The sequence below is a fragment of the Candoia aspera genome, chromosome 1, assembly GCF_035149785.1.
Source record: "Candoia aspera isolate rCanAsp1 chromosome 1, rCanAsp1.hap2, whole genome shotgun sequence".
NCBI classification, from domain to species: domain Eukaryota; kingdom Metazoa; phylum Chordata; class Lepidosauria; order Squamata; family Boidae; genus Candoia; species Candoia aspera.
Genome location: NC_086153.1, coordinates 281,694,439 through 281,838,617, shown reverse-complemented (window position 1 = coordinate 281,838,617; position 144,179 = coordinate 281,694,439). Strand labels below are relative to the sequence as shown.

At 39.9% G+C, this 144,179-nt stretch overlaps 1 protein-coding gene across 1 annotated transcript; it reads left to right on the top strand.

Moving 5' to 3' along the window:
* Positions 1–58,231: 58,231 nt before the first annotated feature.
* On the top strand, positions 58,232–128,613 carry BAHD1 (bromo adjacent homology domain containing 1). Its single transcript, XM_063289961.1, has 7 exons — positions 58,232–58,653; positions 97,691–99,337; positions 108,293–108,654; positions 112,889–113,048; positions 120,856–120,932; positions 123,517–123,608; positions 125,345–128,613. The coding sequence occupies exons 2-7, from the start codon at positions 97,708–97,710 to the stop codon at positions 125,532–125,534; spliced, it is 2,511 nt and encodes an 836-aa protein (XP_063146031.1). The 5' UTR covers positions 58,232–58,653; positions 97,691–97,707; the 3' UTR covers positions 125,535–128,613.
* The last annotated feature ends 15,566 nt before the right edge of the window (positions 128,614–144,179 follow it).

Sequence of the window (144,179 nt, the reverse complement as noted above, 5' to 3'; positions counted from 1 at the left end):
GGACTCCAGGAGATGATTATATTTCTTACTAAGCATATTTGTTTTACTTTATCTAGTCCACTTGTCTATTATTTTATTTTCTATAAATTGGTATGAAGAGTTTCTAGTTAAAAGTTGAAACAAAAACTATAAAGTTCTGCTGGAACTTTTCCCAAATAGTCACTAATTAAATATTCTGTAAATATTTGGTATCTGTATTTGTCATTGTTCCCCCACCGCCAAGTCCTGCTGAGCTACCTCATCGTGGCAGGGGGCAGAGCAAGGTATTCCTGGGAGGGATGAGCAAAGAAACCCAAGAGTATCCTGTTGGACCCGAGGAAGCATAAATGCCACCACTTGTCATCTAGACCCATGTCCCTCCTGGCTGGTGAAAGCAGCTTGGGAGGTGACATATGGATGGGTCCAGGCGATGGTTAATACATCCTTGAGAGAGGGGGTGTTTCCAACTGCCTTTAAGGAGGCGCTGGTGCACCCCCCCTCAAGAAACCATCGCTGGACCCTACTGTACTGGACAATTTTCGTCCAGTCTCCCACCTCCCCTTTTTGGGGAAAGTGGTTGAGAAAGTGGTGGCATTGCAGCTCCAGAGGGTTCTGGATGAAACAGATTACCTAGACCCCTTTCAGCCAGGTTTCAGGCCAGGATATGGGACGGAAACAGCATTGGTTGCACTTATGATGTCTGGTGGGAGCGGGATGGTGGCAGTGCATCCATCCTTGCTCTTCTTGACCTCTCAGCAGCTTTCAATACCATCAACCATGGTATCCTTTTGGGACGGCTCAGGGAGTTGGGAGTGGGCAGCGTGGTTTTGCACTGGTTCAGCTCCTTCCTCCAGGGCCGGTCCCATTGGTTTGGTTCTCTCTCCACTCCTCTTCAACATCTACGTGAAACCGCTGGGTGAGATCATCCGTCACCACGGGATGAGGTATCATCAATACGCTGATGATACTCAAATGTACATCGCCATCCCGGGTGAGGTAAGTGATGCTGTGACCGCCCTCTTTTGGTGCCTGAGGGCTGTAGGGGTCTGGATGGGGAATGACAGGCTTCAGCTGAACCCTAGTAAGATGGCATGGCTGTGGGTTAATGGCTCTTCTGTATCTGGGACTTCCTCATCTTTGGCTCTGGATGGGGTTGCACTGCCCCAGACAGACCCAGTGCGTAATCTGGGGATCCTCCTGGACTCACAGCTCCTGTTTGAGGAGCAGGTGGCAGTCACGCCAGGAGGGCCTTGGCACAGCTTCGTGTTGTGCACCAGTTATGCCCTTTCCTAGATTGGGAGGCCCTTAGAACAGTCACTCATGCCCTTGTTATCTCCCATATTGACTATTGCAATGCGCTTTACATGGGGCTACCCTTGAAGAGCATCCTTAAGCTACAGCTGGTCCAGAATGCAGCCATGTGGGCTGTTTTTGGTGCTCCTAGAAGGGCGCACATAACACCTCTACTACACGAGCTGCATTGAGTGCCAGTTTGCTTCCGGGTCCAATTCAAGGTGTTGGTTAACACCTTTAAAGCCCTACATGGCATGGGGCCGGGCTTTTCCCCATTACATCAATCCATCCCACCCGATCATGCAGAGAGGGCATGCTACGGACCCCATTGGTAAGAGAATTCCGTCTAGCGGGGTCCAGGAGGCAGGCCTTCTTTGCAGTAGCTCTGGAACATCCTATCCCCGGAGGTGAGGTTAGCCCCTTTGCTCCTGGCCTTCTGGAGGAATCTGAAATCTCTGCCACCTGGCTTGGGGCGGGGAGGGGAATGGTCATGCCTGGGGATGGCTAGTGCCCTAAAGTGCTCATCCCACACAAGGACTGAATTAGATCATTGCCATCTGGACTTCATTTTCATCTATATTTATTAGTTACTTGTAACTGTATTTTATATAGTGTATTTTTATATATTGTAATTATATTATATATCTACTGTTTTACTGATTATTTTGTTGTAAACCACCCAGAGTTCCCCTGGTGCGAGGAGATGGACGGTGACAAATTTGATAGATAAATAAAAAAATAAACAAACAAACATACCCAGCAGGGTTACCCAAGACATGAAGGTTATCTCAGCTGCTAAATCAAGTAGGCACCTATATTGAGCAACAGTGATATAGGAAGATGTTGGAGGAAGATTATCACTTTAGTGACAACAACAAAGGTATCATTTCATACTGCACTGGAGAAGGCAATGGTAAACCACTCCTGTATTTTACCAAGAAAACCACATGGATAGACAATATAAATAATTGACAATATAGTGCTGCATGATTGGCCCTTTAGGTCAGATGGCATTCAACATGCTACTGAGGAGGAGCTGAGGATCTTTCAGAGTATTAATGGTGTTTATGATGTGGCTACATTAAAGCCTTTAGAATGTCTAGTTGATGATGCTATCATTCAGGAAGAGAAAATCCAAAGCTGGAAAGGCAGCATTATAGCGGGAACATGGAATGTAAGGAGCATGAACATGAGAAAACTCAACGCAGTGAAAGATGAAATGAATTGACTATCCACTGACATCTTTTCTTCTTATTATTATTATTAACCATTCAATCATGTCTGATTCTTGGATACTGCCTGGACAAATCCCTGCTGTTTTCTTGGCAAGGTTTTTCAGAAGTGGTTTGCCACTGCCTCCTTCCTAGGGCTGAGAGAAAGTGACCTGCCCAAGGTCACCCAGCTGGCTTCATGCCCAAGGTGGGACTGGAACTCATAGTCTCCTGGTTTCTAGCCTGATGCCTTAACTGCTACACCAAACTAGCTCTCACTGACATCTTAGGTATCAGTAAATTGAGATGGACTGGAATTGGACACTTTCAATCAGGCTGAAAATGCAAATGTTTTAGTAATGAAAATCAAGGAGCACAGTGAAAAAATGGAACTAAGATTGAACATAAAGAAGACCAAATTAATAACAACAGGTATAGCGACCATTGACAATGAAGATACTGAAATGGTGGATAGTTTCTATTTTTTGGTATCAGCTATCAACAGTAAAGGAGAGAGCAGTCAAGAAATGTGCCCTAGGCTAGAACTTGGTATAGCAGTGAAAGCCTTGGAAAAGATATTCAGATGCTGGGATGTGTCTATATCTACAAAGATCAGAATCATGCAGACAATGGTTTTCCCTATGACATTCAATGGAAGCAAAAGTTAGACTCTGCAGAAGCAAGACTGAAAGAGCACTGAAACGTTGAACGTTGATGTTGGGAGAAGAATACCATGGACAGCTAAGTAAACAAACAGAGCAAACAAATCAACCCAGAATTCTCACCTGAGGCACAAATGACCACGCTCAAATCATCATACTTTGGACACATTATGCAAAGGCCTACCTCTCTTGAGAAGTCTATAATGCTGGGAAAAGTGGAAGGAAAGAGAAGATGAAGACCAGCAGCAAAGTGGTCAACTACAGTGGCAATGGGTACAGCATTGGAAGACCTGAAGGACCAAGTTGGGGACAGAGTGTTCTGGGAGAAAATCTATCTCAGTGGTCAGTAAGAGACAACACTGCCTTCATAGCATGTACAGTAATCAATTTGTCATTGTTTACTGCAATATTTGATATCAGACAACAGATATTTGGCAATATGTGATAGATTATGTACCCTGGTACTTTCAAATTTTCCACCTCCAGCAAATCCATCCCATAGCAACAACTTTCAAGGAACGGCTACATGCCTGCTACAGGCTTCTTACAACTATGAAACATGTTTACCTCAACACTGTCTGCCCCCACTGTTTCCTTCTACAAAGTGAGAAAGTAACTGGCTGTTAACAAGCATATGGTAGGACTTGACAGACAACATGCAAGTATTTGATCCAATAAAAAAGAGGGTCCTATTGTGCACTGATTTGAATACAGGCTTGCATATGGACTGAAAGGACTGTAGAAGATTCCATCCCTAGACCTTGGGGAACAGATTATGTTGGGCTAGAGATAACAGCTTCTTATAGGTAAACAGCTTTCTATCTATGACATGCAGTTAGGCAGTTTTTGAGAGTAGACAGCTGATGAGGTTTTGTACCTGAAGCCATCTAGTATCAGAACAGTTGATACCAGAAATTCAAAGGCCTTTCAATTTCACATAAAAATAGACTATTGCAACTAGAAATTATGGTAAATTCCAAATATTTATGAATATTCATATTGGCTCAGTAATAAAGTCAGGAACTCCTACAAATTGCAGAAGTGAAACTGGTAATGTAGTATTTCCTTTGTAGTCTGAAATATTCCTCATTTTAGGTACGCAGTGTTGTAACACCCCAGACAATAAAGACCAGGTCAGTTGCTACCTACAGATACTACGACTGAACTCAGATCATCCTGGGCCAGAGGAATCTGATGTCTGGATGGCAAATGGGAGATGATTCGTGCTGACTTGGGGAAAAGCAGGACTTTTTGGTATAGGGGTGCTGAAAGGATTGACCATATATGTGGATTTCAGGAATTAGTTATATTAGAAAATAATTTTAGTTGTTTGGCTTAATTGGACTCTGTCTTCAAACAACATTTGTAAAAGAAGGGGAGGTTCATTGATTGGCTCAATCTTGAATTCTTCACCTTTGACATTTTTCATTACACCTTTTTCTCTACTATATCCTGTATTTCAGATGCAGATTCACAGATTTTGGACCCTGTTTTGCCTTGCCTCCTAATTCAGTGTGATTCTGCTTTTGATAGATTCTTAGTCAGCCTCTTCTTTATAAGTTGAGATTGCTTTTGGTAGCTGAGTTCATATAACATGCTAAGCCAAAAGGTAGTTTGCTGTGGATGGCTAAGCATGTTGTATGAACCTGTGTGTGTGGTCTGTAATGTTTTTAATATGTTGAGTGAGTTCAGCAAATTGCTTTATTCAGTATATAATGGTTAAATGAGCCATGATTTAATGTGTCATGCAAATATAGTCTACATGAATGCCTTTGATCTTGGTCCCAGTCTTGAACAGTCTTAAAAGTCTATTCATGCTATAATTTTATATGAAATCCGTATCACAGTGACCTGGTTTGTACATCACACAAAGCCATAATTTGCTTAGGTATGGTTCACCAAATAAATTCCAATAGCTAGATTCATATAATGCACTAAACCAAAAGCAAATGAACTGCATTAAGGCTTAGTGCAATGTGTGAATCCAGCCTGTGACTTAAAGCTGTCTTTGAAATTGTGATTTATAACCAATTTAAATAAATAAATAATCCTCTGATCTTCTAGTTTTAATCTCCACAGTTTGCTCCTGCTTATTTGAATATAAAATTGTCCTGCTAGGGAACTTCTGCTGAATCTAAACAATGTCTGGGCCAGCATTGTCAGATTGTGCTTTGAACAGGATGGAGCACCTTACCAACATTTAACAAATCAATGAATTACAGTTTGCTCCATACTCAAGGGACTCAAAAGCTCTCTGCAATTTGTATTATTTTCCACTAGGCATAAATCTAGCAGATGGATATTGAGATTCCTGCATATTAAAAGATGCAGACTATAGTGACGTGGGCATGTTGCTCTGCAAAATGTAAATTGCTGACTTTGAAAATCTTTTTCTAGCAGAAGGCTTGACACAACATGGGGATAATTATTTTCTGCTAAAATAACTGAAGAGCATAGTTCTTCCAGTTCTTCACTACACCCACCCATTTTCACACAGTAGCAACAATGTTTAAATTGTGCTATTAAAAAAACCATTTCCATCTGTTTGTAATTGACAAATGGCATACTTAAATTAAGTAAAGGACTTTTCCAACCAAATATTTTTATCTAATATAACTGCCTCCCAACTAGTGTTATTTCAGGAAAGTATTTTTTAAAAAATCAGTATTTTCCTATTGGAAAGTACGTGCAGAATCCTTTATGTTAGGAAAGTTCTCACAAGGTATTCCATCTGAGTTGGAGCTTCAAACTAACTACATAATCTCATACCATTTCACCTGCTACTTTTTGGCTAGATTACTGGTTATGAAGAAAAAGGAACACACAGAATGCGAGCAAGCTACTTTTTCATATTGTTCATAACCCAGTTCATATGTAGGTCTTATCCTTGATAATACCCATGCAAACAAACATTGTACATTGTACAAACAAGAATTATATTTCCCCTGCTACTGAATGGTGAGTCACTCCCACCTTGTCCCTATTACTACAGTATTCTCAGCTTCATATCTGGAGATTGTTTGGATACAGTAGCTTACTGTACTGGGTGAATCAGCTCTCTATCATACTTATTTATTTGCACAGACTTTTTTGCCCCTTCAGTCACTGTGACTCTAAGTGGCTTACAAGAAGGAAAAATACAACAATACAATCCAGAATACAGTAATTGTAAAGCTAGTACAAATAATAACTAACTTAAACATCATCTTCATATTCAACCTGATGCTCAATTCAAATACTACCCATGCAGAAACAATACTCAAGTAACAAGGCGCTGTGTTGGAGAAAGGAAGAAAAGGAAAAAGGAAACATGTTACCAATCTTTCTCTTTTGTCACTGCCATGTACTAAGTGAGCAAGGGAAAATGCAAGCCTTTAAACAACTTATATCAGATACTTTGCATATATTGTCTGATTTCTTTAAAAAAAACAAGCTCCATAACTCATCATACGTGACTAACAATTTTCCCTGTTTAAAAAGTGTCACTTACCACACACAGAGGAAGCTGACCCAAAGCTGCAGGCCTCTGCTGACAAACAAGCTGTGCCTACAGCAGCTTATGAGAAGACCACAAAAAGTATTTTGTTAGATAAGGATCCAGATAGTTCAGCTCTCTATCTCCAGCAGCAGCTTACCAAATGCTCTGGGGAAAGCAGAACGTAAAAGGTAATAAACTTTTTGCCACATGAGGAATAAGCAGCAATAATTATAGTTCTATTATTTACCTCCTACTTTTGTTATGTCAGGCCAAGGCACTGTCAGAAGAAAAACATGGAATATTATGCCACAGAATTCAACATCTCTTGACTATTTGGGGCAAGACTATAATAATTTGTCCAAGGCAATATTTTAACAACTTGACATTCAAGTTCTTCCACAAATAAGGGGCAAATAAGCAAACACATATACCTAGTTTTGTCTGAACACAGCACATGAGCGCAACCCTTCAGCAACACTTGTTAGGCTTTCTTGCCTTCCCTGGACATCCAACACTCTTTCTGAAGAGTTTAGACAAGAGCATTTGTTTGTGGCAATACCTGTAGTTACACCATCATTCTCTTTTCACAACATCATGATATGCTGCCATGCAAATGCACGTAATGCAATGCAATGCAATGCAATGCAATGGTATAAATCCTGAAATCAAGCTTCACTCTATCAATAAGAAACTCTGAGGCAGAAAGCCCCTTCCTTAACTGTATCTAGCTTTGATAAATAACCTGGAAAGTCACAGAGGCAAAGACCTGAGTTTTTCTCTAGTGAGATTTTACATTACAATTGTTCTGAATGGGGGCATGGGGGGGTGCCTTTTACAATAGATGTCATGAGTACTGATGGTGAGCAGGAGGGGGCCCCTATCCAGGGGGGGAAACGCATGCGTAGTACTGAGGAGTTAAGCAGCCATTCAGAGAGACACAGATCAGACCCGCCTTGACTTTTGGGGTTCATCTGTCTGGGTTTTCCCACGCTTCTTCAGTTTGTTAGGATTTTCTGTCTAATGTAGCAGTAATAAAACACTAGAGACCTATTCCTCATCTCAGCGTGGTTCCTGACTGTTAGGACACACACAGTCATGAGTACTGATGGCGAGCAGGAGGGGGCCTCTATCCAGGGGGGGAAACGCATGTGTAGTACTGAGGAATTAAGCAGCCATTCAAAGAGACACAGATCAGACCCGCCTTAACTTTCGGGGTTTATCTGTCTGGGTTTTTCCCACGCTTCTTCAGTTTGTTAGGATTCTGTCTTATGTAGCAGTAATAAACACTAGAGACCTACTCCTCGTCTCAGCATGGTTCCTGACTGTTAGGACAATAAGTGCCAATTATGATGGAGGGCAGGAATACCTGTTGGGGAGGATATATATTTATTTTACAGAGTTGAGTCTCTTTTTTTAATAGCAGGCTTTCTACCTACATTTTATTCCAATCCTCTAATTGCACATTAATATTAATTGCCGATCTCCGAGCATGCAAGGGGAAATATGAAAATTCACTAATAAAGGTCAGCTTACCTCAAATCATGTCCCTTTACTGCTATCAATCAGGTATATGCACACAAACCCCCTAGAGCAATTCCAAAACCTTTTCTCACTGAATCTCACTAAAGATGCTCTATTATGTGTTTTTCCTGAGAGATTAAAAAAAAAAGCCGCAGAGACTGAAAAGTAAACTATTACTTAGGTATCCTCTTTAAGTCCAGTAAAGGCACAACAGGAAGAGTGTATCAGTTTCAGAAACAATGGCCAAAGACAGAAAAAGGCTGCATGAATGCACCTGCGATGAAATTTTCCTGAGCCTCATTCAGCCCTTTAAAATGTTTGAATGAAGATTCCTAGAGGTACATTATCAATAAGCTAAGTTTTAGTCAATAAAGGCTCATTTTAGTTCTTGTTTTATACTCCAATATGGAAAAAAAGAATATTAACAATGTCTTTATTTCTAACTTTGCTGCCTATTATACGTCATCTTGCCGTTCCTTCAATAACTGAAAAAGTTACCTACGGTGTAGTAGGTGATTTTCAAAGTTAATTTAAGCTTATAAACTTTTTAAAAGGAAAATCAACAAAAAGTTTATTTGGGGAAAATACTGTTTATTTTCAAAGCCACTCATAGAATGCTAAGTTATGCATTTTCTTTTGAGCATGGGGCCACTGCAAATCACAGACACATCACTGGGAACTATGTAAGTCTGAAAATGTTTATTTTTCTTACCTATCCACTTCTGTCAGGTAACAAATCAGTTATTTGTATATACTTCTAACATGCTGTATGGAAAGCTATTTCAAACGTTTCCACCTTCCAAAAAGCCCTGGTCACTAGCCAAACACAAGAAAACAGAGTTAACAAAAGATGGGAAAATTACAGATATCTACAAAAACTTTTAGTTAGCAAACCATTTTCAATGAGACTTATCTAGACATTGTATTGGTATAACATACTTTATTTATCTTGGGACTTGTAGCCAGTGACATCCCATGAAAGCATCACTGAGTCTCTGTTCTGTATTAACTTCCATAAAAGTACAAAGCCAACTTCCATAAAAAAAAATGAGATTAACTCAGAAATAAATAAATAAATAAATAAATAAGTGTGTGTGTGTGTGTGCATGCATGCATGCATGCATGCATGCACCTGAAGCATTCCGCATCATGAGATATCCTCAACAAAGTAATAGTATACTGAAAAGTTGATAGGATTAAAGAGTGCCCAAAGAAATTTGTAAAAAATGTTGAAAATAAACTTAATCTCTGGAGTCTATACTAAGATACGAGCTAAACCACCAAAGATAAAAGTTCTGTGGTAGCTTTACTAGATCCTTGAAAAAGAATACTGGTGTAAGCCTCAATTTATACATCAGTCTCTCATTTATACATCTGCTTCATAAGTATCCATTCTACTGGAATGAAAAGCAAACTCGTAAGTTTCAGCTTGTTTATTTTTATTAACACACATCTCTCCACTAAAATATTCAGGCTTTCAAAAGTCATTAGTAGCAAAATCATCCAATGCTAAAGAAAGACAATATTTTGTGAGCTAACTCGATAACATCAACATTACAGCATAATTAGACGTTACACGCAGAGATCTGCAGATCACCCAGATACCCTTTTGAAAATCAGGAAAACTACTTCCAGAAGGTGGCAATGAGGAATGGGTGGTATGTTTGCATTGAAATGTGGAAAGGGTTATTCTTTTTCCTATCAACTATTGCTCATGTGCTCAACAATTCCATTGAAGTATTTTTCCTCCTATTATGATTATTTATTTTATTTAAAATAAACCCTTAAATATGAAATCAGTGTATACATTATGCAAAGCACGGGGTACAATCCCTGCATTTTAAAACATAAAATATATCTTTCTATGAAAAAAATAAAAGACATGGATGACAGTGCCAGTCATCTTAGAAATCAAAGTTTACTGTATGTTTTAATCTTCATCTTTTTCTCATTTCTTCCCCTTTTTTTTCAAAATATGTTGCCAGATTAAGCGTTTGGGAAAATTTAAAAGCTTGCACACTCTTGCGCTTCTGGTGAGGAATGGCGGTCTGAACAGCTGTGCCCACGAGCTCAGCAGCGGAGCTGACAACGCAGCAATATTTTTCAGGCTCAGGCAGGTTCTCCTTAGGCCCAAAAATGTTCTCCGGATAAAGGAGAATACCTGGAATCATCCCATCTGTCCCCTGGATGGCTGCTTGCAGCCAGAAGATCGCAGTGTTTGCATTCGACTGGTAAGAGCTAGCTGGGAGGTGGGGACGTCATCACTTTCCAAGCTACATTGTAGCCTTAAAGGGACACTAAGATTGGCCACCCCATTTCTAAATCACCAATTTGTATGTATTTTTTAATGTATATGTACCCCAAGAGAGGCTTTCTACAGTGAGGAGAAGCTGGTTCTCTTGGTGCTTATCGTTATTTTTTGGATTACTTTTTAAAAATTCTTTTTTAGGTTTTGGAATTTGTTTTCCTTCCAGATATAAAGAAAGATTTGTCCTAACAGTCAGGAACCACGCTGAGATGAGGAATAAGTCTCTAGTGTTTTATTACTGCTACATTAGACAGAAAATCCTAACAAACTGAAGAAGCGTGAGAAAACCCATACAGATAAACCCCAAAAGTCAAGGCGGGTCTGTTCTGTGTCTCTTTGAATGACTGCTCAACTCCTCACTACTCCGCATGCGTTTTCCCCCCTGGATAGGGGCCCCCTCCTGCTCACCATCAGTGCTCATGACAGTTGAGAGTAAACAATTGTCTTCCTGTTATTTTTGCATTAAATTTGAAGATATTAGCATTTTCCTACATATTGAATCAGCTGATTTGAACCTTCAGCTTTCTGTTTTCACTTTCCCTTGGGAACTGTCTATCTCACTTTCACTTTGTGTAAACACACTCAGGAACTTTTCATATCTTTGACTTTTGCTGGTTAAGCTCCTTGGGGGCGCCATAATCTACTGCGTGAGACATGGAGGATTTCAAACAGATTCTTTCTGACTTCCACCAAGATTTTAAACAGATTTCTTCTTACTTCTATCAAGCTTTATGCAAGATATTCAGGACATTGTGGAAAATATGAGATCTAAAATGTGCCATCAGGTTGGGGATGCGGTGGATGAAATTGAGGAATTTAACAGTGATAGAAATGTTTCTTTTAAGAGTGACACTGGGATTTTTATTGAGATGCTGGATGAAGATTGGATAGTGGAGCTGGAGAAATTTAAGGAAGAGAGAGATCTGCAAGCCATAAGTAAAATCGATCTCCTGGTGGAATGCCATGAAAAGAACCTGGAATCTTTGAGGGGGGCAGTTGGGCTGTTTGATTCTTTCAAAAGAAAAGCTCTGTGCACATTGTGGGGATATGTAAATGCTCTGGTTTATTTTGAAGTGGGATAAGGGTTAAAGAATGTTTATCTGGCTTGCTTTTGGATTCATTGCTTCGAACTGTCTTTGTTTTTTTGGGTTTATTAAGATTATTAAAACTGTTGTATAAGGATTAAAGAATGTTTCTCTGGTTTGCTTTAAGGATTTGATTGATGTTATTTGCTTTTAAAGATTTGGATTTACTATTTTGAATTGTTTTTGTTTTTTGGGTTTATTAAGATTAAGATTATTAAAACTGTTGTATTACCAAGTATAATAGCAGACAACCTATGTGCTTTTTAATCTGATTCTTATTATAGTAGACAGAAATGTACAGAATAGTGGTAGGAAGGGAATAATTAAATAGGTGTCATCTTTTGGAGGGGAGAAAGATGTTTAGGAGGTTTATATGAATTTTTTTTATTTTAATATAAGGGGGAGGAGTAACTATACTGAGTGACTTTTATTATGTGCTAAAGTGGAATGATTTACAGAAATAATTGTTGGAATTATCAGGGGTCAACTCAGCATTGTCTCATAAGGGGGTCTCTCTAGCAAACACATCTCTATTGTGCTTGTGGGATGTCACATGGGTCACCCGATTTCCACTTCCTCCTTCTTCTTGGGCTTGGGGATTAACAGTCCCCATTACACTTCTGGCAGGCCTGCAAGCAGGAGCTGCTGCAGGATGCAGCTCTTGCCGTTTAGAAAGTGTCTACAAAGAACCAGTGATTATTAAGTGATTATTAAGTGATTATTAAGTACTATGAACCTACCTGTATCCAGATCTACTGAATAAAAGTAAGCTATCTTTATTTTTCTTCATCTAACTACAGTGTGAAGACTGAATTTACTTCTGAACACAATTAAGCTTAATGTGCAAGTTCCTTTTTTTGTTCACGCTTCTACTCTGCAAGATTGCTGTTAGCTGCTTGGAGTTCTTTTATGAACCTTTAAAAAATCCATCAATAATTTGGTGTTTTGATTTAATATAGAGTAAGAGATTCATTATGGAAATTTTTGCATATCCTTGCTGTTAAAAGTCGGAAGCCACATCTTTTTGTAAATCTGAAAAAAAAATTCTCTTGTGTTTTCACACTTTTTAGTTCCTTTTTCTTTCTTTGTAGGTTTTTTTTTGTAGTTTTTATTCTTCTCTTGAAACTTAAAATTTATTAACAGAAACATTGCACAATCTTCTATGCCATATTTATTGGTCCTAATGAAGATAATATCCACAGAAGTTTTTGGAATTCTTTCAGACATTCTGTAAATGACAAAAGGGTTTTTTTAAAAAAAAAATCCTAAATCATTTCAGCAGCAGCTTTGAGCAAGACATGTTCTTTCAGCTCAGAAAACTGAAGATTTTGTGAAAGTGCTGCAATGTACTACCAGGGACATATGTCAAGAGGCTATATAACAAGGTATGTCTCCAATTTGTACCTTACTCATCCACTATATATGATAATTACATTCAAATGTATAATATCAACCCCTTTGTGGAAAATACTTCCTCTACAGAAGGAAAGCTTGCAGACATGCTGGTTAAAGAAGAACATGGGATATAGCAAGAATTGGCTGAGAGTGGTGATGTGCCCCATAACAACAAGAAAGCTTGGGACATGATTTGATAGCCAAACAATGACCCGAAGAAGCACCATAATGTAAAAAACAATCACTAAGGAGCATACAAACTGCTTCTATATGGGAAACCTCCAACAAATTATAGACAAAAAAAAAAAGGACAGGAACATTAAGAGAATGAAGATTTTAAAGACCTATTTATAATGGTGGAACTAGAAAATCTCTTTAAATATATGAAATCCAGCAGAGCTGCCGGCCTTGATAACATATGAACTGAGTAAAAACAATACACTTTGGACTGGACAATAGGAAATGACTACAGCAACTGTTCAACCAATGTATAGACAAAATACCTAAGATAGGGAGACAGTCACATATTGTAGCATTGCTTAATCTGGGCAAAAAGCTTTTAGCCAATCTCCCTTCTTTGCCAGTCATACAAGCTGTGTGAGTACATAATTCTGAACCAATTTTCACCCATAAGGGATGAATGACTCACACTGGAGCAAGATGGATTTCAATTTGGAAACTTGTGTGGACCAAATGTCCCACCCATAACACTGAACATGATTTTGAACAACACCAAATCAAAGGCACAGTTTTTGCCAACTTCTTGACAGCAAAAGGCACTGTTAATCATTGAATGATGCTATTAAAGATACATACTTTGACATAGGATTACAAATGAACACAAATGATCCAGATACTCATCAAGCTGATTCTATGTAGAACTTGGAGGCAAATGCAGACAATGGTATGTTAAGTGGAATGACTTACCGCTAAGAAATGATACATCTTCTTGCATCTACATCCAAGAAGGTGTATCATTTAGCCATAGCAATGTAGGCAAGGGAATTTATCCAGCTTAAAAAAGGCTCTAGAAGCAGCCTTAGAAAAAACTGACCATCTGCCAACCCATTTAAAACAGATATAAGCAAAGCTCACACAAGGTTCTTCCATTTGTTCAATCAAGATACAAACCAGGAAACTGACATTAGCTGCAATAGGACATGGCTGAATTACAATAAAAATCTGGTATACCTCATAGTGACCCTGGATTGTATATTTTCATTTAAAACACATACAATGGACCTGAGAAACGTCACTGCCCAGAAATCAAAATTGTTTGAAGGCTACTTAAATAGATAGTACAAAGCTTGCAAATTCTGACTGAGTGGCTCAGCCAGCAATCATTAGAAGCTCTGTCTTGGCTCTCTATTACATGGCCAGTGTGGGAATGTTCCACTCACGTAAGAAAAATTGACCCATTATGGAATAGCTGCTGAATTATTACAGGTTGTTTGAAGCTAATCAACAGAAATACAAATTTATATTCTCACTGCAGCAGCTGCTCTAGACATATGGACAACAGTAGCCACCCAAAGTAGGTGTGTAGTAGGTAACTGGACGATGCTATACACCCCCTATATCACTACATCAAAGGGAAGAAGTGTTTGAAATCAAGCAAAAGCTTTCTTTGACAACAAAAGCATTCAGGGAGGTCATGCATCAATTCAGGCTGATCAGGGGCTAACTCCTAACAAGGCAGACCTGTTGTTTGTCAATAAACAGCTGGGCAGCCTAATTAATATCAGTCCCAGTTGTTACTCTCAACTGGGCCACACTCTTCCCGGAGGAGGTAGTCCATTTCTTGGGAGTCCTCCTGGCCTCTCAGCTCCTAATAAAGCAGGAGGCAGCTGTGGTTGGGAGAAACCTTTGCCCAGCTTTGACTGGTGTGCCAGTTATGACCCTACTTGGGCCAGGAAGCTCTGGCAGTAACAACTCACACCGCTTGGTTGGATTACTATAACATGTTCTAAGTGAGGCTGTCTTTGGAGGCAACCCAGCAGCTACAGGTGGTGCAGAATGTGGTAGCTAAGTTACTGGAAAGAGTTCCAGCCAACACAATATAACTCTAATTCTTAAGTCATTGCACTGGTTACCGATATATTTCTAGGTACAATTCAAGAACGAGTTATTATCTTTAAAGCCCTATACGACACAGGACTGAGATATATCAGGAAATGCCTTGCCAGAAGATAATCTGCCTGTCCAATCGAGACAGTTAGAGAGGGCCTGCTGAGGGTCCCCTCTTTGTGAGATTCATGGAGTGTGGATCAGATGACAGACTTCTCAGCAGTGGCCCCCGCCTCTTAGAATTTTATTTATTTATTTTCTATCCCACCTTTATTTTTTATATATAAATAACTCAAGGCGGTGGACATACCTGACACTCCTTCCTCCTATTTCCCTCACAACAGCAGCTCTGTGAGGGGAGTTGGGCTGAGAGAGAAAGACTGGCCCAAAGTCACCCAGCCGGCTTTCATGCCTAAGGAGGGACTAGAACTCTCTGTCTCCTGGTTTCTAGCCCAGCATCTTAACTGGAGATACAGATAGCCCCAACCCTACTTCCATTTCACAAACAAGCAAAAACCATCTTGTTCAAGTGTGTTTTCAGCCCTTAGTTGCTTCTTGGTGCCTTGTCATGTGTTACTTTACTCATTGGGCTTTTGTATAGTTATACAGCCAGAATCTGTCAGGATTGGGGCAGGATATAAATGGGTGGGAAGGAAGGAAAGGTACATTTACAAAAAGGACAGGTTTTTGCCCAGTGAATCTTCATATCCAAAATCCAGTACAAGAGAAATTAGCCAGTAAAATATCAGCTTGTTTTGATTTTAGTTCATATCCTCATTTAGCCAATCAGCCATCTGGTTCACATATTTAAAGTGATATTTTTACAGCATCCTTTTTTCAAAAAACAACTATGCCGTAAACCCTGGTTTACAAAATACATTGGCAGTGGGCATGTTTCAAGTCATAGTCTGCTTAGCCACATTTAAATAATCAAATACAATAGGCTGAATTCATACATGAAAAATCAACTTTAAATTATAGTTTACAAACCACATTCATTGAGTTTTCACAGCAGGCTAAATGCAACAACCACACTTAACTCATGACTAGGTTCAGACAATAGGGTAAGCTGGTATTCTCGAACACTGTGATACATAATCCCCTAAAATTCATTTTAAAAAATAATAAAGGCAAGATAAAAATAAGTAAAATAAAATAAGTAAATGTTAACTGGTATACCACAAGGGTTCTCAAACGTGGCCGTACTACAGCTACACTGAGGCTTCCACAGGAGCATACCTGGAGGAAGTTTTACAAATTGGAGACTCCCACCCTCAGGCTGTTCATGTCCCCAGGGATGTCCCAACCCCCGAACAAAGCTTATGGCTGACCATGGTCCAGCCTTACAGTAGTTCCATACCGGGAAGACTATCAGCATACAGGAGCAGTTTTTCTTCTCCCCAAATGACACCTATCCCAGAGAGCCATGTTAGTCCGGTGGCAAAAAAATAAATGGACATTGGAAGCAGTTTTTCTGTCTACCAATTTTTTAAAAAGGCATAAGCTTTTGTGAGCTGCAGCTTATGCTTATGCCTTTCAATAAAATTTATTAGTCAGAAAAGGAGCTACAAGGTTTTCCTGTGATATCTCTACAGTAGTTCATCGTTGTTGTTTATTCGTTTAGTCGCTTCCGACTCTTCGTGACTTCATGGACCAGCCCACGCCAGAGCTTCCTGTCGGTCGTCAACACCCCCAGCTCCCCCAGGGACGAGTCCGTCACCTCTAGAATATCATCCATCCATCTTGCCCTTGGTCGGCCCCTCTTCCTTTTGCCTTCCACTCTCCCCAGCATCAGCATCTTCTCCAGGGTGTCCTGTCTTCTCATTATGTGGCCAAAGTATTTCAGTTTTGCCTTTAATATCATTCCCTCAAGTGAGCAGTCTGGCTTTATTTCCTGGAGGATGGACTGGTTTGATCTTCTTGCAGTCCAAGGCACTCTCAGAATTTTCCTCCAACACCACAGTTCAAAAGCATCGATCTTCCTTCGCTCAGCCTTCCTTATGGTCCAGCTCTCACAGCCATATGTTACTACAGGGAACACCATTGCTTTAACTATGCAGGCCTTTGTTGTCAGTGTGATGTCTCTGCTCTTAACTATTTTATCGAGATTTGTCATTGCTCTTCTCCCAAGGATTAAGCGTCTTCTGATTTCCTGACTGCAGTCAGCATCTGCAGTAATCTTTGCACCTAGGAATACAAAGTCTTTCACTGCTTCTACATTTTCTCCCTCTATTTGCCAGTTATCAATCAAGCTGGTTGCCATAATCTTGGTTTTTTTGAGGTTTAGCTGCAAGCCAGCTTTTGCACTTTCTTCTTTCACCTTCATCATAAGGCTCCTCAGTTCCTCTTCACTTTCAGCCATCAAAGTGGTATCATCTGCATATCTGAGATTGTTAATGTTTCTTCCAGAGATTTTAACTCCAACCTTGGATTCCTCAAGGCCAGCTTGTCGCATGATGTGTTCTGCATACAAGTTGAATAGGTAGGGTGAGAGGATACAGCCCTGCCGTACTCCTTTCCCAATCTTAAACCAGTCCGTTGTTCCGTGGTCTGTTCTTACTGTTGCTACTTGGTCATTATACAGATTCTTCAGGAGGCATACAAGATGACTTGGTATCCCCATACCGCTAAGAACTTGCCACAATTTGTTATGGTCCACACAAAGGCTTTAGAATAGTCAATAAAACAGAAATAGATGTTTTTCTGAAACTCCCTGGCTTTTTCCATTATCCAGCGGATATTGGCAATTTGGTCTCTAGTTCCTCTGCCTTTTCTAAACCCAGATTGTACATCTGGCAATTCTCGCTCCATGAATTGCTGAAGTCTACCTTGCAGGATCTTGAGCATTACCTTACTGGCATGTGAAATGAGTGCCACTGTTCGATAGTTTGAACATTCTTTAGTGTTTCCCTTTTTTGGTATGGGGATATAAATTGATTTTTTCCAATCTGATGGCCATTCTTGTGTTTTCCAAATTTGCTGGCATATAGCATGCATTACCTTGACAGCATCATCTTGCAAGATTTTGAACAGTTCAGCTGGGATGCCGTTGTCTCCTGCTGCCTTGTTATTAGCAATGCTTCTTAAGGCCCACTCAACCTCACTCTTCAGGATGTCTGGCTCTAGCTCACTGACCACACCGTCAAAGCTATCCCCGATATTGTTATCCTTCCTATACAGGTCTTCTGTATATTCTTGCCACCTTTTCTTGATCTCTTCTTCTTCTGTTAGGTCCTTGCCATCTTTGTTTTTGATCATACCCATTTTGGCCTGGAATTTACCTCCAATGTTTCTAATTTTCTGGAAGAGGTCTCTTGTCCTTCCAATTCTATTGTCTTCTTCCACTTCCGCGCATTGCTTGTTTAAAAATAATTCCTTATCTCTTCTGGCTAATCTCTGGAATTTTGCATTTAATTGGGCATATCTCCCCCTATCACTGTTGCCTTTTGCTTTCCTTCTTTCTTGGGCTACTTCTAGTGTCTCAGCAGACAGCCATTTGCCTTCTTGGTTTTCTCTTTCTTTGGGATGTATTTTGTTGCCGCCTCCTGAACAATGTTGCGAACTTCTGTCCAGAGTTCTTCTGGGACCCTATCTACTAAGTCCAGTCCCTTAAATCGATTCCTCACCTCCACTGCATATTCGTTAGGAATATTAGTGAGCTCATATCTAGCTGATCTGTGGGTCTTCCGTAATCTCTTTAGTCTGACCCTAAATTGTGCAAGAAGAAGTTCGTGATCTGAACTACAGTCAGCTCCAGGCCTTGTTTTTACCGACTGTACAGATGTCCGCCACCTTTGGCTGCAAAGGATGTAATCAATCTGATTTCGGTGTTGTCCATCTGGTGAAGTCCATGTATAAAGCTGTCTCTTAGGTTGTTGGAAGAGAGTGTTTGTTATGCAGAGTGAGTTGTCTTGGCAAAATTCTATCAGCCTATGTCCTGCTTCATTTTGTTCTCCCAGGCCATACTTACCTGTAATTCGAGGTGTCATTTGACTGCCCACCTTAGCATTCCAGTCTCCTGTGATGAAAATAACATCTCTTTTAGGCGTGTTGTCCAGTAGGTGCTGCAGATCCTCATAGAACTGCTCTACTTCAGCTTCTTCAGCATCTGTGGTTGGGGCGTATATTTGGATCACTGTGATGTTAGATGGCTTGCCCTGAATTCGAATTGAGATCATTCTGTCGTTTTTTGGGTTGTATCCAAGCACTGCTTTAGCCACTTTACTATTAATTATGAAGGCTACTCCATTTCTTCTGTGATCCTCTTGTCCACAGTAGTAGATCTGGTGGTCATTTGATGTGAAGTGGCCCATTCCAGTCCATTTCAGTTCACTGACACCCAGGATGTCTATCTTTAATCTTGACATCTCACCAATAACCACATCCAATTTGCCCTGGCTCATAGATCTTACATTCCAGGTTCCAATGGTATGTTGATCCTTAGAACATCGGATTCGCCGTTCACCACCAGCACCGTCGGCCGCTAGCCGTCCTTTCGGCTTTGAGCTAGCTGCGTCATCACGTCTGGGGCTAGTTGAGCTCATCCTCTGTTCCTCCCCAGTAGCATTTTGACCATCTTCCGACCTGGGGGTCTCATCTTCCGATGGTATACCGACATATCTCTGGTTGTACTGATCCATTTAGTTTCACGGCAAGAATACTGGGGTGGGTTGCCATTACCTTCCCCAGGGATCGCATTTAGTCTGACCTCTCTGTTATGACCTTCCCGTCTTGGGTGGCCCTTCACGGTTTAGCTCATGGCATCATTGAGGTGCTCAAGCTCCAGCACCACGACAAGGTAACTATCCTTTGCTGAAGACAGTAGTTCATCAAGGGAAGCAAAATTTACACCAGAGCCAGTTTCCAAGTTCCAGAAGCCTCCTAACCTACCTACCTACCTACTTATTAAATGTATATGGCCAACTCACAAACAGTGACTCTGGGCAGTTTATAGAATTAAAAAAAACCCATAAAAGCACAGTACACATCCCCACCCATCTTTTCTTCACCGTATGGCCACAACCAAAAGCAACCTGCACATGCCTAAAAGGCACAAATCCAAATTACACATTTTCCAGGATGGACCTTTGGCACTTCAGAAATGAAGAGAAATTAAGCTCTGCTTTTGAGTTATTATCTCTTTTAAAGCAGCTTCCTCCAACCTGCTCCAGCCTTCCGATGTATTGCAATTGTATTCCAAGCCGTCTTCAGACTTGCCTGGTGATGTGGGGGGCGGGGGGGAGGTAGTAATGTTTAGGTTCAACACACGCGGAGGGAACCACGCTGGACTGACCGGCTTACAATTTCGTACATAATGTGCCTTTGGGGACACACACATACTCCTCTTATGCCATATTGCTGCGGACAACTGTTTTGCCACCCTTATGTTTCCCTTCCATCCCGGCTTCCGCGTGTGAATTGGTCGTAAGACGGGTGGCGTGTCAGGAGGAGGACGCTGCCAGGTATCGGCCAGATCCCTGCGGGCTGTGCGGTTGCCCGAGATCCAGGGCACTTTGCCTCTTAGACAAGGCGGAAGCGGGTCGGCCACGCTCGCCCCTCCCCATTCAGCCAATAAAGGGACTCCTGACGGGAGGGCGGTGGGGAAGTAATAGGGATCTTGGCGCTCTAGCCCTCCGCAGGTCCCGGGAGTGGGTGGTCGTACAAGCGTTGCCCAACAAGCCGCTGCTGTGAAGGGAAGGCTGGTCGAGGAAGGCACAAAGCGGGCGCCACGCTCTATTCTCAGCCGAGCTCGCGGACAGTTCATTTACGAGTCGTCCACAAGGCGTTCCAAGAGGTTTGCGCGAGCGGGTCACTCCTAGGCTGGCAAAGCCGTGCAAGGGGTGGAGTCTGACTGCTCGCCTGCATTGCCAGAGTCCCGTCCTCGGGGAGGGCGGCAATCCTGACCCGCCTCCCTAAAGTCAAGCGCCGGGTGCGCTTACGTGAACGTTGCGATTAAGAGCGTCCTGCCTCCTCCCGGGCGAAGGGTCTGGATTGTTCTCGAAAACGGAATGAGAATTTACTCTAAAAGCCGCGTGCTCGCTCTCGCTGAGCCCAGTTGTGGGTCTGTAATCTTTCTAGGCTGAGGATGCGCTTCGGTTGTTGCACGCTGGCAAAAATGTGGTTGGGCTCGTTTGTGCCCGGTAGGTTGTTCAAGCCCAGTAGTGCGACCAGTTTGTTTTTGTTCGTAGTACAAATTCAAGCAATTGGGTTAACTCAGTAAATCATGGTTCAGTTATAGTGCGCTGTTTGAACACAGGCACTGCATGCGAAGATGTGCATGGACGGTGAAAATCGGGCTGGGGAAATGGCTGGCTCAAGTCATCTCCTGCGTACTCTTGATTCTTGATGCAATTCTTGCCTTTCCAAAGTGTTCTTACGACAGTTTATGAGAAAATAATGCCATAAAATAATTTTAGTACACTGAAATACTCCTCCCCCCATCTACATTGTTGGAAATGTGCAAACCATTTTTTTTAAAATGGGGCGGTGGAGGGAGAGAAGAGAACCAGTCTTTCCTTGGTGTCAGAAAAAAATAACTCTAGGCAACAAACACATCTCTTGCAGAAGAGCATTTCAGATACCTACTGAAAAGTTTCCCTGATTGCAAGCCACCCACCCCACCTCAGGTGGTAGGAAAGATGGGTAGAATCTCTGCTGAACATTTCTGGGTATGGACATACAGAGTCAGTGATAAATTCACATTCTGTCAAAACACAATTGAACTGGTGTATTGGATAAACCACAGTTGGCTGCAGTCATACAATCCCCAAAGCCAAAATATTTTTTAAAAATCATGTTAAGGACTAGGGCATTGTGTGAACTCAGCCAGGCAGTTACCCTGGTCCTGACATTTCAGGTGAAGAATAGCACTGTGCGCTAGAGCTGGGGATGGCTCCAGAGTCAATGCCTGAATTAACACATTGGCTGAAACAATAATGTGGTTTCTTTAAGTTTAAGCTTAACATCTTATGTGACTTCAGCTATTGCTTATGAGTCTTACAGAAATGGTTTTGGTGAGTGTCAGATTGCTCCCAAATGGTCCCTTAAGGAGCTTGGGTTGAATATTGTGAGTAGGATGACCTTTTTCACTGTGAAGGGCTTGTAGTTTCACCCAAGAGAACTGGCTGTCTCACCTAGTAAAAACTCACAAGATGTATATTCCCAGGAGACCCTGGCTTCAAACCATGTAGTTTTCTGAGAGGCCTTGTCTTACTTACCTTCGTGCACACAGCAATTCCTTTTTATATGCTGTACTTAGAAGAGTAGTGCAATGTATTATTTAAAAGAGTTCATTTAAGAATACAGATGACTGTGACAGGTTGTCTGTAACCACCCTCTTGCTTTTTTACTGTTGTTGGTTTTGTTTCGCAAATATGTTATGACTTGGATCTGTGTCTGCCAGACAAGATCTTGCCTGCTGGCACAGTCACTGAAGCTAAAGGGAAAATGATGAAGGGAAGCAAATTGAACTATACATCTTTAGGCAAGTATGACTAAAAGCAGTGATGAACAGGTGTGCAGTAGTAATCAGTTAATTCATTAAGTAGGGATTTAAATGGGGAAAATTTAATTGGGTTTTAATGAGTTATCTCACGGGAAAGCATGGAGCTTTATTTAAAATAAAACACAACAAACAAGACCCAGAACCTGGCATCCCAAATTGTTATACAATAACTGCAGAATGCCAGCGCAGTTGTGTCTTGGGGCAACAATGTTCTACTAACAGCATCGTAACCAAACCACTGTGTTCTGCCTGCAAAACATTTTGAATTAGGTTCAAACCTCTTGCCCTTTTAACATCTGCATACTTGAGAAAATATATGGATGGGGGAGTTATATAATTAAACCTTCATCCTGGAAAAGGCTGTACCAATTTATTTCTGCCTGTTGTACAACAGACTAAGGCAAAAGAGCTCTTCAAAAAGTTGTCAGGCTTGTTTCAAACAACCATCAAAAGTATTCCCAGATAATCCCTTCATTTTTTAACAAAGTGTGAAAAAAGTATTTGGGCATTGCAATTTCACTTAGCGGCATGTGCATGTCTCTGACAACACATACATCTCTTTCACCTTCCTAGGTCCAAAGACCTGCCCAGGTATAATAGTGTCTGTTTCATCTGGATTCAGGTTCATTCAGCTTGCTGGGTGGTCAGACATTGGCTAGGTTTGCACACTGTTCTAAGCCATAATGTGGTTTCTGTGAATTATTGTTTGAGACTGCTGTCTTGGAGTAAGATAAATTTATGCACTTTAATTTTTGTTCCACATATGCTTCATACAGAAAAAATCACATACGTTGAGAGAGATGCCATGAAAAGCTTTAACAGGAGTCCAGTAGAAGAGAATATCTGTAGCTTGGGGTTGAACTGTGGAGTCCTTGGTGCTCTCAGAGCTTGGTTGTTTGCATGCAGATGTTTCATTCCCCAACTAGTGCGAGTTAAGTGTGGGGTTTGCTCCCTGTTTATATACAGTAGCTTGTCTGACAGGTTGGTGGGGGTGTGGTTTTCTCCTTGGTAGTTCCTTGATTAGGGTATTGTTTTCTGCTTGCTTGATTGTTTGTCTGGTGTTAATCCCTGCTTATCTGGGGTGTTGGCTGCTGGAAAGGATGTGTTCTGTTTTTTTTATTCTTTTGAATGGTATGTAAATGTTGTTTACCTCTATGTGTCTGTTGATGGCTGCTTTGTCTGAGTGCCAGGCTTCCAGGAATTCTCTGGTGTTTTTGGATTTGGCTTGGTTTAGGATGCTCAGTTTCCCAGTTGAAACTATGTTGAGTCTGTCCACGTGTTGTGAGATTAAGGAGTTCTCATCGTGTCTTCTGACTGCTAGTTGGTGTTCGTGGATGCGCTCTGCTAGTCTTCTGCCTGTCTGTCCTACATAGTGGCTGCTATAGTCCTTACACTGTATGTTGTAAATAACTCCTGTTTTTTCTTCTTGGGCTACTGGGTCTTTTGGGTTACTTAAGATGTTTTGGAGAGCTTTAGTTGGTTTGTGTGCTACAGTGATGCTATGTGGTGGTAATAGTTGTTGGTAGTTTCTGAGATGTTCTTGATGCATGGTAGTGTTATCCTTCGAAGCAAATATTTGTAGCTCAGGCTTGAACTGTGGAGTGAACTTGGTGCTCTCCGGGCCTCATTATTTTCTTGCAGACGTTTCATTGCCAGACTAGGCAACATCTTCAGTGCAAAAGATTTTTTTTTCCTCACTGAAGATGTTGCCTAGTCTGGCAATGAAACATCTGCAAGAAAACAACAAGGCTCAGAGAGCCCCAAGGACTCCACGGTGTTATCCTTTTCATAGCTTGTGTTAGTTGCGTTATGTTGGGTTGAGTGGTCAGGCGCTTTTTGATAAAATTGTGTGGGTATCTGTTTTGTTGGAAGATGTATAGGTGGTATGTTTCCTTTTTCTGGTGTTCTGGGTTGCTGCAGTGCATTTGTGCTCATCTGAATAACGTTCTTATGCAGCATCTTTTGTGGGAGGAATGTTATGCCTTTGAGGGGACGTAAAGTTTTGGACCCACACATTCATACAGTCATTTTGCACTTGTTCATATTTAATTACAATTCCAGTGGAATTAACTTCCAAATAGATCTTAGGATCTCTGTTTCGAATTTGATATGAGTTCAAGAAAGCATTGAGTTCTCATAGCAAAAGTACAAAATTGGTTCTTGTATTTTTGTGAGTTCTGGATTCACATCTTCCCATTTTAGTGCACCGATTGTATGCTTTGAATTCTGTAAACTGAAAGTGACTATCAGTTCTGAGGCTGAACACAAAAAAGGTAGCATATTCTTTGTGTTACTTCAAATACTTAGAGAAAGCATTTTTCTGAGAAATATACACTTGGTGGACTAGGGCCAGCCTGCACAAAGCACTTTCAAGAACACATTCTTTGGTTCATTGTTAAAAGAATTAACAACTGTGTTCCAAAACCACTTACAGGAACTGACATCTGTTTGGAAGTTTTCCCTCTGCTGCTGTCTTGTCTTGTCTTTTTGCTCTGGCTAATATCTAGTGCCTTTTGTACATTGTACTTATCACCTAAAGCTGACAGGTTATTAGATATCTTTCCCTGCAAGTCATCTATTAACTATTTTGGGAAATTGTACAGTATATCTAGGAAAAAGCAAGCAGTAAAGCTATTTCTAATTTCAGTCAAGGAAAATTTGAGCCAGAGTAAACCTTTCAACTTAAAACAGCCCTCACACTTAACTGCTCTCTTTTCTTGCTGATTGATCAGTGAATGACATCTGGGTATGTATTCTTACAGCAGGATAGGAAGCAGGCATGCTGCATTTAAAAGAGTTCAATGACCTGAAATAATAGCTCCCAATTTTTATTTTTAAATTTTTATTTTTAAATTATTGTTAGGCCTTTTGGAAAAAGGTTAGGAAAGCAAGGCTGAGATCAATCTTCCTCAGCTTAGAGCCCTCCAGATGGCCTTTTCTTTTGAATCAGTGCTGCTGGAGGCTGGGACACCACAGCATTATAGCAATAACTCCCACTGCTTTTGAAAATGCCTTTTTCTCCCAGTAGAAAGAATACACTTAATGCTTTACCATGCAAGTATAGCTCTATATGGGAGTAATGGAAGGAATCCCTGATTCCTCTTATATCACATATTAAGGAGGAAGCATGTCTTAAAAACTGGCTTCTGTGGAGCAACAGTAGTCTGGTTGCAAGCTTCCCACATGCATGCAATTAATCACTGTGTGACATAGAAAGTTGGGCTGGCCTGATGCAGAAGGGTTCTTTTTCCATTAACCAATTTTCTGCCCTACAGATACGGTTCATGTTGGTTTAACACTGGCTGAGCTCACACATGCTGAAATAAGCAAATCTTGTCATTCATTAAAATACTCTGAAGTATGCAAAGCATTATATATTTTGACACCTGGCAAATGGACAATAGTTTCATTTGTGCCAAAAAATTTCACCTCCTTGCCTGTCTATAGAGGTGAATTGTTCCCATGGATTTCTATGCAAAAATTATACAGAGTACCATTGGGAAGAATATTAAGGAGGAGCAAAATCCACTCTCTTGGCTTGGGCAGAGTCCACACATATTAAACCATAGTGTGGTTTGTTGATGATTAGTGTGATGTATTATCCCAGCCAATTGTAGCTAATTTATAAACATAGTTGAACACATAGCTAGCACAATAGGTGAATCCAGACACTTAAGAGACTACAGTCCAGGACTGACCGGACAGTTACTGAACTCCATTTTAACTATTGTTCCTAGTTACAACTCTTTTTATTTATTTACCAAACTTTATCACTGCCCATCTCCCTCCCAAGGAGGGACTCTTTTACTTTCTCACTTTGCAATGGAAGCAGTTAAAGGCACTCATGAGATAGAAGAAAACATACTATCTTCCTGTTTTGAGTGAGACACAGGAAAAATCTATATAACAGTTACACCCTTCCTGGACCCTTTAGCTTCTGAATGGCAAGTATCAGACATGTACAAGTTAATCAGATTACAGTGCCTATGTTTTTTAAGTCAGGCTCATCTAAGTCGCTGAGAGGTCCTAGAATCAGCAATAGAACTCTGTTGTGTTCAGATCCATGAAGTGTGGAGATGAGAGAAGCCAAGAATCTCATCTAGTAAGACACAGATCTCCCCTTGGCCACAAGGTAACAATGCCATGTTATTTCTGAAATGGCATTTCCCTGTCCAAGGATGGAGGGCCTCTGATGCAGGGATATACTATATTTGCTCCGTCTGCCAATGCCAAATTCAACGGATTGCATATTTTAAGCTCTGTGTGTGTGTGTGCTGCATTTTGGGTTTTTTGGAGTGTCATTACTCTCCAGCACTGAAGCACCTACCTCCTACAACTACATTAAAAGCTATCCCCTCCCACTGTTCTCAGCAAGGTGATGCACCAGCAGCTTACATCCACAATCAGTTCCTGGGGATGGGAATATTGAATGAATTTGGCTGAGAAACAAAACAGCATTTCTACCATAGGACAGAATCTTGCTTGTTCATCCTCCCTAGTTTCATGGCTCTATGGTCTGAATGCTGATCTTTTGGACTCTGTCCATTGCACCCATAATAATTGAAGTTTTTTTTAAAGATAATCTCAAAATGCAATACAGTTTAATCAAGGAAAGTATGAGACCTTCTTTTCATTAATCCGAGCAGAAAATCCACACCTATTGGTTTAATTCGGATAAAAACTTGATGTGTTTGTAATTATAATCCCTGTATGCTGAATAAAAACATCTGGAGGTGCCCCTCTCTTTCAGTAAGGAAATAGAAGAAAGTGATCAGCAATCAGCTTCCAAAGATTTTCCAAAGAAAATCTCTGTACGGCTGAACAACTAACTCCTTTGGAGGTGTACAAGCCAGTGCAGTGTTAGACATATTGTAATTTCTGAAGTGCCCTGTGAAGCTCTATCTGCCCAAGCCCTTTTGTTGCAGGAAAGTATAATTCAAATTATTGCTGTCTCTGGTCTGGATACAGATACCAGTAAAGTTCATTTATTTGTTTTTCCCACATCCCTGACAATAGTTCTCCAGTTGGGGATGATGGAAAGTTCTGAAAAATCGAGTGGAGAGGAGCATTTTGCAGAAAACCTTAATTTTCATTTGCAAAGATATTGTGAATCAATGCAAGAAAAGATGCCAAGAAGCATTTTGTTTGAATACCAATAAATGCTCTTTTCTAAAAATTGCAGGTGTCAGTAGCTGTGGCTTGTTCTGTGGGGTGCAGAAGCCCCTTCAAAAACCAGTCATCTTCATAAATGCCTTGAGCTTTAGAGCCAAAGGCAACCTGAAGTACTTAAGAACCTCATTAGTTGTGAAGTGTTTAAAGCAGCTTAGCTGGAATTGCAGCAAAAGAGCCCCCTATGAGAAGGAGTATGGTATTTAAGAAGTGGTTAAGGCAGAGGGTATGACTTGGTGATTATATTTAATTGTATTTCACAGAATCCAGATTTCTAGTTACAATTACTCTTTGGCCATTCCTCACAGGGGATTGCCAACTTGAGGCAGTGGGAGGGCTCAATAGCTTCAATGGAAGGATCCTGCCGGGAGCTCTGGGTAGGGCGTTTCCTTGCAGATCAGGTTAAAAGGAGAAGGGTGAAGCTGTTAAAAAAAGACTTGAAGTACTGGACATGCAGTTGCTGGTAAAGACAGTTTACTCATGAGGAAGTAAGAACAGTGTTTCTCTCTCACTTAAAAAAGCACAAAGTCCAAAGATGATTTATATACATTTCTTGGACAGACAGATGTAATTGAATCACAATCCCAAAAGGAGTGAGCCAACCAGAAAACAAAAGGAGTGAGTCAGGAAGACGTTTCTATTTTTTTTCCTTTTTTGATTAATTAGTAATTGTTCAAGATATAATTAAGACACATAATGTAGAATTCTAAAGCAGAAAACTCAAAAGGAGCTTGACATGATTAGGATGCCGCAGCCCCCTGCAGCAGAGGTGCTAAGAGGTGTACTGGAGGCAGTCAGGCAAAGGTCAAGCCAAGTTCAGGCAAAATTTAAAAACTGAGGAGAAATGAGGCTTTTTAGGAAAAGAGAGCATTCATTTTAAAAATTCCTGCACAAAGCTAAGAGCAATCCATAATAAGGAGGTAGGGCGAGTTACTGGGAAAGAATGTGGCATTTAGCAAAGAAGTCTGGTCCTTTTATAAGTGATATTGGACATGGATATGGACCAAGGAGGCTTAGGTTGAAGTCCCCCTCTTTACGGAGTTCACTGGGAGACACTGGGCCAAACACTCTTAAGGATTGTGGCTGTGGGGATAAAATGAAGAGAAACCATCACATACATCGCCTTGAACTTACACATATATATGAAATATTTCATGCCTTAATGTGATAAACGAACCAGGCTAGGAAATACTCATCCTCTTTTATCCTGTAATCCTGATGGAGTGACAGGGACATGCAGGCAGAAGGGGAATACTGATCCCTTTCTCCATCCGTTTGGAGAAAATTATTGGGGGTGGGGAGCATCTGTAGAGAAGAATGATGTGGTAGGATGTAAGGGCTTGTCCACCTCATTTAGTAAAACCTTTAAATCTTTTCTATGCACAGTTTTCAAAGAATGGATGAGAGATAAAATTGCTGGTACTGCACCAATAAATCTATCAGTGAAAAAACCAGAGCGGCTTCCTTCCATCAATCATCTTCTTCACTGCCTATCTTCATGGATATGTTTATTCAGCTTGCCAAAGCTAGTCTTGTATAAACCATGGCTAAGGAGGTCATCCACTGGTTTGGTGATCCAAGGCCCACCATCTTAATTAGTATCCCATGCATCCCTACATGGCTGAAACTTCCTGTTGTTGTTTAATTATATGATTTACTATCTAAGGAAATGAATAAATAAATAAATTCTGCAATGGCTCATTAAAGGAGGGAGTCATGATGGATAGGATGGCAGAGATTTTCAAATGTGGGGGAGAAATAGTGTGATTGGTTGAAACAGCCTATTTGGGGGCTGTTTTAGTTCCAGACTGTGTTTTGAGGCAAAAGGAAATATTAATTCCAGAATATTGTTCCCTATCAAGTCTAGATGACACAAGAAGCCCAAAAAGTAAGGTGAACTGATGGCAAATGTTAAGTAAAAAACTCTGGTCTGGATGACACTCAAAGTGTATATGTAATCTAGTTTAGCATGTTCTGCCAATGCAGCCATTGAAAAGTGGACTGAAATTTTGGGCAAGCAGCTGAATATGAGGAAAATACTATAAAAATTGTGACCGTGTATTCCTCTGGAAAACAGCCTGCTACTATCTACATTGCCTTGTGAATGCTTTTGACTTTCATGCCTTATCATAAAGGAGGAGTTGCTTTCTGATATTTTACAAAAAGTATATGGGCAAATCCATACAACTTCCTTGCCATGGCACAAGGAGAGTCCATGCTGTTTCTAGAAGATATATGCAGGCCACAGCCTGCATTTCATTGTCTACCCTCAGCTGAGGCATCCTGAGGAGAGTTTAAGGTGTTCCGCTCTAGAAAACTTGTTTCGTTTTTTTTTTCCTTAGGCCTTGGGATAGAGTGGTGCAGCCCCTTCAGAGCTGGGGATGATGTGGTTGAAGATCATGTTGTCCCTTGAATATTGCTTGTTTTTTATATGTTTTTCTTATGCCTTGTGAAGCCTCCCAGAATCACTTCAGAATTGGGTGACCTAGAAATTCAATACATAAATAATAAATAGTTTTCAGCTCCCTCACCCAATCCCACAGCTACTGTAAATCCCTTTCTCAAACTCCCACTCTAAAAAAATGTTATCCAGCAACTACACAAATCCATACGACCACTAGATGGCAGCCAAAAATCCTGCTAACTCTTTGTGGTCACCTAGGGGTTGAGAAGATGAACATTGTTTAAAGGAATAAAATCACTTAAAGAAAAATTGCAATGAGTGGAGTAACCAGTGTTGTGTGAGCAAGCTGAAGGATGCTTCCCATGTAATGCAAGCCTGAAATTTCAACTGAAGGAATCACAGCTCTTAGACTGTCGGGTGTTAAAGCTGTATGAAGAGCAGTGTGATGTAGATCTGTTTCACGTAAACAATAATGGCACAATGTGGGAGCAGAAGCTTTAGGCACTGTGGTTCCTTCTGGCTTCAGGATGGGAGGAGAGCACAGCAGTTGTGCGGATGAGGCAGAACTCAGCAATAGGCATTAATAGGGCTCTGGCACAATGCTCCTTAAGTCAACGTAAGATTGAAATTTGCACCTTAGTATAATATCACGCCTGAAAATAACTAAAAGAGACTAAATGCAAGAATTTAATCAGCAATTACCTAGGTCAGTTTTCACAGTACACACCAGTCTATAAAGTTCAGTACACAGTCCTATATTTCACTATGTAATATGCCCTCCTTCCAGTTGCTTATAGCTTGGATATAACAGGTTGCAATGTTTATCTGTATCTGAAACAATCTATCTTGGAATTTACCAAGGTTTTCATAGATTTCAGAATCTTAACTTCACATCTCCAGGCTGATTCTGATTCCATTTTGGATTTAAGAGCTGAATGGGAAAATAAGGAGTAACACGGTTACTCGTTCATTGCTTTACACTGTATCATGTCATACAATCACAGCTAATTATTAAGCTCACACATTGGGTAAGCAAAAAGGTAGATTAGGTTTAATTTAGCATGTTGTGTTAACTCAGCCCCAGTTAACTATTAAGCATCACTGTGCCTTTCAGAGGTATGTGCATCTTGTATAGCTTTTTGGCTGAAAGAGAAAACATTGTATAACCTCAACCTTATCCCATGCTAAGACAAACATTGTTGAATTCCAGACTATGGTTCATAATGACTACAGGAATACTTGAATTCACTTCACCAACTGTATTTGTATTAACCCCGTGCCATCAGATTGCAAATGAGAACGTGCTGCAAGTTTCTTCCAGTCAAAAACAGGTCATTACTTTTTACAAGTTGTAAAAGCCCTGATTTAATACAATAGGTACCTCCAATGAAATCTGGAAAGCTACAAATAGATCTATTCACTAAAGGAGGAAATAGCTCTCTCTGAATGTGCTTTTCTTTTTTTTTTTTTTGAGAAGAGTGTTGCCGTTGAGAGCGAACACAACTGTCAGTTTTTTCTGTTACATTTGAGCTTGGGCAGTTTTTGAAATACAGAAATCTGAAGGAAAAAGTCAGAATGACATGCTTCCTTTCCATTTCGTATAGCACTCTTTGTTCAGTGACAGACAGAAGCCAAAGGGATAACTCCAGGCCTTTGGAAATCTCCTGGCAGAAATGACTACATGTAACTCTTTCTCACCCTGATTTCCAGATCTCACTTCCTCGGGAATCACTTTCTGAGCATCCAACTCCCTATGAAGTGTGTGACTGAGTTGAAGCAATAGTCTGTTGTAATAATCATGCGGCTGGATTCTCCCAATCACTAAGCTAAAAATAAGCTGCACATTGGCTTAACACAATGTATGAAGCCAATATTGCATGTGTGTATATGGGTGTCTTGGGTGAACTCTGTTCTGTTATGCCAAAGCATTTCTGCCCCAAAGAACATTTTAAGCTTATTTCTTTCTTTGGCAGTGATTCTACCACCACCCTTCCCCGTGCTACTTAGAGAAAAATAGCTTTAAAAATGTCAAAAGGTGAAACACTACGCAGGGGGGACATTCAGTTCACCCTTCATTCTGCATTTTAAATTACCTCTCCAACCACTCACACACTCAAGTGTGTCATTTGACAATAAAAATTGTTCTTAAAACAGCAGCTTGTAGTTCTTAATTGGTGGGTGCACAATGCAACCACTGAACTTGATGCATGAAGTATTTATGTATTTAAAGTACTTTTAAGCCAACTTAACAAGTTCTTCTCACACAACATGCTAGGATAAAACCTTCTTATAATATTACAATAATAATATAACTAGCAAAACTAAAATCAAAATAACACAGTAAAATGAAAATTGGCCAACATTACAGTTGGAATCACACATCACGGTAAGCAATTATGGTTTGTCTGAACCTGGCCTCAAGGTTGATAACAAACTTTAACAAACTCCAGTTTACAAGGAGTTACCAAGAATAAAGCTACCTGAAGCAGGTGTATCAAAATTATACATATATTTTTGAAAATTATGACATTTTATCTTACAGTGCTGCCAGAAAAAGCCCCTTCCACAGTCACTGCTTCTATTACCAATTCCCCCAAAACAGTCTGAAACTGATTTTTGAAACAGACTAGGGATGCTTTTGAGGTGACTAGAAAGTGAAAAGGAAGGATCAGGGTTCCATACAGATTCTTCTTTCATGTTGGATGCAGTACTTGCACAAGATTCCAAGTGGTTGCCAAGGGAAGGAAGGCCACCAAGGCACTACCCCTCTGCTTTTTCAGAACACCTGTGAAACAATAGCATTGTGAGAAGACATGTCAGTTTAACATCTGTGAGGTTGGAGGACAGGCTACCAGGAACTGTGTGCTGGTAACATGCGAGTTTCTGCTAATGAGGAACCAGCCTACCCACATACTCTCCAGACCATCAGTCTTTCAGAAGGGAAAATGGTTAAAGTACAGTTTGAGACAAACCACAGCTGAGATGGAAATAAATACACTCAATTAAGAAACAGACGATGGCATGTGATCCTATGGATGCAGAGCAAAGAAGTATCCTTAGGTCCAGACAACTGTCTGGCTCTGAGCTGAAGGTGAAGGTGGGCTTGTGAGGACTCAGGAAGTTTCATATTCTTCCCATTCAGATGCAAACCAGGCTGAACTAGTGCTTTCCTCCTTTTGGCCAGCTGTTTGCGCATCATAGAAGGCCTGATTTTCTTCTTCCTCAAAAGAGGTTGAGCAGCTGACCTAAGACAAAAGCCTTTTCTGAGAAATGGAAGTTGCATGCCTGACCCTTTTACATTCAGCTTAGTTATATTTAAATGAAAACAGACAACAGCCCCCCACCACCCGCTCCAGTGGTTCAAGTTGCTCTTTTTTCATTTTTTTCCATAATTATCAAAAATAAGTTCTTGATTGTATCATAATCTAAAACATTTGATATACTTGGAATATCCTGAAAATCGGTTGTGGATAAATATATGTTGCAAAAAAAGAGACATGATAACTAGGCTTCACTCATCCTTGACCCATCATTACCTACAGTATCCTCCAGATGTGTTGGGACTATTTCCAGAAACATGCAGGGAGCTGTATTCTCCGTACATCTACAGTAGAAGGCCAAATTTCAGGAAACTTCACTCCACATGAAGCCCTATCCAGGTCTCCATATCCTGGGACATCTCTATCTTACTATTGATGGAATATTTGACTGACTGACTGATTTCTATCCACCTTTCATTCAGGAGCTCAAGCTAGTGTACATAGGGCTCCCTCCTCTTTTTTTTTTTCCCCTACAACTCCCTTTAGTTCATTCACCTGTTTGTGAGGTAGCTTGGGCTGAAAGAAAAGTATGATTAATTTATGATAAAGCTGGCTCTTCATTAAAAAGCACTATGTATTTTGGGGAAATTGCAAAAGTGGCTGGAATGGGTCATCAGTCTGATAACACATACCTAGTCTTATATGCATTTGTATGATTTAAACGGTGCTGGAACAATATGCCATTCTCCCCAAAAAGCAATACTTTGTATAGCTGTCAATGGCCTTTGTCAGCTGAGAAGCCTGGTTTACTCGCTCCCTAGAGTCCACTCAAGATGCCTAAATGAGTGGCTTCTACTGAGTTCTTAATTGCATTTAGGGCACATACTCAAGCTTGCTTAATACAAATTAATTACCTTCTAGTTCACCATAGCTGCTCTTTTGAGTAAATTAGCATGGTGGACAAAAGGTGGCTTCCTTCCTTTAGAATAGTGCATATGGAATAGGAACCCTAATTCCTTTAATGTTTGTGAATCTTCACTTAAGAGATGGTGGCTAACCATAGTATTCTTCAGTGGAAATAATCTCTTAACATTGCTGGCTCCTTAAATTAACTTACTTGTTTATCACAAAGATCTTGATTAAGATTTGGGGGCCTTCAGGTAATTAGGAGAAAGATCGGCTCTGGTGTCTGTGGCCAGGAACCTCGGAAACTTATTAGATGATGCACTTTCCCTTCAGCCATGTGTAGTGACAACTGGTAGAACAGATCTTCATTTATTGGGCATCCATTGAATTGTATATACCAACATTGTACATGTATTAGTTCAGGCCCTAACTACTGACTATCGCAACAGTCTACTGGGTGGGTCTTCTCCCTTTCTCCTGGTTCAGAACTTTGTAATATGCATTGTTCTGGACCTCCCTTGTTTCTCTCATGTTTCTTCCAACTGTTGGAGGTCTCCCTATTATGGCCAGAGCCCAATTTGAGCTTTTGGTGCTAGTGTTGAAGACCATATGGTTACCTGTCCCATCTCCTGTCTTTGGTGACATCCTGTTTATACAATGCATTTGGTCAAACGGGCTTCTTTCCATTCCCACTCCACCCCATTTGCATGCAGTTTAGGACCTGGGTCCCAAATTATGGAATTCTCTTCTGTTTGTACTCTGGTCTTACACATTTGTGGATATATTTGACATTTAAGAGAGATTTGAAAACCCAGTTATTTAATAATTCAGGGTGACTGGTGAAAGTGATTTGAGTAGATACTGAGAATGGTGATTACTAAATGGCATATGATAACACTATCTTGTTGTCTTATTGATAAATTCATATCTCAAGGTATCAGTTATACAGGTATAGATTTTTTTTACTCATGTAAGTATTCTTTTTATGGTATTGTAATTATATCACAATGTATATTAATTTTATAGTGTTTGTATAATTTTACTTTTGTTTTAGCTTAAATGTTTATTTTAATTGTGGTTGGACTGCTCCCTAGAGGGGGATGTGTTATAAAGAAAATGGTTTGTTTGGTGCCCTTGTTTACAGCTTCTAGTTGCAGAAATTTGCTCTAGCTGGCAGAGCAAAGAAAAAGATCGTATGAAGGGACTCTAAGAAAGCTAATATTGGATTCACACAACATGCTAGGCCAAAATGGGACTGGCTGGTTTGCAAACACAGCCACTGCCTCAGATTCCAGTAGAGAGAAACACAAGATATAGTAACTGATAACCATGTGCAATGAAGTTCAGGAAACAAATCAATATGTTCAGGCGGCCACCCTCCACATTCAAGCATTCACATAGTTCCTTACATGTGGGGTCATAATTAATAAGTATGGGAGCATGTCCTGAGTGCTCAAAGAACACACAGCTGCTATGATCAATTCATCCCTTCACAAGATGGTTGCCACACAGGGCGCCCAGCACCCATTTTTCAACTGACAAACCAGTGAGGCTTCTCTGCATCCACTCTAGCTTCAGGGTACACTGACTGTAAAGCCCCTGCTTTCGCTTGCCTTTTTTCTGGGTTGGTGGGAAATATACAAACGAAGCACGCACCATTTTTTTTTCTAAGAACACCTATGGCACCTGTGGGAAGAAAGATGATTTTGGAAGTAGGCATTTTGCTTTGCAACAAGACAGATTAATTTTTAATGTTGTTGAAAATTAAAATAGTTTTTAGAAAATATGAACGTAGGAAAGAATGAGGAGTGCTGGTGAGAGACAAGGGAGCTATCTATGGGGCCCAAGTGCCTACTGAAGCCCCACTGAGGAATCCAAGCTTAGTGTGGTGTGTGAATCCATCATTTTCTTTGGCCAGTTTGGTGCCTTTCTCAGAATTACACTGCAGCAGGTAGCTCTATTACCCTATCATCATCATCATCATCATCATCGTCGTCGTCATCATGTCATCATCTTTTCATCCTGCCTTTTTAATATATATTTTGGTCCACTCAAGGCAGTGAACATACCTAATATGCCTACCTCCTATTTTTCCCACAACAACCCTGTGAGGTGGGTTGGGCTGACAGAGAGTGACTGGCCCAAAGTCACCCAGCCGGCTTTCATGCCTAAGGGAACTCCTCGTTTTTATTTCAGCATTTAAACCACTACACCAGTGTTTTTCAAACTTGGCAACTTTAAGATGTGTGGAGTTCAACTCTCAGAATTCCCCAGCCAGCATACCAGGCAAATAAAGTTGCCAGGTTTGAAAAACACTGCATGACACCAGCAGGCACATTTGTCCTCCCTCTCCAGGTGTTCCAGCTGAGTACAAAATATGTGCCCTTTTTATGTGGGAAGAAACTAGAAATGTCAAAGAGGAAGGCTTGTAGAAATTGCTTTCTGTTTGGTGGGGAAAAAAAACATAATCTCAGTGTTTCCACCAGACTTTGTCCTTTAAAAAAAGAAGGCAAACTCAGTGGAATTGGGGAAAAGGAGGTAAAGATGCTATGTCATTTCTTGAAAATGTTTTACTTCCCCTCTAGGATACCATTGGTTGTGCTGGGAAGGCATTTTGGCAGTTATAGCCCCAGACGTATCTGGAAGTCACCAGGCTGTGGAAGCTGTGCTAGAGTTATCAGCAGCTTCTTTCATGAAGCTGAATGTTTCTTCTGGAAAGGAGACATAATGGGTAGGCTGACCATACGTCCTGTTTTGTATGGGACAGTCCTGTTTTTTTAACATTTCCAGACCGTCCTGTCGTTTTAATATAAATGTCCATTTTGTCCCGTTTTCTTAAAAACCTTACTTAAAAATTTGAAGGTTCCCGCAAATCTGTCAGAATGCAGTCTGACTTTGACTGGAAGGAGGGGGAGCTCAGCAGGAACAGCAGGAAAAAAGCCGCAGAGCTCAACCTGGCGGGAAACCTAAAAAGAAAGAAATAGGATCTGCTGATAGGCAGTGATCAAAGGGTAAGCGATTGGCTCCTGCCTTGAAATGGCGGGAAGAAAAGAACATAAAAGCACAGCCAGAGGAGGAATGGCTTGTCAGGGACAACCGTTCACTAGACTCTCCAGCCCAGCCTTGCCTCTCGCAAACGAAGGAATCCAAAGATTCCCAGCCTGAGAAAACCGGAGAAGTTCCTGCCTGCCAAGCCAGCCCGTCGCCCAGCCCTGCCCCGTTTTGCCATCCCAATGTCCCGTTTTTAACCTCATCCCGTTTGCCATCCCAATGTCCCATTTTTGTCTCAAGGAAATATGGTCAGCCTAATAATGGGGGGTGATGAGATTCATTCTCTCAGCTTAACTCACCTCACCAGTTGTTATTGTGGGGAAAATGGGAGAAAGGAACATTATGTACACCACCTTGAGTTGCACAAAATAAAAGTGGGATATACATCTAGGAAAAAAATAAATACTACCTTGGTTATGCAGAGGTTTATCAGGCAAGGTACTATATGACTTCTGGGGAAATAGCTTTCTCAGTGATTGCGCCTAGGCTATCAAAATTATCACTGCTTTTGTTTTATGAGTTAGATTTATATTCCACTTTTCCCCAGAAGCTCAAGGAAGGTTTCCTGAGATTTCTCTTCATTTGTGACTCTTCAGAGTGACAGGCCCAAAGTCACCCAGTGACTTCCCATAGCTTAGGGAGGACTCCTTGCTCAACACCTTAACCAAATTGCTATTGAGCCGGGGCAAAGACCTGAAGGTAGCTTTGTGATTGGACCATGCCACCCCTCAGGGGACATGCGTCATGTCTCAGGCACGTATAAAAGCTCCCAATACCTCCATCGTGGGTGGGTCATGCGGTTTCCCAAGAGAAGCCTGTATTGAACACCCAGCTGTTTGTTTGATCAAATAAACTGTTGTTGGAGTTAAATACGTGTTGTCTGAAGTGTCTGCATTGGGAAGTAGAGGTACTTCAGATGTTGGGACCCTACAACTACACCACACTGGTTCTGTTTTTCCACATCCATCATGATGACATACGAAAACCAGGCAAAAATATTTGTATTGCCTCTGGCTGAAAAACCTCTTTCAGGCAGTCTGGGTTCTGCCTTCTCTTCTCTTGTACCTTATTGTACTTATGTAAGTCTTCTGAAATATTTGCATGTGCCTGGATCATAATATATTGTGATATTAAAAAAGTGGGATGCTAATAAATTCATAACTAAAGAATCCTGTCAGCAACTCTAAAGTACTGTACCTCAATACAGTAGTTTTCTGAGACAGATACAGTTTCATTTCAGGAGTTCATTCAATTTAAAACCTTGATATTTCATAAATTTATAGATAGAACAACAGTAAGTGGTATTTTTAAACAAAAGCCTTCTAAAAATGTATTAATCATTTTTTAAAAGAAAAGCAAAAGGAGAAAAAACTGAAAAGGAAAAAAATTGATGCAGAAATATAATATCAGTAAGTGGACAAATTTATCAAGGTTACACAGTTCGTGGTCAATATGCTATTGATAAGAAATTAACCATAAAAACAAAGTACATTGAATTATTTTAATGATGTAAGAAAGGATTTTAAATTCTGAACTGAGTGCCAAAATCTCCACTAAATACTTCTATTTGCCTTGCTGAATAATATATAGTATATATGGAAGCCATTCCTGCTTAAATTTGGTTAAATTTCCATTATGAATATAAGCTGTTACTTATTACTGCATATTCACCCAATTTAAGTTCCCTGTCTTAAATTGTTGGTATCGTATCTCTTTTCCAATCCTCGTGGCTGGGAACATGTACCTTGGTAAATTGAGATATTTTGTTTTGAAATTATACCTAGTTAAGAAAAAGTGGTTTCATTTCAAAACTGATTTTTAAAATTCTCTGAATAGTGCTGTGTATTTCTTTCCAGTAGTTTTGAGGGGGGGGGGGTTATATGTCCACCACATATGGTAAAATGTTCCTTCTGTCTCATGGCATTTTGAGCATTTAGTACTTTTGTCTATCTTGGCAATTAATGACAGGGTTGTATAGCATCTATAAAACATTTTATACCCATTTTCTCTTAAGTTGTAACCTGGGGTAAATTTCATAGATTTGTTCCATAATTCTTCCCCCTGGAGTGGGCACCTATAATAATGCAATGAAAGAAATAATAAATAAATAATATCTAAGTAACAGTTGATATATATGTCCTAGTAGGTGGTCTTGATTGTGTATGGACATTTTAAATTCTGTCATTTTTCTTAGAAGCCCTTCCTCATTTTTGAGGTCCATTTTTATTCTTCCAACAATTTGTAGCTACATCAACCACAGTATATTCCGGCCTTCAACAAAAGCCTTGGTAAAGATGGATTTCCCTTTCTTCAGACTGATTGGGCTCACAAATGTAATTTACTGATTTTGGTTTGGCCTGTTGTGTGAACCTATCCACTGTGATTTGGAAATCACGATTAACGCCTGCCAAACCTAATTTAGCATGCCCCAGATAATTCAGAAATGCACAGCTGAAATTTGGTTATTTGGCATAGCATTTTTTTAAAAAAAATTAAGTTCTTTTGTTAACTCTCCCCAAAATAAAAATTTAAATGTAGCCTGAAAATTTGGATACAACCCACTCCATTCATGTCATTATATAAAGGCAGGCCTGCTATTGCCTTCAGACACTGAAGATAATAACATAAAATTGTGCAGTCCCCAGCTGTTTGTCGACCCTCCCTCCCTCCCAGGATAACTTAGAATAATTAAAACCACAGATAAAAATGTTAAATAACAATTGAAGTATACAGTGAAATATAATTAATTAAAATAAATAATTAAGCAATTAAGACAGCCAGAACCAAGTTTCTTTAAGTTCCTTAAAATCAACATATAAATATATTAAAGGCCTGAGAAAATCAAAACATTTTTGCCTAGTGCTGACAAGACAGTAAATTCCCAGGACACACATGCTGAACCCCAATGTAGGAGGACACCTGGAGCAGGTTTATGGTTTATAGATAAGCATATTAGGTGTGGTTTTATTTAATAACCCTTAATTAAGTAACCCAGAGTATAACATGACACAGAAACCTAATCATACATACATTTGTGAGAAACAGATCTAAGTAGCAATATAACTTTTAACCCAGAAAAGTTCAGTCTGCTTTGTTACTAAATTTATACTCTGCCTTTCTGCTTATGTAAATAATCAGAGGATTACACCAATTACAAAAATTTAAAACAAAACAAAACTGTAACATTTATCCAATTAAAATCAGCATTGGTACTGTATTCTTGATTACAGTAATTAAAGTTAACAGCTTTGGGATTGAGATGTATTCTTTGCCATTTTTCTGGGTCCTGGAAGGGAGAGTCCAAACACCTCTCCTTGGCGAGAACTTTCCATTATTCTGGGGACTATGAGAAGGTCCCCTGTGTAGAAGATTAAGGAAGGCAGCAGGGGCATCTTCCAACTGGGCCTCACTGAGGCTGACCTTACTGCTACACATTCCCCCCTTTTCCGTGAGTTTTTAGCCCTGTGGACCATCTTAAGTAAGATTGCATTTTATAGTAAGACATAATTTCAAATTAATACATACAGGATTTGGCCGCACGCATTTCCATTGTAAATATACTGTATATGAACTGTTATGAACAGTAAACATCTTTTTTTCCTTAGTAATTCAACAGTATATTAAAAAATCCCGTTTCATTCTGAGAGCATTCTAGTTTTCGCTAGTGCCTCAAAAAGTAGGAAGACTGGAAAATAAGGTCACAATCTTCTATGCTGTGCCACAAAAGCCATAAATACTACTTGGCTTGGTAGAACATTACAAATTGGAAAGTCAGAGTGGCTGCACACCTAATTTTGCATATGTCTCCCAGGTCAACCTTCAGCTGGGGAGGAAGCTGAACTAGGCAATGTAGTTCCTCAAAATCTCACCTACTATAGTAATTGTGCAGACAGAAATTAGATTCCTAATTCATCCACAATAACACCCTGCAGATACACTGGATAGATTCTTGCCTGAAACTGTGCAGCCAGAGACTCTACAGCTTTTGTAAAATAGCATGTAAGTTGATTTTCTTTTCTAATTTCCTGGGGGTTTGAAGCATTGAAATGATCTTATATTCTCCCCTGAAACTGAAGAGTTATTTTTATTATTATTGTATTTGCTTGCTTTTTATAACACAGTACTTTATCAATTTAAACACTTAACTAGAAAAATGCCGGCAAATTAGTGTTAATTCTATGTGAGTGAGAGAGGGAAAGGGGAAAAACAGTGATTTGTATGCCACCTTGTGCTCTTGGGAGAGAAGATGTGTGTTGGTCATCAGTAGGTGAGGATTTCTATGACATATTTTTTCTGGAACCTTTATTTGAATTTATAAGTAAGTTAAAACATGTTTTAGAGTAATCTGGTGAGAATAAATGCTTTTTATTTTGCCTGAAAAGTCATATTTTGACTTTTTAAAGGTGTTATTGTCATATATCTGCTTAATTTTGTAACAAATGTCATATTTTGGTCATATTTTGGTGATTGGCAACCCTCCTGATAAGCCAGCAAGTTCAAGCCAGCAAAGAAAGTGAGAATTTGCCTGGGTTTTTTTTTCTTATTTGCTCCCCAACTCAGGGAGGGGTGTGTGTGTGTAAGAGAGGGAGACCAACCTTTTTTAAAATGACTTCAGCAGGCAGAGGCTTCTCCCCTGACCAGGCCTGAAAAAAAGAGTGAGAATTTGCCCTCTCTCTCTCTCTCTCTCTCTCATTTGCTCCCCAACTCACATGTGTGTGTGTTCGAGGTGGTGGAGTCACATGAGAGCTGCAATCTGATTTCAACATGCCTAAAAGTAGATGTTCAGCGAGTGTGAAATTATGGCGTCTTGTTCAAGAATTTGGGGAGCAGATTTTCGGGAGCAGATTCAGTATTGATGGTGATATTTTGTTTTGTAAATTGTGTGAAGTTAAGGTATCGGCCCAAAAGTATTTTAATATTCAACAACATTGTGACACTGTGAAACACTAGAGTTGTTTAGCAAGATTTCTTCACTGAGAACAGGCAACGTCTCCTTTTTGAGACAGCTTCTTCAACTGCAGGTTCATCAAATACCCAGTCAGAATTTTGTAAAGATCTCTGTACAATGATGGTTACTTCAAATATTCCCTTAAGGAAATTAGGTAGTGGTAGCAATTTTTGGAGAAGTACACCAGTCACCCGATTCCATATGAATCAACTGTAAGGAAAAATTACATTTTTGCCTGCTATGAAGATGTGTTAGAAAAGATCTGCTGTTGATAACAATAAGATATGGGTTTCAATAGATGAAACAAGTGATGTAAACGGAAGATATGTAGCCAGTGTTATTATTGGCACAAGCCTGGTGAAGTATTTCTTCTTCTGTTGTGACAAGCCTGGTGAAGTATTTCTTCTAACATGTGAAACTCTACAAAGAGTAAACAATTCCACTATTGCTATGCTCTTTGACGATTCTATGAAACTACTCTGACCCGATGGTGTAAAAAGAGGAAATATCCTTCTCTTTGTAACTGATGCTGCTACGTACATGATTAAAGCAGCCAAGGGACTTAAACTTCTTTATCCAAAAATGATCCATATCACATGCCTTGCACGTGGTTTACACAGAGTGGCCAAAGAGATTCGAAGCAACTATCCTGATATAGATAATTTCGAATGGGGAAAAAATGTTCATTAAAGCTCCACTTCGAGTACAAAAGTTCAAAGAAATTGCTCCTACTTTGGCTCTCCCTCCCCAATCTGTCATGACACATTGGGGGACTTGGCTGGATGTGGCTATGTATTATTTCACAAATTATACTTCCTTGCAGCGGATAGTTAAAAGAATTTGATTGTTGTGAATCTTCCTCCATCAGGATTGTGCAAAATTCCTTTTCTGAAACCTTGGCTGGAAACTTAGCATATATAGGACCTAACTTCAGTGGATTATCAAGACCAATCACCCGCCTTGAAACTGTAGGAATGGAACTTAGTGATGCACTGAACATTGTAAAACAAACTGAGAGTGATTTAAAGCAAGCAAAGGGGAAAGTGGCTGAAAAAATTAGTGATAAACTGCAAAGAGTGCTGCAATCCAATCTGGGTAATTCAACACTTTGCAAAATAAGTAATGTTCTAAATGGACTCAAAGCAAAATTTGAAGATTTTGAGCCAGAATTTTCTCCAGATGAGTTTGCTTTTTTCAAATTTGTTCCTATAATCTCTTGTGATGTCAAATGGAATTTCTCCACATACAAGAACATAGTGGTGGACAACAGAAGGAGTTTTGAGTTTGATAACCTCAAGATGCACGTGGTCATCCAATGCAATTCTGCTGTTAATGAAAACTAATCCAGGGATGACCATTTTACTCTCAAAATGTTCATTTGATTCCTTCAATACTAGCACTTCTGCACTGGAAGTGAAGAAGAATAAACCTTTTAATTTGTGTCTCTGTGTGTGTGTAAGCACAGATTTTTAAAAAATGGGTGCTAATTTCAGAAAAATTGTAAAGTCATATTTTTGCTTTAAAAGTCATATTTTTGGTTTATTTGGTCATACTTAAATGGTTTTAAGGTCATAAATGCTTGCATATTTCTAACGTTTTTAGGTCACAGAAATCCTCGCCCTAGTCATCAGGTATTCCTCTAACAGAATGACACCTCGCTAGGTATATAGAAGACAAGTTTCAAGTCCAGATTTGATCCAAAGGGTCCAGTTTGTTTCCATATGTATTTGTATGTGCTTTATACGAGATTCAGTAGTAAAGCTCAGAGTGATCTGGATCAAAACTGGATATCAAACTTGGCCCACTTTACATGGCTAATATAAAGATAAAAGATGGGGGATTCTATATGCCACTTTCTGCTTGTGGAGAGCAGATAGAATTACAGAAAGAGCAGAGTTCCCACCCAATACACATACATACACTATTTTTATCCTCACAAAACCTCAGTGAAAGGGGACAAGTCTGAAGTCCAGATTCCACCAAAATTACCTTGAGTTTACAATTGACTCCTGCATCATACATATTCCCTACCCCCCACCCCAATATACTTAGGGAATAAACATTGGGAAACATCAGACCAGGGAAGTAATGTGTGTAGCAGAGGCTGGATGCAGCTGGGGAGAGATGTATATAGATGGAGACTACAGAAGGGATGGGTGAAGGAACCTTAGCAAACTCCAGGGATTCACAATAGCCAACTTGAAAGCTGGAAAAAAGGAGACAGAAGCACTCCCAATGAAAGCACTGATTGCAACATTTATACATACCATTGGTTCTTACCAAAGGCAGTAGCTGGTCTTCTGTTCTATTAGATCTGGAACTGAGTCAATGAGAAGAATCTCACCCCACCCGCCCAAACTATATTATATGTTTGCGAATTACGTTCCAGTTGCAATTTTACTATTCTTCCTAGGTTTTGTTTTTTGCTTGTTTTTTAGTTCCAGCTTGCTGGAATCCCCCCCCCCCCCCGGGTATAAAATGGCTGAAACTGAAAATATTTTGTTTGTCCATCCTAAAATTGGTCAGTAGTTGGAATTCTGAATTTTTGAAAATGCCATATTTTGGGCAAAACTCAACCAATCTTTACCAAATTTTGTATGCTTGTGGGAATGATGTATGGTTTCACACAAACCATGTTTTTAAGAATATTATGTTTCTGTTTTTCATTTTATGGCTAATAGAATGTTCAAGAAATAAATGCAATGACCTTTACTAGCTAGCAAATGATTGCACATTAATACAGTCCTAATATACTTGCTTCTCCTTTCTGAAATGCTACATTTCAGCTAAGTAGAAGGAAATAATTATTTCTGTACGTTCCACAATAAAGTTTTCTAAGTTTATGAGTCTTGCCCAACTGAAAATTCTGTCAAGTGAGATATCTTTTAATAAAAATGACATATCAATAAGATAGTTGTAGGAAATGAGTATTATATGCCTATGAGCCACATATGAAAGTGAATCATTTTACAAGAAAATTTCAAAAACAATGGCGATTCGGCTCATCTATGTGGTGTTCTCTGGTTGTTTCCTATCTTAGTTTGTGGCATAATGTAAGCAAAATCAAGGTCTAAGACATAGACATACATGATCAGAAGATGTGCCTGCTAGCGTCCTGCTGTTGTCTAGCACTGAGCTATAATATTGACCAAGGAAGAAGCTGAGGGCTTCATGTACCCGTGATTTCATCAGCACCACTTTCTGCTACACTGCCCAGTTCATATTCCTTGAAGATCTCTTCGCTCCAGATCAACACGGAGCATATGTACTGTTTTCCTTGCCGAAACCCAACCCAAGCAATTAAAATAATTTATGATATTCCTGGAAATTAGAGTAATATTTGAAAACTAAGCAAAACAAGCTAGACATGTTCATTTAATACCTCTGTAGAGATAGGAATGGAACTTTCAAGCAAAGAGGAACAAAGTTTTTTTGCAGACAAAATCCCATTTGCAAAAAATAATCGCTACTTTAGTATTTACCTCCCTAAGCCTGAAGAACCCCAACTAAAAGGATGTAATATTTTATTTATTTTCAGAATTTGTGCACAAATGATCAGATGCTTCCTAGGTAGATTAAGAAATGTTGTTCCCATAAACAAATCTTAACAGGACGTGTATGAAGATTTATTATTCCAGGGAGAAACATACCAGAGAGGGGCTGGATTAATATATCTGTTATTTTGTTACCCCAGCCAATTGGGGCTCACTTAATAGGTTGGGATTGAAACAAATGACAGTGTTAGGATAAAGTCACGTTCTCTTATCGCCTTCAAATGTGTTTTAAATACGAACGTCTCACAGAAATACCTGAGAAATAGCGATCATACTCTACTATGTTCAACTTCTGGACCTTATAGTGTGCTAGCTCATCAGTACTCAACTTTAGTTAAATTCTTTGATCAATAAGTGCACACTGACTTCATACACTCAGCAAAGCCATAAAGTGGCCTTTTTGTTTTTGTTTTAGCTTAGTAAACTGTGTGGATGCAGCAGTTATGCTTTGTAAGCCATAGTGTTATGATTTATTTACCATGATGTTTGAACCTAGCTGACAAATCATGATTAATCAAAGCTGCCGTATGAAGCCAATCAGGTCACAGTAGCCAGGATCACATAAAATTAAACTATCATCAGTGATTTAAAACCATGGTGGCTGGGTTCACACATCACTAGAAACCCAAGCCAAACAAGGTACTTTATGGCATAATAAAATGGGCCCTACCATGCAAAAATCTTTCCCACATCTGCCCCTAGACTGGCTCCATCAAGCACACTGCATCAGCTGCAAACCAGCATGCATGTGTTGCAACCACCAAAAAAGTCCAGCTGCTCTACAGCCTCAGGAAACTAGCTTCTGTTTTCTGTCCCATGCCTCCATATTGGATAGAATACATGTTCTAGTGCACTGTGGTGGGAAATCAGAGGAGGTAGTGGAGTGCTATGTATGCTGTCTTGAGCATCTGAACAAAGGCACAATATAAACCTAACAAGTAATAACAATCTTTCCTGCACTTTGTTTTTTCATTGACTGCCATAACCCTGCCTCCCAGCTCACATTTCACACTCATTCCACTGGGGGATAGTGAGCTCCTAAGGGGCTTGTGAACTGCAGTTGTTGAATACTGCTTTCCATTAATACATGTGGGGACAACTGCAACTGTATCACTACAGAGTTTAAACTTGAAGGAAATTCAAGACCCTGGGGACTCTGATGATTTTCTCATCCATCATTCCAGTCCATGGTAGAAAACCAGAAAGGGAAAGAGAAATATGCAAGGTGCCTGGGGGTAAGGGTATTTTTGTTTTTAACCATGTTTTATTGGACTATTGTGAGCCACCTAGATCATTATATGAGACAGGCGGACGTGTGAGTCCTGTAAGTAAATAAATAAAGTTGGTGTTGATGGGAGATACTTGGTTTCATGGACCATAATCTGAGCTAGTTAGATGATGGATTGCTGGCACAAGATGAGTTGTACCTCACAAGCACTGGAAAAAATGTGTTTGGCTGAAGCATGGCAAGTTTGATTAGGAGGGCTGAATCCTATGGAGGGTGGGATGAAAATCCTGATGTAAGGACACCAGATCAAATCAAATACTTTTATTATAACCATAGATCATAAAATTTAAATTTAAAATAATAAATTACAGAGCAAAATTAAAATTATTTGAGGGGGCCAGCTGACATCATTACTTCACCGCCAACCAGCAATAGGTGGCAACTTTCCTTGTTATGTCTTGGTTGGGGTCTGATAATAATAGTTTAGTATTAAACTTACCTGTTTTACCTGGGAGTTGCTGGAGGATTGGTGCTATACGGTACTTTCAGAGATCTCTATAGTAATTGCAATAGAGGAGGACACGCTTGACCGTTTCTCCAGAATTGCACGGACATAGTCTTTCATTTGTAGGTGTTTTATTATATCTGCATTAAGAAGGGCATAAGATAATACATTATGTGTAGCTCTGAAGATTTCTTTCCTTAGGCTGGGAAGAGTTAATGTGCTCAGATAGTTTCCAGGTGTTCATGGTGATGCACATTCTGGAGCTCCATGTTAGGGAGCTAATTTCTGTTTGTAATTCTACATCTTCCAGCCTTTGATATATTCTCATTTTGGCTCCATCATAGCCAGCAGAGATTAGCTGTTCTTTAGATAGGCCAAGGGTGGCTAATTTATTTTCTACTGCCAAGGCCCATGGAGAAGCATAGTCATCTGTTGGGGCAAGTGGTGCTAGGACTACGGGGGTGGGTGCCAGAGAAAAATATGTGCACTGTAGAAAGTGGGAGTGTTGCTCCAATGGGGCCCCTTGAACCACTTAAAAAGAAATCAGAACAAATATTGACTCATAATGTTCATGACCTTCATTCTCTATACTACTCATGTTCAGAGTATGGGAAATAAACAACATGAGCTTGAGCTCTTAGTACAGAAACTATGATTTAATACATATAAAAGAGAGATACTGTAGTGGTGAGAGGTCTGAGAGAGATGACTGGAATAAGCATTTTCGAAAGGAGCAGAAGTAAGAGAAAGGGAAGAGAAGAGAAGTTGCACTGTGTATTAACTATTTCCATTCCTGCTTGGAAATCCAAAGAACGAATCTGGCAGTGCTGTTGAGAGCATCTGGATTAAAATAGGTAGATTGAAGAACAAATAACAGCAGTACTGTCACTGCTATCTACTATTGCCCATCTACTAAGAAGAGAATGTGCAAAAGCAAATTGCAGTTCTTTCAAAAAGATATGAAGTTGTAATGATGGGAAACTTTACCCCAAACATTTGTTGGAAGAGGGCCAAGACATGGTTCTCCCAGGAAATTCCTGCCTTTCTTGATGATACTTTTCACTATTGGAGGATAGTGGAAGATATACAAGGATCAGCTATCCTTCACAATCAATTAATTATGGAAGCCAAAAGTACATTAGAGGGGGGAATGAAATGCTAGAATTCTTGATTTTAAAGGAAAGTAAAACTGAACATAATCAAATACAGTATGTGTCTTGGACTTCAAAATAGCAGATCTTAAGAAACTCAGAAATAAAAATAGAAGCAAAAAGAAAAGATGCGCAAGAGGAGTGGGCGTTCCTAAAGAAGGAAATACTAAGAGCACAATTGCAACCAGTTTCAGTGCGGGGGAAAAATGAAGACAGCTGAAGAATCCAGCATGGTTGCACAAAAAGTTTAGTTAAGATCTGGGAAAAAATGGGCATACAGTACATAGGAAATGGAAAGAGGGCCAAATCATAAAGGAAAAGTAGTTAGGTAGCCTGCAACTCCAGAACAGGTGTCAGAAAAGCAAAAACTCAGAATGAGCTTAAATTAATGAAGGATGCTAAGAATAACAATAAGAACTTATTTACATATGGTCAAAATAAAAGGAAAAGACAATCTGTATACTGTCTGGTCAGTGAAGACAGCAAATGGCTTAACAGATAACAAAAGGGAGAGTTAATCAACTTCTATTTTATTCAGTTTCTCCAACAGAAATGTGTTCCATCAGGAAATTGTGAAAAGTGGGATGGAGGAGAAGGAATGAAGCTTGAAAATAATAGAAACATAATTGGCAAATAGTTCTTTATTTTGAATGAGTTTAAATCTGCAGTATCAGATGAACTGTATCCTAAGGTACTAGACAGCTGATGGTCTGGCTGTACCTTCCTGTATTATCTCTGAGAAATCATCAAAAACTGCTAGGAAGAAACAGATGTTTAAAAAGAAAGGGGAAAAAGAATCCAGCAAACTACAGACTGGTCTGATGCTGATATCTGGGAAGGTTCTAGAGTAGATCAGAAAAGGATCAGTCTGTGTCTCTTGAATTCATTGCAGTAATTAGCAGAGGATTTGTCAAGAACAAATCTTATCAATTAATGTTACCTTATTTTTGGTTGGGTATCTACCTTAATAAATTGTGGGAATATAGTAGACATAATTTGAGTTCATCAAAGCATTTGACAAAGTATGCCATGACATATTTATTAGCAAGCTAAGTGTGATCTAGATGGCATGACAATTAAGTGGATATACAGCTGGCTCAAAAAATCACACTCAAAGAGAGTTTTTCAATGAACCCTCCTCAAATTGGAGAGAGGTGCAATGTTGAGTGAGGTGCCTCAAGGATACAATGACTCCCTTACTTTGCAGTATTTACATTACAGAAATTATTTGGGTGAAATGCTGGAAGGAATGCTTATCAGATTTGTAGATCATACAAAATTGGGTAAGATGGCTAATAACCCAGAATTCAAAACAATCATGATAGGTCATAGAAATGGGCTGAAAGAAACTGAGATAAGAGCAACATTCTGTATAGGAGGGAAAAATCAAATGCACAGATATAGAATGAAGAATATCTGGCCTGGTAATCCTACTTGTGGAAAATAGCTTGGAATAGTCATTGATTGCAGACTGAATACGAGCCAACTGTGTGATGTGAGTGCAACAAAGATAAATGCAATTTTAGGCTGCATCAATAGAAGTATAATTTCCAAATCACAGAAAGTAATTATTCCATTTTATTTGCATTAGTTAGAATAATATTATCTTGTGCAGCACCTGCAAACATCTAAGACAGGTGCCTTATTGCATGAGGCTTTGGGGAGGGAAGAGGGACTCTACTTGGTCTTCATCATTCCACAACGATTTCTCAGGGTTTCCCCTTCATACAGGATATCAGAAAGGTTTGGGTGGACTGAGTATAGAGATGCAACTGCACATATCTGCCCCCACTCCTCAACCCCAAGGATACAGAATAATGTGCAGTAATAAGGAAGATGAAACAAAAGACAACAAGCAATATTAGCCAGATGGACCCCAAACCTGTCAACCCTTCCTCAGCAAAACTCTCAGGTGGTTAATGGACTTCCAGAGCACCACAAATAAAGAGAAGGCCCATAGAGTTTCTAAGTGCAGGGGCCATTGCACAATGGTTAATTATCACACAGATTTCCTGCTCCCATCTTTCCCACTGCACTGATCCCTTTGCATACATGGAGACCACTTGCCACCTATAAAGGTTATATAGAGTACATACACAAAATAGCATTGTGTATGAATGGCTGAGCCTTGTATAAATTAGAAGCTTAAGGATCAAGCTCTTGCAAGTGTCTGTTAGGGCAGAGAAAGCTGTATTTTATACACGCGCTACAGTTTTACATGTAGATTTTGCACTCTAGAGCTAGAGCTGTAACTACACATTCTCCTAAACTGACTAGGAAGCTGTCAAAGCTGGTGGTGAAATCCAGGTATCGTAAATAGTTACATACAGGTGAAATGCAGGAGGAATGTGTCTAGGTATCAATTTAGACAACAGGGAGGTGGATCGTTGCCTGAATTTTTAGTGAAGAAGGGGGAGCACCTGGCAAAAGTCCCTTTGTTTTTCAGTGTCACTTGGCTGATCCACACCTTATCAGGTTCTAACTTCCATTCCCCAGGAAAGCACAAGCCAGTTCCTGGAAGACAAAAATGTCCTCATCTTTGCAAAGAGTGTATAGGAAGGGATTCCATACAATTTATTGAGGTTAGTATTACTGCTTGTTACTTGCTTTCAGGCTGATCCTGCAGATCTTTGATGGTGCAATGGCATTATTTTGGGGAAGAGCCCGCCCTCACTATGGAAAACCAGCAGGATCTAATTCGAGGGATAGTTCCATACTGTGTGACTAAAATTAACCAAAGTTTGAATAAATCAAAAATGGCCAAGTTCATATATGACTCTATTAATCATGGTTTACAAAATAAACCAGCATTGATTAGGTTCACATTTCACACCAAGCCATTATTTTGTCAATTGGGGTATATTGAATAAATCATAATCGGCTGGATTCACTCATTGTACTAAGCAAATTGCATTATGGCTTAGTACACTTTCTGAATCTGAGTTCACGTGTTATGCTTCATCATAATGCAGTTTGTTTGGTTTTGGCTTAACATGAAGTGTGGACCCAACCATTTGTGGTCTGTAGGTATGGTTTACAACTTGGTAGAATGTGAGCTCAGCTACTGTGGCTTATTCTGCACATCATAGTTGAAACAGAGCATGGCTTAATATAACTTGTAAAAAGTTAAGAACGAGTTACATTTCTATAAACTGTGAAATGCAAGATCTTCCTGATGGCATGGTATCATAACCACTGAAAATAGTTTACTTACACAAGCATTTTCAGTAAAACATGAGTTTTATATATCCCAGTATTTCAAAATATATTCAGTTCTCCTTGTATTATAAAGATGTCTTTTTTCTCTCCTTCAGGGAGCACAATAAATATATCCAGTCTAAAGTGTATTCTGACTTTAAATATTGTACATTAGTCAGAGTATGATAGTGGGGAAATTGAAAACCAATATTTATCCATACAGTAATCTTTTAGCAGTTTTTTCCCCTTTTTTGTATTTTTAAACTACAAATTTTGGCATTTAGCTCAGAGATTTAAATTCTTACTTACATTGTTAAAATGATTTAATGTACCTAAATGTAATTTAATGTTTTCCATGGTTAATTTTCAATTAAAGATACACTGTGCACTAACTATACAATTTTGGTAATTCCTTTGTCCACTAATATATATTACATTTCTGTACCAATTAATTTTAGTCTTTTTCTTCTTTCTTCTTTTTGCTTGTTTGTTCACACTTTGTTTTTTCCATAAAAATTATTAATACATTTTAACAATATCTCTAGTCTAAAGTGTACATAGCACTTTAAATGGGGGATGCCCCAATCACATGTATGAGCCCAAACTTTAGATTGAGGCATTAAACCATATAAAATTAAATTTCTTATCCATATTGCTCATGGAATTCTATTTCACTATTTGATGTTTTAGAAAAAATTAACTAATCTGTTGTACTGAAACCATTTGGTCTATAATATTTTTCTTATGTATTAAATGAAGAAACAAAAACTAAAAGAAAGAACAGGAACAATACACAGTTGAGAAAAACCAAACCAAGAGCAAATTATAAAGGAATACTAATTGTCAGCAGACATACATTCACATGCATGAAATCTTGAGGAGAAATAGCATTTCAACATCCTATTCAAAACAGCATTTTTATAGAGGTAATGTATTGGGAAAAATTACTTTAAAAAATCATGATGACCAAATTTAACTACGTTTGGCCTTTACTGTAGAATTTTTCAAACTACAGTATTTGTTGTTGTGCAAAGTTTCCAACTAAAGCCATTCCCCAGACTTTTTAATACTACAGATTCAACAAAATAGGTACTTTGGTTTTCTGGTGTTTCACTTTTAATCGAAAGGTGATGAAGCACGCAAAATGTTACAGAAATAAATGTGAGAATTTTCCAGTTATTGTTTCCTGAAAAAAATGAGTTGTGTGAATTCAAATTCCTGTACTGGTATTTGATTTGCTCTAACTTTGAAGCATAGGAGCTGATCCCTAGATAATACTGTACTGTCAATGCCACCCTGGATAACCTGTTGACCAGCTGAACTTTTTAAAAATGGTTGATTTATAGCCACTTTGGAATATTTAGGGCTTTTGAATTATCTTTCTCTAACTGGATTTTCACATTGTGATAATGTTGTTAACTCAGGTTTTGCTTAGTAGGATGTGTGAACCAGATGTTATTTTGATCAGAAATTGAAATAACTGTTTGATCGATTAATAAACAGTTTTTAGCCACCAAATCCAGCTCTGGGTCTCAGCAGGGCATATGGCCTCCTGCAGCCCCTTCCTTCTCTTTTTCGAACCCATCCTCTAGATAAAGCAGTTCTTCTCTTTCCCAATCCAACACAATATAATTATTACTGACAGGCAGTATAAAAGGTTGTGGCTCACTTATTAAGGCTTTTGGCTGCAATAAATCCACTACCTTAAGTCGTTTGAGTCTCTGGAGATCACCTGCAGATCAGAGCTCTTCCTTGTTTCTTAGATTTGTTCTTTTAATCTTCATCTTGTTGGTATTCTTTTTTGTTGTTGTTGTTGCCCATTTCCTTTGAGGCTTGGTGAAATCTGTAAAACACTTAAAATAGCCACTTAGACCAAGTAACGGTCAGTAGAAGTTGATAAAAGTAAATAAAATTTTAAAAATAAACATACTAAAATACAAATATGAATAAAAGCCACTGATCTTCTAAAACGTCAACATACCAGAGAAAGAAAGGGAGAGGAAGGGGGGATTAAAAATAAAATCATGGTAAGTCTTTAGGAGTGTTCAACAAGAAGATGTGCACATGTAGCCATCTTAATTCCTCCCCAAATTAGGTACTGTGATTTTTAACCATAGTTTATGCTTTAGTGCAGTATGTGCATCCAGTCAACTGTGGCTTTAGCAAGAATCCATGGTTAAAACAAAGCATGGTTTAATGTGAAGTGTGGATCAGCAATAGACAACAAAACTGCTTTCTCTTTTTGTTATTGTACCTTTATTAGTTGAACAGATTACAATTTCAAAAAGCTATTTTTGCAGGCAAGGAAGGATGACAGAAGAGGGAAAATGATGCATCTAAGAGAATTCTGAAGCAGAAGATGCCCTCTAAATTATTTTTATTATTTTTAAAGAATCCAGCACTGATAGCTGCTTCATTTTAAGGTGTCAGAGATTGTGCTCCAATTTAAGAACATTTTCCCCAGAAATAAAATTACAGAGAAAAACTAGCTTTGTTGTTGCTCTAACTTTTCATACCAAAATCTACCTCACTTTTCCTGCCAAACATGCAGGACAATTCAAAGCCACATTGTTTTAGGTGTATGTTCAAGATCATTCATTTTGGATGAATTTATCTTCATGGACAAATGGCCTGCCATGCTTTAAAACACCACTGATTAGAATAATATATAAAAGAAGTAAAAGAAAGGAAATCCCGCACAGTGCTGTAAAGCACTGTTTTCTAATTGGAAACAGATCACCTAGGGAAAATTAAGCTGAATTTGAATTATTCATACAAACTTTACACAGCTAAAGGTAATTTTTCTAACATCTAAGAGGTGGTAGCTATAATATTACTCTATGACATCTGAGAAGCTAAAAACAACAGCCTGCCCTGGAGGAAACACTTAGGCTGTAAATACTGGATCATGAGACAACTCATTCAGATTCAGGTCCAGATTCACAGAGCAAACTCAGTGTGTGCGCGCACATGTAGCACCTGCCAGAAACACCTTAAAACAACTGCAGCTTTTCCTGGGCTCACCCAGCTACCTTTTCCAGTTGCTGTACAATCCCAGAAAAAGATGCATGGGTTTAGGGTGTTCTGCTCAAGTGCTACAGGGCCATAATCACATTTTGCCTTTCAGATCCAGATTGCTGTGCTGCTCTATAACCTATACATGACTTTGCAAATCCAAATGGATGCACCATTTTTCTGGGCTGAGAGCCACATTTGACAATGTTAAAAAAAATAGTGGGTCAGGCCAGGACAAAAACTAATTTTATTTCATTTATAGTAAACTTAATTAAATGAAAACAGTTGATTTGATTCATCACTAGGTTACCTCAGAATTAGGTCTGGTTGTAAGTATAAATAAATAAATAATCTACTCTTATATTAGTTATCACATTTTGATGATAATACCTTTTAGAGATTCCTAGGAGCTACAGTCAAGGGCTTCTTCTACATTGGAAGGGAACATTTCTTGTCCTAAAGAACCACCATAGGAATTGCTTTCTATTAAATCAGGTGATTAACAAATGAGTAGTGATGAGTGGGTAAAGGAGAAAGTGGACATATTTTGTTAGCCATGGTTTGTTTAACTGTGGTTTACTAAATTATCTACAATAGGCTGGCTTCACAAAACATGCTAAGCCACAAACAAGCAAACTAAACGACTTACCATAATACGTGAACCCAGATATTGTAGTAAGATCCGAAACAAAATGAAACTAAGAAGTATTATGTAGTTGTAAATAAAAAGATAGATGTGAAACAAATGTTTGTATTCATTCATTTGATTTTGATGCTTCCCAACTCCAACTGACTCAAATATTATTACCATTTATGTTGTGCCATACACTTTGAGCTAACACAGATCATAGTTCCTATCAACAATGGCAAAATTGTGGGCTTCCAATTCTTTCTGTGGCGTGTTCTTTTATTTGAAATGAAAATATCTCATTTATGTTGTGTTTTCTGAATCTGAAATTGGGAAACAGGACTTAGGGTTTATTCTTTCAAATAATAAGTGCGGTTAGGGTATGAACAGGACTTAGGGTTTATTATTTCAAATAATAACCAGGTTAGGGTTATTTCTGAACCCTAACCTGGTGCCAATGATAACTTTTGAAGTATACTTTTGCAGTAGGTTTCTGTGCATGCTGGCACAGCTGTTGTGTGATGAAATAATAAACAGTGCCCGCACTGGCACTCCCCATCAAACATCTTCTCAAAGATAAAGAGCAGCTCCCATAGAAAGAGGCCTTCCTACCAACACCAGCCAACTCACTCTTTCACAGGGCACTGGGATACAAAGGGGAGCAAGCCTTTGCGCTTGTGCACAGAGAAATAGTCACAGAAAGGCCTTGCACTACAATTCCCATCTTCTCTGCTAGCAATAACAACCCTAACCTGGTTGAAATAATAAACTCCCTGTCTGCCAAAAACAACTAGCAGAGAAGATGGGAATTGTAGGACAAGGCCTTTCTGTGACTATAAAAGTATTATTATTTGAAATAATAAAACCTAAGCACTGTTTATGCCCTAACTGCACTTATTATTTGAAATAATAAACCCTAAGATGTCATACCTTCTCTCTGTCTGCCAAAAACAACACTGGAGGGCACACAAATGGGAAAGGCAGTGGGGATAAACTTCACTGGGTGATGAGTCTGTTCCTTTTCTAACTATTCCAAGCAGGAATAGCGTATCTACTTTGCTTTTCAACAGATCATGCCATTGAGCATGAGAACTTCAGGCTACCTCTGGCAAAACACTTTTAAGCCACAGATGCAGAGTGCGTCAAGGGTTGGAGTGATACCACAATACGGACTTGCAACCCCCTTGCATTTACAGCTTGATTTGGAATTTTATCTACATAGAGGAAAACCAGGCTGTTTTTTTTCTACCTATATGTTCATAGTGCTGCAGCCCTTTAATTACTGTTTGGGTCAATCAGATAGATCAGCTGACCTAATATATATTAGAATTCAGGTAGAGGGCTTGTAAGATCTCAAGGGGATGGTATGTTGCAAGCGGACCTGAATGAAAATCCAACAGAACACATTACAGTAAGGTTATGATTTGCAAACCATTTACAGTAGCCCACAGCCTGCAAGAGATGATTCTGCCATCTCAAAGAGCTTTGATGCCCCAAATTGAGTCATACAGCCATGAGCCCGTAATTAATTCTGATGCCCCATCATCAAAAATGAAAGAAAAAAAACAAATAAACGTGGACAGAACAGAAGGCGAGAAGAAACATTTTGTCACATGGAAGTAATGTCATCTTGAGCTAAAGAGGGGATGGGTGAAAAACCCATGATTTGTAAAACAATCAGGAATAATTTTACAATGGACTTCATCTTGCAATATTAAGTAGCAAAGTAAAGTCGCCCAGTAGTTTCAGAGAAGCGCAAGAATGGTCAAAGGAAGGCCAAAAGAAGGGCCGGCTGGAATGTTGGTTCCCCCCCCCCCCCTTTCAAACAAGACCAACATTTTTGGAGATGAGGATGATGACTTAATGGCTCCCCAGGTGGCTTGGAAACTGAATAACATCAAGTGACCACATTCTGAAAACGTTAAAGTCAGGTTGGGTAGCTGCGGACATTTCCACCTGTAGCAAGGGTGCAAGACAGCTAGCTAGCAACCACAAAGAATCGCACCATGGGCACAAATTGTTGGAGGGAGATGGGAACTGGAGCCGATGACCTGAGGGGATGGGCACCGAAGAAAGCGATCTCTCAGGGAAGAAAGGAAACCAACCCGGGGAACCCCTAGATCCGTTGCGAAATCGAACGACGATGGCTGCAAGAAAGGCCCCAGAGGACCGAAGGCGGGAGGGCTGGGACCCGCTAAAAACCGAGCTGAAAAAACTTCGTCGAGGCTTTCCTCTGGCGATGGCAACGGAGCAGATGCTGAACGCGGGGCTGGAGCTGGGGGGCGGGAGGGGGAGAGAAAGAGACGGCGAGAGGGCTTCAGTTTCGAGGACGGGCCGAAGGCATCGCCTCCCCACTCAGGTCCAGGGGAGGATGGGAGAAGCAGATGGGGACTGACTGGGGGGCGCACAGCGGGGCTGCGGGAAGACAGGTTAGGCGGGGGGCGGGGCCGGCGCAGAGGCGGCTGCAGCTGCGGCTGCCGCCGCTGCCGCCGCTCGCGTGGGGGCGCCCCTCCCCCGCGCTGGGCGGCCGTGTCCGTGTCCGCAGGGAGCCGCCTGCCTGTGCTGGGACCTGGTGGCTGGTGCGGAGATTGGTTAGCGGGGGCGGGCAAGATGCCGTTTGATTGGCGGGCACGGCAGAGCGGACAGCCGAGGAGAGCGCCATGATTGGCTGCCGACGAGGAAGCAGGAAGGGAGGACGGAGCGGAGCTGGGGCTCGATGCTGCCGCTGCCGCCTTCGGGGGAGTTAGAGCACAGCGGCGGCGTTGGAGGCGGCGGCGGCGAGGGCGACGGAACAGGGGAGGTGAGGGCACAGCGGCACAGGGCAGGAGCCTTTCCCCGCGGCCGAGCAGCCGCCACCGCCCCCTCCGGCCTTGCGCGCGCGGGCCCCAGAAGGGGGCGCGCCTCCTGTCCCCATCCTGTAGCCGGGCGGCGACGCGGAGGAGGAGGCAGCGGCGCTGCTGTTGCTGCTGCTGCTGACGCAGCAGCGTGGAGCCCGGGACTCGGGCGCCCCGGGGCGTTCCAGCCGCCGGATTCTAGCCCGGCTGGGGCCTTCACCTACCCTGGGTGGGCCCCACGAAGTCAAACGGAGGTGGCGGTGGGAGCCACGACGACGGAGCAACCCGCGAGCGCCCCGGTGAGTGAGCCAGGGACTTGGCCAGCCCGTCAGTCAGTCCGCACCGGCCGGCAGCGCGATGGGGCTCCGCCCGCCGCCAGCCTTGAACGCTCGCGTGGTGGGGCGGGGAGGGCGCTGCGACGGGGAACTTGCGGGGCGCGGGCGGGTGATGGGAACAGGTGCCACCGCCGCCGCGGCTGGGGAAGGGGGTGGGTGGCCGGGGGAAAGGAAGCGGAGGGGGCGCGGCTTTTGCGGGACGCCCCCTCCTACGAGCCGGCGCGCTGGCTTCAACGGGCGGCCCCGGGAACTTTCTGCCAGGATCCGGCTGGTGCTGGCCCCTGGGCCGCGGAGGACGGAGAGTCGAGGTTTTAAGCGTGGAGCCCTCCAGCTCGGGGGGCGCCCCCGTCCCCTGCTGCGCCTCATGTCGGTCCGCCTCTCCTCGTGTCATGGTGGGTTGGTAAGCGGTTGGACTGGCTGCTTCTCTGTTTCCTCTCCCTCCGGGATTGGTGTCTTGGCGCTGAAGATCCCCAGTTCTCGAAGGGTGCCGTGGCCCGTCAGGTCGTCCTCAGCCTGAGCTGATGGACCCCCCGGGCTGCTCCCATCTCACTCCCCCTCCCACCACCCGGCGGCCAGAGAGCAGGGAGGAAATGGCCCCCGGTGGCAGGTGGGCTGAGCCTCGACTACGACTCCCCGGTGTCTCACTAGGATATATTAAGGGCCCCGCTTCTGCTCTGCTCCCTGGGATTACCTTTAGGTCTAAAGTTATGTAACAAACCCATTAACTTTTACAACATCGCCGGGGGGAAAATCCTTTTTTTTTTTTCTTCAAACAATCCGGGCCAAGGCAGGAACCGAATCTATGGGAGGCTGAGCAATTAGGGTTTGAGCTTATTTCTTGGCTGTCCATTTTTGTTTTCCTTTATTGATGGGTCTCCTGTCTTTGAAAGGTATATAGTGAGATCGAATGATTTCCCAGTGTGGTGGGGCAGCTCTATCTAGGGGATTTGGGGAAGGGATAACAAGGCAGGGAGACCGATGTCTTTAAAATGGTATATAAGAGGCAGAGGGAACAGTCTTGTTACCTAGTTTTATGTTTTGTTGGAAGATGAACTTGGAGCTAGCACCAGAATGAAAGGATGAAGCTTTAAACTGTTCTTAAAAAGGGGTGTGTGTATTTCTGTGTGTGTATGTGATATGAGCTGTTAGAAACACAATTTTGAGGTATTTTCTCTAGAAACAGCCAAGTAGATAATGACTTGACCCTGCTCTAAGAGAAATGTATCTATGGAGTAAAATCATTAAGAATAATGGTAGAGTTTAAAAGTAATTATTATAATACTGAAGGAAGATTTGGGATCATGACAGCCAGTACTGAACCCAAAATGATCCCAGAAAACACTTTTCTTTTCTTACATAGAGAATGATTTTGAAGGTGCCAGTGGTTCAAGAAAGAATTTTAAATTTTAAAAATCTGTTTAGTATTCCTCACTGTACCATTAGCCAGAATCTCATCTTTTAAAGTGCTCTAGCTGCAGAATTAGGCACACTACCCTGGGAAGGAGTGCCATTGTAAGTAGACATGTATAGGAATTGTTTAATTTTCAGCGGTGAAATATTCTTCCTTTCCAGAATGCTGCTTTATCAGAGTTCACAAATTTATGCTCTTCCTGCTTTGAATGCCACTGCACTCTTTCAAGTAGTGGTGGGCTGCTCACTGCTGTTAATATGCAAGAATTTGTTTTGAAGGAAAAGTCAACCCCTGTCCTTGCAGCAGCAAGCAAAAATTGTAGACTAGTTAAACTCCCCCCAATATGCCAGTTTTACCAGAAGAAAATATGGCTAAATTTTTCTTTGGTGGCAATGGGAAGGCTTTCCTTTCCTACAATCAGTTTAGTACAGGCAGGAGAGGTTGAAATACAAGTAAGCCTCCCAGAAATATAAGCAATACTGGGGGAGCTGCGCTTTGTATGGACCGTGTCTTTGAAAAGTGGTGTGACATCAAAGGAAGTTTGAAATGAAATTGGTTATATGCAAATAGAATGTATAATGAGTTCTAAAACCTGATGCCAGATCGGTTTCATGTCAAAGGTGTGAAGGAGGCTTAGTTAAAACATGTGAAATATATTTGACGGTTTCTTCTAGTGCTTCATAAGGGTTCTAGAATAATACTTAGTTGAAAATGTTCAGGGTATTTTAATTTCAATTTGAAGAAATTATGGTTGGAGATTAAATAGCTTTTGGGGGAAAGGAGTGTGGATCTTCAGTTTACATGTATGTCAATCATATGGTTAAAACAAGTAGTTTCAAAAACTGCAAAGTGTCATGTCAAACCTTCTGTTTCAGCTGCTTGCCTTGAGTTGACAAACTCTTGAAGCTGCTTGCCTAAGAGAAAAAAACAAGGGGGGGGGATGTTTCTCCCTCACTGCTATATTTTGCCCTGACTGTGGAAGGATGGTGTTGAGGGTCAGTAAAAACAAAGGTTGGCGTTGCTGATTTCCATGTCTCTCTGTCTGTGGATCGCATGGAAGGCAGGAGCAGGTTGTGTTGTTTTCTGTAGCAAGGAAGTTATTTCTAGGAGTTCCTCTTTGGAGATGCTGTTAAAGGGAGCAGGCAGCAGAATTTATGGGCTTAAGGAACTGATTGTTGCTTTTTATTTATCTACAGTATTTACATTGCCTGGTTAATCCCAAAGCATAGGACATTTTCTTATCCATGTTGTTTTCTCATAATTGCTTAAGAATGTTTCTTATTTTTTTTCATATGCCTCTGAATAAGTTTGCTTAAGGAATGAAGGACTAAGCTTGTATTTGAACCTTGGGCTTACTCACTGCCCATCCCTAATTTCTCCAGTTCCTTTTACTTGCAGGACAACATCAGGACACTATATAACTCCTGTGAACTGGACAGAGAGTATCAGAATCCTGAGTATAGTAGAAGGCACCATCTAAAAATGTTTCTATGACATTCCAGTGTGATTTCTGGAGAGCCCTCAGAATCCTGACATTTGAGACAATGTCTTGTGCCTTAACAGATCAAAATATATATTGTTTGGGTATTTTCATTGTGTATTGTTTGTAACCTGATCTCACAGGAGCTTCTGTGGAAACATGTATTTATGTGTGCATGTATTTATTACAAATGAGTCTGTATACATTTCAGCTATACAGCACTTTGTGGCTGATAATACCCTCTTGTCTTCAATGTGTACATCTTCACCAAATGTGTGTGTTCCTTATTGTAAAAGATTCTTGGGAAATTTTCTAGTTTCTCGAAGAACTTGGCCTGGGAATGGGAAGAGGAGGGGTGGTATTAGAGGTGCAGTTGTTTCTCCATTGGATGCTGAAGTGGCAGTGACTGTACTTGCTTGCGACCTAGCAGGAGAGCTAGACAAGGAAGGAAGCAGCAGAAAGGACTAGCCAGTAAAAGATGGAGATTGAGGAGAATTAACTTTAAATCTGCAAAACGAAGAATATGACGAAAGTTGTGGTGAGATTATAATGTTCTTCAGGTAGCTATCAAGTGACAGTTTCCTGTAATGTCTGAGTTTGTTATAATGAATTGAATTTAATGATTTCATCAAGCAGGCAAATAATTCTGTACATCATTGTTAATACTGTGCTATATGAAGTATTTTAATTTGTGTAGGAAGCTATGCAGCATCTTAACTCACATGCCAGTTCTGATGAAGAATTAATTTACTACTGCTTATTTCTGTCTTCTTTTTTAACATATATAATAATTTTGTGTATATTTTTCCTGTTTTGATACATCTGCAGATAATTTACTCATGTCCAATTCCGTCTTGCAAGCTCAAAGCAGGGTCAAAGATGATCCATAGTTCTTTTGCTAGGCACAGGACACATGCTTTGGGTATTCATGGTCATCAAGTGTGTAAATCATGAATAAGACTCATAAGAAGGTTGCAGACACTGTGTTATGTGTAACACATCCTAGGTGTTACTTCTTGTCTGCATCATCTCCCCAAATAAGTACTTGTTTATTATGTTTATAACCCCAACACTTTTCATTCTGTGAAGGAGTGTTAGAAATTGCTGGTTAGTACTTGGAAGGAAGACCACTGGGGATGACTAGGACTTTAGGCTACTTTGGGAAGTTAAATAAATTTGGAAGAAGGCAATGGTAAATGTCTTCTGTACAGCTGGCAGTAAAACTGCCGTGTACTGTAGTCCTCAGGAGTCAAGCTGAACTCAAAGCTTTTGAGTTCTTTTTTTAACAGCATTTGGTTGTTGTATTTAAATAAAAAAATTACTTTATTTTATTTTATTTTACTTTTATTTTATTTTAAATAAAAATGCAATGTAGGCTTCCTGAAAGAAGCAGCCAGTACAGGATAGTATTGGTTTCTTAAGGAGAGCAAGACTTAGCCATTATCTATTCTCTTCTCCCACAGCAGAACAAAATTATTTTCCCCAGCAAATGGAATGGCATGGAAAAGGGGGATATACAGTAGGGCGTTTTCTGGCACCTGGTGGGATGTGAAGCAGTGCTGTCCATGAATCTTGGGAAGAATTTGGAGTGAATAAATAAAGTGCTGTATCAGAACTTATTTTGCATTCTTTGTAACTGCCCTGCACTGTTAGTCAAGAGAATCCCTGTGTGCAACAGGGGTTGGTGTGTATTGAGGGTGTTTTTGCTTCTTGAAAATGTTTTCTGCTTTTCTTTTTAGCATCTTGAATTATATATTTTATGATTTTACCCTAATCTTGGAAATTGCCTTAAGGAAGTTCTGCTTGAAAGTTGTTATAAGAATATTTCACATAAATGAAGCCACTAATGAGCTCATGGCTGAGTGGAGATTAGGACTAGGACCTTAGCTGCTCCACCAATATCAGTAAGTTATGATAAACTGAAGAGAGTTGAAGTGGCACTTTTGTGCTGCCTTCAGAGGCTTTCTTAACATACCAATTTTTCTCAGACTGATTCAAACAAAAATATGTTCCTTTTTTTTCCCAAAAGAAGTTGATAACTTCTTTGAGTTGCTGCAAGGTCTGGAGGAGTGGGCATCCTCCCCCCCTCCAGTATGATCCATCTAACCGAGCACCTGTCAGTAGCCTTGTAAAGCAAAGAGAAAACTAATATGTTTACCAAATTTTTCTGACTTCTTGAATAAATTTACTTAAATATAGACAAAAACTTGCCCACCATTCTGATTGAAGAGATGCATTAATCTCTTGGAGCAAGGTCTGCAATATTATTTATTTTGGCACTTTTTAAGAGGCCTTCATTGAGGCAAACATTATGCATGATGAATTTGTCAACTGAGAGAGCTAAATAAAACTTTTAAGCAGATTTTTCTATGCTCTTTTTTAAAATATAATTGAATTCATTTGTCACATAAATGTAAGTTCGATTCCTTGATATAAAAACACTGCTAAAAGTTCTAGATACTAAGGGGGGTCCAATCTCTGTATTTTCTTCATCTAAGATGGATATTTCTGATACTTATTTCTCTCATAACTTTCCCTTTTTCTTTCTTTCTCTTCTCATATTTTCTTGGCAAAAATCCCTCCATTTGATATGTCTTTATAGCTTGTGCTTGTAGGTTATTGGCTGGAAAGCCTCATTGCCCTTTACCTTATGTAGCTGTACTGGCTGTATTCCTGCACAATGCCATGCCAGAATTTATTTAACAATGAATGATTGACCAAGCTCTAGTGGACTGGATTACACATAGTGCTAACCCATAATGGGTGAATTTGCACATCAAGCTAAGCCAAATACAAGCCACATTATGATTTAGCTTTATATGTAAACTAGGCCAACACTAATTAAGTCAAGCTAACTTTAAGAAAGATGTACTGTGCTATCAGAAAGCTATTACTAAGTTTTTGGCTTTCTATAATTTCCCGTGAAGGCTGCCCATTTAGGAACAGAAGAAGCTGCCCTACACTGAAGCAGACTTCTTCATCTGCCTGGTCTAGTTCTATCCATGTTGAGTGACAGCTGCTGACCAAGATTTCCAACAGGATCTTTCCTAGCCCTTTTGTATATACCAGGTCTTTTGTTTGTAGAAAATCTGCTCCTGAGCTGCAGCATGATCTAGTAAATAATGAAATTGTAAATCTTTTTTGTTATTTACTAGATTTCAGCAAAATATTTGAAAGAAATGCTTCACAAATGTACTAAAGCAGTTCTGTCCTATGCAAGGCTTGCATGATTCCTTGAAAGTTGTCCTTGGTTGTTTCTACCTGCATGTACATGATTGTTTCACTGGCAATCCCAGTGGAAGTGCAGGTTGTTTGCATGGATGTGTGGCTTTGAAGTAGCAGCACAAGCTTTATAGAGAATACAGCTGCTTTATTATTTCAAAGAATACCTTACATACCCATATTACTTATCTCATCTCATGCCTTGCCTATGTTATAAGTGGATTTTATGTGCTCTGAATAGGAAGATACTTCTTGTTCTGTTTAACTCACTGTGCATTAGGTTGGGTATGTGCCCAGGTTCAGGCCTACTCTGGGCCATTATTGCTCCTTTCTTATTGCATCAGCTGGTTGTCATTTGGTGGCCCTTTTCCAGAGGTAAGAGCCATCCTATTGATTTACCATCTGGCCACTGTGACCAATTTGCTTGACAATTTATTTTGTTTATTTATTTTATTGGCTGCCCAACTCCAGTGGACTTTGCTGGTAGAGTTGCTCAAATTCATTGTTGTCTGGATTCCACTTGGACAAGGACTTGTGTGGTGACTAGGCACCATCTTGCTTGGTTGCCTGGGTTTCTTTATAGTATGTTACCTCCAAGGAAGTGCATAGGGTGCTCTCTAGGATATCCTTAACCACCTGAGGACTGGATTCTTGCCCCTTCTGGTTCTTTGGGCAGCTGGGGAGGCAGTAGGTCTTTGATCCAGGAAATTGTGAACACCTCCTTGCCCCTGGAGATGCCATCCAAGTCATGTCCTGGTAGCTGGAGGCTGTGCATTGGAGAAAGCAGGCTCAAACTAAACCCTAGCAAAACAGAGGTACTGTTGTACACCAGGGTTTCTTTATGCCCCCATTTTGTCTGTGGATGGGGTTGCACTGCCCTTGAAGGAGTAGGTCCTTGACTTGGGAATCCTCCTAGACTTGCAGCTCCTGCTGGACCAGCAGGTTGAGGCCATGTCCAGGGGGTGCTTTGCCCAGCTTTAGATGGTGCATTAGTTGCATTTTTACTTGGAATAAGAGGACCTGACTTCAGTGGCTCATGCCCTCATTACCACCCAACTAGACTACTGCAACATGCTCCAGACAGAGTTGCTTTTAGTTTGGTGGTGCAAGCTTCAGTTGGTGCTGGGTTTTATCTAAAAAAGCCATTTATGGCTTGGCACCTGGTTACCAGTTCAGTTATGCCAAGAGAAGCAGCCAGTTGACCCCCATTTTCTACAGATTAGGGGACCAAAGCCCAGGAGTGTTTTTCAGTGATGGGGCTGGCCCTCTGGAATAACCTCCAGCTGGAGATTCATCTGTCTCCAATCATGTCTGCCTCTTGGAAAAAGCTGAAGGCAGAGCTTTTCTGGAGAGCTTTTGGGGCCTGATGCCATGCACTGTGTTTGGAGTTTTATTTGTTGCATCTTTATCTTTTATAGCTTATTCAATATTCTTATTTTGTGAGCCACCAAAATCCTGTGATTGTGGCTGGATTTAAGTTTCATAAATAAATGAGTCTTTCTAAGATATTATTCTCATTGGGGGAGATGGGCGGTATAAATTTAATAAATAAATAAATAAGATATTCTAATTAACTGGCTAGTGCCGCTGATAAAGTTTCTGAATAGGGCTGATATCTTTAGGATTCCTTCTTGTATTCTCCTTGTGGATGGTATCAGGATTCAAATTGGTTTATATAAGTTGTGGATGTAAGTTAATGTATGGAGGAACTGGCCTTGAAGTAAGACCCTAAGCTGCTAAACTTGGTCCCTTGCAGCCTCATTGTTCTTTAGTGTTATTTATTCATATATTTGGTGCTGCTTATATATCAGTTTAAATTTGCATTAAAACAAATGAATGATTAAGGGCATTCATTCTTCAGATATGAGTGAGATGTATTTAAATAATGATTTCCTACTCCTAGAAATAATTAGATGCAAAACAAATGATTGAAATAACTGGTGTACCTACATTGGACATGCATTATAGGTTATCCATTGATATTGCTAATAATGCACAGCTAATATTGATTAATGAAAAAGAATAAGCTCCATCGGTTTTGTTCATTGAGTGGAGTACACTGAGATGGCCAATTTGGATTTTACTTCTGCATGGCACATTTGTCATCTTCCCTCTTCCCACCACTTTGCTATAAAGATCCAGATAAAGAAATACTGCAGCAAGGCTACCATGGGAACAAATTCCAGTTTTCAGCTGATCAATTGAGCTAATTGAAACTCACAACATAGACATGTGTATAACTATAATTCAAGTATACTATATTGAACCAAATAGAAAAAGGACAAGCATTCCAGTTAACATGTTAACATTTTTTAGTTAACATGCATAGTAAGTTTTTAGTAAGAGCAGGATAGCCCTGTGTTGCTAGATTCTTTGCTGTGAGGTGCTGTGGTTGTCCTTGTTTGTTTTTTAAAATCATTTTCAGTGACTTGGGTCATTTCTGCATAAATTAGCTATACTATCAGTTGATTGATGATACTTCTTATAAATGGCTAGATTGTTTACTCTAACTCAAACAAATACTGCAGTGTTTGGGCAAGACTAAACATTACATGAAGATGTAATAAGTACAAGTTTTTACTAAAAGTTTTCATCCATCACATATCCCTATGGATGTAGGTTGTTTTGTTGTAGAACACCAAATTAAATGTTTCTTAACACTGTCAGTATAAGATTTGGAAGCTGGTTGGGCAAGAGAATCTTGACAGCAGATTGCAGGTCTGCTCATAAGAGAAAGAAAAACGTTAAGTGTGAGTGTTTGACTCATGACAGACATCAAGAAAAATAATACTTTTGTGAAGTGTTTGAGAATATATGTTTCAAGTTGTTTAAAACTCATTTTAGAATACATTTTAAAATGTACTGATGAAAAAAGGAAAGTAAAATTAAGTGGAAATAATTTTTGCTTTTTTGTTGATAAAAGATCACGTGGAGCTAGAGGGGAGCACTGGAAGTATCATGCAGTTGTTTTGAGCTTCAGAAGGCTTAGCTTAGAAATAAAGAATATCTTTTCAGCTCCACGTTAAAGAGAATGTGTCAGCTTGAGGTGTCTGAACTGCATACTGCCAAGGCCAGTCCCATCCTTTCCCTCTTAGCTCCAGAAAGGAAGCATGGTACTGGTTATCTAGATAATGCACTGCTGAAAACTTCGGTGTACGTCAACTAGAGCTGAGCTTCTAGTCATCTTCTCCCAGTTCTGAAACCAAGGTCAGAGGTTGTCACTCACCTGCAGTGGACTTGCAGCATGAAGTTTGGAATTAAGGTCATAGTCTAATGTACATCTTGAAAAATAATCTGCACTGAGTGCAGTAGGGCTTGTTTCCTATTAACCATGCAAGAGATTGCATTGGAAGGTTATTATTCTGGCATCCAAAATATAAAGCAAGCAAGGTCAGCTAAAATGTGTAGACCTATGATTAGTAGGAAAGAATAATTGCAGTTGTCCATTGAACAAAGAATGCAAAATAATTGGGGGGGGGAGGGATTATCAAATTTCATAGTTGAAACCAGAAAAGCTACTGGTTGTTAACTATTTTCAAAGAATGTTCTCTGTAGGGAGAACTTCTTGTTAAAGCTAATTCCTAATTACATACTTATCTAAAAGATTGAAAAGGATCAATTAATAAGTTGGGTATGGACCCAAAATTTATATAAGCTTCCATCTAATGCTAAGCATAGGATTGTTACAGATTATGTCAATATGTTATTTTTGCACAAAACACATTAATACATGAAAATCCCCCAAAACAATTAAAGTTAAGGAATTGGTGGTATAAATATAGCTTTAGACTAACCTCAGATCATATATGCATATAGAATGCCACCTGTGTTTCCATTCAGGACATATAGCCGCCCAGAGTCACTTGTTGAGATGGGCAGCTATAGAAATCAAATAAATAAATAAATATAAAAATCAAAGGAAATGCATTAAACCTTGGCAAATATCAGTGCACCCTTGTTGACTTCTACAAACTCCCCAAAATCTGTTTGACCTTACAGTGGAACTTACCCCTTGTGGCCCTCAGAAGTCAAAGTAATAAAGCGTGTCCTTCCAGAATGAAACATGTTGTCTCCCTTGGGGTGCACATGGGTAGTTTTTACGGAGTTTCTAAAACTATACGGTTTCAGAAAATTGAACTGAGCTATTTCTATTTATCTTACAAAGTCATGTACATCCCACTTTTCTATTTAAATCAAATTGTTCAATATGGTTAACAGTGAAGTATTAAATTACATCCAAACATGGTACTAATAAACGTAAGGGCTTTTCTGCCTTATAATACTAAGCCAAGATTCTAAGGAATCATTCCTACTTCCAGTAGGTGCTGGCAACAGACTGTTTAGAAATGCCAAGCCAGTATTCTCCTGAATCATGGCTTAAGAGTTTTATTTGAAAGCATCCAAGCTACACAAATAAAAGAAAGAAGGGTTGGGGGATGAGCTCCCAGAATTCAATAGAAGGAATTCTGGTGTAAAAGAAAATAACGAAGTGTATTTGTTTGATGCTTATGTTATATTGTCTCAGTATATCTCTGTATACCTATATAGTACCTGTATATTTAAAAATGATCAGTAATCTACTTATTCTACTATTCTGATCAAAGCTGTTTTCTGCCTGGTAAAATCTCTTTAACCTAAGACTTTTTATTTTATTTTATTTTATTTATTCACCACCCATCTTACTCACAGAGTGACTGACCACAATAGTGGTTTAAAAGTATGTATTCATGAATACATGAATTGTATCATGGGATACAATTCCACTGTATGTTCATCTTTTGAAAACTTTCTTATTTGCAGAAACACTGCAGGGGTTTCTTTCATATGTCTGGGGCTTTTTACTCCAGTTGTCCTAAAAAGAGCAAAAGCTCATGATATTCTTAAGGGACAGTGCTGAATAAATGCTTAGTTGCTAATTTGTTTTAACAATTTTGTATTTGTGTCATAATTTTGCTTTGTATTTCTGTGATGCTGTTGCATTTTGGCTGATGCAGTTGCTAAATATTCTAAATGGAAGCAGCATAATACTGAAAAGATAGATGGCGCTGTTGAAAGCATCTAGGCTAAACTAAATTGAAGAAAGTATGAAATCAGTACTTTTCTTGGTGGCTGCTAGGATAGGATCCTCGAACTTACATCATCATGAATGCCTTACGAGGACTAGTTCATTATCCCAAGGGCCACATCCCAAACCTTGACAGAATTGATACAGAAATCTCTAGTAAATGAAGAACATTGTGAGCAAGGTAGTGTACCACTAACATAAATTGATTAAATAAAAATCTTTACTGCAAAGATATTTCAAAAAATTGCTGTGAAATACTTACTTTACTTTGGCCACATTTTTCATTAGATCAAACAGCAGTATTTGGATTCATTAATGGCTGGGTCTTTTTTTTTCCCCAAGATCATTATCCAGGATGATAGAATCTAGGAACCCTACCCCATCAAAAGCTGCCCAAATCCTGGTTTTCATTTTCTTCATTCTTTCCTTTAGTCTTTTTCTCATTCACATTCTCTGCTTCTTCTTTCCTTCACCTAGTGGAGAGATCTTCCTTGCTTACTTATTTGCTTTGTTTCCCAATTCTTGCCCACCTTGCAATGGGGTGGCTAGACCCATTCTTTTTCCTCCATTCTCACTATTCAACCTTCCTTCAGGCAGCCCAAGTCTCCCAGCCTGTCTTCCCTAGCCAAGCTTGCTGCCCCATCTTGGGAGCTCTATGCCACCTGAGAAGCAGGACCTGCCATGAAGTGCAAGAGCCGATGGGGGGTTCCCGGGGAGTAGCTGGGCTCTGCATAGGCAGCCTCAAGGCACTGACTATGTAGCCCAGCTAACAAAGCCTTGCTTTTGCCAGGAGACCTGCTGACTCAGGCCTAGGTATGCTGTCAGACCGCTTCTCTTTTTGGAGCACATTGCATTCAGTGCCATTGCTTTGCTTGGCATAGCTTTCCATAGCTTCACAAAGTATTTTTGTGGGTTATAGAAAATTACTTGGACAGTTGTATGTGGCATGTGAGTTTGAGACTCCTGTACTACAGGTATGGGTAAGCCACCATATCCTCATGAAGACCTCACTTCCATGGCATTCTCAACAGAAGCTACATGTCCAGATGTTTTGCTAAGGTCTTCAGGAAGACGTGGTACCTCAGCATTTCAAACAACAGATTTGGAATAATTTGTATAGCCCTAGTGTCTTCTACTAATACAGTACATTAGTTGGGAGACAAACTACCAAGTGTGGTCCTGAAGAAAAATTCCTGACCTTTCTTGCTGACAGTTTTTTCCTTCAGAAGGCAGAGGAAGGTACTCTTGACTTGATCCCGTCCAATAGAGAAGACTTATTAGATAAAGTAGAAGTAGCAGGAACTTTGGGAGAAAAATGCCCACGTAATGTTGGAGTTCCTGTTTTTGAGCATTATCAGACTTATCACCTGGACTTCAAGGAATCACATTTTAATAAACTCAGAACAATGATAAATACATGGGGAAAAGAGCCCAATATTGACCAGACTTTCTAAAAAGTATATACTATACTAAAAGCATAACTGCAAACAGTTCCAGCAAGGAAAGAAAATGGAAAATAGCAAAAGAATCCAGTGTAGCTATACACAAAGTTTAGTGAAGCTCTGGGGGGTGGGGTTAGTCACATAAAGGAGATGGAAAGAGGGACACGTAATCAAGTAAGCACACACAAAAATAGCCTGAGATGATGTCAGAAAGGCTAAAACTCACAGTGAACTGAGGTTGACCGAGGAGGCAAAGAACAACAAAATGGGCTTTTTCAAATATGTTCAAAATAAAAGGAAGGGAAAAAGTATATCACCTACTGACTAAAGACAGCAACATAACAGATTAATGAAGGAAAATAGAACTATGTTGGTTCAGTTTTCTTTAATAAGATAGTGGGCAGTCAAAGCAGAATTTCAACTTGAGCTTGATAGAAACAGAGAATACAAACTGACCTTGAGTAAATTTAGATACTTCTAGGCCAGATAAATTGCATTCTAGGGTACTTAGGAAACTTATTGTTGGTTTAGTGGAACTTCTATTACCTATGAGGAAGCCTGGAGATTAGGTGAAGTACCAGATGATTTGAGGACAGCAAATTTTGCCTATATCAGCAAAAAGGAGAATCTACAAAGTCTCATATTGATATATGGGAAGATTCACAATGTGATTTTTAAGTACTTAGAAAACATGCAGTGATTATTAGATGTCAGCAAGTATTTGTCAAGAACAAATCTCGTCAGATTAACTGTACTTCGTTTTTTGACTGGGTAGCTTCTCCTTTGAAGATTGTGCAAATTCTGTGTGTATAATACATCTTGATTTCATCAAGTGTCGCATAACATCTGATTAGCAGGGTTGTTTAGTATGGCATGTCTATTCAGTGGATTTGCAGTTGTATTGAAAACAATACTCAAAAGAGTGCTGATCAACTGTTCATCCTTAAAATGGAGTAAGATGTTTATTGGGGTGTTCAGATTGTGATCCTCGGACTGGACCTCTTCAGCATTTTGCTTAATGACTTAGATGAAATGATGGAGAGAATGCTTATCAAATGTGCAGGTAATACAGAACTGAATGAGATAAATTTCTTAATGAGAGGTAAAATATATTAAAGTATCAAAATAAATTAAGTGTGTTATTGGGATCTCTTTATATGATGGAACTTCAGCATGAGAGTTTTTAAGAGGCCTGGGGTAATAAATTTAGAAATGATAATGAAGAAGTAAGCTATGTATTAAAAACATCAGATATTGGTGGTCTGAAAGAAAACTATAATGTAACGATACAGTATATTTATTTGTTTATTGTAACATTTATAAATTCTCAGTCCCATGCAAACTTGTAGCAGTTGACACACTATCTAACAAAATAATATATTCAATACCCTGTCTAATTAAAACAATAGCATATAGACAGTGCAAAAACTCAGTGATGTCAAAGGAACCAGATGCTTTCTGGAAAAACGGCATCTTGATAGCCATTCTACAATGGGCGCCACAAAAATTTCTAGTCATAAGGTACTCCATAGGGATGGGGTGTATACTGAAAAATATTGTTTCCTTCCTTCCCCTCCCCAAATCTGAGAACTGTAAGATGAAACAGATAATTATGGTCACTGACTACAATATGGGCAAGTTATATAATATTCCCAGCTATATATTAGGTTGGCCATAGGATATTTTAAGCATCAGTGGGATATTGTGATATGTCCAAGAATTTTGGATCCAGGTAGTCTGATAATGGAAGAACTGGTGAGTTCTCTTATTTGTAGACATTGCTCTGGATACATAGGAGTATATGTGAAAATGACTTTTGGAAAATTATTGAAATAATCAGATCAATCCTTTTCAGATCCATTTGAGGATCCATTTAGAATAGGTTTATGATTGGAATATAAGCTAGGTTTTATGGGGAGGGGGTCATTTGTGTGTTTGTTTTCTGAAAATAATTGGTTATAATTTGGAAGAAATGGATGAAATGAACTTACAGAAGCAGAAATACTTGCATGAAAAGATTCTAAAAGGAAGGAGGGGAAGCTATCTTAACATAATTATTAATAGTACAGACTTGTAAATGCACTCTCAATTAAAAATCATTTCCATAAAAATGGGGAAGAATTGAAAGTCAGTTGAAATCTAAGCTGGTTGGTAATTTGGGTCCTTTTTTTAGATTCTTTACAAATACTGAATTATTTGAATAGAACCAGGCAACAATTAAGGGGCATAAAGATTGCTAGGTAGTAATAGTAATATGAGACTCACAAGGAAAGGCAATTTGCACTTGGACAAGACAGTGAAGGAGATACCTAATATCTGGCAAGCAGTAAACATAAAAAAGGCAAATCTTGATTGAAAAAAGGAAGCAGATTCTTTTATACACTTGCATGTATACATTTATACCCATTTATAGGGAGGAAGGCTGTCAGAAAAGTCTATGAGCTGGTTCGGAAGATGATGGTTTTTAGAGAACATGGATTATCACATTGCTAGAGGTGAGTAGGTATTAGATTCTGCTCCAGCTGGGGGAATCCCTGCAAATTGTGACACTGAAGCTGTCCTTAGGGATATTGAAACATAATGTATATATTATCTTGGGTCACAAAGTTGGTTGTCATTCTTGCCAAGTAACAATTCTATAGCAGAGGAAGTGGAACCTAAGTGGAAAATGTAGTAGCTGAGCTGCTGTTTAGTCTGCACAGCAAACAAAGCAGGGTGTTCCATAACTGTCTGCACTTTTGTTTTCCATCAGCATTTGGAAACATCAATATCTAGTGAAGAACTTTCCTGTTCCCTCCGTTTAGGACAGAGTATATGCCTGTATAATAAAGCCTCAAGATTCTATACAGTCCTCTATGTTAGCATCTCATCCCTAACATTAATTTTAATAATTACTGTTTGAGCAGACCTCTAATGCTTTCATGACACTGTTCAAGGCTACTGCTTGGTTGGATGTGTCAGCGCAGAACGAGAGAACCTTTTTGTCATGGAAAATAATTGCTGTAGTGCTTAGTGGCATAAGCATAACCAGCAAAAACTGGTCTCACTACTGGTATACCACAGCTGTGCTGCTATGATGAAAACATGGCTAGGTGTTTGATGCCTTACTAATAATTGCTATGCCTCAAGAATGTGGCACAACTTGAATCAGGTCCATTGTTGTAAACCTTTTTAGGGAATGTGGTTTAAGTGTGCTTGGTTTTGGGGGGTTGGGGTGGAAGGAAACCAAAGGCTTGAAATAAACCTTGCCTTCCTGGTTCAGTTAAATGAGCCTTAATGTTCCTTGAAAATGAATTATCTGGACTGTCAGAAGCATGGAGGCACGTCACCTATGATTTCGGTGCTTCAGTCTTGCCCTTTCAGAGTAGTGCCCCACTGAATTTGATCTGTGGCTGGGTGGTAGCACTTGGCCAACTTGGGCAGGTCTGAAAAAGCTAAGCAGGATTGAACCTGGTTAGTCCTTGGATGAGAGAACACCAAGATGGCTTTTTCCAGGAACTGGGGGAAAAAACTCCTATGATGCAGTGGAAAATCACTTTGGTATTTTTGCCAAGAAAACTACATGGACATATTTGTTACGTCATCAGGAATTGAGCTCAACTTGAAAACATTTAACCTGTAGGTATAACTGACCTTCAGTAGAATATGCTAAGTTAGTGCAGAAATATTTTTTTTCCCTTTGTTGACAGATTGATATTTTGGATCTTGGCCTGCCAACTTTGCCTTATTTACTAGTATTCTATACTCTATGTGGAATTAGGCTTACGTGGAACTTTCAAAGGTTAATATTCAAAGGAGAAAAGTGACACAGATGAATAACAATTAACACAGTCTTTGCAGAAGTAAAGGAGATGTAATGAACCTCCAATAAATGTAGCACATCTATTGTATGTAACACTCTGGGTTTGCAAAGGAAAATAGGGGGGCTGAAAAATCCACTTTGATGACATCATCGCATCATTGCCTTCCCTACTGCATATGTTCTACAGAATTTCTGTGCAGGTGTTCTGTGTAAGTGATAACTTTTAGAATACTGTAGCTCAACAGTGGCAATTTCCAGATTCTGGATTTCAGCTCCCAGAATTCTCAGCAGTGACCATGCTGGCTAAAGCAGTCTAGGAGTTAAAATCCGTGCATCTTGAATTTGCCAACATAGTTGCATGGAAAAATGATGTGCATGTTTTATAAATACAGAAGTATTAATAGGGGAATCAGCTTCCAAATTGTATGGCACTGTTCTTGAATAATCCAGTAGAGCACCTTATTCAATGCGATATTTGGTTTCATCCATATCCTGCAGATCAGAAAGATATTACAAATGAATCTATACACAATGCATATTTACACCTTTATTATTTTATGGTCATCATACCCATTAGGATCATATTTCAGGCCCACCAAAGAATAATGCTCTTATTATACACTGTAATGCATTTATTTTTGACAGACTTTAATTTTGAGATTCAGAATAGCTCTGGTTCTTATTTTATTTATTTATTATTCAAATTTCTATCACTTCCCATCTCCCCCAAACAGGGGGACTTCTTATATATCATGTATAGGTCATTTCAAAAATTATGTAGAAACAAAGACAGTTTTGCTAGGAGAAAGCCGTAACCTGCAATTGTCCTTTTATTTATTTTATTTTATTTATTTAATTTTTATCCTGCCTTTATTATTTTTATAAATAACTCAAGGCAGGGAATATGCCTAAATACTCCTTCCTCCTCCTAATTTCCCCACAACAACAACCCTGTGAGGTGAGTTGGGTTGAGAGAGAGGGACTGGCCCAAGGTCCCCCAGCTGGCTTTCATGCCTAAGGCAGAACTCAAACTCACAGCCTCCTGGTTTCTAGCCCAGCACCTTAACCACTAGGCCAAACTGGCTCTTGCACCTTTTGACACGTTTACAAAATTGATTTGTTTTCCAGGTTTTTTAAGTGCAGATCAAACATGGTTTGGAACAGTTTCCTGTGCAATTAAAATAATTCCTATCATATAAGCTGCTGAGAGTCAAATTGATTGCAGCAGGATACAAATGTAATAAATAAATAAATGGCATAGAGTAATTTGCATTTGAAAATGTTCCAATCAAAGGCATACATCTCACATACTCCATATTGATAATCACCTGGAAATACTAATTACTTTTTAACATACAAACACAAAATTATTATTATTATTATTATTATTATTATTATTATTATTAAAGAAGGGGGAAAAAGAAAATGAACAAGCAAAAAGAAAAAAACAGTTCATGCAGAGATAAAATATTACTAGATGGACAAAGGAGTTAGCAAAGTTATGTAGTTAGTGCTCGGTATATCTCTGATGAAAATTAATCATAAAGGCAAAATACAGTGGGAGGAGATGGGCAGGGACGAATTTAATAAATAATTATTATTATTTTTGACAGTAAGAAAAATGATTTTAAGATCTTTTTCAATCTCTGAGCTGAGTGCCAAAGTCTCCACTATTTTCTTATTAAAGATACCAAAAAAATAAAGAAGAAAAAGGAGAAAGAAGAAAAACTACTAAAAACAGTATAGGTAAATATTTAGTTTCTAACTTCCCTTTTGTTGTACTCTGAGACTGATTGATTGATTGATTGATTGATTGATTGATTGATTGATTGCCATCAAGTTGTTTTCGACTCCTAGCAACCACGTAGATAGATTTTCTCCATGACTGATATACAATATTTATAAACATTTAAAATTTTCATATATTTCTGATTTCAGTTCTTTGGTCAATTCTTTTTCCCCTTAAAAACCATATTCTAAATGCTTAAATTTGCCTTGCTTTGTAATATGCAATATATACGGAAGCCATTCTTGCTTAAATTTGGTCAAATGTCCATTATAAATATATGCTGTTTTGCTAATACTGCATATTCTCCAAATCCCAGTCTAATACCATCAATAATATATCTCTTCTCCAATGATTGCTTTTAAATTGCCAAATTTGCCTAATAACATATTTGGAGTTGGCAACTACTGATTATTATTAATGTCCTTAGGAGGCAGAAAATGTTTCATGGAAAGATTAAGCGTTATAAACTTCCCAGACTCCTTTTTCTGGATTTTGGCTGGTAGTGTCTTAAGCTTTTGAAACTGTGTAAAGTCCATTTAGTATTAGATTACAGGATTGTGTACTTATCCTTTCCAAATGACAGGAAACCAAAATTTGGAAAGGGGCTCAGGTGCGTTATTTTCTGGTGTTCCTCTTCCCCAGCACAGGGGAAGATTTTGTCGTGACAGCTGAATCTCACAGACAATAAACATGCCATATTAGAATTTTTCTTATTGCTGTGGCATGCAAGAGATTTTGTGTAGCTGACTTGGTTTCTCCCATGTAAATGGATCTTTGCTGACGAACTGGGTACTGCCCTCTCTCTTGAGCAGCTGTGAAATCCAGCTGAGTGCTTAGCATTTAAACTTTTAAGTGCTAATTAACTTTTATGGAAAGGTGTCTGGTGGGAACTGCCAATTTTGAAATGAAATTATGAAGTCTCACCTGGTTGGCTGTGGAGATTGACTTGAAACCAACCTCTGAGTTCTTCTTGTTGCTCAGTCTGTAAGCGAAAGCAAAACCAGAATGAATCCTTTGAGTTAATGATAGTTTCACTTTCAACAATATGCAGACCAGTGTCTCATTTCTTTTCTCAAGCCAGGGAAAGTTTGCATAAGATCAGGTGTTTTAAGTTCTTGGTGCAAAGATAGCTTTTGACAGGCAGCAGAAAGCAATGATCCGTCACGGCTCTCCAGAAGAATTGCTTACCATTTTTCCTGGTTGTCAGCTCCTTCCACCGTGCAGTGTGGATTGCAAGCTGTGCTTCTGTGGTTTGTTTACAGTTGAAACATATTGCCTGAGTTAACCAGGGAGTGAAGCCAGGGATTGCTTTGTGTTTGTTTTGTGACAATGTCCCCTGTTCAATTCCAGCTAGAAGCATTCCTCATTCTAAATTTGGCTGAGATGCTTATTTATGACCAAGTCATGAAAAGGTGGTTTGCAAACCATGCTACCCAAAGGCTTTGAGTGGGTATACTCACATTATTCCTGTCCCACTGCTGCCATAAAGATCCAAAGCATCCCACCATCAACAACTTCTTGTAATTAAACAGGCTACTGAATTAGTATATTGCAAAGCTTCTTCCTTTTTCTGAAGGTCTTGCTAAAAATCTCCCTTAGCAAAAGAATATGTGGGTCAGATCATTTTGAGTCATCCCTGTATTTACCCCCAAAAAAGGTACATATTTCCTACCCCCAATTGCCTTTGCAGTGGGCTATCTATTGTTCATAGTATAGAGGTGGACATTAAGTAAAGGCCAGGGACTTTAGAATGGGAAAGATGTAACTGCAATGAGTGAGAACTCTAGAAAAATGTATGTGGAATTCATGGGTAGAAAGTCTACTCATGAGCTCCATATACATTGTTTACACTCCTCAGTCGCAAAGAGGCAGAAGAAATGGCAGTGTTCTGCCCCCTCTCCCCCTTTCTAGCTCCCTCTTTATGCCAGGATCCCTTTTCTCCAGCCAGTTTTATTCCCTCATTTCTCTTACCTTCTTCTTCTCTTCACCCCAGGTTCATCCTGCGTTTTACTTCTTTTGGGCTGTGTATGCTGGAAGGAAGGAGGGAGAGAATATATGTGTATTCTGTGTGAAAGAGAATGGTTTGCATATGTACATGTAGATAGCAGAACCAATTTTAAAAATGGGATGCTTTATTTTGGAGACAATTTAATCAGTAGTTATTAATTGAATTAGTTGTTTTGCTTTCCTTTTTGTCCAGAGTGTGTCATTTCTGGCCAATTTGCACACTATATACTTAAGCAATTGTCAGAGGTACATATTTATAGGGTGGATCTCTGGGTTTGGTTTCAGCTGGTGTTGGTAACCTAGACTGACTGGTTTAAGATTGAGAAAGGAGTACGGCAGGGCTGTATACTCTCACCCTACCTATTCAACTTGTACGCAGAACACATCATGCAACATGCTGGGCTTGAGGAATCCAAGGCTGAGTTAAAATTGCTAGAAGAAACATTAACAATCTCAGATATGCAGATGATACCACTTTGATGGCTGAAAGCAAAGAGGAACTGAGGAGCCTTATGATGAAGGTGAAAGAAGAAAGTGCAAAAGCTGGCTTGCAGCTAAACCTCAAAAAAACCAAGATTATGGCAACCAGCTTGATTGATAACTGGCAAATAGAGGGAGAAAATGTAGAAGCAGTGAAAGACTTTGTATTTCTAGGTGCGAAGATTACTGCAGATGCTGACTGCAGTCAGGAAATCAGAAGACGCTTAATCCTTGGGAGAAGAGCAATGACAAATCTCAATAAAATAGTTAAGAGCAGAGACATCACACTGACAACAAAGGTCCGCATAGTTAAAGCAATGGTGTTCCCCGTAGTAACATATGGCTGTGAGAGCTGGACCATGAGGAAGGCTGAGCGAAGGAAGATCGATGCTTTTGAACTGTGGTGTTGGAGGAAAATTCTGAGAGTGCCTTGGACTGCAAGAAGATCAAACCAGTCCATCCTCCAGGAAATAAAGCCAGACTGCTCACTTGAGGGAACGATATTAAAGGCCAAACTGAAATACTTTGGCCACATCATGATAAGACAGGACACCCTGGAGAAGATGCTGATGCTAGGGAGAGTGGAGGGCAAAAGGAAGAGGGGCCGACCAAGGGCAAGGTGGATGGATGATATTCTAGAGGTGATGGATTTGTCCCTGGGGGAGCTGGGGTGGTGATGACTGACAGGAAGCTCTGGCGTGGGCTCTTCCATGAAGTCACGAAGAGTCGGAAGCAACTGAACGAATAAACAACAACAACTAAGGTACTTGCCTTAGACTGAAATACAATTATTCAGTCTGAGTGATCGTACAGATCTAGGAAAGACAGACTTGTCCTTGCCAATGGGTATTAAAATCTTGTAATACAGTATATGGCAGAAGGGTCGTACCCCATTGATATTGCATATGCTGGCTGGGAATTCTGGGAGTTGAAGTCCACATGTCTTAAAGTTACCAAGGTTGAGAAATACTGATGTAGGGTAATTTTGTTCCGAAAGAGAAGGCTTTGTTCCACAGCACGGTATAATTAGCCTATTACCAAAACCGAGCAGCCAGATACCAAAACCGACACAAATCCGTATTTACATGATTTTGTCAACTCTGGAAAGGCAACTTTCCCTGTAAGGATTAGAAAATAGACGTCTGAAAAAGTGTACTAAATCAGCCTTCCCATCCTGGGAGATCTCCAATGTGCAGAGTTCACCATTTACAATTCCCAACCAGCATGACGATTCCTGAGAATTGCAGGAGTTGCAAGTCCACCCATTTGGAGAGGCCATGGTTGGGAAAACTGTACAGTACTGAATTCTCTCCTGAACAGTAGAATTAAAGGCTGAGGTTCCTTAATAGTTGATCTTCAACTCTGGGTAACTCATGCAGTAAGTGCCTCTGAAGTTAGTCATTTGTAGGCAACAGAAGTATGCAAAAGATCTCTGCTTTGTACCACACAATTACAAAATCTGCAGCATCTTCTATAAATACTGTAACAGTGCATTCTTTTTGATTTAGAACTTGGACTCAGAGAAGTAAAGGCAGCCATTCCTTTTTGTTGAGCTTCTTATAATAAGGTGGAACTTACGTGAAATAATAACGTATTAGTGAATGGTACTTCTAGCAAGGTGCTATGAAAAAGTGAGAAAGTCCGAAGAACAGTAGCAGCAGTAATAGCAGTGTCTGTTTGCTTTGCACTTTGAACTTCAAAAGGAGGAAACCTTCAGTGTCAGATTCTTGCTTTTGTCAAGAGTATCAATTTCCCTGTACAGGTACAGTCCTGCCTGAAGACTGCAGGAAATAAGGCCCTAAAAAAACCTACTTTAGGCATGCTCAAAAGTCCATTGGTCATTTTTGCACATGCACAAAGTTACAGAAAGCAAAGCCAGATGTGCAAAAGCGGTTATATTTCCTATCAAGTTGTGGTCTTAATTAGGGATCACAGCAAGGCAGATAGTGAAGAACGAGGGCCACCTTACCAATGTTGCAGTACTAAGAGTTGCAAAAATCAGGAGAGTATGTGAGAGTGATTAATCTAAATTAATATTAGTGAAACTTCTTATGCAACACTTACAATGGATTTCATGGTCTCCTCATGCCCTAGTGCAGTTCAGCCTCTTTAGCATATTCTGTTTTCTGGTATTGGCACATGATATTTCAGGTGGTTAAGTGAAAATAATAGAATGAGTAAAGAAATACAGTAAATATCAACTTCTTAGCATATTCCCAATGTTTTGCCTAAGATTTCTGTGATGAATGTTTATGCACTACTTTTTTTTGGTGTTCATATTAGGAATTTTTAAATAAAATTTAGATAAAATTTCAGTAATCTAACGAGAGCCAGTGCAGTGTGATAGTTAAGGTGTTGGACTAGGGCTGGGAAGACCCAGGCTCTCATACATCCTCAGATGATAGAAAATTATTGGTTGGCTTTAGGCAAGCTACTCTCTCTAAACCCTACTCTCCCCACCAACTACACAGTGGTATTGGGTGGGGAGAAAAATAGGAAAAGGAATGCACTGTACTCTGCTTAGCCTTCTGGAGGAAAGGCAGGCTGTACATCTAACAACCGCAATTAATTAAATAAAATAATGCGCTATCATAGTGAGAATCTTGGGTTTTTTACTTGATTTTGCTTTTTGAATGAGATGGGTGGTGACTAAATTTGAAATATAAACCAACAAATAAATAAATAATGTACTGCATCTCAGTTTTGCATTTGTGAAATTAGAAAATATGAAAAGTTCCAGAATTTAGGATTGGGTAATTCCTTTGTTAGGACCAATGGAAATGCCTAAAAATCTGAAAATAAATGGAAGGGTTATATATAATCCATTTTCTGCCTGAAAGACCAGAGTGTATGAGTTAGCCTGTATATGAAGAATCTACAACAGAATTCATTTCTTTGCTTGTTGTAGCTGCACCCCCCTCTGATGGAAATTAGAACAATGTACTTAATATTTCTAGAGAAGAAACTAGGCATTGCAGTCAGATTTTTCTACTGTAGAAGGAGTATGAAGAGTGGGATTTTTTTGCCGTTTCCATCTCTACCATCCAGCACCTCTTCCCCACTGACTCTAGAACAGCTTTTCGGGCAGATGCAGGCAGAAGAAAGACTGACAAGAACACCCATCCTCTTTCCCAAGAGAATTCTATGGCAAGACCTTTATTTTCAAGTGGTTTGACTTCAATCCTAAGAATATAAATTAATTATAGATAATGGAAAAATTATTCTACAGATTGATAGGCAGTAGATAGATTGTTCAGAGGCTTAGCCATTCTAAGGGAGCTTAGAACCATCATAAAGCAAAAACAGAATTAAAAAATGATTAATGGGTTGTACTTGGTCCAAGATGTCTGGTAACAGCTTCCCAATATGTTGGAAATAAGGACAACTGGTGCCTAAATTCAAAGGCAGTTGACAAGGTTCAGAAATAATTTTTAAAAGAAGTACAAATGAGGCTGCACTCAGAAGGGGGAAAGACAATAAAAAGAGTAGCATGCTGAGGGAGGGATGGTGATCAAAGGAAATCTGTGGAGATTCTTGGCTACTTGATTGATTTAGATGTCAGATACCTAGATCTTTCAGGAACTTAAGGTAGTATGAAAGGTGCCCAGTGCTTAGTTTGTCTTGCAGGTTGGAATGTTTTCCTGTCAAAGCAGTGGATGGGTCAATTTGCAATCAATGGCTGAATGATGACTTAGCAATCCAGTTGGCAGGTGTGCATATTAGTACTTCTCTCTGAGCAACTTATTTTAATCTAATTAATGGAAGAAACATACTTCTCTTTAATTAGTGGATATGCAACATAGACAGTGAGGTTCTAACCTTTCCGCAGGCCTCTGGGGCCTTATTCTTGTTCCCACCAACTGCTTGAGCCTCTGATTTGCTGCTGTTTCTGGATCAGAATGAATTCCTGAATTAAGGACAAACTCAACGAAGAAAATAATGCAGCTACACAGAACTCCTCTGTAAAATGAAGAAGCATTTTCTCTTCAAAGAAAATATTATTTAATCAATGTGTTGGCCACCTTAATGACTGAAGCAATTCCAGGTGGCATACAACAATATAATAAAAATAGGTTAAAGACAAATCAGGAACAACAAACAACCCAACAGTGAGAGAGAAAAAGAATAAACAACTCACATCAGGGGTATTGGAATTATCAGGGATCAACTCAGTGTTGTCTCATAAGCATAAGGGGGTCGCTCTAGCAAATCGCATCTCTGTTGTGCTTGTGGGATGTCACATGGGCCACCTGATTTCTACTTCCTCCTCCTCCTTGGGCTTGGGCATTAACAGTCTCCATTACCCTTCTGGCACACATGCAAGCAGGAGGTGCTGCAGGAATGCATCCCTCCCCGAACCATCTGTCCTAACAGCCAGGAACCACGCTGAGACAAGGAATAGGTCTCTAGTGTTTTATTACTGCTACATAAACAGAAAATTCTAACAAACTGAAGAAGCGTGGGAAAAACCCAGACATATAAACCCCAAAGGCTAAGGCGGGCCCGATCTGTGTCTCTTTGAATGGCTACCTAATTCCTCAGTACTACGCACACGCTTTACAGCCTGGATGGGAGCCCCCTGCTTGCCATCCTTACTCATGACATCATCCTCTGCTACAAAGAACCAGTGATGATTAAGTGCTTTCTATCATGAGCCTACCTGTATCCAGATCTACTGAATAAAAGTAAGCTATCTCTATTTTTTTCTTCATCTAACTACAGTATGAAGACTGAATTTATTTCTGAACGTAATTAAGCTTAATGTGCAAGCTCCTTTTTTTGTTCACGCTTCTGCTCTGCAAGATTGCTGTTAGCTGCTTGGAGTTCTTTTATTAACCTTTAAAAACTCCATCAAGAGGAACAGCAGTACAAGTATGCAGCACAAGTGGAATCAGAAAATATCCTGCCCCAGGGGCTGCTGAAGAAGTCACGTCTTCAAGGCTTTCCTAAATGACAGCAGGGTTCAGAGAAAATGCTGTTCCAGAAGGTAGGGAAGACATACCTCTGGGGTCCCATAAAAGGGCACTGCTTCATTGATGAGATCTAGAATATGCTGACATTGCCAAATCTTACTGTGTGGGTAAAAACAATTGGAGAAAGGTAGTCCTGTAGGTATTTGGAATCATACATTTGGAAGGGGCCTTAAAGCCATCAGGTCAAACCCTCTGTGTGTGTGCAGTAATGGCTTTCCATAGGCTCTCTAGATAGAACTGAGCTTCTAGTCCCCAATAACATTGTTGCTCTTCTCTGAATCAGTTTCATTTTGTATGCATCCTTCTAAAAGAATGATGCCCAGAACTGGGCACAATAGTCAAGATGGGGACAGATCAACAAAAAAATTGGGTTATTAGTTTCTATAAACTGCTAGTTAATTGAGCTTGGTTTTGACTTATAAAACCTTACATGACTCGCCACTGAGGTACTTGCAGGACCACCTGCTCCAATCAGTGTCAGCCTTCCTGAGTGGGTCCTCTGGGAAGGAGGTGCTGGTGATGGTGCATTTTTGTCACCTGAGTGGAACTAAGGCTAAAAAAGCATTGTTTTTCAATCATGGTACCTATCCTTTGGACCATCCTCCCTTTAGAATTAGAAAGATTACAGGTTATATAACAATCTTTCTCTTCTTAGTCTACTTGTGCATGAACTTTTCGTTTCCTAAACAAAGAATTTTGAATTTGTCTCTTTTAAATGTCCTTATGTTATTCTCAACTCATTTCTCAATCAGAATCACTTTGAATTTTATTTCTGTCATCTAGGGTATTAGGTTTGCCACCCAATTTTGTGTTATGTGTAAATTTGATAAGCATTCCTTCCACTCCTTCATCCAAATCCTTAATGAAAATACTGTACAGTAGAGGAGACAGAACTAATGGTTGCAGCACCTCAATTGATATTTCATTCCAGCTGGTGAGAAGGAACCACTGATGAGAATTCGATGAGTAAGATTTTTGAGCCAGTTACATATGTATGTGGTAACAGTTTTATTTATTTAATAAAAAAAGAAAAAAAAAGATATATAAATAACAATCTAAATTTTATATATTTATATAGGCTTCTCATGCATATATGAGGCCACAAATGTCACAAGTTTTCAGTGTTCTTAGCTGAAATATGCTGAAAGATTTTGAATGGGAATGCCAAACTTTCTGAGATTTGGGGCTAAAACATCAAGATTTCATAAGATTTTAGGGCAAAGACCCCTAAAATCCCTAATCAAGTGCAAAAATGGAATGGAGAATGATGTATCCTAAGCAGTTGTTTTTTCCTGGCCTTGGAACAGAACTTGCTTGCTTTGAATACTATTGTTTCAACTGTTCCAATCACAGAAAACTATGTAGACTACAGGCTGTTTGGACCATCACAAGCTTAAAACAAAATGCATATATTTTAAGGAATTTGTTTGAAGATCAGAACAAAAAACTGGAGCTGTTTCAAGTTTGGTTCCAGCAGAACACAGCCAATTTGACCATTACAATGAAAATTTCTGAGCAGGATTTTTTGTTAGAAGCTCCAAACAAAATAGGTATCCCATTTTCCATGTCCTCATCTCTTCATCATTCTCTAACCTTCCTATCTTCCATTCATATTTGCTTAACTATGCAATAGAAGTATCTGTATTATAGGGAACTAGTTTATGTCTAAATCTAGCAAAAAGGAAAGAAGTCAGCAACATTTGTGTTCAGGCCCTGGGAAAGATGCAATTTCCAAAGACCACCTGAGGAAAAAGAAGGTGCAGAGAAGATATTTTTGCAGGTTATAAATATGAAAGAAATGTATCAGGCTTCATTCAACCACTGGGAGAAAAGCAGTGAGGTTTCTAGAGGCACATGGAAAACTGGGGGGTCCCACAGTTCCCCTGAGGCAACTTCCCTGCTGCTCAATTTTGTAGAATGAATTAGCCCTTCAGGAGAAACTTTTACAGTAGTGAGAAGAGGTAACTTCAATCTTGCTTTTGTCCCAAAGGTCTTTCTCTTCCTTGAATGTTGGCAGTCTGATTTATAGCATCATGGCTGCTCTTGAGAGCTCTGACCATCTCTTACACAACTAAATTATTTCATGTGATCACACCCCAATCCCACAAAACATTGTAATAGGCTTGTTCTTGAGCAGGGTGGCAAATCGGTAAAATAGCTCTAACCAGGTCCCAGTGTTGCATAGAACATTAGGTGTGGAATCTTGAGGGATAGTCTTGGTCGTCGTCGTCATCAGCAGGATCATTGTCATCCATAAATAGCACCTGCAGTAAAACATTACAGTTTTAAATGCCTTTTTGCCTTCCCATTCCATTACCTAGCTTTTTGAGATCAGCCAAGTTTGTCTGGGTGCTCTCAGCTAGCTGGGCTAACAAAGATGTATAGTCTGTGTTCAATAGATTTATGATAATATTATGGAACCTACCCATTGGATTGGTTAAGACCAAACACTCAATTCAGCAACCGCTATGGACTCCTGGGTTTCCTTGAACTGTTTGGGGTTTTTTTTCCCTAGACGTCTTCTATCTTTTCTATTTCTGCAAAGCCTTTGGGTTTACACAAGCATCCTGATACCTTTTTCTCCTTTCTGGATAACACTTCCATTGCCAAAATATCACAGTTGTGTGTATATAGCCCACTTTTTGATAAAAATATTGAGAGCAAAGCACAATAATAAAAACATGTAACCAATCTCCAGAAGGAAAGAACATAAACTTAGAGAGAAAAGCAAAATCCTGAAAGCTAGGTAGTATATATTAAAAATGTCTGCCTGTCAAAATAAGTGTCCAGCAAAGGAATCTGAGATGTTCAAAGCAGGCAGAGCAATCCAGAGGAAAGGCCTTAGACCAAGCTGAGTCATGGGCAGGCCTGTCTGGTGAGAGCATATGATCCTAAAATCCCACGTAAGCAGAGAACACAGCAATACAAGAACCTTCCATTTTTGCAATTCTGTTTCTCTTTTAAGTGGTTTCTGGATATTAACTAGAGATTTGATCATGTGTTTGTAGGAAATGGGAATGCTGGGTCTCCAGTAATCAGATGGAAGAGAGGCAGTGTGTTCTGAGTAGATCTTCTTCATGATTAGTCGGAATAAACACATTGCAGAACAATCTTTCTAGACTGCATAATTTATGAGCCAAGTTGGTTGCCCTTAGGTCTGCTGAAATTAATGAGACTTAAGTGAATGCTACCTTCTGTTTATAGGATATGGAATTTGGTTTTAAGTTTGATGTCTAGTTTTAAAATGAGAGCTTCTTTGGTGCATTGATTACGGTACCAGGCTAGAAACTGGGAGATTATGAGTTCTAGTTACTCCTTAAGCATGAAGCAGGGACTAATCCAGGTAGTTGCCAGGAGTCAACACTGACTCAAAGGCACAAATATATATAGTTTAAAAATGAGAAAGTATATATATCCCAGTTTATTAGGGGATCACTCTTAGTCCGTACTTCTGTTCTGTAGAAATTTTCTTCCCTGCTTTAGAAATGTTATTTTTCCTCAACTTTGCTTGTGGCATCTGAAATGAAAAGAAATGACTTGCTCAGCACCAGATTAGAAATCTGCATATTTTAGATGCTTTTGAACACAATTTACATATTTTTATAAACATGACAGATATTGAAATATAGCTGGTAGACATATGACATTTATTTTAAAATACTCTAAATGTGGTATCATAGAGCTGAATCAGCTGTTAGATCTTCCCTTTTGGAGCAATTTAAAATGCCTTTACCAAGGAAATTGCTGTTTCCCATCATTGCTCTCATGTCATGTCAGATTGGTTTCTTTCTCACTTTCTACATCAACTATAAACTACAGAACACATTTATATACCATTTCTAAACATTTCTAGTATTCCCAAAATGGAAACAGTATGCAAAAATTGAAATTTCAGATTTCTGCATTAAATAATGAATAAATTCAGTTTTTGCCACAATAAATCACTTTAAAAAGAGGGTAGGGAAAGGAAGATATTTTAAAATTTCATTTACAGCATGAGCAGGAATATTTATTTTAATTAAGATAATTTGGATGTAGTACTGAGAAATGAAACTTAAGAACTCTAGGGGAGAATAGAAAAGTGAATATTGAGTCAGAGTACATTTTTATTTATTTATTTATTTGTTTGTTTGTTTGTTTGTTTATTTCCTGCCTTTATTATTTTTATAAATAACTCAAGGCAGTGAACATACCTAATACTCCTTCCTCCTCCTACTTTCCCCACAACAACAACCCTGTGAGGTGAGTTGGGCTGAGAGAGAGTGACTGGCCCAAGGTCACCCATCTGGCTTTCACTACCACCGATCCCATGTTCCTGCTAAAATTTTAACCATCTTAGCTTTATGTACACTTTTAGCTGGAGCAGAAAATCCAGGCCATCCAAAATAATAGGATGTTTTGAAGATTCAGTAGCATTTCGTAAGAAAAATATGTATGTTTGTTTAAATAAAGATGACTGCCAATGCTGAACGTCTTCTGGACATCACCCTCCTCAAAGCCCTCCAAAAATGTGTCCTTGGAGCATGATTGTGCAGGGGCACACAGAAACAATCGTGCCCATGCATGGTTCCCACAACCCACCAAACAGGTGGGAGAGATTCGTTCTTATATGGAGGGCAGTGTATGGAAAGGAGAATATTACCTTACCCTACCTATCTTCTTGTCTTTCCTGTGTTTAAGAGAAAGAGGAATTGCAGCTGAGGAGGTTGCTGGTGTGTCTTGATGTGAGGAGATCGCCAGCCCTTCACTGCTTTGGGATGTTTTCAGGGCAAAAAAGCTTGACTGTTCTTGATTTGAGAAGAGTTTAAGTATTTGAAAAGGAGTCAGTTGAAGTGATTGAGAGCATTACCATTTTGCATGGAAGGCATCAGAGGTTTCACTTGGAACAGGGTCTCTCAAGCCTTCTAGAAACTTAAAGGGAAAGTCCATTAGTAAAATAATGAGCTAATTTTGAAATCTCTTCTAATGTAAATTATTCCAGTGTTTTCCTTTAATGCATTTATATCACAGATTATATTAATACTGAAAAATGTAGTTTCTTCTGGGCATAATGGGTGTGCTGTACAACTAAGCCACGATTTCTTCCTAAGGAAGCAAGTTTGTGCTTATTCAGCCTCACAGAAACCTAGTTATCTTCATAGATGTACCTCAGGTGCTTCAGTACAATTCTAGTTGAATATTGTTAAACCTCTGGGACAGTTTTCTTCTAGTTGGAATAATTATTTCATGTTGTCAGTGAAAATATGCTATTGTTCTTGTCTGTGACATGCTCCTACTGCACAATTCATAGTGCTGCTTACATGGTCAAAAATTAAGACTTGCAAGCAATGTAATACTTCACAGAATTTCAGTGCATGCAATTAAAAAATGTCATAAGGGAAACTATCGCCGGAGGCTTCTGTACATGTTGTGCCTGTAACTGCTGGCTCATTTTTTCACTGCTTGCCTCATAGTCTGGAAATCAAACACTCCAGCTAAGGCAAGTATTGGTTTTGGTAACGGTATAGAGCAGTGTTTCTCAAGCTTGGCGGCTTGAAGATGTGTGGACTTCAACTCCCAGAATTCCCCAGCCAGCAAGGCTGGCTGGGGAATTCTGGGAGTTGAAGTCCACACATCTTCAAGCCGCCAAGCTTGAGAAACACTGGTACAGCATGTCCTGTAATTTACTGTGGAGTGTGATTTCTTGACAGCAATAGAATTGCTAGGATGGGGCATACATCCACAGAGATTCAAGGCATCCCATATGTTTGCAGCTACAGTTTTCAATGGGGGCTAGGATTTGGGGTGGGGAGGGGGCTACTGCTTACTTCAGATATTCTTGCAGTTTTGGTTTGACTGAAAAAGTTTGCCAGCAATTACTCCAGTGATAATTAGATAGCCAAAGAGATCACCAGCTCTTCTCAGCACTTCTCTTTTATTTCCTTTTAAAAAAGAAATTGCTGAGTAACTCTGTCTTCTGCATATTTCAGCAGGGCCAGGTTCAGTCATGTCACTTTTTCATAGACGTGGTTGGAAAGTGAGGCAAACATGCTGCTTAGTCAGTGTTTTGTGCAAGGTGGGATAGTTATAGGAATAGCCTTTGGGAGTAAGGGTATGTTTGACACTGCTTCCATAACTTAATTTTCAAAATGAAATTTTAATTAACTGGAGAGAAGAATTCAGTGAGAGCTCTGGACTAAGAATAAAAATGAAACTTCAGATTTGCTGCTGATGTATTTCAGTAGGGTGATTGTGCTTGGTCATTCTTGGATTCTTCTCTGATTAGAACTCCTCAACATATTCTTCTTCAAATGGACTTTGATCCTTTGATTTAAATTGTAAAATAAAGATGCTCAATCAGAAGTTCAGAGCTATATGCTGGTCCCAGAGTCTGGATGCAATACACAGAGCTTCTCCAAAACTCAAATTGTGTCTTAAGAGGGAATAGCTGTATTTAATGTGTCTGATTATTTAAATTTAATTAAGCAATCTTACTTCAGCAAAGGATTGTTACCTTGTCGTGGTGCTGGAGCTTGAGCACCTCAATGATGCCATGAGCTAAACCGTGAAGGGCCACCCAAGACGGGAAGGTCATGACAGAGAGGTCAGACTAAATGCGATCCCTGGGGAAGGTAATGGCAACCCACCCCAGTATTCTTGCCGTGAAAACTAAATGGATCAGTACAACCAGAGATATGTCGGTATACCATCGGAAGATGAGACCCCCAGGTCGGAAGATGGTCAAAATGCTACTGGGGAGGAACAGAGGATGAGCTCAACTAGCCCCAGACGTGATGACGCAGCTAGCTCAAAGCCGAAAGGACGGCTAGCGGCCGACGGTGCTGGTGGTGAACGGCGAATCCGATGTTCTAAGGATCAACACACCATTGGAACCTGGAATGTAAGATCTATGAGCCAGGGCAAATTGGATGTGGTTATTGGTGAGATGTCAAGATTAAAGATAGACATTTTGGGTGTCAGTGAACTGAAATGGACTGGAATGGGCCACTTCACATCAAATGACCACCAGATCTACTACTGTGGACAAGAGGACCACAGAAGAAATGGAGTAGCCTTCATAATTAATAGTAAAGTGGCTAAAGCAGTGCTTGGATACAACCCCAAAAACGACAGAATGATCTCAATTCGAATTCAGGGCAAGCCATCTAACATCACAGTGATCCAAATATACGCCCCAACCACAAATGCTGAAGAAGCTGAAGTAGAGCAGTTCTATGAGGATCTGCAGCACCTACTGGACAACACGCCTAAAAGAGATGTTATTTTCATCACAGGAGACTGGAATGCTAAGGTGGGCAGTCAAATGACACCTCGAATTACAGGTAAGTATGGCCTGGGAGAACAAAATGAAGCAGGACATAGGATGATAGAATTTTGCCAAGACAACTCACTCTGCATAACAAACACTCTCTTCCAACAACCTAAGAGACGGCTTTATACATGGACTTCACCAGATGGACAACACCGAAATCAGATTGATTACATCCTTTGCAGCCAAAGGTGGCGGACATCTGTACAGTCAGTAAAAACAAGGCCTGGAGCTGACTGTAGTTCAGATCACGAACTTCTTCTTGCACAATTTAGGATCAGACTAAAGAGATTAGGGAAGACCCACAGATCAGCTAGATATGAGCTCACTAATATTCCTAAGGAATATGCAGTGGAGGTGAAGAATAGATTTAAGGGACTGGACTTAGTAGATAGGGTCCCGGAAGAACTCTGGACAGAAGTTTGCAGCATTGTTCAGGAGGCGGCAACAAAATACATCCCAAAGAAAGAGAAAACCAAGAAGGCAAAATGGCTGTCTGCTGAGACACTAGAAGTAGCCCAAGAAAGAAGGCAAGCAAAAGGCAACAGTGACAGGGGGAGATATGCCCAATTAAATGCAAAATTCCAGAGGTTAGCCAGAAGAGACAAGGAATTATTTTTAAACAAGCAATGCACGGAAGTGGAAGAAGACAATAGAATAGGAAGGACAAGAGACCTCTTCCAGAAAATTAGAAACATTGGAGGTAAATTCCAGGCCAAAATGGGTATGATCAAAAACAAAGATGGCAAGGACCTAACAGAAGCAGAAAAGATCAAGAAAAGGTGGCAAGAATATACAGAAGACCTGTATAGGAAGGATAACAATATCGGGGATAGCTTTGACGGTGTGGTCAGTGAGCTAGAGCCAGACATCCTGAAGAGTGAGGTTGAGTGGGCCTTAAGAAGCATTGCTAATAACAAGGCAGCAGGAGACGACGGCATCCCAGCTGAACTGTTCAAAATCTTGCAAGATGATGCTGTCAAGGTAATGCATGCTATATGCCAGCAAATTTGGAAAACACAAGAATGGCCATCAGATTGGAAAAAATCAACTTATATCCCCATACCAAAAAAGGGAAACACTAAAGAATGTTCAAACTATCGAACAGTGGCACTCATTTCACATGCCAGTAAGGTAATGCTCAAGATCCTGCAAGGTAGACTTCAGCAGTTCATGGAGCGAGAATTGCCAGATGTACAAGCTGGGTTTAGAAAAGGCAGAGGAACTAGAGACCAAATTGCCAATATCCGCTGGATAATGGAAAAAGCCAGGGAGTTTCAGAAAAACATCTATTTCTGTTTTATTGACTATTCTAAAGCCTTTGACTGTGTGGACCATAACAAATTGTGGCAAGTTCTTAGTGGTATGGGGATACCAAGTCATCTTGTATGCCTCCTGAAGAATCTGTATAACGACCAAGTAGCAACAGTAAGAACAGACCACGGAACAACGGACTGGTTTAAGATTGGGAAAGGAGTACGGCAGGGCTGTATACTCTCACCCTACCTATTCAACTTGTATGCAGAACACATCATGCGACAAGCTGGCCTTGAGGAATCCAAGGCTGGAGTTAAAATCTCTGGAAGAAACATTAACAATCTCAGATATGCAGATGATACCACTTTGATGGCTGAAAGTGAAGAGGAACTGAGGAGCCTTATGATGAAGGTGAAAGAAGAAAGTGCAAAAGCTGGTTTGCAGCTAAATCTCAAAAAAAACCAAGATTATGGCAACCAGCTTGATTGATAACTGGCAAATAGAGGGAGAAAATGTAGAAGCAGTGAAAGACTTTGTATTCCTAGGTGCAAAGATTACTGCAGATGCTGACTGCAGTCAGGAAATCAGAAGACGCTTAATCCTTGGGAGAAGAGCAATGACAAATCTCGATAAAATAGTTAAGAGCAGAGACATCACACTGACAACAAAGGCCCGCATAGTTAAAACAATGGTGTTCCCTGTAGTAACATACGGCTGCGAGAGCTGGACCATAAGGAAGGCTGAGCGAAGGAAGATCGATGCTTTTGAACTGTGGTGTTGGAGGAAAATTCTGAGAGTGCCTTGGACTGCAAGAAGATCCAACCAGTCCATCCTCCAGGAAATAAAGCCAGACTGCTCACTTGAGGGAATGATATTAAAGGCAAAACTGAAATACTTTGGCCACATAATGAGAAGACAAGACAGCCTGGAGAAGATGCTGATGCTAGGGAGAGTGGAAGGCAAAAGGAAGAGGGGCCGACCAAGGGCAAGATGGATGGATGATATTCTAGAGGTGACGGACTCGTCCCTGGGGGAGCTGGGGGTGTTGACGACCGACAGGAAGCTCTGGCGTGGGCTGGTCCATGAAGTCACGAAGAGTCGGAAGCGACTAAACGAATAACAACAAAGCAATCTTAAATAAAATCTTTGTTTTAGCTCTGCCTATGTGTATGCTACTCATCAGCCAAGTGCTACTCTCAGCCACCAAAAACATTGGACATCCCGGCTTGGGGTTTCAAGGAATCAGTCAGTTGTGCTGTTTCATCTTTAGCACCTGCGCACTGCTGTGCACCTGAATTGCCAGATTCAGAACAAGAGAGAGATTTTATGGACGTAGAATCTTGACAGGTGCAGTCTAAAACTTCTGGGTAATACAAGTATGAGGGAGACTGTTTTGGAGTCTTTGGTTTGTAGTATGATCTGTGGTCCCCTTGGTGTTCTCTGAGCTTGGTTGTTTGCTTGCAGACATTTCATTACCCGGCTAGGTAACATCATCATGATATATCAAGGTTTGTGCATGTATATTATTAAAAGGTTGTTCTCTTTGTAGTTAGTTAATTTCCACTGACATACTGGAGGCACAGCCTGTCAAACTGGTAGAAGTAGAAGAATGTAAATGAGGGAGGGGCTGTACTTGCTTCATCAAATATTTAACATTGAGGAAATCTTAGTACAAATTGCCTAAATATTCTCATTCCCTCAACAGCTTTTCTTATTGCAGCTAGATTTAAAAAGCTGAATTGAAAGTCACTAAAATTTTATTTATTTATTTATTATTCACATTTCTATCACCGGCCATCTCCCCCTAAAAGGGGGACTCACCTAAAATGGGTGATGTGTCAATATCAGCCAGATTAAATTAACAAAAGAAGTTGTCTTTGTTCTTTATACAATTTGTTGGCCCTCCTGGAAATCATTATCATATCATAGACAGAGGCTTGGGGACAGTCCAGTCCTTCCACAGGTAAATATAAGCAGTAATCTTGTTGCTTGGCTAGTCTTAGAGGTTCTTCTAATAGTCCTGCAAAAGGGTAGGGAAGGAACAGATATGCTTCGGTTGTGGTTTACTCCCTCAGGGCACTCTAAATATGGCATTGATTCTCTTGGCCACAGTTTGGATTGTTTCCTCCCACACGGAGGCTTTTCTCTTTACAGGGCTAAAAAACTTTAAGATAATAAATGCTGACACTTGGTGGCCCCTGAATGCTTCCCTGAAAGGAAAAATAAAAATTTGGACACTTTCCTGATGCAATAGAGGGCTCCATTCTATCTTTCAGTTGATAAATGTGGATGCTTCAGTTGCTGACTGAAGACTAACTGCACATTAGATGCAGCCGGAGACCTGTTCGTTTCTGTTCCTGGAACAAATGAAAGCAGGGTTAGCAGAATTCCTGTAGCTGCCCACCCAAGGCGAAGAGAAGAGTTACAGTTCTTGCATTTTTCTCCCATTGTCCATGCTGGGGGAAAGGACTGAGACCTTTCCATATATTTTAAACTTTAAAAACAGGCAAATCTATCTATATGTGCTCTTCCAATCTGGAAGGGATACTGACACAGTCTGGAATGTTCCTTGATAAAGCTTGTATTATGTTCTTGCTGCCTAATTCACAGAATTTTGCAAAGGGCCTAAAGAGGTTTTACCCACTGGTCATGAGCCCATGTATTTTCAGTGCCGTATTGATATTTCATAATTGCAAAAAAATGGAAATGAAAGAAAAAGCAGAGCATCGATATATTTATTTTAGTGGGCCTAAAAATGGTATTAAAGTGGAGACTACCCTCATTTATCACTTTTCAATAATATATGATTGCATAGCTATTTTGTGTCTGCAAAACAGGGCCTTCCTCTTCTCCCAAGAGTTCTTTTGGACTGTGAAAAATCAGAGGTGGGCTGGAAACAAGCGTAGAAATTTCCTATGTTGGGTAGGAAATGGACTAGAAAAAGTTGAAACCAAATTAATTTGGAAATGAAGTTACATTATATTGTCCTTGGGCCATAGACACACTGAAATAATCATTCTTAAGCACAGAAAGAAAACTGAAATGGGTGCTTCAAAATATCTGGAGAAGAAGGATTAGGGTGTTGTGAGTGAGCAGGATTTTTAGAAGCAGAGCCATAACCTGAAGCCCTAGGAAAACCTATATGTGGAAGTTTGGAATTGGGATTGGTGGAATCAAATGTATGGGAAGCAGAAAACTTAAATGATGGTATCTTGGTGTGGATGTCTTTAACAGAAGAAGGGGACAGCTGCTTGACCTTTTTGAAAAATATATCTTTTAGATGACAAAATACAGTATTCTGGATGCACTGTGTTACATTGACTGAAGCTCACTGAATCATTGTATGTAGTGGAAAGTAAATGTAGGTAGAATAAATTCTAGCTCTTACACTTAAAGCTATAAAATTGTAATTGCCTAATACATCTCTGATAACCTGACCAGTCACTTGCATCTGTGTGTGGGAGGATGTTTCCTTCTTTTTCTTGCCAATATGTCAATTAAAAATACTATATGCTGGTCCCACATATGTGTATTACTGATATGTGGTCCAAAAGCAGTGTGAGGGAGAATCAACATTTCTGAGTGTTGCTCATCCTGGTTTCCAAGCCTGCCTTCATAGCTCTGTATGGCCATTCTCTTTGTTGGCTAAGTGCTGCCATACTCTGCAGATCTGTTTCTCTCCCTAGCCAGGGTGTGGTCTTCTGTATACAGGGATTTCAGAGAGGCTTGTCATATTTTCTTTAGTCCTGGTCATGAGTTCTCTCTTTCTTCTGAATGCCTTTTATGCAGATGAAGAACAGATATATTGCAAACACATTTTAAGAGATTTTTAACAGGATTTTATTTAAAACATAAATACTCCAGGACAGCCTTTCTCAACCTTTTGACCCTGGAGGAACCCTTAAAATATTTTTCAGGCCTCAGGGAACCCCTGCACATTGAGGCTCAAATATAGGCCAGAAGTTACAAAATTATTGTATGTATTGGCCCTAACAGTGTTCTTAAACTAAAGAATGAAACTTACCTCTTTAATTTGAAGTTGCCCAAATTTGAAATAATTTTTAATATAAATAGTGACCTTTCACAGAACCCTAGGGTTCCACGGAATCCTAGTTGAGAAACCCTGCTCCAGGATATCTCAAATACCAGATAAAAATATTAAAGTAGATGACAACAAATTAGTTGCTTGTGCTGTTGAATCATTTAACATATAATGCTATGTATAAAATGGGGGGGGGATCCTGTCCCTTTCCATAAAAATGGGCTTCCCTCGTTATGTGAGAGAAATCCTGCAACTGCATAATCCTGATGGAAATCATCCCCACAGAAGATGATGAGATACAGCACTATTTGCTGGTGCAGGAGATGGGCAGTGCTAAAGTTTGATTGATTGATTGATTGATTGATAGATAGATAGATAGATAGATAGATAGATAGATAGATAGATAGATAGATAGGTGTAGTGTAGTGTAGTGTAGTGTAGTGTAGTGTAGTGTAGTGTAGTGGTGTAGAATAGCATGTTCTGAGTAAAGAATGATTAGGTGTTTGGTCTTTAGCCAGATGTAAGTATCAAGTTCTGCTAGTTTGAAATGAAGACATGTTTTTAGTATAGCTGAAATCCTAATTTGGTTAAATCCCCTATCCCTTGCCCCCAAGGATCCATATTTTGTGCAGGGCAGATACGTCCTAAGTATCAATTGATGTGTTGTGTAAGGAAGCATTTCTCTACTACTGATATTAAGGCATTTTCTTCTTTGTTCTCAGGAGTGGACATTGATCCTATGACGCATGCCCGGAAGAAACAGCTCTTGCTTCTGAAACACTCAGCTGGTTCTGCTGGCCAAGCTTTGTCACCGATTGACGGTGAGAGAATGGATAGGACTGAGGCGGAGGGCAGCAAGCATGGAAATGGCACTGAAGGGCAGAACTGCCAGACTAGATTTGCCAACATGACTAAAAGCAGGAACTTGCAGGAGCTTCGAAAGACGTATCCCTTGAGGAAACGCCTCAGCTCCTCTGTGGACAAAAAAACCTGCTCTGTGCTACTCACAAGGCTAGAGGATGTAGCTGGATCGCTGTCAGAGGAGACTCCGAGTGGGATGAAAAGAGGTCTCACCAGTTGCATAGATGACTTCAGACCTTCCTGCCTTCCGGAACAAATTCAGGTAGCGGGAGCAGGGAAACAAGACTCTTCTATAGGCAAATGCCAGATATCATGCCTTGGGACTGAGGAGGAGGGGCACAATGGCTGCCTCTCAGAGCCCAGAAAACGAAGGCTGGCCTCCCTGAATGCTGAGGCGGTGAACAACCTGCTCTTTGAACGGGATGACAACTTACTATCTGGCAGGCGTTTTCGAAAAGATTCACCCCAGATCAGTGGGATTTGTTGCACTAAAAGCATATGTTGCAAAGCTCAAGGTGCATGGCCCTTGATGGAAAAACGGAGTACTAAAACAGTGAAGGGAAAGAACCAGACTAAGTCAAGTCAGAAGTGTGCTCCTTACAACCAGTCCCTGGGCGGTGTCTTTGAAGGGAAAAGGCGGGAGGACAAGGGAATTTCCTACCATCCTGCCCCAAAGAGATTGGCCAGTCTCAATGCTGCAGCTTTTCTGAAACTGACCCACGAGAAAGACCAGCCATTAAAGCCCAGAAGTAAATCAACTGGAGAAAGCAAGATGGAAGGACACAGTTCCAAATCAAAACTCAAGTGGGCCAAAGCCAGTGGAAAAAATTGTGTTAAATCCAAAAAGGAAATATCTGCTGTCAAAATAGAGGGTCAGCGTAGCTGGCAAGGAGTCCCTGAGGGTGCATTTAGAAAAGTAGTTCATCAGGATTCTCCTAGAACCTATGGGAAAACTGAATCCATCAGTTACAAACAATTGCCTAACTCTTCTGAAGGCACAGAGGGTTTCTACCACAGACTGCCTTTGCTAATGGGTGGGCAAGCTTCCATGAAACCTGAATATGGAAGACCTGGAGAGAAATCTCCTACCCCCAAGCAGGAATTTCATCAGCCTTCCTTCCCAGTACCTCAGTTCCATCCTTTGCCTGTGCCAGGCAATCATCCAGATTGTGGCTGTTTCTTTGAATCGTCTGACTTGACGCCATTGAATGGATTTTATGTTTATTATGGCCAAAGTGGATACAATAGTTACACTCATTGCTCCATATACCCGAAGGATGAGTTGTCACAGGCAACGGGTTGTGAGGGGCTTTTGGTATCTCCAGGTTCCTTACCGTCTGACCCCTCATTTCAGCCATTTCATTGGTGTAGCTCTCCATATTGTTGTGGAGAGGGACCAGCAATTAACAGCTTCAGCCTTTGTGGAGTTATGCACGTACCAGAAAGCAGAATTGGTAGTGTGCATACAGGGCGGAATGGCTACCCTTATAAGATGCCTTTTGCAGCAGGTAAGTCTGTAACCACCTCCTTTTGTTAAAAATGCTAGTATTTATGGCAATTGAGTCTTTGAACAAAGGTATTTCCTTGTTGCCAGTTGATGGTATGCTTGCATTGCCTGAATGATTGGGTTCTGGGATACTGTGCTGGCCTTCAGCAACTTTGCACCTGAAGTAAAGAAGTCTGTATTGTTAGCTCATTTTTATTCACTGACAAAGTTAGAGGTTGGAATCAGAAGAGTTCCCCCGTGGTATCTCACGCCAAAAGGTGATGTCGGTCGCATCTTCTTGGTTGCATATAGCAGCCCAGTTGATCCTTTCAGAGATCTTAGACTTGATCCTGTTCTGGCTGTATCAGGTTTGCACATGGAACATTTCTTACAAACACATCTCCAGTTGATGCTGATATTCACCCCATCGGGTAAGAGGCTGGCAAAACTTGCTGGTTGCTAACATGGAGATTCCACTTCCAGTTTGGATAATTCAGTTGTAAGTTGAGCAGTCTAAACTATAAAACACTTCACTTCATGGGATGTCTTATTTAAGCTGTAATCCAAACCTAGTGATTGGCCTGTACTTCGTTTCCTCATGCAGGCACCAAAGGTGGAAAAAAGACAGATGTTGTAAAGGGATGCAAGAAGTAGGATAGCACAGGGGAAATAGCACTGCTTGACTTTCCTATTCTTCCCCATTTCTGACTGGAGCTGTGAAGATGACATGGCTGATTAACGTTACTTGTAAAATAATACAGATAGAGAGTGAACTCGTTGGATGAGTAGTGTACTGTTGTTTTTCCCAACCTGGCCCTTTGCAGCTAGGGTGAGATTGACTAGGAATTCATGGAATTACAGTCCTAACAGCTCTGGAAGGTGACAGATTGAGGAGGCTGCTCTAGAAGGAAAGAATATGTGGATACCTAGAAAGAATGTGGGATTCTTCAGTCTTTTCTATCCTTCTCAGTAGGGAGCCCTTAATTGCAGATACTTTGTGGGAATTCTCAGAGTTGATGATCCAATATCTGGAGAGCACCATGTATGGGAAGACTGGTCTACTCAACAAATCAGTTAATTTAAATCCCGAAGAGCAGCCTTTTTGTTGCTGGGGTTGGCATTATTGATTGATTTTGCATTATTTTTAGCAGTCAGAGGCTACAGGGGTGGGTGAGATAGGGATGTCACGCTATCACATAAATGAGTAAGATTATTTCTTCCAGTTTGTTTTTAATTTGTGGAAGTGTCTAATTCTTTTACATATACTTTAAACCTCTCTGAAGGCTTACCACAATTTTTTGTGTTTGTATTTCTTACCGAAAATTGTACCACCAATTTTGGGTGATTTGCCCCAATATAATATAATGCTGGGGATTCTGGGATATGTGGGCCATGCATAGCTCACAGCTTACCTCTCCCTGAGCTAAATAGTTCTCCAAATATAAATGTCTCATTCTATAACAGTGGCACCCACAGTGCAGACTTTTAGAAGGAAGACTTGCTGTCTGTCAGCCCTAGGCACAATCAGTTTAAACATGAGTGCTTAGTTTTCCCTTCAACACTCATTCAACTTCCTTAACTCCACTAAAAAAAGTATTTTATTTCTACATATCTCATGTCATGGTTCAGCTGCCTGCACTAACTATACGCTGTCAGCCACTTTAAAGTACAGTGGAAGGAACATCCCTATTCCCTTTCTGTGCACAACTCTGCAACAGTCAGACTGCTGAATATATGGCCAGCAACTATTGCTATAGTCAAATACTCTTTCCAATTTGGATTATTACCTTTTATTAATAATCATTGGAAAGGCTTAAGTTGTGTAGCTGACACAATGAAAACTCCCTTTTCAAAAATGCCTGCACATTCAGTGTCAGATTTCTACTTTGAGAGCTTCTCTTGGCAAGTGCTTACTTCTCATGCTAGCACAGAAACACTTAAATGCATATATTGGCCCTTTGTTTTTCCATGTGTGATCATTTTGGCTTGTGAGCTAGCCTATCGCAATGCTTGAAAGAGGCAACATAAATGCTATTCAGGGAAACATTTTGTTCTCATCAGCTCTAAGTGAGCAGGGGTCAGTATCTGGGTAACTCAACACTTCCCCTCGATCCCTGCCAAAGTCTAGGGCTTCCAAAATTGATTCTGGCACCCAGGAATTCTTGAAATGTATTCCCAGTACATTAAACCTCCTAAGGGTGCCATTTCTGTACTGTTTGTAAAAATCATACTATAGCAAAAAAAAGTCTGGGCAGGAGTCCAGTGTGGCCATTCATTGGTCTACAAGGTTCCCTGTTCTGTTTGGTTAAAGAAGGGCAGTCACATGACTAAGACTGGTGAACATATTGTGCACTTGCCTAAGTTATTTCTCAACTGTAAGATGCAAGATGTGTTTAGATGTAAAGCTAAAATACAAGATAGCTTGTTTTTAGCTGGGCATGGTGAGAAAGAAATCATAGTTAATTTTAGCAACAAGCTACAATTTAAATCCATGGGTTGACCCTGAATTGCAAATCCTGGGCTGCGTTAATAGTCACTTTTGTTTCATCTGAACTCAGAATTCTAGCTCATTTCCATTAGTATTATTATTATTATGTCCCCATTAGCAACAGAAATGGGGAAAAAATTAGAATTGACCAAACAAGCCATAATTACTTTGTTGGCCTGCAAATCTGACTTTTTCTGCCTTTTCAGCAAACCACAGTCAACACAAATCTTGAGTTAATATTATGCATGTGAATATAGTACCCCATATCCTCTTTTTCTTTTTTCTGTACTAAGAAGCAAATTGCTTGTTTACAAAAGAGAAGCAGGAAAGAATGACGAAGAAGCCTTAAAAATAAATACACAGATGTTACTAGCCCAGCTACCCACACATACTTAACGTAAGTGAAAAAGAAGAAAACTTCTTGAAAAGCTTCTCTTCTGCATGCTCCTCTTCACAGATTGCTAGGCAAGTAGTCATTTTCAGGTCTCAATTACGGATTATGGCTGGGATCTAAGGATTCTTGCTTGTAGAGCCTAATCCAGCTGTTTCTAATCTGCCATCCTCTAAAGAGCTGATTCTTCAACTCACAGAATTCACAGGGGTCATTGAAGTTGAAGTCCAGCAGACCATGAAGGCACCAGGTTGGAGAAACTTAGTCAGATGCTTCTTCAAATGTAGGGATTATATCATTTTTCAGATTGCTTAGGTATCACTAGGTACTAGATACCTAGATCCCTTCAATTTGAAGAGCAGATTTTGAAGGATCTCTTAGAGCTGTAGTGAGAATGAGAGGCAATCTCAGTGATCTGTGAGGTCTTTAGAGTAGATGTTCTTAAATAATGGTAATCAGAGCAGATGGCCATGTCTAGGCAATCTTGGCAGATCCTGAGGAAGCTAACCAGGTTCAGACCTTATTAGTTCTTGGATAAGAGACCACCAATCTCTAATCTCAGGACTAGGTAGATTAGACTTTTAAATGTCAAGAAAATCCAGAAAGAAGAGAATGGCAAACCAGCTCCATATTGTTACCACAAAATTAGTATGACTGTCTCCGTGTAATCACTGAGACTTGAGTTCAACTCAAGGGAGATTTTATCTTTAGGGGCAGATAAAATAAAAGGCCCCAGTGCTGTTTTGTCCTGTTCCTCTTGGCTCCCTGTACTCAGATCTTCTCAGCAGGCCTGCTCTGCCTTGGCTGGAATTGCTCTTGGTTGAGTTTAAATTTCTTTTACACACACCTTTTACAGGACGGCCTTTTTATGTTTTTGTAAATTTCTGAAATCAACCCCTTCCATTTCTTATTCAGTACTGATTTTTATACACCTCAAAATACATTTATTTTTAATAAATATAAGTGCCAGTTTGGTGTAGTGTTTCAGGCACCAGGCTAGAAACCGGGCGACTGAATTCTAGTTCTGCCTTAGGCACGAAGTCAGCTGGATGATTCTCAGCTCTAGGAAGAAGACAGTGGCAAACCATTTCCAAAAACCTTGCCAAAAAAACTGCAGGGACTTGTCTCGGCAATCACCAGGATTCCAGCATGACTCAAAAGCAACCCCCCACATACCCCCCAACCCTGAATATAACTTAACTACAACTTTCAAATAATTCTTCTAAATATTTTATAATACTTTCAGTATTGAGATACTTCCTATTTTACTCCCCTCACCCAAAAAATGATTGTTTATTTTTTTTAAAAGTTCATAACCCTCCCAAACTACCTTAGAATTGCTTTCTATCATATCATATAACAATTCCTTTAAAAATTAAAATAATCTAACTTCTCTGCCCTATCACCTTTCCCCACCAAAGAGTAAATCTCAACCAAGTGCAAGACTGGTGATAATTATTGAGTAAAATCATGTTCTCTATAAGATAGGAGATAAATGTCCTTGTTTTTCAGTTGCTTGATAGAGTCGTAAACATTTACATTACCAACTTTAAGGAATATAAGAAGTTATCTTATCTTGAGCCAAGCTATTAATCCATCTAGCTATGGTCCACATGACTAGTAGTGGGTCTCCATTGTTTCAGATAGGAGTCTCTCAAGTCTGAGTAGAAATGCCGGGAACTAGGATCCTTTCCTATGCAAAGCATGTTGTCTACTATTGTACTACATCCCCCAGAAAGCCAAAGAGTAAATATTAAAGTCTCTCAGGTGAATCACTGAATTGCTGACCACTGAATCACTATAGAAGCCATACATGACAACAACTAATGATGCCATTTCCCCCAGAGTTGACTCTGTATGAAGAAAGGCAAATTTTCAAATAATAATCATTTAAGTTCATTTTTAAGAACGTGCTATACAGAATTTATTTTAAACCAAGTTATTTTTAATTAGAAATTCAGATTGAAATGCAATTCTAAAAACTGTTTTAATTATTATTTTATACATCATTGATTTCTATTTACCCTTTGTTATATATGCATAGGGTCCTTCCTTCATCTTCCTGCTCCTCTCTCTTCTTCTGTGTGAGGAGAGGCATAGCTTGATAGATAAGTGTGCATTTTGCATGTACAGCACGTGGCCAAGTGTCATTTTCAGTATCCAGTTAAAGCAGGGGTTTACCATCTGCAGTTCTAGGGATGCATATTGTACACCTAGTCAGGCTCTTAAAGTCTGCCTAAACCGAAAGTAATTTCAACTACAGTTCTCATAGAGTTCTCTTAAGCAAGATTTATTTAGGTGAAAGGGATGGGATTACAAACACTTCAGCAACTGAACTCTTTTTTAATTTATCCCCAATACATTAGGTTAGAGACGTTTTTAGTTTATTTTTACAGCCTTCCTGTGATCCGACTGGGAGGCAAGTCTTTTCACTGATAACAAACAAGCTTGAAGCTGGCTGTTTGTATAACCATCTCCTGAATTTCTATCAGTCTTGCAACCAACTATTACAACCCCTAGAGTCCAGCCAAAAGTTATTGCCAAATTGTAGGTTTTAAGGGGAGAGAGCTATTAAATGCATGGTGAGTAATCGTATTTGCTGTATTTAATTAATTTAAAGTTAAATTCAACCAAGTTTTTGTTCAGCCCTATTTATTTTTTAGAGTGTGGCCTCAGCTCAAAAGTGTCTGAAAGGATTCTGTGCAGTTGTAGAGTAAAGGCATTCAGGTAGAAAGGCTAAGGAAGGAGTTAGAGAAGCACCTACTGTGCCATAGAGAACAGTAGACTGACTTCTATAGAGCCAACTTCATATGTATTCTGATTCAAGAAACACCTCTGATGTCTGTATAAGTGGGTTCCAGCAATGTGTATTTTACCTCTTTTGTTGCTTGTGTGTAGAATTCTAATCCCAACTATTTAAAACACTTCTCTTTTTTGCTGTGTTGTAAAATTCCATACCAGTATCTCTAGTATAAAAGCCACAGGACTATAAAATTCTAATAACTGTTATTGAGACAATTAGTTGATAAAGAGGTATAATTTCTTCTCCTCAGAATGGCAGGTACCTCTGTGGACATCATTTTCTGGCTGTGTGCAACCATGCTGTGAGAACAATTTTAAGATTGCAGGAAAGAATAACTAATTCAATTAAACTGCTGCAGGAATTTAGGTAGATCAAAGCAATGTTTAAACTAGGACTGTGGGACAAAATGGGTATTGTTCATTTTGCAGAAGGATGCTGCCATTCAAAAAGCAGCGTATGAATAAAGACCATGTGACTAAACATCTGTTATTTATCTGCGGATTTATGGATTTCTCAGAATCCTATCTTGCACTGAAGAGTTAATGGCCATATAACTCATTTGTAAAACTAAAATTAAATGTTTAAAATTTTAAAAAGTAGCTCCACAGATTAGGCAGTGCTATGCTGCTTTTCAGAGACTTATTTGGTTGGCTGTATTCAGAACTGAGAAGATCATGTTTCATGTTCTGAATAATGTGGAGGCATGTTCGTAGCCTAATCAGTGAATGCTTTCCTTGGAGTGAAGATGAACCTGCTAAATGAGGAAGAAAGGTGTCATTCTTTCCATCGTAGTGCAAAAGGTTCAAATAGTAGTTGAGTGATTAGTGCAGACCAGAGATACTGGTCTGTGTGTTTATCAATCGTGGAAGCCCTGCCTCCAGCTTCCTACAGCTAGTAGCTGGGGAAATTCCATCTGAGCTGGATCACAAGCAGAAAGGGATTCCCTCACTTTCTCTCCCTAAATTATGGGTCCTTCTAGCCCCAAACCAGTTTGAAGTTGTGACAGAGACCTGTACTTTTTTTGCAAACGTCTTTTTCCTGGTATTATACATTGTCCCATATACTGTTTCCTACTTTTTACAAACTGGTATTTTTGCACACTGGGTTTTGTTCTACAGACAAATTCACTTGAAAGTTTCAGAGGTGCAGATTGAGCAAGTTCATCTAAAAATGTAGACTGAATCCATTTCCCCTTCATCCATATTCAAGATACACAAAGCACCTCTTTCTGGAAAGAACTCCTATCTCTTCGCTTTCTATAGACCATTCCCTGGCTTGAGATATTACTCACGCTTTGGGGTTTACAGTTTTTAGCATAGCAAGGGAGAGCCCGCTCAGTCCAGGGAATTCAGAGAGCCCCAGAATGGTGTTTGCACCTCTGACAGTTCGACCATTAAATATTCTTCTCATATTTATTAGCTGCCCTTATCTGTGCAACTGTGACAGCAGTATTACTATTTGTTAATGCTGTTCCCCATACAGACAGAATAATAGCTTCATGGCCTTCTCTCTTCAGTAAAACATCTCAGTCATGCTATGTGCTTTAGGTCAAAATCAATGGCAATATTGTTTTTCTTTTTTTTTTAAGTTGTCAGGATTTCAGGGATTTTCTGTGTTTGCAGCAGAGACCTGGTTTTGTCACAGCTTGCATGTCCATCAACTTCCTCACTTTCTAGAGGTTACATGAAGCATTATTGATTTTTATGGGTACTAATATCTTTGCTCATGTAAAAATGTTTTACACTTCATGGTGAAGGATGCTTCTTGTGGAATTGGTCAGGTGTAAGCCACTTTCTGCCATTCAGAATCCTTGCATTAAGATGCATAGCTCTTACTCTGTCTGATGTAGTTTGCAGACTTCAGGCCACTGTATGTTCTTGAAAATCATAGCCAATGTCAAGCATGAAGTTCAACTGTAAAGATCTCCTTCATTAGCACTGCATCAGCAGCTCCTTCCTCAGCAGCTGCTTAACAATAGGGCTGTGCAGATTTGAAAGGAAAAGGTGATTCAGAGTACACATGGAGGTTCATGTCCATTTTGGCATCTCTTTAAGTCAAACATGTCTCTTCCTGAGTTGCATGAGCATAGGAAAAGAGGCCGTTAATTTAAGCAGGTGCAACAGGTGAGGCATGTATCCTCATGTACATTCCAAATCACTTTTCCCCCTTTAAATCAAGATCTCTGCGCTGCCCTACTGAACAATTTTGATTTCCAGTTCCATGATTCCCATGCTCTCATTTTTCTTGAGAAACTGAAACTATTTGACTATTCCTACATTCATGCATACTGTCAGGAGGAAAATTGGAAGACTTATCCCACTGTTGATTAAACAGAAATATGGCCCAGCCATTTCTCTGGTGTGGCAGGGATTGATTGTGGCAGCACTGCTCTACAGTGGTGTGTAAAATGTTTCAATTTGGAACACTCCATTTCGAATTCAAAACAATTCTTTCAAGTTAAAATTGTTTATTTGGTTTTTGAAACAAGCTATTTTAGTCATTTTGGAGGTGTTTTGAAACATCTTGTTTGATGCTTGGAATCAGGGTGTTTCAAAAAGATTTGAATTTAAAATATTTCACACACCCCTAATGATTTGTATTTCAAAAACATACAGATTTTATAAATGATTGACAATCTGAAGAAGACATTTTCAAACAAATCTATTTGTTCCTAGTTGCAGACTTTTTGTGCGGGGGGGGGGGAGATATGGAGATATGGAAAGCATTTTTTTTCCTCCGGTGCTGAAATATGGGCTAATAACTCCCTATGGGACTTGTGAAACATGGACAGTAACTGTGTAGGTGCTAGGGAGATGAGCACCAGATACTTTTAATAAGTACAATACACAGGAAGGTTTAATCAAAACTGCTTGTGCATTTTTTCTTTTTCCTGTTCATCAGTTGTAGCATTAGAACTGCAAGTTTTTATTTTGTGAAGGAGAAATTCAAGGAAAATGATGTCTTGATTCTCAAGACTGAAGAAAAGATCTGATCATTTGGTATAGATACAGATGTCATGTGTTTTGTATACATTTGTAAGAATGCTAAGTTAATTATGATGTTGGAAGCAGACTGAGCAAAAACACCACATATTTCATAGGGCCAGAAAATCGCTTTTACGTCCGTTCTGGTAATTCTCAAGCATGAGACTTGAATTCAAATAGTAATTCAATCATTTTTAAATAGTGCTTTGCAATCTTCCTCTTGGAAATTGTTCCAACAGTCATGAAAGGCTGAGTCTTGCTCTGAAAAGTAGAATCTTATATTACTTGTTTACCTCTTGCTCATCTTGTAGATAGCTGCAAGTCCCTGGACCAGCTGAGCCTCACAATCCCAGTGGCAGGACATCCCGTTTCACCTGCCCATCCTCTCTCAGGATGTCCGGTACCCAGTGTGCCACCAGCTGCAGAACCTGTTCCTCACTTACAAACGCCAAACTCAGAGCCCCAGACTATGGCCCGTGAATGCCCGCAGAGCTCCAAACCACCCAGCGGCTCTAAATCTGGCCTCCGGAATACTACTAGCTGCTTACACGTGTCTGACAACAAAACAGTCGGAAGTCACTTGCATCCAAAGCAGCAACGCATCAACCGGAGGAGAGCCACAAATGGTTGGATACCTGTTGGAGCAGCATCTGAGAAGGCCGTCTACGTTGTGGTAAGCGTTTGGCAAATGACTTTTCTGTTAGCAGGCAGAGCCAAAATGAAAATAAACAAAGCAGTCTACGGTAAAGAAGCAAAACAATTTAGGTTGTGCCAGGATTGTTTGTGACGGAATGTTTTATTGCCTTTTGGTGTAGGAAGAAAAGAATTTTGCCTTTAATCATTGCAGTCCAAGTCTTAGCTCTTTGGGACCTGGTTTGTAACAGGAGCAGAATGCCTTGTAGCAGTTTCTCTCAGCAAAGATGGCAAGGAAAAAAGGCTAGTCACAGCTCGCCTTTGAATTAAGATCCTTGCTCTGATGATTTTTGAAGTATACTCTCTTTTAGAAATATATTGGAATACTTCTTTAGTACTTCTAAAATGATCAGAAAAAAATAATACATTCATTAAAAATGAAGTTAAACATAATCTAGAGATTATGTATTTGAATAGAAGAAATAAATATTAGGTGGTGAAATGAAGTATAGTACACTTGCTGTTAAAGAAATGTCTCTTTCTGAGTACTGTGTACAACAAGGTCTTCAAACATTAGCCATCTTCTCTAGGCAATAAAATAACAGTCCTAATATTGGAATTTGTCCTAAGTTTTGGTGATTGCCTGCAACTACATTTTTACAAAAAGAATTGCTTCGAGACAGAGGTGAGCAACTTCTGAAAGGCTTCAGAAGGCCATCTGGTGATGTGACCGAAAAAGATGGATATTTTTTCCAACTGTTCGTTTGTTTTGCAGGTTGTAGAGATAGGAATGGAAATCAGAGGCTTCTGAGAGCCAAACTGGTACAATTCCTAACCATAATCTTTTTGAAGCAGAATGAAAAAATGACCCTTTTTAAACTAGTTTTTTGGGGTTTGGGAATTTTAAAAGTAGGAATGGCAGCCGGAGGCAAACTGCTATTGTTCTCATCCTTTAAATCCTCCAAAAATCTGAAAAACATCCTAATACTGCACCACTAGTATTCAGCCATTTTGCTACAAAATTTGACATTGGAGCTACATTCAAACTGTAAACAGCTCACCATGGCCTAAGATATGTTAGTTGCAATCCCCCTAAATAATTGACCATTTGATGCACTTTAATGGAGTTCTGTAGTCTGCCACTGAAGAGAAGCGATTCTCTACAGTAAAACCCTGCAGAACAAGGTATTCTATAAAACCACTTAGAGGTAGTCCTCGACTTACAACAGCAGTTGGGACCGGAATTTCCACTGCTAAACAATGTGATCATAAAGCACAACCTCATCACTTAGCAACAGCAATCCCTGCAGTCCTGGTTGCTGTCGTTAATCAAATCCCACAATTGTTAGGAGAGGAAACTTCCTGCCAGCTTCCCACAACCAAAATCAGTGAGGAAGCTGGCAGGAAGCTGCAAGTCCCAGGCCAGCAGACAGGTAAGTGGCTGCTTCCGGATGGGCGAGGTGGTGCGCGGGAGGGTCAGGGTGTGAGGGGGTACATGAGAGGCATGGGTCGGGGAAGGTGCACAAGAGTGCTCAGGTGGGGGAGACTTACCCCAGCGACTTGTGATCTTCCCTGCCGCCTTCACTATTGACTTTCTGGGGAAGCCGGCAGGGAAGGTTGCAAATGGCAATCACGTGATCGTGGGGTGCTGCACCTGGTTGTAAGTGCAAACCAGTTGCCAAGCGCCCAGATTGCAATTACATGACCACGGGGCTGCTGGGATGGCAGGAACTCTGAGGATGGTTGTAACCACCGTTCATTCAGCGCCATCGTAACTTTGAACAGTTGCTGAACAAATGGTGGTGGGTCAAGGAATACATGTATTCAGGGTGCTTTCAGTTTCCGTTTCTTTCTTCTGAAAGTCAGCACTTGCAATCTTCTTTCAATTCAGATTCTTCTCATTTGCAGACTTGAGTTGTGAGAATTGCTGGTAAGTAACAGGTGAGCTCTAGGCTCATCTAAGCTCCCTATGGGCATGTTTACAATATACAATCATGCTATAATCATTACTGGGATCATATTAGAATGAAATCATCCCAGTGTGGAAGAAGGACTTCTACCTCCTTAAAAACAGTTCACATTCCAGTAATAACATTACCATTCTTGTTAAATATACTTGCTTTTGGCCCCTCACAGCAGGTTTTTACAAATTATAGTGCTATAGATGTGGCTGGATTGTTGGGCACCTTGGTATCCAACTTCTGTCAATAAATGCCAGGTCTGTGCAGAATAAGAATGCATCTGTTCATGACATGGTAATCGATGATTGAACAGATCTAGCCAGAGTAATAAATGTGATTGCTCCCGTGGGGCTTTTGTCCAGTCACTGTCCCACGGAAGAGTTGAGGGGAGTGAAGTGACTGAAAAGATGCTTAGAGTGACTGTGGCAGAAACTAGAAACCACAACCAAACTTTGGTAAGATCTCATGTTTGAGTCCACACAGTGGCGATAAAAACAGCGAAGTGTCAGTTCTTCTCCACAGTTATTATTCTGCCCAGCAGCCATGTTCAGAGTGATACAAAATCTTTTAGGAAAGGATGGGTGGAACAAACCCCCTGCAGACACACTGGATGAATTTGAGAGTTTTCTTGCAGATAAAGAACTTGTATCTGCTCTGGTTTGGATACTGGATGGGGAGAGTGCATTTCAGAGAGCGAGGTGTCACTTGGTGTTGGGATACATCTGATCTCTTGGAGCCCAAGGAAGTAGCTTGAGTCCTCTATAATCTGAAATCTGCCCCCTGCCTCCCTCCTGGCCTATTTGGATGGCATGGGGAGATGTAAGCAGCTGGCTCCAGGAGATCATCTCGGGGAAGGCATAATGCCACCTGCCTTAAAGAAGGTGGTAGTATGCTCTCTCCTGTTTGGACAACTCTTGCCCAGTTTCTAATCTCTTTCCTTGTGCAAGAGCATGGTGGGAAATCAACAACAAGATATTTCTAGATGAAATGGATTATCTGGATTTTTTCCACCAGGATTCATGCCTGATCATGGGACAGAAATGGCATTGGTCGCTCTGGCTGATGACCTCTGCTGGAATTTTGTGGGGTGTGCCCCTCCTGGTCCTATTATGTCTTATCAGTGTTTTATAACCAGTGCCTATCTGGAGGTTGTGTGGGAGTGATTTCAAGGAAGTGTCATTGACATAAATCTTAAGACAAATGTCTTTACAAGATAGTTCCTCCAATTTGAGGCTGAACCCCTCCCAGGATTTGATTCTTACTTTGAGCATCATTTTTACTCCAGATCTTATTACTTTGAATACCAGCTTACAAATAGGCATATTTCTCACAGATTTCTTTCAGCAATTCCATTTTATTTTGTGGCCACACCATTGTAAACATTCTAAAAACTTATTTTCAGAGGAATTCTAAAAGGACAGGAAATACAGTGTAATGCACTTTCTTCTGGTAACACATGGAACATATTAGAAATGCACAATAGCAGTGAGAGAGGGAAAACTGCTATCTATGGATAAATCTATATAAAAGTGTGCATTTAAGTACATATTAGAGCTAGAGTTGGTATCAACTTTTCCATTTTGAAACTTCTAAATATAACACACATTTTTGTACAGCTCTTTACTCTGTGTGTGGGCAAAGATATACAATAGCACAAAAAGATTTCATTATGTTGGAATATCTACATATGTCCACACATAGATGTGTGGTTTTACAGTGCCTATAGCAGGACAAATATCTGGCAATAATTCTCACATGACAAAACATACGTTTCAACGCACAGCTTGGGAACTTACAACTTGGGGATTTAAAAAGTATAGTGGGCATTGTCCTTTTATCTTTTAACATCTTTGCAGCCAAGAGCAATTCAATATCAGTGGGCATGCAATATTGATTTCTACACCAGAGAGGTTAAAATGGATTCTTTTAACGGGGGTCTTAGCCCTGCAGTCTCCCACAGAGCCAGGCATGAAAAAGCTCACCTTTTGCCCAGCCTTTGTCCTTAAAATGAATCTGAACTAAGTAAAGTAACTTGAATATTTCTTCTTCTCTGGTTTAGTAATCGTTACCTTTCGTTTGAGCAGCATGTTTTGCTTCCGAAATTAACCCGCTGGGAAGAGAGATGGATCCTGCTGTTTTGCACGATCCGTCTTCTCCACGGGCTCTTTAGCAGTAAAGATGCACACCCTTTTTTGGCAGGAAGCTGTCTACTTGGCGTAGGTGGATTAGTGGAGGCTGCTGGTGTCTGTTTCTCAGTATTGTTTTTGCAGACTCACTCCTTTTCTTGGCGCTCTCTCTTGTCAATATTTGTAGAATGAGCCAGAACCAGCTGTTCGTAAGAGCTACCAGGCTGTGGAGAGAGATGGAGAAATCATTCGGGTCCGGGACACAGTCCTCCTGAAATCAGGGCCACGGAAGAAATCAATGCCTTATGTGGCTAAGATATCTGCCCTGTGGGAAGATCCCAAAACAGGTATTGAGCACAAAACTTATATATGTACCTTGTACAGGCTGTCAAGGTGAGATGGTCAGCTATATGATGGATGTTAGCTATGTAATAATGTATTTGTTTATAAAAGATTTGTGGAGTTGGGGTGAGGATGTCTGAAAATCATCCTGCATATCATCCTCTGTGTACCTGTCTACCGAAGGCCCAGTGTGACAATCATTTATAAATGATTCAGTCAAGCTAACTGTATCCATGATGGGAATACCCTGCAAGCTTGGGTCAGGAAAATCCAAGATAGAATGTTAAATTAACCTGGAAGGCCAGTTGGCAATCTGTGGAGCTTTCTTTCATTTGCATCATCACTTTAAGGCTCTTTTTTAAGTTGGCAAGTAGATGCCTTAGTACTAAAATTAAAGGCATCCAGAGGCTTCTGCTCTGAAATGAAAGCAAGAATAACCAACCTAAAATAGACTGTCACGGAATTAGATTTTGTATGGGGCAAAAATGTTGATGTCTCTTACAGAAGATAATTGCATCCAATTGGTCAGTAGTCACCCATACATCACAAAAAAAAAAAAGTGGAATAATTTTTGAAGGTTTTCTTGGTGACCCCTCAGCTCACTTTATTTCCTAAGAACTTCAACTTCTAGACATTGGTTCAGTCTAATAATTGGGGACGTGCACCCTGGAAACAGTTGCCCCAGTTTTGCCAAGTTGACATCTTAGCAACAGCAGCTCCCACAAGATTTTACCACAGCCAGAATGTCTTGAACCTCTAATTAGGCTAGCGTTCTCTGTAGTTTGTAATCTGGGAAATGGAAGATAACTGGATTTCTGTTTGCTTGATTGTCATAGTACTAAATGAAGGCCATGCTGCCATAGAGATGGAGATAAGAAATAAAAATAATTTGGGGATATAGACTGTTCCTTTCCCATTAGGCTAGTGGCTAGGCATCACCATCAATAGTATTATTTGATAAAAGACAGGTCATTTTCAAAATGCTTTCGTTGAAGCCAGTTAGACTGTACCTATATCTCTCCATGACTGAGGATGTGGGGTAGGGAAGTGTTCTGTTAACATGCAATGCAAGCAGACAGTTTGTGGTGCTGAATTTGAATCACTTCATGATGTTTACAGTTCCTCAGAGTTATTTCCATCTATTTTTTTAAATACAGAAAGGCCTAGTAAAGCTGGGGACAAAACAAAAATTAGAAGGTTTGCAGGGGGTACTCAGTTCATATTAACATCTCTTTCAGTTGCAAAACAGGCTGCCATTTCTACGTATCGAGGTGGCTTGATCTCTATTCTTTGTGCATCACACACATGGGTGATGAGTCTTCAGAGAGTCAGTGATGGAAATTTCTAGAACTGCAGGTGACTTCTTAGGAAGCTTATTCTCCAGTCCTCATCTGAGAATGTTCTCCATTGTTTCCATTAGTTTCCTTGTGACCACTGTAGCATCATCTGGATTCTTCCCTTCTCATAAATGTGCATAATGATTCAGAGGTTCTTTTATTATTTTTGCTTGCTCCCCTGCATCTTTCACTGGGGCAAGTTTTTGAAAGAGTCTTCTGCAGATGTTAGACTTCACAGGCCAATGGCAGCAAGGCACACTTCAAAAAATGTGCTAGTAAATTGCTTCCTACCAATGATTATTCTTTTTGTCTGCTAAGACTAAGAGAGGCTCATGTCATAGAAAGCTGTCATGATTGTTAAATAAGCTTGAAAAACACAATTCACTCAAGTATCAAGCTCTCTTTACAGGAGAAGTTCATTCTCATATCTGTTTGGGCTGTAGAGTTAATGACATTAGAAACTATACTAGTTTCTTCAGGATCAATAGCTCCAGTTTGATCTTCAGTGCTAGCCACTCAGATGGGTTCAGACTCAACCTGTGTGCTGACCTCATATCATTTTTTTACTATTTCAGGCAAGTTAGTGAATCTCCCATTCCAGTGAGCTTTCCAGTAAAAAAAAAAAATCTCCAGTATAAAGTCCCTCTTTGAGACTGATGGTCTATATTATGTGTGTCCTCTTTTGGACCTCATTCAACTGCCCCACTTAAGATGACTCACCTTGCCTCCAGCTTTGATGGAACCTGAACAATTTTCTAACACAGATTCAACAGTCCTCATAAGAAGATACCAGGATGCCAAGCAATCATGTTCTTCTCAGTCCAAGTTGCCTTGATCTCACTAAGAGTTTCCAGGAACTCCCCCAACTCTTCCTACTCCTGCTCTTCTGTTGAAGGATCTTGGTATAGACCAGTATAGATCTTGTTCCTCCATTTTTCTTCCTGGCATAGTTGTCCTTCCATGCAATATGACCAGTGGAAACATTGGCCTCATTTAAGCACCGATTTTCAGAGTAGATTCTATACATCTGCCCTATTGGACCCCACTATTCAGTTTTTCTGATACCTTCAAACTTTGCCAACAGAAGTTCACTCAGATTCTGAGGATTATCACTTTGACACTTCTTCCACCTACTCAGACCACCCATTTCATTCTTCTCCTGACTCAGTAGCATCTATGTTGTCAACATTAAAGGATCCTGAGAACCTACATAAAGTTTAAGAGGATGAATAATACCTTCTCTTTTAGCATTTGATATCAAGCTCTATTATTGTGGATGCTTCTCAAATTAAATCTCAGGCTCACTAAGTCCAGGGTATCAAGAGCTAAACAGTGAAGAGGAGGCTGTTACATCAGATTCCTGGCTTCTTATTATAGTTTGAGTTCATAGCACAGCCTTCTTTAGGACTTGTTTGCCATTCTCCCTTGGATCTGACTCTTTATGTTGAGGTTCTTGAGATCTTCCGGAAGGTTGCAATAAAGTCAGCCATGTATGTTCCAGTCTTCAAGGGTTTTACTTCAACAGTTCCTTCATCAGGGAAAAGAGATGGTAACATGCATCCTATCTAGGATTTAAGGAACTTAAACACTTCAATTTGTGATAGAAAAATCCAGATGGTGATTCTTCAAAACCTCCTGCCTTTACTACATCTGAAAATTGGTTTGCACCAATTGACTTACAGGATGCCTGTTCTCACATTAGAAAAGTTACAACACAGGAAATATCTACCTTTCAGTAGAAGTACTTTTCTTTAGCTTCTCTGTTATGCTAACATTTTTCTCAAGAGGCACTTTGATTACTTATCTCTGACTTCTCATTATCCAAATGTACCTGTCATAGACAATTGTTGCCCTTTCTAATCCATCTTTCACAACAGATCCAAAGAATCTTCATCTGTTCCATCTCTCAGGCTTTGGGTCAACCTGAGATGTCTTATTTGCATTCTGCCCTATCTTTTCCCTTCATAGGAGCAATTCCAGATTCACACTGACCAAAGACATTCCTCCTCTGGAAAAATTCTAAGAGCCTTCCCCAGCTGGCTCAATACATACAGTGACTAGTGGATGTCTGGCATTATGGCAACTTCTATTTCAGGATTGAGTTCATAAAGCTTTAGTGAGAACTTTTCAGTATTTGTCTGTTCTCAGCTAACTCCCACAGTCGTCATCTGAAAAGCTGGCTTTGTTGCCTATGCAGCTTGCATTTCACTCTGTTGTAGGGCTGAATCTTCTCAGAAGACTCACAACTGACATCTCCATCATGGTTGGATTACCCACTGTAAAAACTTGCAAATCAATGAGTATTGGTGTTACCTGTGTGCTCCTATCACATTAGCTATCTAGAATTCTTAGCGTTCTTAAAGACTGTACAAAATTCAGTCCTGTATTTTGGAACTAGATGGTGTCCAGGCTTAAACAAAGACCACGCTGAGATGAGGAGAATGTCTCTAGTGTTTATTTAACTGCTATAGTAGACAGAAAATCCTACCAAACTGAAGGAGCGTGGGAAAACCCAGACAGATAAACCCCCAAACTCGAGGAGGGTCTATTCTGGGTTTCTTTGAATGACAGTTCAAAGCCTCTAAACTATGCATGCGTTTTCCCCCCTGGATAGGGGCCCCCTCCTGCTCACCATCTGTACTCATAACAGATGACCCAGCCATTTTTGTATATCTTTTTTTTTAATAAAGTTTTATTAATTTTCAACATATACATAAAATACATAAAAGCTAAAAAGAATGAAACAAAGAATACTACAAGAAAAAAACTAAAAAAGTGCAAAAATACAGAAAAGACTATTACATGGTGGCTTCTGACTTTCTACAACAAAGATATATATAATGTGATGACTGGAACACTCGTGCCTTCATTCAATTATGACTTAGAAGCTTCTGCTTATAAATCTATTTTAATGAAGCACAGCATTCAGTACAGAGAAAAAGTTGTGAATGGAATTTCCCATGCATTTGTACATTTTAAAATCACAGTAACTTCAGTTCCCCCCCCCCACTGCCCCCTTAGGTATGTGCTCCTCCTTCTCGTGCCAGCAGATGGCTGTAACAGTTCTTCGCAGATGACCTTGGTGCGAAGAGCAGCTAGCCCACACAAGATGAGTCACACTCCCGCCATGTTCCTCCTCCCTGCTGGTCTACTCACAGGTTGACACGGGTTGCTGCAAGATGGATGGGAGTCAGATAAGATGTTCTGGGAACATTTGATTGAGGAGCATGACAATAACTCATTATCAATCTCTTACTCTAATTTAAACTAAGACAAACATTTCTATAAAGCATTTCCAACTCTATATGACATTCTCCTCTAAAACAAACAATCTCTCCCTCTTAAAAAAATAAAACAGCTTTTCTAACATAATTATTCACCTAATAAGGAAATACTCAAATATCCTACTTCACTAAAATTTTACTCCTCTCTGCCTACAAAAATAACAAAATATAAATGATCTACATTTGCTTAATGTCCTTTTACCCAAGGTAAAATCATTATCCACAAAACAAAAACAGTCTAAACCTTTAAGAGACCATCCTGATAAACACATTTAAACAATTATCCAACTTCAAAATAGACTAAGGCATTTACATATCTCAGTATTACACACAAAGCTTTCCCCTTACAAGTCTCAAATTCAGCAGCCAGCCTTGATTCTTGATCTCAATTTTCCAGGAACACAGCCAATCGTATCTCTCCCTTTGCACCCAAAACTCTTCTTTCTTCAGAATCAAAGTTAACTCTCCACAGACCAATTTTTTCTCCCTTCGCTTTTTGACTTGGAAACATTAATCCTCATTTTCTTCTTTAAAGAAGGAGCACTACTCTCAAAGTAGTTTTCACTCTTGTCTTCTTTTTCAAGTTGTTAGTAAGCTTTAGACCTCACAAGTTCTAAGAGACGGTCCAGGGCTTGGATGACGTCAAGATAGAGTTCTTTAAAGATTGCTTTCATTTCTTCCATGTCTCTCCACAGGGTATTATCAGGAGAAAAAAGATGTAAACAAAAGCTGTTCTCACAGGAAAGCAGAAGCAGATAGCTCAAAATTCAACTCAGCAGGTTCAACAAAGTAGATAAATCTTTTATGATCCTCAAACATTAAGAAAATGGCAACAGAACAGCAAAAATCTTTAAATCCCAATATTAGAATTTAAATATTAAAAGGGCCAACTTTCCAAATTAGTAAATTTCAAAAATAAGAAAATCACCAAGAGCTTTGCATTTCTTTGTTGCAAAAGGCCTCTCTTTGGTAACAAATCAACAACAAAAACCCCTTGGTGTTTTAGAAATGGGGTGGCAAGATTTAGTGTCCGTTTTATGGCTTCGGTGCAGCCCCGAACTTGATGACATCTGCACCTCCCAGTGTTCTCAGTCATGGATTGATCACAGGGACTCCATTCTGTGACACCCCCCCCCCCGCAAGGAAATGGTATCTGGAGAACAAAAGGGATGATGTCCTGGATTCTCCTTACCCGGAGAATTCTTCAGGCTGCAGGAACCCAGCCTGCACCCAGAAATGCTGTGCCGTCGGCACTGCTTAAAAAAGCAATACTGCTCAGTCTGCCATTCCCCACAGGAAGCCCATTTTTGTATATCAACAAAAAAGGGAGAACTCAGTCCTCATTCATGTTGCAACTAATCTAGGACACTGGTATTTAATCCACAGGACATGCCTAACCATCTCATAATGGTTCTCCTAACACATGACAGAGGAGGGAGCTAACAGCCTGACCCAAAACCCCTTCAGATAGCAGCATGTTTTTTTGCAATTCTCTTTCAAACTAAGGGATATACTATGGGCAGCACATAACAACTTGACCAGTGTTTATACTAATAAAAAAACTTATTTTTCCACTTCAATTTCTGCCATTGTGGAATGTTTCAGTGTTCACTGCAGCATATATCCAAATTCTACTTTTTCTGAAGTCAGCAAGACTTTCCTTATCTTTCATACATGTGTATTTAGCAGCCATTTTTGCCTACCATATAGAAGTGGCCATTTCTTGGTTTTCTTTCCTTGCATCAATGATCTCATTGTCTCTTACCCCCATCCCCTGTTAAATTACCACTTCCTTTGTCATTTGTCTCTTGTCCTTTCCTGGTGGATTGTGAAACTCAAACAACCTACAGCTTCTTAACTTTAAAGTTGTATCAGTTACCTCAAGTGAGGGAATGATATTGAAGGCAAAACTGAAATGCTTTGGCCACATAATGAGAAGACAGGACACCCTGGAGAAGATGCTGATGCTAGGGAGAGTGGAGGGCAAAAGGAAGAGGGGCCGACCAAGGGCAAGGTGGATGGATGATATTCTAGAGGTGACGGACTCGTCCCTGGGGGAGCTGGGGGTGTTGACGACCGACAGGAAGCTCTGGTGTGGGCTGGTCCATGAAGTCACGAAGAGTCGGAAGTGACTAAACGAATAACAACAACAACAATCAGTTACCTCAGCTTGCACTCCTTGTTCCTTGAGTGTTGACCAGTTCTATTTATAATTTCACAAAGAATTTCACAAAATATTCACAAAGCCTGGTTCAGCCTTTCTCTCCAAGCTAGTTTCCTTTGCTGTCCGTGCCTGTTGAGCAATCCCTTTGCTTCCTGGACATCTGTCAGACTTTGGCCAATTATGCTGGTTGTACTGCTTCCTTTCACCCTTCCTCTCAACTGCTTCTGTGATGTGGGGAGCCCAAGAAGAGTTTCCCAGTGTAGTGCAAATGATTTGCCAAGTGGGTGACAGCTGCGATATAACTCTGCTACATTTGGTCAGAAAACAGCCTCCTTGCCATCCGATGGTCCACCAAGTCTTCTTCTGCAGCCTTTGCCTCCTGGCCATCTGATGGTCCACCAAGTCTTCTGCAACCTTTCTTACTGTTCCTGCATTGCCTGTGTTTTGCAAAATCATAACTTAGTGTAGCCCTCACCATTCTACTTACATCTCCCAGAGCTACTACCTCAGTAGGGGAGGTGGGCAAACATTTGGAACCTTTTTCTCATGCTGTGGGCTTGGGGAGTTAAATTTCATTTAAAACCAGCAAGAAGTTGTGCATGGCCCTGAGGCCAAAAAAGATTGCTGCTTCCTGTTCTACATTCATTAAACATTATTACCTTGATACCAGAACTGAAACTTCATTGAGGGCAATGACCCACCTTTAATTCACTTTCCCAAATGCGTGTTGCACAGAGAGCTATGAGAAGAACAGGCTGTTTATACAACCCACATACCACCCTTGCTCAGATAGACTGCATTTTCCCTGTTCTGCTCTTCAGTCTGGGGAAACTGAAGCAGGTGAGAACTTCCCACTAAAAAAGTCCCCTGCAGCTTTAAAACAGTCCAGTGTTGGCTGTGTACAGGTGCATATATGTATGAATACACTAATGATCACTGTTAGAGGTAAGCAGCCTGTCTTTGTGTTCTGTCTGACTTTATGCTGGTGTGTTAGAGTATTTAAAAAACCTACTTTATCCTTTTCTAGGGGAACTGATGATGAGCCTCCTGTGGTATTACAGACCAGAGCACACTCAGGGAGGCCGTAATTCTAGCATGCATCAGGTGAGTGTTTGGCATGGGGACTGGGAATGGAAATACAGAACATTTAAAAAAAAAGTCAGCAAAGGCTGCTTGCTGTGGTGGTTCTGATGTTTCTACAACCATTTATTTGCAAAGAAAAGGAAGAGCATTTGGTCTTCCTGCTTTGCATGGGTCCTTAGTGTTTTATTTTTCAGCAGTTGGGCCACTTCTTTCTAGACATGGGAAAATTTGTGCTGTTTTATAAGCTGGAAAAAGTAGCAAAGAATATGTTAAAGGCTAGCACGTTTATTGCTTTGGATGTTGCTGCTGTACCAAACTAACATGGCTGCCCTCTGGAATTGGTTGGGAAGTAATTAGAGCAGCAAGGCATTAAAAGACTTTCCATTACCTCACCCCCAAAATTCATAATTTTATAAACAATCCTTAACAACTCTGAAAGTTTCCTTTTGTCTCTGTGAATTTGTTAAAGAGTGGTTCTTGCTCATATATTAAAGTTGGTTTTCCTTCACTTTAAGACACCAAAAGCTATGGAAAGCATTCATCTCTAAGACTGGAGGGTTATCTTTAAAGGCTGGATGTTTTTCCCCCGTCAAGATCTACAGTATATTGTTACAATGCTACCTTCCCAGATTATTGTTTTTATTGCACAATAAATGCAGAGGCTCTCCTCCATTATGGGTAGACCTAAATGTCTTTTCCTTCATTGAAGACTTCAGTTGTAGGAGAATTGCTTTTTTCAATAGCACCAATAACAACTCTCTCACTTTTTCCCCTCTCCCCGACTAGCAACTCTTATTATTAAATGTAATTCCAACTACAATGTCCACCTGACAGGATGATCCAACCACCTTTGATGACTTCAGATCTAAAATTTCTAGACTGAACCAGGGAAAATAAGAGTACCATTGCCTTTTAGTTTAAAATTGAGCTTAGAGGGGTGGGAACTTTGAGGAGAGGGCAGTAATTAATTTGAAGTGTTGTCAAGTTGATCCCAGAAATTGAAATATAAGAGCTACTTGAAAACAAAGTCTTCTTTTGACCAAATTATGTAAGCAAACGAGTAGGCAGTGGAGGGCTGTGAAATGTCTATGCATATTTCTGAGCTGGCAGACTTCCATTTTAGCTAGATATCTTACATTTCCATATAAAATATAAATTCTAATATGTAGTCTATTTCAATTCAATTTCCCTCCCAGGCTCCCCCAAGAAGTGCTCTCCAAAAATATAGAAACATGAAAAAACTGATATAACTGGTACATAATTTAATGTATTAATATCTTGTTGTAAACTATCTCATACATTAATGAGAATAAGTATTGATATCCACCTCCTTTTCCCTACATCAAGGAACTAAGGTGAGGTGGAAATTATTAGTCACTAAATGTATACCCTTAAACTTAAAAAGGCCTGGTGTGGTGTAAAGTGCCGGGATAGGACCAGGGACATTCAGGTTCATATCCATCCTGACTATAGAAGTTGTGATGGAATGTGAGGGTGACCTTGGGAGACGGGGAAAGAGATGCCGCCTAGGGAACAATCAGATGAAAGAGAAAAGAGCCCACAACAGAGTAACAGCCAGAGAAAGAAACTTAGGAAGGGCTCGTTGTAGCTACTCAGGCGGTAAATAGGGAGGGCGGGAGATTTGTACTCAGACTTGTAAGAGTATGTTAATGTAGCCGTACAATAAAGTAGAATTAGCTCATCTAGTTGTTTTTGCTGTCTGGTTTACCTGGGAGGGATGACAGAAGTTGACTGGGTAAACCGCCCAGAGTCCCTCCTTGCGAGGGAGATGGGCGGTGATAAAATTTGATAAATAAATAAATAAACTTTGCGCTAATCAGTATCTCTCAGACCAACTTACTTCAGGGTAGTTGTTGTGAAAAGAAAATTAGAGGAAGGAATGCTATAGATACCACCTCGAGCCCCTGAAGTAAAAGCACGATATATGTTTACTAAATAAATGCGTTCATTAATGTTACATTATAACATAGAATTATAGAGTTGGGAGGGACTATAGAAGTCATCTAACTCAACCCCCTAGTGCAGTATCTCATTTCTTTAAAAAACAAAGGCTAATATTGACATGGTAAGCCTTCAGTAACCTTGACATACCTGTTTTGCCTTAAAAAAAAAAGCTTCCCCCCACTAAACACATTAATCAAAACTTAAATCCCACCCTACCAGCCTAACCCCTGGGGCACTTAGAGATTAAATATCTCCTCCCCAGCTTTGCGGGGAGATGGGCGGTGATAAAATTTGATAAATAAATAAATGAATTCTTTTATCAAAATGTGCACCTCAGCGATAAAAAGTTTGCCTCACCTGGTATATGGGATCAGAAGTTGAATGAAGAACCCACACTCTGAATGCTTTAAACTTGAAAATGTAATAGTTAATGGCTAAATCACCACATGTTGGTCTCCTAAAATGTTGAGTCATACAGTATATATAGCAATTGACCTACTTCTTGGCAGAACTGTGCTTAAAGGTGTGATCTGAAGAGCATGTAGAAATAAAGATGTGTATCGTAACACACCACAGACAAAAACATGCCTTGGAAAACTATTCTTGTCAGACTCTGATTCCCTTGTCCACCTTCTTGCAGAATGAGATCTTTGCATCCCGACATCAGGACGAGAACAGCGTGGCCTGTATTGAGGAGAAGTGCTACGTTCTGACCTTTGCAGAGTACTGCAGGTAGGTAATGCTCTTACTGTGCTTGTGTTATGGTCTCGGTGCTCCATCAGAAGAATTCCACAAGTTGTCTTGTTTGTTATTGGGAGGGTTTTCCAACTGTCTCTCTAACTGTCTCTTAGTTGTGGTTTGTGGGGCATCAAAAATATATTCAGTGCACAAATTGTCAAAAATAGTGCTCAGTATTTGTTTTGGGAATGGGCTATCTTATTCATTTGTGTACCTGCCCCTTCTCCAGCAAACTTCTAAAAAAATTTTTGACGCATCCTAGCCTTAACTCTATTTATAATAGATAATCAGATTGCCATTAAAATTATACACAGCCCTACAACTTGAGACAGTTTAAGACACAAGAAGCATTTTTCTTCTAGAAGCTCTTAAATCTTTCTGGAGAGATTATTTAATAAATTGTGTTTGCTTATTAACTGCATCTAAACCAGTGTTCATGTCAAAAGTTGTATTGTTTGTCCAAGATGTGGATCAGGAGGAATCTTCTGAGAAGTGGATTTTGTACACCTTAGATTTTTATTTTCTTAAAATTCTTTTCTTTACCGTTGTTTTAAAAATGTTTTTCACTCAATGAATTTTCCTTTTATTTACTGGGCCAGAACGGCAGATAGATAGACAGACAGACAGACAGACAGACAGACATGTTACAATCAATGCTATTGTGGGATTCTTCACAGATGTCCCTATGAGATCATCTTGGCATTTGTCTTCAGACAGTTTTTGTATGTGCCAACTAGCGTACAGTAGATCAATAAAAGTATTGGCCTTTGTCTCACATTAGCTCCAGCAGGAATTGTAGGTTTGGTAATCCAGCATATATGGGAAGCACTAGGTTGCCTATCCCTGCTGTAGATTCAGCAATAAAAAACAGAAGGAAGCACAGCTGACCTTCCAGTCCAATTATCTAGCCTTTCAGCTGGTTGAGTATTGATTTTGCTGTATTTTTATGAGTTTGGATATTTTGTATTATATACCTGCTATGCAACACTTAGAGTCATATGATTAGGGCAGTATACAAGAACTGTGAAATAACTAAGTGGATAAATAAGATGCACCAGATCCAAATGTCTTAATAAACACTTCTGTGCTTTTGGTCTTGGAGTAAGGATGCTGGGGAAGGAACAGCGGGACCACTTATTTTCTCAGAAGTTTTATCAATACATTATGAGCCAACTTTTGTAGATCTGGAGCCCGTAGCTCCAAATCTACAAGAAAAAGAGCAATGTAATCTACTGTGGGGGATTGGTTTTGTTTGGCTTTTATCATAGAGCAAGATTGCAGTCTGCGGACCAGATACGGCCCTTGGAAGCCTGAGTGGCCCACCATGGCTCCCAGTGGCCTGTCAGTCAGCTGATTGATGGATATATTCAGTAGCAAAAGATTGCTGAAGTCCCACTGCCAGGTGATTTAAAGCAGTATTACTACATGAAAAGAAGGAGAGAGGGAGGCTCATGGCTCCCCACTTCATCATATAGCTTGCTTGGGACTCAGCAGCCTTTTGGCTTGGGCCAGGGAAAGAACCTTTCACTATGTGCACATGTGTGCAAGTGCCAGCGCAGCCTCCAACTTGCCACCAGGCAACCATAGTGGCTGGGATAGAAAATAATTTCTTCAAGTTGGAAGAACTAAAAAAGTACAATTTGGAAATCCCTGAGCCAATGAATTGTGGCCAACTGCATTTGTCAGAGTAACCAAGAATGCACTAGCATCATTATTTGGCTGTCTTGCAGATTTTGTGCCTTGGCAAAGCGTCGGGTGGAAGGGATTCCAGGCAAGAAAACAGTGATGGTTCCTCCATCTGAAGAGTATTCCACCCCTGCCCATCGCAAGGTGCCAGAGGACACTGATCCAGAGTTGGTTTTCCTCTGCCGTCACGTCTATGATTTCAGGCATGGACGCATCTTGAAGAATCCACAATAACACCACTGTGGGGTTAGCAGGCCATTAGGCAGGCTGAGCTCTTTGTCCATGTAGGGGCCTCCTTTTGTGGAGTGCTGCCCACAGGCACTGAATAACATCCCCAAAGCACTCAGTCCTCTACATTTGGGAGCAGATTTCCTGTTAAGGCAGATGTTCAAAGCACAGCACTTCATATAAAAAGCATAAATGGAAATATATATCTATAAAGAAACGTGTGTCTGTATATAGATATAGGTGCTTGCTTCTGTAAATCTATATCTATATATCTGTACAATGAGCTTCATATACTGGAGGGAGGGGGGAAGGGAAGATAAAAGTGGATAAAAGCCAGTAAACTGAATCTAGAGCCAATCTTGTTGGGGATGGGTAGAATATACTGAAGGAAAACTTGAGTGTAGGAGTGAGTCAAACTATAAAAAGGTTCCTGGTGTCATGTCATTCTAAGAAGAAGAAGGACATACATCCTTTTGTTTAGTATAATATTGAAAATGGAGATGAGACCTTGTTTCTGGAGCCATAAATATATTGAAAATCCTTCTCATATTCTGCATACATACCACTTGAGAAGGGAAAGACCACATTCAAGGTATTTTGTATTCTGTGATTACCCAGTCAAACTGGTTGCTTTGGGCATCACCTTCAAAGCAGGAAGTGGGAAAGATGTGATAGGATCACCCCACACCATTGTGGAAAGCTGCATATCCTTCTAAGGTTGAAGCTCTAAGCCAATTGCTTAGCATTAACTTACATTGACATCTGTAGTATCTTTTCCAAATAAATGCCATAAAAGTCAGGATATCAGGAAACAGGCCCAGCCTTAAAGATCACTCTTATTGGGCACAGCAATGGTGGGGGTAGTAGGGTGGCACTTGAAAAGTTCTCAGAGCTTGAGACATAAATAACAGCTGCTACAACACTGATCTCTTCTCTCCACAAACCTAGAGAGGCCTGCCTTCTTTGGGCAGAAGTACTTTATATTCTTTCCCTTCCCCATCCCATTTTCTTTGCTCTCATGTACTGTCCTTGTAGAACCTGGATTTGCACACTCATCTACCTGGGAGGGCCAGAAGCCAGAGTTAAGAAATGATAGCATAGTGTGTAGTGCTTGAGTTTCAGTCTTCAAAACAGGCATCGTAACCCAACTGAGTCTGCTTTTTGCCTGTCTACCTCTCTTCTCTCCCACCCACCCCAGAATATCTTAACACTGACATATGAACATGCCCATGATGGTGAGACTCTGGCTTCCAAAAGGAACTGACCAATGAGAGGTTTGCATTTTGAGAAACTGCTACTTGATTCTCACGGATATTTCTGCCTCTTGCCTTACATGTATAGCTCTTAGAATACTTTAGTTTAGCTTTAACACAAAGCTGTTTCAGTTAATTCTAAAGCAAACCAAAGGACAGCATAAGAAGAGTCCACCGAATCAGTCAACACCCAGCTGGGATTCCATTTGTAGATTGCACTAATTCTAAAGGAGAATCAACACTGTATCAGTCCATGTACCTGCTGACAGCCAGAGTTGCTCACCTGAACTAGGGACCTATGTGGTTGCTTTTTTTTCCTTTTGTAAGGGGGTGGGGGAGATTTAATTAGTGTTCAGTTATTATAGAAGCGTTCCTACAGCTTTAATATTGTTGTCTTTTCAAGTCGAATTAGCACTATCTGTTCTGACCCTCAGGCTAGAAGCAAGAGTTTGGCCACCAGTGCTCTATGTCTGTTAGTTCTGGAGAAAGTAGCCCTGCCATGTTCAGCTTCTTGTGCATTGACACAAATGGTATCTGCAGACTTGCTCTACATACCAAAGAGGGGAAGTGATGGGGGAGAGCTGTGAAAAAGTCTAACCATGGTGGATAGCAGAGATCAGGTGATGATTCCATTCCAGCAGGAATGGTTGTATTCCTGCTTGGGGGAGGAGTCTTCCACCCTAATGCTGAGCATGAATTATCCAAGCTTGCTAGTGTCAAAGTAGTGGCTTCCTTTATCAAAACCACTGCTCGGGCACACAGAAGGGCTCTTTGTTAACTAGGGCTACAAAGCGTATCTTGTTACAGCACAGGAATGGAACAGAAGATCGCGTACAACTTTTCTTCATGCAAGGGAAAGCAGCCCTGGAGAGGGAACTGATTAATGGAAGGGGTAAGCAGAAAGAATGCTTTGGGAGCAGTATTATATGCTCTGTAGCTGTGGCCTGTTCTTCCATTTGCCAAGTCAATTGTAGAGATAAAGAAACAGTCCTCGAATGATCTGGGTAGGAGTGTATATAAAGAGTTGGTTAGTCTGATCTATGCAGAATCAGATTCAGGATTCTTTTTCTCTTTTTCTTAACTAGAAGTGGGAGAGCAACTCTTGCTAGAGAGCCTCTTCCCAAGAAGAATTTTGAGAATTCATGGTGTGGTGGCTGGAATCCTCAGCATGGTGAATTGAGGTCCAGATTCAGGGTGGTCTTCCTGCTCTAATGAGAGAAGTTGAAATTTAGCTTCAGAAACCAGAGTAACTTCCTAAAGTCCTGATTTCTGTTGCTGCTTCCTCCTCCTCCTTTCTCTGGCTTCTTCTCCAGGCAGGAAAACAACAGTTGTCTAAAAACAAAAAACAAACAAAAAAATAGTTAGCTGCCCAATTCTGAAATAGGGTTGGAACCCCTTTTCTGGAGAAGAGAAACCCAAATCCTTCCCTGCTTCTGATAATTGTCAGAATCTACTTCAGGCCAAGAATATTGTTTTAAAGATTTGTGTAGTTGTTTTATGCTGTTTGCAGACAGCATGTAAATGATTTGAAATGTCTTATCTTCAATGAAAATATTTCATGCTTTTTTAATCTATTAGATATGGAAATATTTTTGAAACTGAAAATGCAGTCAGTAGAATTTAAATTGAAATGTAATACATGTAAAATATATTTTAGTTGATAATTTTGTAAAATGCACTTTTTGTGTCTCTTCCCTTGTTTCCCAGATCTGTATTTCAGTGTTTACAGATGGAATGAGAACATTCCCTATACTCTCCTTCTGTGCAAAAGATATATTAGAAGTAATTCTTAAAAATAAATTTGAGAAATTGTATTGACTTAGAAAACAAAACTAAGGCTGTTGTCTAGTTTTTATTACTGGTGTGGCATGTATTGATGGAGACTGCTCAGTAATAGGAAAAGACGTTGCATTTATTTTATTAATTAAATGGATAATCCTGCCATACACTTGAAGTGGCTCACAAAATAACACACACATTTTCGACAGCACAATATTTCATGTGTGGGGTGGGGCTCTTTGCTTGACATCAGCACATCTCTACCTCTTCTCTACTGGAGGGAAAACACATAAAAGTCAAGCTCTCCTTGCCCAACGGTTCCCTATCCCTGATTTCCCAAATAGGGGAGGGGAAGCTTGAGGCTGAAATTAAGAATGGAAGTAGGCCTAAGCACGTTGCATGGTCGTCCTCTTGTTTCTTTTCCCTGAAGGATTCTTTTAAGCTGCAGAGAAACTGTCCCAGCTCACAGATTAAAAGGCTATACTTGGGAGATTGAACTTGGAGAGAGGCACCTCTGCTCCAGTTTTCACCACGTTCCCTTGCAGTATCCGATCTCTTGGCGATAGTCCTTTCAGGCCTTGTCATCATGAGTACTTGAAGCAAAACAAACAGCAAGCATGTTCCTATAAGGGTTAGGGCTAAAGCTGATGAAGATGTGAGGCAGTTGAGTAAAATGTTGAACAGGGACCTGGCTCAGTTACAGACTTTGGGGGCATTTTGAGGGCCTTGCGAATGACTGATATTATGGGTTTTCTGCTAGAGCATATGAGCAGGGCAAGCAAGAAGGGATAGTGAAATACTATGAACATTTGAAAAATATTTTTAATTGAACATTTTAGAAAAAAAAAAAGAAAAAAAGCAAAATAAAGAATACAATCAGATAAATAAAGAATTGTCAAATGTGATAAAGTTATGATTGTTCCTTTCAACAAAGTCAGGGTGGTCCTGCAAATGTATCATCTTTCATACCTTAGATTGCAATACATGATTTGACCCAAATCTGCTGCATCCTAGGGAGCTTTCTGTCGAAGTATAGTTAGAATCTAAGTAAATTTATCTATCAATCAAATTTGTCACTGCCCATCTCCTCCAACTAGAAGGACTCTGGGTGGTTTACAATAATAATAAAACAATAAATGTACAATAAAAATACAATATCTAAAAATACATTTACAGGTAAACAATTATAAATAAAAATAGAATCCAGATGGCAGATGATAACTCAGTCCTTGTATGCAACGAGCACTCCAGGGTACTAGCCATCCTCAAACATGATGACTCCCCGCCCCAAGCCAGGTGGCAGAGCCAGGTCTTCAAATTCCTCCGGAAGGCCAGGAGCAATGGGGCTAGCCTCACCTCCGGGGGCAAGATGTTCCAGACGGCAGGAGCTACTGCAAGGAAGGCCCGCCTCCTGGACCCCGCCAGACAGAACTGTCTCACTGATGCGGTCCGCAACATGCCCCCTCTGCATGATCGGGTGGGACAGGTTGATGTAACACGGAAGAGGCGGTCCCTCAGGTAGCCTGGCCCCATGCCATGTAGGGCTTTAAAGGTGATAACCAACACCTTGAGTTGGACCCGGAAGCAAACTGGTACCCAATGCAGCTTGCAGAGCAAAGGTGTTACATGTGCCCTTCTATGGGCACCAAAGATCACCCGGGCGGCTGCATTCTGGACCAGCTGTAGCTTCTGGATACTCTTCAAGGGTAGCCCCATGTAGAGCGCATTGCAATAGTCTATATGGGAGATAACAAGGGCATGAGTGACCATCCGAAGGGCTTCCCGATCCAGGAAGGGGCATAACTGGTGCACAACATGAAGTTGCGCAAAGGCCCTCCTGACCATGGCTGCCACCTGCTCTTCGAGCAGGAGCCATGAGTCCAGGAGGACCCCCAGATTATGCACCGGGTCTGCCTGGGGCAGTGCAACCCCATCCAGAGCCAAAGATGATGAAGTCCCAGATACGGAAGAGCCATTAACCCACAGCCACACCGTCTTACTAGGGTTCAGCTGAAGCCTGTCGTTCCCCATCCAGACCGCTACAGCCCCCAGGCACCAAAAGAGGGCGGTCATGGCATCACTTACCTCACCCGGGATGGAGATGTACAATTGAGTATCATCAGCGTATTGATGATACCTCATCCCATGGTGACGGATGATCTCACCCAGCGGTTTCATGTAGATGTTGAAGAGGAGCGGAGAGAGAACCGAACCCTGTGGCACCCCACAAAGGAGGGGTCAAAGGTTGGGCCTCTCACTCCCTATCACCAATGGGACCGGCCCTGGAGGAAGGAGCTGAACCAGTGCAAAACCACGCTGCCCACCCCCAACTCCCTGAGCCGTCCCAAAAGGATACCATGGTTGATGGTATTGAAAGCTGCTGAGAGGTCAAGAAGAACAAGGATGGATGCACTGCTACCATCCCGCTCCCACCAGACATCATAAGTGCAACCAATGCTGTTTCTGTCCCATATCCTGGCCTGAAACCTGGCTGAAAGGGGTCTAGATAATCCGTTTCATCCAGAACCCTCTGGAGCTGCAATGCCACCACTTTCTCAACCACTTTCCCCAGAAAGGGGAGGTGGGAGACTGGAAGAAAATTGTCCAGTACGGTAGGGTCCAGCAATGGTTTCTTGAGGTGGGGGTGTACCAGCACCTCCTTAAATGCAGTTGGAAACACCCCCTCCCACAAGGATGTAAACCATCTCCTGGACCCAACCACATGTCACCTCCCAAGCTGCTTTCACCAGCCAGGAGGGACATGGGTCTAGATGACAAGTGTGGCATTCACAGTCCGGAGGATCCTGTTCACTTCCTCAGGTCCAACAGGATCAAACTGTTCCAGATAGCTGGGTAAGAGCACTCCCTTGGTATCTCCACGGACCCCGCTTCATGCTTGGAGTCTAAGTTGGAATGAATCCAAATAAATGCACATAGGAATTCTGATAGCCTGTTGATCTCCAACATATGAGAAGATCAAGGAAGATGAATCGTCCACCATTAGCTGGGATAAAAGAAAATGTGTCCATAGGCACACTCGCATATTAGATCCCATAAGATCAAAATCCATTTAGTTGGGGAAGCAGCAATGTCAGCAGCCCTGGCAGCTGATAGTCCTGACAGCATTTGTAAAGCAGGTACTTGGGTTGGGTCTTTCACATTTGGTAGATGTAGTATTGACATTTGGGCTTCTGCAGGCATCGCTTTTGGTTGCCTTGACAATATTCTGGTACTGTAGAACTTTTAGTAAACTCTAGGGAATATTGATAGAGTAGATCCCTTTCTTATTAGCTTTTGGGCCTGAGAAGTGGTAGTTGGACTGTGGATTAAGTATCCTTCTGGTCAGTGGATAGTGGATCTGGCAATCTCACTCATAGGAAGGAGAAAAAATAATGTGATTTATGGGTTGGTAGTACACTAGGTAGTGGTGCAATGTTTTGGTTATACTTTAAAGAGACTGTTTATTGCAAATCATAAAGCCTGTAGGGTTGGAGTAATTACTGAAAGGGTGCTTCCTATCCAGGGGATAAGAAGGAAGTTCCTTTTCTTGGCCTCCTCTTCTCACTTGAAGAAAAATTAACCCTTTCTTGTCAGGTCTACCATCCAGTAGCCAAAAAAATAGTGCACTTACAGCACTATTTTGTTGCAGAGAGCTAATAATACAGCTTTTCCCCACTTGCTAGTGCATAAATACATCAGCCACATTTACACATTTAATTCTTCTGTTATCCAGGGCACTAAAGCAAGGGAATTTTCAGAGACAGGCAATTAAATGGTAAAGAACTGCCATCTGGTGGCAGAATAGCAATTTGGGAAAGCATCTCAGTCTTTTACTCACTTAAGGAGCCGATGAATTGAGCAATCATTGCTTGACATGCTGTGCTGCATTTTTAAAAGCATGAGCCTCACTTTGGCTTTAAACGGTGGGCCAAAAATCTGCAGACCAAGGAAGTGAGGTAGAACCAGGACCAAAACTAAATTTGATTTATTTTTCATTTAATTAACTCAAGATAGATGTGTATAAGGAATATAAGGAATATATATGTATAAGGAATATAAGGAATAGTTATCAATGTCCTGTTGTTTATTCATTCAGTCGCTTCAGACTCTTCGTGACTTCATGGAAGAGCCCACGCCAGAGCTTCCTGTCAGTCGTTGCCACCCCCAGCTCCCCCAAGGTCGAGTCCATCACCTCAAGGATATCATCCATCCATCTTGCCCTTGATCGGCCCCTCTTCCTTTTGCCTTCTGCTCTCCCTAGCATCAGCATCTTCTCCAGGGTATCCTGTCTTCTCATTATGTGGCCAAAGTACTTCAGTTTTGCCTTTAATATCGTTCCCTCAAGTGAGCAGTCTGGCTTGATTTCCTGGAGTATGGACTGGTTTGATCTTCTTGCAGTCCAAGGCACTCTCAGAATTTTCCTCCAACACCACAGTTCCAAAGCATTTATCTTCCTTCTCTCAGCCTTCCTTATGGTCCAGCTCTCGCAGCCATATGTTCCTACGGGGAACATCATTGCTTTAACTATGCGGACCTTTGTTGTCAGTGTGATGTCTCTGCTCTTAACTATTTTATCGAGATTTGCCATTGCTCTCCTCCCAAGGATTAAGCGTCTTCTGATTTCCTGGCTGCAGTCAGCCTCTGCAGTAATCTTTGCTCCTAGAAATACAAAGTCTGTCACTGCCTCTACATATTCTCCCTCTATTTGCCAGTTATCAATCAAGCTGGTTGCCATAATCTTGAGGTTGTTCTTTTTTTTTTTTTTAGGTTTAACTGCAAGCCAGCTTTTGCACTTTCTTCTTTCACCTTCATCATAAGGCTCCTCAGTTCCTCCTCGCTTTCAGCCATCAAAGTGGTATCATCTGCATTTCTGAGATTGTTAATGTTTCTTCCGGTGATTTTAACCCCATCCTTGGATTCCTCAAGCCCAGCACGTCGCATGATGTGTTCTGCGTACAAGTTGAATAGGTAGGGTGAGATTATACAAACCTGCCGTACTCCTTTCCCAATCTTAAACCGGTCCATTGTTCTGTGGTCTGTTCTTACCGTTGCTACTTGGTCATTATACAGATTCCTCAGGAGGCAGACAAGATGACTTGGTATTCGCATACCAAATTGGCCACAATTTGTTATGGTCCACATAGTCAAAGGCTTTAGAATAGTCAATAAAACAGAAATAGATGTTTTTCTGAAACTCCCTGGCTTTTTCCATTATCCAGCGGATGTTGGCAATTTGGTCCCAAGTTCCTCTGCCTTGTCTAAACCCAGCTTGTACATCTGGCAATTCTCGCTCCATGAATTGCTGAAGTCTACCTTGCAGGATCTTGAGCATTACCTTACTGGCATGTGAAATGAGTGCCACTGTTTGATAGTTTGAACATTCTTTAGTGTTCCCCTTTTTTGGTATGGGGATATAAGTTGATTTTTTCCAATCTGATGGCCGTTCTTGTGTTTTCCAAATTTGCTGGCATATAGCATGCATTACCTTGACAGCATCATCTCGCAAGATTTTGAACAGTTCAGCTGGGATGCCGTCGTCTCCTGCTGCCTTGTTATTAGCAATGCTTCTTAAGGTCCATTCAACCTTACTCTTTAGGATGTCTGGTTCTAACTCACTGACCACACCGTCAAAGCTATCCCTGATATTGTTATCCTTCCTATACAGGTCTTCCGTATACTCTTGCCACCTTTTCTTGATCTCTTCTTCTTCTGTTAGGTCCTTGCCATCTTTGTTTTTGATCATACCCATTTTGGCCTGGAATTTACCTCCAATGTTTCTAATTTTCTGGAAGAGGTCTCTTGTCCTTCCTATTCTATTGTCTTCTTCCACTTCCACGCATTGCTTGTTTAAAAATAATTCCTTATCTCTTCTGGCTAACCTCTGGAATTTTGCATTTAATTGGGCATATCTCCCCCTATCGCTGTTGCCCTTAGCTTTCCTTCTTTCTTGGGCTACTTCTAGTGTCTCAGCAGACAGCCATTTTGCCTTCTTGGTTTTCTCTTTCTTTGGGATGTATTTTGTTGCCGCCTCCTGAACAATGTTGTGAACTTCTGTCCATAGTTCTTCCGGGACCCTATCTACTAAAACTAGTCCCTTAAATCTATTCTTCACCTCCACTGCATATTCCTTAGGAATATTAGTGAGCTCATATCTAACTGATCTGTGGGTCTTTCCTAATCTCTTAGTCTGATCCTAAATTGTGCAATAAGAAGTTTGTGATCGGAACTACAGTCAGCTCCAGGTCTTGTTTTTACCGACTGTATAGATGTCCGCCACCTTTGGCTGCAAAGGATGTAGTCAATCTGATTTTGGTGTTGTCCACGTATAAAGCTGTCTCTTAGGTTGTTCGAAGAGAGTGTTTGTCCTACATCTGTCAATTTTAAAATTACAATGTGCTATCAACTTTGCAGGGGAGGGGGCAGTTCTAGAGTCCACACCCCAGGATTTCAAGAGGGGACATGCTACCTTTACACCTCAGATTGGACAGGCCTGTGCTGTGGGGAATTAATTCTACTCAGAAGTGTGAGAATTCGGCACAAAAAAATCCCTTTAAGATGCATTCAGGATAAAGACTGCCCCAACGGATGGGCAGAAAGGTTTTTGCTAGACCCAATCTGTGCAATTTATTTATTACTGAATAGAATGCCACCAGGTACTCATGGACAGTGACCCAGCAGAGACATAAATAAACCACCTCCCTTTGCATGAAAGAAATGGATAGCCTCCCCCAACCTTGAGGCCTTTTGGATGCTACGGGCAACAGCTCATCTTCCTTAAGCCGGAAAAGGCAGAACGAGGGAAGACTAGGCCCCACTGATCAGTGACTTCCAAGCAGGCTTGAACCCTGTCAGGATTTTGGTTTTGTTTTGAGAAATCCACTGCTCATTGCCAGTGTCATGCAATGGGTAATGACAGGGGGAACCAGGTTAAAGTCCATCTTTAACCAGGGAAATTCACTGGGTAGCTTTGGGCCAGTGACCCTTATGCCTCACAAGCTTGTTGTGGGAACAAAATGAAGAGAAATCCCTTTGTAAGGTGCTTTGAGCTCCTGGAGAAAAGGGATGTGGGCATAAAATAAAAAATGTGTTTTCTTTGGAGCTCAAAACAAAACATGTATGTCCCTGACATTCCATCAAACCATTTCAGAATGGTTATGTTTCAACAGAACAAACTGATTCAGGTGTTTCTTTTAAACCAGGCGTGTCCAGCCCGTGGCCCATGAGCCACATGCGGCCCTGAACAGCTAGTAAAATTAGTGGAATTGAAAAAAAGTCTGTTGTCTCAACAATTTTTTTTTAAAAAGTCACAACTCAAAAGGATTGTATTATAAAAGCTAGTTATTTGGTAGCAAATCTGATTGCAAAAAAATCAAAACCAATGGTGAGTTTGTTAAGCAATGTATGGAAAGCGTGGCAGATATAATTTGTCCTGATAAAAATGCGATTTTTCTAAAATCGTTTGTCTCACCAGACTATAGCCAGGCAAATTGAAGAAATAGGAAAATCTATCGAGAGAGGTTTGAAGAGTAAAGCTGCTAATTTCAAATTTTATACTTTGGCGATGGATGAAAGTACTGATGCTACAGATATGGCTCAACTTGCCATTTTTATTAGAGGTATTGATTAATATAATGTCACTGAAGAAATGGCTTCTTTGGTGCCATTAAAAGACACAACTAAATCTCTTGATTTGTACGAAGCAGTAAAAATGAAATTAAAGCGATTTTCTTTAACCATTGTCAACATGTCTGGTATATCTACTGATGGTGCTCTGGCGATGGTTGGTAAAAGTGAGGGACTTACAAAATTGATAGAAGACGATTCAAGTGCCGCCAGCAACTCACGTTTGGTAAGTATCACTGCATTCTACATCAAGAAAATTTAAGTGCGAAAGCTTTAAAAATGGATAACGTCATGCAAATCGTCATCAAAGCAGTGAATTTCATAAGGGCCAAGGGATTGAATCACCCCCAATTCCAGGAGTTCCTTTAAAGTATGGACGCTGATTATGGGGACATCTTTTACTTTTCAGAAGTACGATGGCTAAGTCGGGGTAAAATGCTGAAAAGATGTTATGATTTGCAAAATGAAATCAAGTTGTTTATGGAATCAAAAAGAAAATTGGTGCCAAAACTTGAAGTTGAAAAATGACTCACAGATTTAGCATTTTTGGTGGATGTGACCACTCATTTAAATGAATTAAACATGCGTCTTCAAGGTGAAAACCAACTTATCGCTGCAATGTTTCAAACCATAACAGCGTTTGAAATGAAACTTAAAAGTATGGCAAGCTCAAGTTATGGACAATAATTTTATACATTTGAATATGTTGGCTAAACACAGTCCTGTGAACAGCAAGTAATACGCACCCGTGCTTTTCAGTTTGATACAGGAATTTGAGAACAGGTTTCAAGATTTCCAGAAAACTCATCAATATTTTGGTGTATTTTCAACTCCATTTTCAGTTGACATAACTACATTACTTCCAAATTTTCAAATGGAATGCATAGAGTTCCAATCAGACATTCAACTCATTGATCATGTCTCTCTACTGGACTTTTATAAGACCTATCTTACCAGAGAAAAATATCCCTCACTTCACAATCATGCCTTCTTCATGACATCGCTTTTTGGCAGTACATACATATGTGAGCAACTATTTTCAAGGATGAAGCACACAAAGAGTAAAATTAGAACTAAAATTTCTGACAAGCACCTTGAGAACTCAGAGAATTGCAACCACTTTCACCAAACCAGACACTGATGCATTAGTTTCACAAAAACAAGGTCAAATATCCCATTAGTTTTATGTTGCCCTCTTTTTAAAAAAATATATATAATAAAAATATAAAAAAATAAATGAAGTTTTATTACTTATATACATTAACTATATTACATATTTTATGTGTGGCCCAAGACAGTTTCTCTTCACTCACTGTGGCCCAGGGAAGCCAAAAGGTTGGACACCTATGTTTTAAACAAAACTCAGTACTACGCTGCACCAAAAGGACACAGAAAACTCTTAACTCCTTGCTGCCATCTAATGGTCACCCATATTTCTGCAGCCTACATCTCAGCCTTAGCCCTAGCCTTCCTTGAACTCAGGGAGTGAACAGTGGTGGAGTAAGGCAAGGGGGAATAGATATTCTTAGTGAAAGTAGAGGAGAAAGGGAGGAGAAAATTTACTAATATGCTAGCTGTGTGTTTTTGATCTCTTACACAAGTCACAACACTTTCAAATTAATTATCTTATTCAGGATATCCTGGCAAAAAAAAATTCCAATGAGTTTACTAAAGGTCTGCTTTATAAATGTTTTAAACATACCTGTTCTAAATCTATATTCTTGGTGTTTAAACCTAACCTTGCAGAGTCTGGAATATGAATTATCTCTCTTCACCCTGACTTTATTCATCTATACTGCACATTAGTGCTGTCTGAGCAAAACTAATTGTGACTGTAGTATCAAACAAAAAGGAATTCTGAAACTGAGTGATCAAGGTATCTCCCCTGCCAGGTAAGTAAGGCAGGTCAATAGTCTATCAATGTTTTGTATTAGCCTATTTGGCAAGAAAATACTCCATTTATCTGAAAGGTAAACTTTTTGCTGCTTTTGTAGATTTTAAAGCCGCTTTTGACTCTGTTAACAGAACCAAACTTTGGGCTAAATTAGAAAAATTGGTTCTTGATATGCATCTTACATACCTAATACAGGCAGTCCCTCTGATGGGAAGAGATGGGCGGTGACAAATTTGATAAATAAACAGATAAATAAATCACAATAGCATAATGCAGGTTAGATGCAATGGAAAAGGTTCACTTACAGATATTACAATGAAAAAGGGAGTGAGACAAGGTTGCATCCTGGCCCCTACACTATTTAACATCTATCTCAATGATCTGGAGCCTACATTACTTCAGGCTGAGGGTCATTGTCCATCATTATCCAAAAGGAAAATTTGTGCTTTGTTATATGCAAATGACACTGTTCTTCTTTCACATACTAAATTGGGCCTGAAACACCTACTAGTTACTAGAACTAGTTAAGTATTGCCAAGGAAATCAATTACAAATTAACTATGATAAAACTAAAATTTTGGTTTTTGAAAAAAAGTTTTAAAAGCATACCTGGAAAATTCAAGATCATATAATAACACAAGTAGAGAATTTTAGTTATCTGGGCATTTTGTTTAACCATGCTCTAACCTGGCAACATCACTGTAAGGCAATACTTCTGAAAGCAAAATCTACCATGACAGCCTTGTGTCAATATTTTTACTCAGAAGGAGGAAGATTAGTTCCCACAGCAATAAAAGTTTTCAGTGCCAAAACTGCATCACAAATTCTATATGGAGCTCCAGTCTGGATCACATCTGCTCATAATAACATAGCACAATTGCAGGCAAAATTTTTAAGATCTCTTTTAAATGTACCAAGCTGTGTTCCAAATTCTGCTATTTTCTTGGAAACTGGGCAATGCCCTTTGAAAACAAAGGCCTGGTTAAGCACTATTAAGTTTTGGTTGCAAATATATGTTTTTAAAAATAAGGAAGGGTTGCTTCAGGAAATTCCAGATGAATCTTTTGTAGATATGTGATTTAAACAAGTGACTCAGAAGGTAAGTCAGATTGGCATTGATCCTGACTATTTATTCTCCAGGGGTATGTCATCAGCATTTCATTGTATCAAACAAAGATTATGGGATAACTCAGTACAGGAATTAATGGCTAAAGCCTAAGTGTTGTGTTCACCTGTAACTTTTGGCATTAATTACAGATATATTTTTCAGCTCCCTAAATATTTGGATAGCTTATACTTAAGTAAATACAGAATAGCTTTCTCAAAAGCCAGATTAAATGTATTGCCATAAAATATGCTATATGGTAGATGTTGAAAAATTCCCATCTCTCAAAGGTTTTGTCCCTGTAACAGTACTGATCCTGAAACAGTCATTATTATTTTATTGCATTGTGAATTTTATAAGAGTCTTCAGTAAGATGTTATCTGGCCTATTTTAAAATCTAAACCAGGAAGGGATACTTCTGAGTATGTAAAAATTTTACTTGCAGATGAAAATCCTGAGATCACAGTGGCAACAGCCAGATTTTTAACTATGGTTATAAAAACAAGGACTTTAGTAACAAATCAATGACTTGGGCTTTTAAGTGTATCATGTAATATTTATCAAATACTTTATCTGTTAAACTGTTTTATTTAATGTCAGGTCTGGATTATATTTGTAATTTGTTTTGGGGCCTTTTGGCTGTAAAATAAAATTTGAATTTGAAACTGAGTGGCTTTGGGGTTTTGGAGGGATAGTGCTTGCTTGCTTGCTTGCTTTTTTGTTTTGGTTTGGGACGGGGGGGTTAAGAGCCATGTCAACACTACGAAAATTATTAGAGAACATCACATTTCCAAATGCCATTAACATTTAGTAGCTCTAATTGTTGTTGTTAATTAAAAGACTTTTAAAAATTCTTTAGTGACTGACTGTGACGGCTTCCCCACAGTACTGCTCTAGCACCATAAAAAGATTGTTTGGAAAGATCCTCAGTGTAACATTAGTACAGCAATTTGGTTTAGCATCAAAAAGGTTTGTGTCAGCTCCACTAGGTGGACCAGTCCACGAAATCAGCTCCACAGGAAAGGCTAAAACTACTTTTATTCAGATTGGCTATAATAACAGAATCTTGTGAATGTGATTGTGCTGTACCTCCTCCCCTTCTTGAGGTCAGTGAATTAGGGAAGGGTCTGTCTGAGTTGCTTTGGAATGTTACTTGGATGTTCTAGACTTAAAAAGTGTTTCATCCCCTTTGCCCAGCCAACAGCTTCTGCATACCTCCATCAAGGTCATCTTTACCCTCCACAGGTTCCTTGTTTGGGCAGTGGGTGTCTACTATCCTAGTTAAACTTATATTTCTGTCCATCTTTTTGCTCCTTAATTCACAGAATCAAATGCAGTTTTTAGAAAAGCTCTGGCGTGGGCTGGTCCATGAAGTCACGAAGAGTCGGAAGCGACTAAACGAATAAACAACAAACAACAGACCATATAAATTTCAACTTTTCAGCTTGGATTTCCTCTTGCAAAAGTGTTTGTTTCTCAGGAATCTATCTGTTTCAATATTCACTCATGTATTATATGTCCCTGAATCAATAAGAAAAAGATGACTGAAGAACAGGGAAATTATATTAATTATGTTTCGAGATTATTCCAGTAATAGAAAAATGAAAGAAACATAAGCAGTTAAGAAGCATGTGGGCTGAACATATTAGACGTTTTTTCAACACTGGAGAAAAGGAATGCTCAACAATTTGCTCAAATATTTCTGTTTTCTGTTCTCTGTTTTTAAATTATATACTGACTGGTTTATTGTTGCAGTGAGAAACAATATCTTAATAAGGATCTTCTTTGGGGAAAAAAAAGAACTAACAATAGATCAAGGCAGTTGTTATATGCCAAGGAAAGGATTGAAATGTGGACTATTTTTTCAGCAACACACACTTTTGTGTACACAGTGAAGCTCAGAGGAAAAGGCATACTAAAATAAACTTTAAGAAAGACTGTTCACAAAAATATGCATTATTCTAAGGCCCAATTGAACACTGGAAGGGAATGTTCATAATAGGATCTACACTTTATTAATTAGCAAAGTCCATAATAGTACTTTTACTAGGACAAGCCAAAGTAGCCCAAAAGTATATGCAAGTGTTCAACTTCTCCAGAACTCTTAATCAGGCAAGATGTATAAAAAACAAAGAAATGTGCAAGAAACAAGGTAATCCAAAAATAGTTCAAGTGCTGCTGTCATAAAACATAGTTTTGGTTTTTGGCTACCACATTTTTTCACAGAGATTTTGCTTTCTTAATTCTGGAGTAAACATAAGGCTGAGTCTAATTAGTACCCTCCAGTATGTGCAGGACTGAAAATTGAAAATGAGGGATTCTGAATCTACAAACACAACAAAATCCCACTTAGTGATTTCCTTAGCTCTTATTAATTCTAGAATATTTTGCCCTATATCTGTAAGAAAAAGTGATATAAGCTAGGGATCCTGTTTCAGTGTTCTAATCCCATTTATCCAATCTTCAACCAAAGAGGCTAAACTATACCCAGCATTCCTAAACTTTTGGGAGCCTTTTCTTGGCGTACTGCACACTTTTCCAACCTGGAGCCCCCCAGAGACTTTGCAGCTCTAACATCCTAAATTCCAACATATTGGCAGCAGGGTTTCTCAACCAGGGTTCTGTGGAACCCTAGGGTTCTGCGAGAGGTCACTAGGGGTTCCTGGGAGATCACGATTTATTAAAAAAATTATTTCAAATTTGGGCAACTTCACATTAAAGAGGTAAGTTTCATTCTTTATTTTTAGTTTAAGAAGACTGTTAATACAGGCCTCGTATGAAACGAATATAATAATTTGTAACTTCTGAGCCTGAATGTACAGGGGTTCCCCAAGGCCTGAAAAGTATTCAAGGGTTCCTCCGGGGTCAGAAGGTTGAGAAAGGCTGATCTAGAGGGAACCAAACTGAGGAAATACTATATAAGCTGCATTTTTTTCTGGCATCAAACATTCATTAGAATAAATAGTTCTGGATTTACCTGAAAGGGTTTATAACTTTTAGAGATGTAACTGTATGTGAATTACACAGAAGATTGCATCAAATCTGCTTATCTGTATAAATCTATATATTATGTATGCAGACTAGCAGATAGTGTCCAAAATAATTAAATAAAAATGTTCCACAAGTTGGTTTGCTACAATTGCGAAACAGCCATTCTCCTTAACTTTGGTGCTTGTCGATCTACATGGGTTTCCTTCTTTATCCGCCTGTAATGAAATGCACTTGTTCTTTTCTGCACATTTCTACTACATGTTCAAGTCAATATTAAGTCAATAATGAAACCATGTTAACAGGTTATGGGCCAGGCAGGTTATAGAAAAATAAAGCAGGTATAGAAGGTACAAAATATGTAAGTATACTGCATGAGAGTGAAGAGATTTGCTCATAGCTTTGCTCTCAAATCTTCTGTGGCTAAACTAAACAGTGGAAACTATGAAATGTGAAAATATAAGCTAAAAGCATTGTTATTTAAAGATGACCTAGACATGAATGCATAAAAAATACCTATTAAGCTGTTCCTTTTTGTGGTAAGCAATATTATGCACAGCAAGAATTTGTATACCAAGTTACACAAATTCATCTACTTACTCTAGGGTTCTCTTTTTACCATGTATGCATACTGTATCTAGTAATCATTCACTCCCCTTTTCCTGTCAAATACCTTGATCTTTAATACCTTGATTTTTATATCTAGATTCGCTGTATCATACAATCTAATATTCACTGCAAATCACTGGATTCTCAGCCAATGACACATATGTGCATGTGCACATCCCTAACCAATACATCTCTGATATCACAAGCATCCCTTATACATTTATCAATAAAGACATTAAACAACCAAGAATTTATCATAGTTTCTTATCTTGCTTTGCTCAGTGTTGACCCATTCACTAGGCATTCAATTTATTCTCATGCATTCTTTACTTCCATTATATATCACTCTTTTTACATTTAGCAACCAACCTTCAACTCTACATTTATGCAAACTATTCCACAGTTAAAACCGATTCACTTTATTATATGCTTTCTCTAAATCAACAAATATATAACAGACTTACTTTCTCACATGTATACATTTATCAGTTAGCTGCTGAAGAGGAAAAACTCTGGTCTGCTATATTGTACTCCTCAAATTTTGTTTCTCGACTTTCAATAAGAATTCTGTCCATTACCTTACACTTAACAATCTAATTCCCCTATAGCTTTGTATTCACTCTTGCTACCTTTCCCTATGTACAGTGGAACAATAACAGCATTCTTCCAATCACTGGGCACAGATGAAGGTTTTGGCATAGATTAAACCAGTCACCCATCTACTTCGTGAGCATACTACATGGGAGGACAGAGTCTTCACATATTTAGACATTCAGAATGGGAGAAAGTAAATGACAAAGCATGCATCATGATGCCATGACATAAAAACTGACTTACATTCTTGCATCAGTCATCAGGATGAGAACACATAAGGATGGAACTTGTAACATATGCATGTGTTGCCATTTTGACACTTATCTCTGAATGTGAAAAAGAAGGTATTTCTCACAAATGGAAGAAGTCTACAGGCAGAAGGAACTGGGCATGGATTCCTGAATTGTAATAAGTCACAGGGAGGTACACTCATAATACCTTGAAAGAAGTTTTATTTGTATTCAATTACGTAGATAATGGTCTGTTATTGATCAAATGTACAACCACTCAATTCTCATAATTCACTTCAAGAAAAATATATGCACAATTCAGAAATGAAAAAGAGTTCAGCTAGGGCTGAAATAGATAGGTATCCATATAAGTTTATCACAGAAGAGGAACAGGCCAGAAGAACTTTTCAAGGTCAGCATTTGGAGTTGGTTCATCTTTGGCACAGAGATCCTGAGAACAAAGATTAATAAGACAGGAGTTGATTAAAACATTGTAGTGTCTACTATCCAGTAATAATTAAATTTGAATGTTGCATGAAGGACAAGTAATAAGAGTGACTTTATCAAAAAATATTA

Excerpts from the sequence above, each read along its gene's own strand:
- BAHD1 (XM_063289961.1), top strand. The coding sequence starts at position 97,708 with ATGACGCATGCCCGGAAGAAACAGCTCTTGCTTCTGAAACACTCAGCT. Across the intron at positions 108,655-112,888 it reads AGAAGGCCGTCTACGTTGTG|AATGAGCCAGAACCAGCTGT; the intron begins GTAAGCGTTTGG and ends CAATATTTGTAG. Across the intron at positions 120,933-123,516 it reads GTAATTCTAGCATGCATCAG|AATGAGATCTTTGCATCCCG; the intron begins GTGAGTGTTTGG and ends ACCTTCTTGCAG.